Genomic DNA, 144,179 nt, shown 5'->3' on the forward strand with positions numbered 1-144,179 from the left:
TATTCATTTGCTCACCAGCTTTTAAAACTTTCTTTAGATTTTAGTGGAAGGAAGAAAATATATGTCAATTCTAATTTTGTACCCCATTCCAAGTGCTGGGGTGTCTGAGGAATCGAGGGAAGGTGCATCCAATGAATCTCAAACTTTTTTGTCCCTATTACCTATTACACTGGCATTGCCAATGTGGCAGCTTTTTCAGCAAAGTTTTCTGTTGTCAACCCAGGCAGATGACACTGGGACGTCCTCTCTAAAATGTCGAACACTCATATTTTTCAAAACATTAAGTTAACTAGATTAAGAGCTGTTAGACAGTGACACCTTTCTTTGTGGTATATTGTGGCTCTTCTATGTTTTTGTTCTAAAGCTAACACGTAATTTTGAAGTACCAGAAAGAGAAAAAGTGAGAGTATGGTTTTGATTTGAAATACTCTTGTGTCGGGAAATTTCTTAGAAAAGCCCTGATGGCACTTCAATATTAGGGGCCGGGGGGGGGGGGATTAATTCTTGTTATATTTAAAAATGTGTTACAGTGGTTTAGTTGTTGACTAGGACCAGGGAGAAACAGATCAAATCCATCGTCAGCTGTAGAAGCTCACTGCTGAGTCTCTCTCCGCCTCCCTGTCTTGTCTCTCACAAGTCAACTTTCTACACAGGATTAATGTTGGGGGGGGGAGTTGGAGATGGGACTATTAGGTGTCTGCCTTGCGTTTCTGGACTAGAAGTTGAATATAAAGCTAATCATAAAAACACACTTTCAGTTTTAGAAGGAATGCAAGTCTTTGTAAAAAAAATGTGTTTCACTATATACATGTTTTCTAACTACATTAAATAAATAAAATTGTCTCATTCTTTTCTGTACATATTGAATAAGGGAAAAAATGTCCTGCTTTCATGGCTACAGACCAGTATTTATACACAATCATTTCATTTAAAAAGTCTGTTGGTTTTAAAAACCTTCAGTGATAAATTTATACTGCACTTCAAGATCTGTCCAGTTGTGTCTGTTCTGTTGATGGGAAGCTCTGATTCAGCAGAGATTCCAGTGAGATATTTTTGCTAATTCTCCTTTGGTGCTTCAACCCCTCAAACTTCTTTCTCTCCAAGCATACTCCACAGAGTTGGAGAATACTTTGGAACAGTGTGGAAAGTAAAATGGGAGAAGAAATTTGCAGAAAACATCTATTTTTCTGTTCACGGAAGCGTCCATTGAATTAAAGGTTTAGGGAAGGTATTTTGTTTTTTATAGCAGAAATATATTTACTGTAGTCATTCTACTTATATATCACTAAATCAACACAGACCCAATGGTTTACAGAACAATTGATTTAATTGGATACAACCTGCAATCTAGAAACCTTAACACTATTTAAACTATTTTGTTTTGTCATCTGCAAATGAGTGTTTTAATGCAAGACTATGTTAGATTTTGTTGACTCGGTTGATTTACCCTCTGAATACTTTTTAAGTAGAAAAGTGGAATAAAAATATTTTAAATAAACATCAAAATGTCTGCTTAGAAGAATTATTTGCATATGTATGAGTGGTAGGAGCCAGATCTACCGTGGTATGGAAATTTTATGTGCATAGTAAAGACAAGGCTTCCACAGGAAGCTACTGGATAAGGGCAAGGTGTGCAATTTTTTACATAAATTAAATTCCTGATTTTAGAATCTTTTTTTACAATGGCATTTTCTTATTAATCCCACACATATATCCTTTTGCCTCCAGTCCCTTTTCCTGCTGTGTTTTGCCTAAGATTGTAACTCAGCTGATGAGACCTTTATAAAGTGATTAGACTTAGAAGATTCTATAGATATATTCTCATGTTATCCTGCTTCCCCTTACAGGAATCATTTAAATTTAACAGATTTTAAGAGAAGTGTACGATGATGCCTGTGTGTGCATGCACATTTGTGATTTGTATGATCTATTTCAGCCCCACCTTTTAAGACAAGTTTGCTTGCTTACTTTTCCCAGTCACATGAGTGAAAAGGAATGTGCTGCTCTTGTGATTATTTTTCTTGACCAAGATCACTTCCAAATATGGTATCTACTTAAACAACTTTGTGTTCTTAAAGGGTAGGTTTTTGTAGAAGAAATTTCTAACTGCTGGTTCACCCTGCTTTAGGACAGGAAGAATGCCTTTCTGTTCAGCACAGTTAACTGAAAAAATATGTCTTAACAATAGTTGGAAAAAGATTATGGGACATTAGATACAATATTATATATTTCAGATTGCTTTTAGATAAATGATAATTATGGATCCATATTTTTGTCACTTAGCTTGATAGGTTAGCTCAAAATGAACTGCTAAAATATCTGTGGGTACGCCCTATACAGCTAATAATATAGTATATTAACCTTTATTAAATATTGGATTTCACATTTCATAAATATTCTGTAAATTTGGGCATCCCCACTGTCTGTCTAGTTAGAAATATCTGAAAATAAAATTTCATGTGGGAAGCCTTACATAGTATACGTAGCTAATTATCTCAAGGTAATCCTTTGTAAGAAAAAGAAGCAGACAGTAGTTTCCTGAAGAAAATGCATCACAAAATCCTGGAGAAACTGGTTGATAAAAGAATCAACACTGATTTCATGGCACATAACCAGTATTACTGTAGGTAAACAACTGTTCAGAACTAAAATTGAGATCTGCTAAATTGAAGGTCAATTCAGCATCTGGTTGTAAGGAGGAGGGCCCCCCCCCCACAAACCCCAGCAACAGAGAGAAATTTGCAAGATGATGAAAAGATCACTACATTAAAAAAGCTGCTTTGATTTTCAGCAACTGGTATTGATTCTTTATTGAGGCCTGAAGCACTGAAAAATTTTGTTTTAAGAAAAGGAAGAAATCTATGTGATTATAATATGCAAGGTGGTCCAAGTCTTACAAGAAAGTAAGAACAGTTAAAAAGGCATTCGGCTTACAGATTTATATTACTCTTTAAGAGAGAGAAAGCTTTTCTAAGAGGCAGGGTTGTCTTATGTCCACATTCAACTGATTGTAGGATTTCAATGCTTGCTGTTTTGCTGCAGCCTCAATGGAGGCCAGAGATAGGAGATTAAAATCAGTGAGGCAGAAAGAGATCTCATACATAATTAACAAAATCATTATGGAGTACAAAAGTAGGTTTCGCTGAAACCATTTTATATTGCTTCTATTATTTAGTGGACCGATATAGGTAAGGCAGCCATGTCATTGCTATTCCAAATCTTTCTTAATTTTTTAATCAAGGATTTGGTTTAGATTACTGCATTACAAGAGCAATATGTGTGTGCGTGTGTGTGTGTGTGTACTTTTTAAATAATAATATGTGATTTGCCCACCTCCCATACTATTCCTCCAGAATGGCTCAAGACTGTGCATGTAATATTATGGTCTAAAACACTGATTGCTGAAACAATTCCTCTTCCCAGTAAAACTGGTACCTTTTTGGGCTACAAGAAATCCTGGAAAAGAATCCAGTTTGAAGAAAAGCCAAATGGTTTTAATAGTCCTTCCCATGACAGACGCAATGCACGTTCCAATGTTTAGTAGTTCTAGTAGCAGGAAATTAAAAAAAAATTAAAAGTTTCCAAGAATGACCTTTGCAAATGACTGGAAAATGCAGCTGGCTTGGTGTCTAGAGCAGGACTATAGTAGAATTTACAGTAGAATTCAGTCTTCTTGTTAGACACTGTTATGGCTTGGTGCCATAACCACTACACCAACCTAGCTCTGCAAACAGGTATATTTGTACAGGATTCTATATTTGTACAAAATCAGGAGTCGTCTGGTAGCCCTTTCTCAATGTAACATTTTATTAAAGGTTATAAGCTTTCATGAGCTCATTTCATCATATGCAGGGGCAAAACTGATTAATTTAATCACCCCACACATCTGGTGAAGTGAGCCATAGCTCATGGAAGCTTACGCCCTTTATTGAAATGTGTTGGTCTGAAAAGGACTACCAGATTCCTCCTGATTTTTCGGCTATCATAAACTAACATAGTTGTCTATTTATGTAAATCTCACCAAATTCTTCTGCATATTCATTTATATACATGCACGTTTCTATTTAGGTCATTAAATTAGGAACAGAGATTTGTAAATATTTGTTTAAAGAAACATAAATATTAAAGATTTCTTTAAAGAAACATAAATATTAAACTGCAGCTGCCACCAGGAATGTGCATAAAGAAATTAACATTTATATAATACGTAAAGAAGATTTTGATACTAGGTTGAAGAGTTTAGCATTACTGATTTTGTGCTTCAGCCAATTATCCTAAATAGCTGAGCAAGACTGGGAGTCCATTTTGTAACAAGCTTCCCTTTAAAAAAAATAGTAAAGAAACCGCATTCTGGCTCCATTCAACTACAAGCATTATCATGAAAAGTGCAGTAGATTAATATTTAATTGTTTGTTTGCTGCTGCAGAGACTCCACTGTCTCATGCTGTATGTATCCAGCTACTTAAATGTAATGTGTGCCAGCAGGGGAACAGATGATGTCTTCTCTATTCAAAAGCACAAGATGGCTAAAAATATAACCCCAACAACCTACAACGACTTGCTTTAAAATAATCTTAATGCTTATTTGTAGTGCATTATAGGAGGGGAGAAAAGGAGTTTCTTTTGAACAGATTTCTTTAAAACAAATGTTCCAAATGTTGGTTTTCCATTGCGTTTAACTTTCCTATGGCTACATCCATAAGAAGAGTTTTAAATTTGTCTGTAGCTGGTGCTGTTAAAAATCAACATATTGGTATATGTCTAGAATCTGGGAGCTGCATATAACCTCAAACAAAAATGGACACTGGGCAAATTAAAAGTTCTAGAGGCACTTTTAATATTAATTTATTGCAAACCAGATTTGTGAGTCAGAACCAATACCATTAAAACTGAATGGAAAAAAAGGATTGGCACGAAGGATTCTTATTTTTACTTCAACAGGAAAACCTAAATTATGCAAATAGTCTGCCACAGTACAGGATATATGCAAGAGGTATAGGATGCACATACCTGGATGTTCTACTATCAGTTTCCTATAGAGAATATGGCACATTGAAATCAAGCAGGGCTGTCCATCCAAAATGTTCCCAAATGCTGGAGGAGGATTAGTTCATTAGCCTAAAGTTCATCAGGCTGCAAGACTGATTTTTTTTTCATATATTATTACAAAAGTCTCTAAAGCAATGCTTCTCAACCTCAGCAACCTTAAGATGTGAGGCTTTCAACCTTCAGAATTCCCCAGATGCCATACTGGCTGGGGGATTTTGGGAGCCGAAGTCCACACATCTTAAAAGTTGCTGAGTTTCAGAAACACTGCTGTACTGGGTGAAAAATGAAAAGCATCTCAGTGTGATACCTAGCAATATTTTTCAGACCAGATCCCTAGACTTGGTTTTATTGCTGGGTTGTTTCCCCTCACCCCCCAAGATATACCCAGAATGAATGATACAATCTAGCAAATCCATCAAACAAGGATGGTGAAATCCTCCTTTTCTCTTCTGGCTGAACAGAATTCTGTGTCTTGTTTGCTCTCCCCACTCTTCTTGCCAGATAAGGGGGCTTCTTTTCTGCCTCTGCCTAGGAGAGATTTTATTCTGTTGCTATCTTTCCAGCTCCTTGTTCAGCAGTCAGACCTGGTCCTCCTCCTTCTCCTCATTTTCCTCCCCTACGGCTTTCTTCCTTTCCTTGAATACCTCCAGCCGCTTGGCCCACTTTCCTGGCTAAGCCTTGCCTCCCTTTGCCTTTGCTCAAAGACCCCAGACCAGCTCCAGAAACTGCACTTACTTTCCCAGAACGATAGACTTCAAGGCACCAACTCTGAACTCCCTGTAGCCAGAAGTCCTTCAGGCATGAATCAAGGTGAACTACTCAACCCGACCCCAGGCCCCTCAGATCCCTGGTAGGTTTCCATGGCCCAGCCTGTGCATCTTCCAGGGTATCCTGGCCTTGCTGGACAAAGTATCAATCAGTGTGGGCCTAAGAAAACAACTTGAGGCTACATGTTTGAGACTCCTGCCATAAAATCAGTATGGAGAATACTGTACTTAAGAAAGCTTACATGGTTCAAAGCTGATGGGCACAAATTCTGATCCTGATATTAGTTGTAATATGTAATATGATGAATTAGTTATATGTAACATCAATAATTACAAATAGTATAGCATATATATATATTGATGACTTTTTTGAGAGGTGGAATCAGGCTTCTTTTCCTTTTTAAAATGATAAACCACCCATCTAAAGGAGGCAAAACTGCCCTGAGTGATATTATATAGAATCTGAAAGACCTGTTCTCAAATCTCCTTCAGAAAAGAAAAGGTTCTACAACCTAAGAAAGCATTAACTTTTGTGGTATATTTGTTGAACTTTTGGATGCTTATCATATTCAGCTTATCAGTCGTACAGAAATGCCTTCATCAGCCCATGAGAATTATATTTAGTTTAGTTTATTAGACTTATATACCGCCCTTCTCCCGTAGGACTCAGGGCGGTTCACAAGGTTTTTTAAAAGAAAACAATACCACAATTACAAAAATTAAAACAATTAAAATGATTATATTAAACCTTGAATATAAAAAATCCTAATTAAAAACCAATTAAAACCCCAATTAATACCCTCAGTCCAGGCCAGAAAGCTCAAAGAGCCAGGTCTTCAGGTCCCGGCGGAATGAGCGGAGGTCAGGGGCAGTCCTAAGCTCTACAGGCAGCTGGTTCCAAAGGGCCGGCGCACCCACAGAGAAGGCCCTCCCCCTGGGTATTGTCCGCCGGCAATCTTTTACCGGTGGTACCCTGAGAAGACCCTCTCTGTGGGAGCGCACAGGACGAAGGGAGCTTGATGCCGGCAGCAGGTGCTCCCTCAAATATCCCGGACCCAAGCCATTTAGGGCTTTATAGGTCATCACCAGCACCTTGAATCTCACCCGGAGGGCAACCGGAAGCCAATGCAGCTCGCGGAGCAGAGATGTTATGTGGGAGTATCGGGAAACCCCCATCACAACCCGCGCGGCTGCATTCTGCGCCAGCTGAAGCCTCCGGGTGGTCCTCAAGGGCAGCCCCATGTAGAGAGCGTTGCAGTAGTCCAATTGGGAGGTCACGAGCGCATGAGTGACTGTGCGTAGGGCATCTCGGTCCAGGTAGGGCAGCAACTGGTGCACCAGGTGAACCTGGGCAAAGGCCCCCCTGGTCACGGCTCCTATATGGTCTTCAAAACTGAGCCACGAATCCAGGAGGACGCCTAAGTTGCGTCCCCTATCGACGGGGGGCAACACCTCATCCCCTATCATTAAAGATGGAATAGGCTGGTTAGTCCGAGATGCCGGTATGCATAGCCACTCAGTCTTGGCAGGATTGAGACGAAGCCTGTTTCTTCCCATCCAGACCCGGACCGCCTCCAGACAATGGGACATCATGGCGAAGGCATCACTTGGTTGGTTCAGGGTGGAGAAAAAAAGTTGGGTATCATCAGCGTACTGATGATACCCCACCCCGAAACCACGAATGATCTCACCCAGCGGCTTCATATAGATGTTGAACAGGAGGGGAGAGAGAACCGACCCAAGGAACTCCACAAACGAGAGGCCTCGGGGCAGACCTCTGCCCTCCCAGCAACACCGTGCAAGCGGTGAGACGCTCCGACCCTCTGTACTTCCCCGGAGGACCCGGGAGCGAAGGTGTGCAGCCTCCTATGCTAAGGCTGGTCTACCTGAATGCCAGGTCCGTAGCTAACAAGGCTCACCTCGTGCGTGACCTAGTGGAGAGCGAGCACGCGGACCTGGCTTGCATCACGGAAACCTGGCTGGGCCCAGAGGGTGGTGTCCCTCTGGTTGACCTCTGCCCGCCAGGTTTCCAGGTGCTGCACCAGCCTCGGACCCATGGGAGGGGCGGGGGAGTGGCAGTTATCATCAGGGAGTCCCTTAGCCCGCGAGAGACCACCGTCCCTCAGATGGTCGGGTGTGAGTCTCTCCTTCTGAGATATGGCCCGGGGGCGCAGTTGGGCCTGCTGCTGGCGTACCTACCACCTAATCGTGCAGCGGCAGCCCTGCCCGAGCTACTCGATGTCCTCTCAGGGTTGGTGGTTGAATTCCCAAAACTCATGGTCTTGGGCGACTTTAACCTACCGTCACTGGGAGGATCGTCCGAACTGGCTCGGGAGTTCATGGCTTCCATGGCGGCCATGGACCTGTCGCAAATAATTTCTGGACCGACTCATGAGGGAGGCCACACCCCAGACTTGGTATTCTTGTCTGGACGGTGGCGTGATGATATCGGTGGGGGTGCCACGACTGTTACACCCCTGTCATGGACTGATCATCACCTCCTACGGCTAGACTTCCCCTTTGCCACCCCCCGCCGTGGATGCACGGTGCCAACCAGATGGTACCGCCCTAGGCGCCTAATGGACCCTGATAGGTTCCAGGCAGCGCTTGGGGACGCACATGCACTCCCTGCTCACAGCTCGGCGGATGCCTTAGTGGAAGTCTGGGAAAAGGCAGCCACGGAGGCTCTGGACCGAGTTGTACCCATGCGGCCTCTGACCCGGCGCAGATCCCAGCGAGCCCCATGGTTCACCGCGGAGCTCCGGGAGATGAAGCGTCGGAGACGGGGCCTAGAGAGCCGTTGGAGAACCAGTCGATCCGAATCCGACCGATTGCGATTAAGAATCCTCACCAGGTCTTATCTCGCTGCGATAAGGGTGGCAAAATCCAACTACTTTTCCACCCTCATCGCGTCCGCAGATAATCGCCCGGCTGCCTTGTTCAGGGTGACTCGCTCCCTACTGTACCAGGAGGCGAGGGAGGAACCCTTGCAGGGTCGGTCAATATCTGCTGGATAAAATTGCTCGGATTCGAACCGGCCTGGACTCCAACTGGGCTGAGTTGGAAGAACGAGACATGGACAGTCTTGTCGACGTCATCTGGGAGGAATTTGATCCTGTAACTCCTAAGGAAGTGGACAGGATTATGAGGAGGTTGAGCTCCTCCACATGCTTACTGGACCCGTGCCCTTCCTGGCTGGCTTATGCGGCTCGAGAGGGGACACGAGGCTGGTTCCTGGCGGTCATCTCTGCTTCTCTGAGTGAAGGTCACTTCCCCACCGCCTTGAAGACTTACCTATTCCAGCAGTCCGGCCTGGCCTGATAGCTCTAATTTGGGGTCCCAGTTTGTTTTGTTTATTCTTTTTTTCAGTACTGTTTCATTATGTTTGCTTACCTTACTCTGTACACCGCCCCGAGTCCCTCGGGAGAAGGGCGGTTTATAAAAACAAATAAATAAATAAAATAAATAAATAAATAAACACCGATTGCGAGCGGCCCAGGAGATAGAACCACTGCAAAACAGTGCCTCCCACTCCCAACCCCCTGAGATGCCGCAATAGGATACCATGATCGATGGTATCAAAGCCGCTGAGAGATCTAATAGAACTAGGACAAAGGAGCAACCCCTGTCCCGAGCCCGCCAGAGATCATTCACCAGCGCGACCAATATGCTTGGTTCATTGCTCTTATATTGAAAGAATGTGGGATATGATAAACTACAAAAATCTTATCATTTATGAAGGGCTTTCAGAAACATGCCAGATTAACTTCAGGTAGCTGATGCTTCTACACATTTGACATTGCTGCCAAATTCATTAACAGCTGAAACTAAAGGTGGCAGATTTCTCATATATTAAGGATTTCAATAAAGGAAGGAAATCCTGATAGGCAAGATACTCCAATGGATGACAGCTCATGAAGTTCAACCACTCTTTGATAAACACAGATTTTCTAGCTTTTAATTAAAGCTGGATTCTAACAGGACTGACTTGTGTTTACTGCCTCTCAAATGGGTGGAAATACAAACGTTGGGTGCAGTATTTAGTAAAATCTGCAGACAAAAATCTTTCTCACTTTTTTCCCCATTTCTACCCAAGTCTTGAAATTGTTGTCACCCAAGATGAAAATCTTCTCACCTCCTTTAGTCTTACCTGCTATGGAGCGTCTCTCCAAAAGAAATCCACTCAAGACCTACTCTGTTGGCAGCAGGTCTTTTTTATTTTTTATTAGACCAGTGCGCCTTTTCATATATTTCTGCTCTGTTTTGCTATTAAGCAGTTTAATTTCTGTGTTCTTAATTATCTTTTCATCTAATAACTTGGCTTTTGCCGCCTTTGTTATGGCTTAGTCAGATTTGATTTAGTGTTTTTTATTATCCGTCACCCAGGGAGATTTTAGCCATAGGGCAGCTCATAAATCCTAAGACATAAACGAAAAATGCACCAGGATGTGATGTTTAAGCACTGATTTATGCACATATGCGGTTTCCTTTAGCAAACGCACACACAAGAAAATGATTATATTAAAACACAAAAGACTTAGAAGTCAATTCGCTTTATTGTTTCCGGTATTATTGGGTCTGCAGCCCTGCACCCAGCCCTTATCAATCCTAGCCCTTATAGCGCTGAGCGATCCCCGCGCTTCTGGAGTCCGCTCCCGAAGGTCGCGGCCTGTGGCCCCCTCTCCTTCGGGGCCACCTGAACCACCCCCACCCCCGGCCCCGTCTCCCCGCGTTTCGCTCGCCGTACCCCCGCAGAGATGCCTGCCAGCTGAGCCCCCCGGGCAGCCCGAGTCCGCCCCCAAAGGCGGAGGGCACAGCTCGGCGGCTCCCCGGCTCCGTCCTTTCGCCTCCCAGGCACATGTGACGCCGCGTCGCGTCGGCCCTGGAACGCGCCAGGCCAGGTTCGCCGGGCGGCTGTTCCCTCCAACGACCGCCCCAGCCAGCGGCCTCTTTCGGAGGCGTCCGCCTGCCGCTCCCTTCCTCCGCTCAGAGCAGCCGCCGCCGCTCCACCCCCGGCTCAGCCTCAGCCTCCCCCTCGCCCGCTCGCTCCCGCGGCGCAGAGAGCCAGAGCCGGAGCGCGCACGCTGCCGCCGCGGCTCCCTGCAGCTGCTTGGCCCGGTTGGCTCGGCGAGGCCCGCTCCCCCGTCCGTGGATCTTTCCGGGTCGCCTTCCTTCTCGGTCTGCCCGTCTGGGAGGAAGGCAGGAAAGCGGCGGCGGCGGGGAGGGGGCCGCAGCGCCCCGCAAGGACCGGCTCCGACCCTGGTTGAGCTCGCGCTTCCCGGACCAAGCGCCCCCCCCCTCCCGCCAGCGTCACCCCTCTCCGGATCCCACAGGTAGGAGCCGCCCGCGGGCCTGGCGTCGCCTCTCCGCCCGCTTCTTTGCATAGGCGAGCAAGATGGAGCCTCGCCCAATTGCCTCCGTGCGAGAGAAAGAAGGGAAAGAGGGCCGCCGAGCAGCGCTGCCTGCCTGCCTCCCGCGGGCGCAGCTCCTGAGAACAGGACAAGCCCACCCCTCCATTTGAGGCTGATGCCGAGGAAGAGAGGAGGAAAGCGTCTCGTGGGCCCCTCTTCCCATCTTCTCCACCTCCAGGCAGGAAGCGCGACATCCGCCGTCTGGAATGGCTTTCCAGCCTCTTGTTTGCGCCCCGTTGCATTGGAGAGGGAGGCGGTTTTGCGCCCCCCACCCCCACCCCTACTCCTTTCTTCCACCCCGGTTCTCCGGGCCCCGGAGCGACTTGCTGCCCTGTCCTTAAGTAGCGTTTGTTCTTTCGACCGAGGAGAGAGCTTCGGGAGACTAAAGTACCGTTTGCGTACTTCGGAACACTTCGAATAACTGTTGCCATTATTTTGAATCCTGCCTTTAGTAGAGGAATTGGTCGGAATCGCTACCCCGTTTGATAAGTGGAAGTCTGTTAAACAGAGGGAGAGCCTGTCCTCGTTTTAAACTATTCAGTTAGAAGTAGCAAAAAGGGAAGGGTGAGAGAACAGGTCAAAAAGGTAACTTGTTTGTTAGGTAAATTGCTTTGAATAAAGCAGAGGGCAAGTCCTAATGGTTTCGATCTGGTGGAATAGTAGCAAAACTCATTAAGTCCTGTGCCCCCGTTTCCTGATTTATTCTTCCCCCGAGCTTACAATAAAATGCTCTGTGTAGCACATGTTCTCACTCACATATCCCAATGCAATATTCCCTGTATAAATATCTTAGGAAGGCCGCTGACACTCCGGTCCTTTGGGGGGCAGTGGTGAGTGAAAGGGAAGGGTAAACTGCTGTAACAGTTCTTTGTGTTACTTATTGCTTTTTGCATTCAGCAGCCATGGGAGTCGTGCAGCTCTCATACCTACAGCATCTTTCTGGAATTTTAATTCATTTTATTAAATGTCCTATTTAATTTGTCTATTTACAAGCGGCTGCACTTTTTCTCTCCTTATTTATATTTTATACATTTCAATAAGTGCACAAATAAGGTTATAAATATTAACTTGCTAATTAAGGGTTTTAATAAACACAGCACATGTTTATTAAAACCTATTATTTACATATCTCTAGTTTTGACTCATATCTAGGTTGCGCTTTTACTGTATGTGGAATCCTTTTGATTATACATATGGTCTGAGTCTTTGTTTTTAAATATTTAGTCTACAGCCCTGGGCATATTACAGAAATAGGATCCATATGTACAGAAATCTATTGTTATTTTTCCATTAAATTTGTATTTGTTGTGCGTTTTTTTTTAAATTGGGGAGCTGTGTATTACTTTGTACTATGGAAAGAAGAATGAATATTTCTGTTCAAGATATGGCTGCAGAGTTTTTCTCCCTGAACATTCAAAGTTTCAAGGTGGCCTTTTGCTTCCTTTAAAATACTCTGGTTTTTTTCTTTTTCTCTCACCTTTTTCAGGCTCACTGTAGAATTAAAAGGCCAATAGCATCTGCAGAATATGTCTTCCACTATGCATCAGGTCTATTTTACCTCTAACACCCTTGCTCTTGTAGTGGTGGTGTACAATGATAAAAAATCAAAAGCATGTACAGATGTTAACCTTTTTAGGGAAAAGAAACATAGACCAGGCCACAAGAAAGCTGTTGAGAAAAAGTGATTCCATTCTTGGATTTTTTAATGCAAATATTCCAGCCCCTGTCTGTTTACTATATTTAAGTCCTAGGATATTGCCTGACAGAACTAGATTTAATTGGTGGCTAGATGCAAGATATCTTATATTCTTTCCCTTGAATTATATTATGGAAAAAAGAGAAGCTATAAATGTATATATTCTTCTTTTTTCTTTGAGCCAAGCTTAGCTTTTCTGATTTAATGGAAACATATGTACAAACATGTACAAAATTATTTTATTTATAATCCCTTTTCTTGCAGGAGTTCAAAGCAATATAATTAGTATTCCTTCCTCTTATTCTAGCATTGTCATCATATCCTATAAGGAAGGTATGATGGAGAGATAGTAATTGTTCCAGAGTTATTCAGTGAGTTTCCTAATGCTAATTCAGAATTCTGCTGTATTGCCATAGTGTTTTGTCCTTGTTATGAACCTAAAATATAGAAGGGTCAGCATAGGAATATTCTAAGACAAGATGGGAATACCGTATCCTCTCTTGTTTAGGACATTAGTTTTTTTTAGTTTTTTTTTAATTCCATTTATATCCCGCCCTTCTCCGAAGACTCAGGGCGGCTTACAAGCTTAGCAATAGCCTTCATTCTATGTATATGCCTGCTTATTAGGGCTTTCACACACACCCCAAGCGGCATTATTACAAAGTCAGCTTAATTTTTAAAAATAATATTGCTTAACTGTAAAAAAAATAGATATAACTCAAATTTAAAAAGTTCTGAAGCAAACAAAAGAAAAGTATATTCTGATGGGTTTTGGATCCAGATTATTATTCAATGAAATTCTGCCTCTGCAGGTCAGGAAATAGGTAGATGATCTTTATATTTCATTCTTTTCTTTGTACAACTAGTCTTCAACTTACAACTGTAATTGTAATTGAGCTTACAATTACTGTGATAATTTGTGCTGGTCATTAAGCGGGTTATCATGTAACTGTGTCCAATTTTACGTCCTTTTTGTGGTGGTCATTAATGGACGTCATCGTCATTAACTGAACTCGTTCACTACTGCCATTTTTTTACTTTAAACGAAGTAAATGCTGGTTTGGGGCAAAAGTGCTGTAAATTGTGGCCATTTCACTGGAGATACTGCAAACAACCATAAATGAGGGCCAGTTGCTAAGTACCCAAAATGTAGTCATGGGGCGGGGGGCTGTCAGAACTCAAAGCTGGGTCATAAGTACTTTTTTGGGGAGGCCTTTGTAACCTTGAATGGTTGCTAAATGACCATTATCCCAAAGATGCTTTTTCACGAGGCAGCTGGAGTTTGACCAGTTGTTAAGTTGAGAACTACCTCTGCTGCATTTTCTGAAGAGCTGTTCTGGAAAACAGTCTCTTTGGAACAGTCTGATAGATAATATAATGAATTGCTAGAGCAGAGAGGATTACAGTAGTCAAGATTGCCTTCATCTCTTCTTTCAACAGGAAATTTTATTGGATCCAGTGCTTTCCAAAATTATTCCATCTTGATTCAGTGCAGAGTTTTTAGATGATGCAGTTGTATTGTATTTCCTAGAAAGGAATATAAATTCTTCCCCCCTCCAAATATTTAGCTTTAAAATGGGATGTTGATAGTAGTATTTCTGAGAACATAATAGAGACTGATGATTTGTGTGTGTGCGTGTGTGAATGTTCTTTTGTAAAAAGGTAAAGTTTCCCCTGCACATGCGTGCTAGTCATTTCCGACTCTAGGGGCCGGTACTCATCTCCATTTCAAAGCCGAAGAGCCAGCGCTTGTCCGAGGACGTCTCCGTGGTCATGTGGCCAGCATGACTAGACGCCAAAGGCGCACGGAACGCTGTTACCTTCCCACCGTAGGGGTCCCTATTTTTCTACTTGCATTTTTACGTGCTTTCAAACTGCTAGGTTGGCAGAAGCTGGGATGAGTAATAGGCGCTCACTCTGTTATGCGGCACTTGGGATTCGACCCGCCAAACTGCCGACCTTCTGATCAACAAGCTCAGCGTCCTAACTCACTGAGCCACCGCGTCCCAAGTTCTTTTGTATGGATGTCTTAATTTATAAAGTTGTTTTTCTTTTGAGTAAATACATTGCACTGTGTCAGGCATAATTTTAGAAGAGCTTTTATTATCTAAATAAAAAACGGAATGCTTATCAAAATGCTTGCCAGCTGTAGTTCGTATAAGTCAGGAATGTCTAGTCTTGCTCAGAATGGATTGTATTGCTGTCTATTATTCTTTAGACTTGTGGGAGGGAACATTGAGGACTGGAGTTGGCAAGGGGAGGATGATAAATAGGTATGGCCAAATTTTCAGTGATAGATTTGGAACCTTCCATTTTGGGAATAGGCTAGTGTTATCTTTGGCATATTGCTTCTGCCAAATCTGTTTCGGGGATTGCAGTACAGGTAGTCCTTGATTTACAACAGTTTGTTTAGTGACCATTTAAAGTTACAACAGTACTGAAAAAAGTGACTTACGACCATTTTTACACTTCCTACCAGCATTGCCATGGTCACACGATTTATATTTGGATGCTTCACCACTGATTCATATTTATGACAGTTGCAGTGTCCCAGGGTCATGTAACCATCTTTTGCAACCTTCTGACGAGCAAAGTCAATGGGGAAGCCAGATTCACTTAACAACCATGTCACTAATTTAACAACTACAGTGATTCACTTAACAAATGTGGTAAGAAAGTAGTAAAATGGGATTCACTTAACAAATTAAACTTAATTAAGCAAATTAACTTAAAAAACTCGCTTAACAAATTTCTCACATAGCAACATAAATTCTGGGCTCACTTGTGGTGGCAAGTCGAGGACTACCTGTATTGTTTCTATGTGTTTTCTGATTTAGTATGGCAGGAAATCATACTATCAGTTTTTGGTTATTGGATTGAAAAACAGTAGTGGAGAATGCTGCAAAAAATAAAATTAGGGGTTGAGGTTGTCATCCTCTGATATAAATACTTGCATTATAGCAGCCTGCTTAATATTGCATGAACTCTGATAATCACTAAGGCTGCTACTGTATACCATTAAATATGAGTAAGCTTCATCCAACTCAGCGGGAATTATGCCTGACTGTCCTGATTTTAGTTTGCAACTCTGGATTATCTTTTTCCTCAAATTTCCTTAAGTAGCATCCCAGACAGATGATACTAATCTCTAGATGGAGTCATCCCTGATTCACTAGACCAATTAATGAAAACAATAGCTTTTCTAGGTGACACTTTGTGAGCATAATGAATGCTTCTTTGCAGCCATGACTAGACTATGTTATATTTAAGTGCAGTTTACATTTATCAGAGATGATTAGTTTGGAGGGAATTAAGACCAGTTGTGCTAATGTCTACTTTTCTATTAATCTCTCCTAACTTTCCAGTAATTACAGTATAGCAAAGTGTTTTTCAATTATGGCTGCTTGGAGTTGTGTGGATTTCAATTCCCAGAATGCTGACTGGGGAATTATGGGAGTTGAAGTCTACACATCTTAAATTCACTAAGGTTGAAAAACACTTTGCTATAGTGGATGAGAGAGATAGAAATGAAAGGATTTTTGCTTTTAGATTTTTTTTTTAAAAAGTGTTTTCTATGTCAAAAAGTCAATAATTATTGACTTTATTTCAATAATTCAGTAATTGAATTATTCTTTTCAGAACTATATAAAAGCTAAGACTTAAATCCAGCAATGGTGCTTTTTGATTTGGTTGAGATATTTAAAATGGAGAACAGGAAAGGAAATAAGTGGCAAAAAATTAACCTTCATCCTTGTTCTTGTAATAGAAGTTTCTGCTAGTTCAAAACCTGCCTTTGGAAGGTCATCATTGCATGCAAGTCTGAGGTTAGATTGCGTTAAGCCATAATGTTTAAACCAAACAGTAGCGGGCAGAAGTCTTCCTACCAACTTGGGCAAATGGCTGTCCAATTTTTTTCTTGAGACCTTCCAACAATGGAGAACCCACAACTCCGGGAGGCAAGCTGTTCCATTGCTTAATGATTCTTACTGTTCTTACTGTCAATAAATTCCTTTATTTTCAAGTATAATTGCAGGTAATCCTCGAATTATGACCACAAATGAGTCCCAAATTTTCTTTGCTAACAAAACAGTTAAGTGAAATTTCTCCCATTTTACCCCCTTTTTGCCACTTATTAAGCTAATCGGTGCAATTTTAAAATGAATCATGTGGTTGTTAAATCTGGCTTCTCCCATTTACTTTGCTTGCTGTAAGTTGCCTGGGAAGGTTACAAATTATGATCATATCACCCTAGGCCAGTGAAACTGTCATAAATACGTGCCGGTTCCAAGTGCCTGAATTTTGATCATGTGACATTAAGGGTGCTGCGCTAGTGTGAAAACTGGTCATAAGTCACTTTTTCAGTGCCGTTGTAACTTTGAATGGTCACTAAATGAATGGTTGTAAGTTGAGGACTACCTGTATTGTATTTTATATAATTATAAACCTACATGGCTCATATATTTTATACATATATAATTTATATTATAAACCTGTAATTATTGTATTGTAGAACCATGATGTATGGCATAATTAAAGTTTTATGTGAATCCTGTTAATTGTGGCTTGGTCTACAAATCATTAAGCAAGTTGTGGCTTACTGCAGTGAATGAAACCAATCTAGGTTGCTCTGGAAGATTTTAACTCCACTTTGAAGGCTCATTTAACCTGGGACTCTGTTAAGCAATATGTTTGACAAATAGCCAACTTCGTTTCTTTCTTTCTAAAACAGGCGTTCCTAAACTTTTTGCTATCATATCTCCCTTTAGTGTAAATTTAAATTTCACAACTCAAAACATCCAGACACCAAAATGAACATAAATGAACAATTCAAAATATAGTGAAACTTTTATTTTTAATTAAGACCTAAAAAACAAAAAAACCACCTTCACACTCTCTTGGATTCTGTCGCCAAAGGAGTATTCCTCACACTCTGTTATGAAACATCAGACTGAAAATTGCTAAATAATGTCTAGTTATTTTTTAGCAAATAATTTGTTATTATGAGGTATTCCTATTTTTATTCCAAAATTCTTGTAAATAACTAATGCTCATTTTAACGGTACTCTTCAATTGTACATTAAAATACTTCAGATTTGGAACTATCCAGATTTATAATTGTGTTGATCATAATTCAAGAGTTCTGGATCTTGCTAACTTACCTGAATTAAATTATGATATTAGATGTCTTAATTGAATGCTACTGCTATTCTATATGTTGAGATAATCCAGATTCCTCTTGCACATTGTTTAAAAAGTGTTAATAGCCCTGCTCACAATTGAAAAAAATTACCTGACATGTTCAGACTAGGATTATCCCAAAGTGTAAATCAGAACCCCAGAATATTAGTAATATTCCAAATGTGTGTTCAATTTTTAGTGTTGGAAACTGTAGAATTTTGATTGACAAAGGAGCCCAAGCCCCTGGCAGGATTTCAGAGGAATCGAATAATAACTTACTGGTAGTGTCCACAACAAGCAATTGCTTGATTATGAATTAATGTTTGCATTTTTATAGTACCAAAAAGAGCTTCATATCTGTGAAGCTTATTTTGATTTAGAAATTTGCTGTGAATTTAAAAGTATTTTTAATATAAAAGGTTGAGTTCATGTAGTATAAACGTGTGAAATAAACACAAATACACTAGCAATGATTTGAAATGATTTTTGTTTTAAAGCATGTGTTGGGCTGCTTTGTGTCCTATATGAAGTTCCTTACTCTTGGAAAGCATTCATAAGGGAATAAACACAATTGAATGCAAAACTAAGAATTTTTAAAATGTTATCTAGGTTTTAAACTTTTATTTCATTTTTTTAACAGAAAATGATGCATCCTGTTGCCAGTAGCAACTCCCCTTTCTGCGGGACTGGAAAAACATCTTGCCTTAATGATGACAATGGGACACCCACCGATCAGTTTGATTTATATTCCACACAGCAAACCAAGTATAGCCACACAGTTGGGCACAAGCCAATACCATGTCAGAGACAAGATGCATTAAATGAACCACATTTGCAGACCACAAGTAGCAGAAATTTAGAGACGAAAGATGAACTAAAAAAAAAGAAAAATCTCAACAGATCTGGAAAACGTGGAAGGCCTTCGGGGACAACAAAATCAGCGGGGTACAGAACGAGCACAGGTAGACCACTCGGGACCACCAAAGCAGCTGGATTTAAGACAAGTCCAGGTAGACCCTTGGGTACAACTAAAGCTGCAGGTTACAAAGTCAGCCCGGGGAGACCTCCTGGTAGTATTAAAGCTCTATCACGGCTTCCAAATCTAAGTTATACTTGTAGCAGTGCGGCTTTTCCTTACTCTGTGGTGCATAACAGAGGAGTACATGCTACTGGTGAAACAAGTAGCAAAATCAAACAACCCACTGAATAAACATGTATAGGTTGATAATATTTCTTCAGTAATCATTTTTAAATTATCTGAGTTGTGGCATGTTTTTTCACTTCTTTTGTAACTTTTTCACAACTTCCTTTTTTTTAAAAAAATATGGCATATCATAAACATACAATGTTCCTTTGTATACAAGTGGAATTCTCAGTGATGCGCTTGTGTATTTTCAAAAAGTAATTGCAAATATTCTGAGCGACAGAAAACATTGTCTAGTCATTTTAGTTATGGAGCTATTAATTCAAATAGCATATTTCCAGCTCCTTGATCTTTGAAGATCGCAAAAGATTAATACAAATCAGAATAGACTAATAGAAACCAATCATTCAGGACTGTCTTACAAGTAACAGTAGTTCTATAAATTTTGCCATGTACTTGATTATTTTTTTCTTTCTTCTTTAAATAGGAATGAGTAGAAATGAATTTTTTCCACAATTGCTGGAATTTAACACGGACCTCAGAACTTGTAGATATGTCAAAACTTCGAAGCTATATTTTTAGGAAGTTATCATTCCAGGCAGCCATTCATTGAAGTTCTATCAGTTACAAGTAATTCAAATATTTTGTTGAAGACATAGTTTGTATGCAGCACCTGTCTATTAAGTGCTATTTTTCCTTTACAGTATGGAAGTGCTAACTCTTGCAGACTTGAGTTATGGTTTATAAAGCCTAAGACTATACACAGCAAATTATAAATAATAAAATATCAGAATTTTTTAATAAATAGGTTCTTAAAAGTGCTATCAAATATGCAGTTAATAAACATAATGAAGGTTATCTCTGAGATTTTGTTCCCTTATTAGTCTAATTAATTTGAGTGATAAATAGCATAAGCAGAGTTGTAGAAGTGCCCTGTATTTTTCAAAATCTGTCAAGAAACATACAAGTTCAAAATGACTTTATAATATCTGCATAGCTGGCAGCATTTTTTTAAAAAATTAAATTAAAATATTTGGTATAATTGAAAATTATACTTTTCAGATACGTGATCTTCCCATTTTTAAAATAATTTTGTCAGTACAAAACGACTGGAGCTAAGTGAGCATATATTTACCAAAGGAAGACATTTTATGGTTCATAATTGGAAATGGTACAGATGATGCATAAGCAAGTTGTGGTTTGATGTGTTTATAGACACCCAGATATCTAACAGAATTTAGGAATATATCTATGCATGGAGGTGCAGAATGATAAATACAGTTTCTGATTTTTGTGCACCTAAAATAAATGTTCTGCATTGAGCTGGGTATGTGTTATTATTTTTAAGATTGTATATGCGTGTGTACGTATGTATGTATGAAACAAAAAGGGGGAAAGAGAGAAAAAGAAAGACTATATCTACAGTATTACACAAATTGCATTGTAATTGACCAGAAAACACTCAATATTAAATAAATTTCAAAATTCCTTTTGAACTAAAGCTATTCCAAAACTAAGTTTACGTTTAGTTCATTCTTAAATGTTTCTCTTCAGATTCACTTGAGAGAGGTTGTAAATATTTGCAACTTTCATTTGGGATAGACCTCTTTCACATTAAGTACAACAGTATTGAATTTTTTCTTGTAAGATCAATATTGTAGCCTGCTGACTTTCTGAGGACAGCTCTGATTTCAGTAATGACAACTTAAGAAATGGGTGTCATTTCGTGTCTGTTTTATCAGGAAAAAAGCAGCAAGCCTTCAGGTATTCCAGTGATGCCTAACTCGTAATGAGCTGGACTTTATCCTCTATTTTATAACAGAATGTTGAATTGCTTTGAGGGGACTTTGTATGCACTGGCAACCATGAACCTCAACAGTACTGGAAGGCTTTTTAGTCACGTAAACTAAGGCAGCTAAACTGCTACTAAATTGTTTTTGTCTTATTTTGCTCAAGCTATGAAGCTTATGTTTCCTTGAGAAACTTTGAAATGATCAGTTTTTTACTTTTTTTTCACAGAGGTGCAAGTTTTGACACAGTGCTAATGTAAGCTACCGTAATTCTCCCTCAGGACATATATTGTACTGTCTTGTTTTGTTACATTCCCCACCCCTCCCCCAAAGCTGCTTGGAGAGCAGCTGAATGTAAAATCTAAAAAAATATATGGTATACTCTTACGGCAAGATACTAATTTATCTTATGCCAGAAGTATATTTTTAATCAACTAGATTTGTTACCTTCTGTTTTTCTCATGCTACCTTTTTTTAAACTCCTCACAAATGAGTCTGTTTGACGAATCAGCGTATTGGGAGGTAAGGCAGATGCATTATTGTTCTAATGTGATGAATTGTGTATTCTGAGAAAATATATGCTAAGAAAGCAAGCAATTTATGTTTATCCATAAAGCTTCTTAATTATATCTGATGGAAAACACATCCATTAAAAATACTAGTTAAAATAGGCAGAGAGGAGAGCACTGTTGAACATTCTTGATTCCAATTGATTTTACCTTCCACTGCAGTTCATAAGGGCCATGCTATGGTGAAAACAGAAGTCAGCGATTTGAGATGTTTGAATAATAAATTCAAATATTTTTGCTACCGCTGTATATAGTCTTCTGAATACATTGTGCTTTTTTGGTACATTATCTCTCGTCATGATAAACACTGCAACAGCATGTTAATTCCTATGCTTTGTTATTACTGGGAAGAAAGAGTATCTTTCTTTCGATAGTATTGATACATGATTTGTAAAGCAAATGATAATTTTATATTCTATAAATTAATTGTACTCTACATAAGCTAGGATTGTTAATGTGTATTCACACTGCTCAAAACATCTACATGTCGTGCTTTATCTTTCTTTTGCTTAAATATAGATATCTGTTGTATCTTTTGATAAATAAGCATTAATAGGGACCTATACTACTTAAAAGACAGAAAAAATGCTGTTTACTTTCTAACTAACTTTACATAAACTATAGAACCAAATAATTTTACTACTATTTTTTAAGTCTTGCACTGGATATGTTCAAAATTATCGTATAAGCAGTACTTTCTAAATACCGTTTTGTCTACTACACCAAGAATCACTTTTGTTTCATAACTTTTTAAGGTTACTTATTACTGATCGGGATCTTTGTTCAACAATGGGCCATTTTTAGTCACAGGAAATCCAGGAAAGTAATATATATGGGATGGGAAATTCCATGACCAACAAGGCAAGAGGGATTGCTGTCAGGGCATTAAAAAGAATTTGAAAGGCAAAAACTTTCAGAATGAGAACTCTATACTTATTCCCTAAGTTGTCATTCTACTTTATATCACTGTATATACAATGCAGCAGCATGTAGTTCACTAACTACAGTTGTTTGCAATCAAAGCTTCTAGACTTGCTTATACCTAAATGCTTTTTATTATACATATAATATAGTTCATTATTATAATGAAAATATTAGAACATGCCCTTCCTTTTGGTCTCCTCTCCCAAACAGATAAATTTAAGTTCTGCAATGTGTAACCAATTTCATCTTGAAAATTATGATAGCATAACATTTTTTAAAATATATATATATTTAAATACTGTAGGCTATTTTAAGATTTTCACTTTCACGACTTGCTTTTCCATGGACAGGTTATTTTATTAGAAAAAAATCATTAATACCATCATCCTGTCTTCTGGTATAAAAAGTCTGATTAGGTAACTGTGTTTGTTCTTACATCCATGAACCTTGGCTACTCATGTGCAATTGTCTGTATGGGAATGGAGTAGTATTCATGAACTGTACTTATGTCATCATTTGGATGTATATTTATTAATAAAGTAATTACTTTAAACACAAAATGTTTCATTCTTGCCATATATTGCATCTGTCTTTCATAAATTTCATAAATGTCTTAATTTTATAAAATAATGCAATAAATTTACTAGCCTACTTAAGAGAATGAAGAACTGTTAATCACTTGGTGTTTTCATTGTTTTATGCATAAAAATATTGAATTAAATTCTTTAAGTTTTTCTTTTGTTCTGCTCCTCATAACTTCTTATGTCTGATTGAAGGACAGTGTCCACAAATGTTACTGGCTATTGATTTTGGTGACAATCTAATTAATATTATTTGTATGTACATGTGTGTGACTAGGTCTGGGTGACAGCAAAAGTGTGAATGTATTTTAAATGTATCTTGTATTTTAAATCTGGAAATCAATTGAGTGGTGAGGGGCTGAATACCATGGTAAACATGTGACCAAAAATTTAACAGTTGATTATTTAAAAGTAATGGACCAATATTTAATTTAATATTAATCTTTCATTTTAAATATATATTCACTTTTTAAAATATTAAAATAGGCTGTCAATTGTTAGTTCCATGGCTAATATGAACCTTTTGCTTAAAAAAAAGTGCACTCTTCCTTTACTAAACCCTTTCAGAAATATTGTAATGTCACAAAACAGAAATTTTAGTGGCATTTCTTTTTAGATTCTTCATTAGAATAAGAGGGATAATTTTTAATTTAATTTTAATGTGTCTTTATGTCTTACAGCAGTAGATTGGCCCTGTAACTTTTAGAGTTGCATTACATCCTATGGAGAAAAGAGACTTTGTTCTTTGCTCAAATACATTATTTGCATGCAGAACATCCTGGATTTTATCCCTGGCAGTTCCATTTAAGACTGGATAACTCTCCTATCTTAAATGCCAGAGAGCTGCTGCTCAATGAGTGTCCTAAAATAGATACATACACCATTTTTGATTTGTTACACAATACTATGAAAAAGCCTCTTGCATTTAAAATCTGAAATAGTACAGACATATATTAAGCTATATGTGTACACACACACACACACACACACACACACACACACACACGTATGCACGCTTAAGGTTGACTAGAAAATTAGAATCCAGAAAATAAATTAATCTTTTCAAGCTTTTCTTATAAGAGGAACCTTTTGTTTATTGTTACTTTGTCTCACAAAGTACTGTGTGCGTCATTTAGTGGTGGAGGCTGCCATGGAATAATTCAGGTGTTCCATCAGTTGAATATAGCTCCTAATGTTTATTTGCCCTTCGGACATTTGCAGAGGGTGAAAATAATCCCTGATATAAATTGAAGCCTATGTGCCATTCTTCGTGCTTAAGAGGCTTATCAAGATCAACAAAATTTGGCATTCTGTTGGGGCTAGTGCTGCATTCAGGGTGCTCTTGTGGGGAACTTCGCTTAATTCCTTTCCCCTCTCAAAAACAAACTTGCAACTGGGACCTCCCCCGGCAGCAACCTTGTATGAATGCACAATTTGCAGACCAAGTTGCAACAGCCCTGCATTCCATAATCTTAAGGCTACACATTTTCTTTCCCCATCCCTTCCTGTTTTTTAATGATTGGTAGGGAGGCTTCTAGCATAGCACTTCACTAAAATGTTTATAGATGGGAACAATACAGAAATTTCAAGGTAAGCCAGTGACTCAATGCTAATTTCCAAGATATGTCAGCAATAAACATACAGGCTCACATACTAAGACTTAAAACATACTGTTATATTAGCAGGAGTGTATGTTTGGGGAAGGTAAGAATCCCAAGATAGATGCTTTTGACAACCCTGAAGAAATAATACTTTTAGATAGATTTTAAATATTTTTAATGAAGCAATGCTACTTACAAATGTCATATTATTTCAATATCTGTACTGTTAGAACTGCACCTATGGAAATGATTGGAAAATTTAAAACTTTAAAGCTGATACCAAAATAACACTAAATCAATAAACATTTTTGTTCTCAGTATGCACAAATATTTATACTGTCACAACTTGGTATAAGAATGATGATCCTTTCCCACCCTGTTACAGAAATACCTAATCCAAAATAGGTAATGCCCAACAGTGTTAACTAAGAAATGTACTTTCCTTTGCACGTGTTAAGACACTGGCTTTGAAAGAAACACAGCAAGCTTAGCTCTGGTACATACAAAGGAAGAGTTGTCCACTGGAAGCACCATAACAGACTGTTCAGCTGGTGGCGAAAACATCTTTGCCACATTCCAAATGAATGGCAATGTGTTCTTTTGGTTTCTAGACAGGACCTCTGCTCAGTGAAGAATACTGTATAACCTATTCATGGGACAGACTCCAGATCTGCCACCTATTTTATACTGTTCATGACAGCTATTATTCTGATGACCAAAGAGTTGGTTGGGAGTCCTGTGAGGCTTTGATAGGTAATTACTTGGGTGCTTTATTAATAGCAATAGTTGCTTATTTAATGATCGATTGTTCAGTCATTTATTCAAATTCTAATGCTACACCCTCACCGAGTGTTTCAGGATGTTTTATAGAGCATTAACATAGCAGCAGTAGTGAAAGTAATATAAATATCACAATAATAGAAGCAACCATGCAAGGGGAAAAAGACAGACTCAACATACACAACGTGAATGAGTTCATGCCTTATCCCAGCCAAATGTCTATGAGAAAAGACCTTCTCATAGGAGACCTTGAAGGACAGTGGGGCTGGGGCGATATGTAATGGGGAAGGTGCTGTTCTAAAGGATAGGTTAGTAACACAGAAGGTGTATCTTTTAGGTTCCATAAGATTTATGTATTGGATTTTTATATATATATATATATATATATATATATATATATATATATATATATATATATATATATATATATATATATATATATATATATATATATATATATATATATATATATATATTGTTGCTGTTTTACAGCAACAATATTATGTTTGTTTGTAACTGCATTTTAAAATGATATATATAAAAAACTACTCAGAACTCCACAAGCAAGGTCTAAGGGTCCTATGAGCTCTGGGGAGATGCTCTTCCCAGAGGGCAGGAGCCATGACGGAGAAGAAGTTGAAATGACCTGGAATACAAGTGCACAAGATGAATCTACAGAAAGGCCTTCCTGGCTACAGTTACTGTATTACTTGCTTCTCAAGCAAGACCTATGAATCCAGAAGGACCCCCAAATTGAATAAAGGTACTCCTCAATTATGACAATTGGGACTGAAATTTACATTGCTAAGCTACGGCAATCAGCAGTCCCCATTAAATGAAAACTGCAGGTTGTTAAATGAGGGCCTCACATGACCATGACTTGTGACTCCCTGCCAGCTTTCCACAAAGTTAGTGGGGAAGATGCCTGACAGTTGCAAATCTCAGGTAGTTTGCCAGCAGGTCCAACAGCAGGTGAGTACTAAATAGGCAAGGAGGTGCTGTGGTACCACGAGTGCACATGAGCTGGGGAGAGGTTGCTGTGGTGGCATGTGAGTGCATGTGGGCATGGGCTGGCTGCAGTGTTGCAGTGTGAGCATCCTATAGCATACAAGATCCCTTATCCCATATCCATACTCTGTCAGGAACTCCTCTGGAGTGGCTAGAGCAGGGGTAGGCAACCTTGGCTCTTTTATGACTCGTGGACTTCAACTCCCAGAATTCCTGAGCCAGCTGGCTCAGGAATTCTGGGAGTTGAAGTCCACGAGTCATAAAAGAGCCAAGGTTGCCTACCCCTGGGTTAGAGTGACTTGTAGCCTTCTCTGGCAGCTCTCCCATTGACTTTGCATATGGAAGCCAGCAGGGAAGGTCGCAAATAGCAAGCATGTGTCTGTGGGACACAGCAATCATCATTAAGTGTAAGTTGGTTGTCAAACACCTGGATTGTGATGCTGTGGCCATGGGTGTGTGTGTGTGTTATGATGCCTGAGCTTTGAAGACTGATCGTAAGTAACTTGTATTCAGTGCTGTTGCAACTTCAAATATTCCCGGAATGAGTGGTTGTTAACTGAAGTCTACCTGCACCTAGTCCAATCTGGGAAAGTGCAGTTCCATCCAGAACTAAAGTTGGAAAATCCCTGGAAACAGACAGTTCATGCCATGAACAACAAGCTACTCAATCTTATTACTTTGACAGCATCACTTAATTGGCTAGGCATTGAGACCTACAACTGGTATCATTGGCATATTGATGATACTTGACTGCATACATCCACTCCTGTGCTCGGCAGCTGGACCACAGCCAACTGGCAACAAATATGAACAGATCCGTTACATGAATCCTTGAGGTGCGCCCATCACTACCTGAGCGATTGTATTCTGGACCAACTGTAGTTTCTGAATGCTTTTCAAGAGTAGCCCAATGTAGTTCAACAAAGATGTGACTAAGGCCTAAATTGAAATGAGTAAATTATCATGGCAGGAAAGTTTGTTAATGGTATATAAGATGTTTTGGCCACAGGTATCTTCTGCTCCTCAACCTGGAGTTATACGTCCAAGGAGAATCAATCCCAAATTGCAAACTACTGAGGAGAGTAAACAATGGAATCTCCAGGACAGCATCATGTACTTAGTCACAAGTTAAGATACACAACTGGATATCGTCAATATAAGCATGTTAATTAATGTCAGCACACAGGTGAAATCTGACTCCATGCCAATGTCTGATCTCATCCAATGGTTTCATGTATAGCTGATGTTGAATAGGAGCATGTCTGGCTTTGCAGCATCTCCCTCTTAAAAATCCAAGACATAATCTGTCTCCATGATCGGAACCCTTTCTTCAGAAAAGACAACCAGCATAATAGAGTGTTCCCTGCTTCTAGATCTTGGAGATGGCTTAAAAGGACATCATGACCAATGGCACTGAAAGCCACTGAAACATTAAGCAAGACCAGAAAAGTTGTACTTTTCCTGTAGGTGCAGTCAATACTGTCTCTCTGCTGATAAAGGGCCTGAAACTGGACTGAACCATAACTTTCATTTCCTCCCAGGCCAATTTAGTTCTAGTCCATCCAATTTCTTCACAGAAAGAAGTAATGGAGACAAGTCAATAATTGTCCAGCGCAACTGGATCAAATGATGGCACACTACTGCCACTTTCAAGGAAGGGGTTATTATATATTATACCCTCTCTTAAGGACACATTTACTACTGCATCAACCCAGATCCCCATGAGCTGACTGCTGATAGCAAGCAGAAGTGGTGATGCTGAGGTTAGCTGACAAGTTATTATGTTCAAAACTGAATATATTTAATGGATATACTTTTCTAGAAACACAAATGCACTGAGAAGATGAAGAGCAGAACATCACCTGTGGAATGTATCTTTATCACATAGCTACAAAAGGTATGATAATGCTATTTACTGAAAATTGTAGAATATAAAAAGACAGCTACCACTTTTTCATGTTTGAAAGTGCTAATCTTTTTCATGTTTGAAAGTGCTAATCTTTGTTGCTGTGACTTGCAAAGTAGGGAACACCTTTTAGCTGCATGATCCAATTGCTTGCTGGGAACTCTAATCCTGGACTTATTAGGAAGCAGAAAGTTCTCCCCCACCTGTCATCAATCTGAGCCAAGCACTTGAGAAAACTGCATAATACAATTCTTGCCAAAATAGACTCTTCAAAATGCATTTTGGAGGAGGGGTTTTCTGGGGGAGTTTCTGCATATCATTTGAAGTGTACCCAAAGAGTGTGCAAAGGCATTTAATGCAGAATGCTAAGACTCAGAATTACATTTAAGAGAAATTACTTATTTATTTTGCAAACAGAAAGGGATTTAGGTTCCATCCTAAATGTGGACTCTGCAGTGGGTGGGGAAACACATGAGTTGTAGCCCAATGCAACAAAAATGGAGTAGATTAATAGCTATACTTCCTTAGTAGTAGCCTACTTATTGGGCTCTCTAGTTGCCTTGGATTTCAATTTCTAGATGTGAACCAGCGTGATAGAATTCTCAGAGTGGCAGTCAATATAGATGAAAGACAACCAATTAAGGAAAGCTGTTCAAAAGGAAATGGGTCATTAGTTTATTTAACGATAGGGGAATAGAATTAGGGAATGTCATGCCATAAACTGTGACATACTATGAATGTCTACATCAGGGGTGTCAAACTGCAGGCCCATGGGCCGGATGCATCCTAGTGAAACCGCGCCCACCTCATTGCCGGCAATGGCAAAAAAGTTGCGATATGTAGCAACACGTCAGGTGAAGTTGCGAGTTTGACACCCCTACACAAAATGGAGCCCCATTAAGCTCAATTGCATTTACTTCCTAGGAATTAACCATAGGATGCTTATTTTGTTGTTGTTGTTGTTGTTAGTTGCGAAGTCGTGTCCGACCCATCGCGACCCTATGGACAACGTTCCTCCAGGCCTTCCTGTCCTCTACCATCTTCTGGAGTCCATTTAAGCTCACGCCTACTGCTTCAGTAACTCCATCCAGCCACCTCATTCTCTGTCGTCCCCTTCTTCTCTTGCCCTCAATCTTTCCCAGCATTAGGCTCTTCTCCAGTGAGTCCTTCCTTCTCATTAGGTGGCCAAAGTATTTGAGTTTTAGCTTCAGGATCTGGCCTTCTAAAGAGCAGTCAGGGTTGATCTCCTCTAGGACTGACTGGTTTGATCGCCTTGCAGTCCAAGGGACTCGCAGGAGTCTTCTCCAGCACCAGAGTTCAAAGGCCTCAATTCTTTGGCGCTCAGCCTTTCTTATGGTCCAACTTTCACTGCCATATATTGCAACTGGGAAGACCATAGCCTTGACTATACGCACTTTTCTTGACAGGGTGATGTCTCTGCTTTTTAGTGTGCTGTCTAGATTTGCCATGGCTTTCCTCCCGAGGAGCAAGCGTCTTTTAATTTCTTGACTACAGTCCCCATCTGCAGTGATCTTGGAGCCCAGGAAAATAAAATCTGTCACTACCTCCATTTCTTCCCCATCTATTTGCCAGGAATTGAGAGGGCCTGATGCCATGATCTTGGTTTTCTTAATGTTTAGTTTCAACCCAACTTTTGCACTCTCCTTCTTCACCCGCAACAAGAGGCTCTTTAGTTCTTCTTCACTTTCTGCCATTTAGTAGTAGTAGTAGGATGCTTATTTAGTAGTGCTGAATTCCATGGCATTACTGTGTGGGCATGCACTCAAGGTCTTACACACATTAAACTAGAATGTGGTTCATTATTGAAGTTTAACCTTATTAATTTAAATTAGTACCATCACCATTTGCTGTGGATATTGGCAGTGTTGCAAAGGAAAGGTAAATGAAGTTAATGGAACTTCAGTGTGACATAATTTTGGGGCAAAAGGAAATGAAAGTATTTAAAAGTGTCTTACTAAAAAGATTCTCCAAGTTACTTATTACTTCCACAAGAAACCTAGCAATATTTGAATGGACATATACATATGTGTATTTTTCTCATCTGTAATAATTAATACTCAAAGCTAACTGATGAACATTTGCAAGTAACAGTGAGATTGAATTTTGTGAGAGCAAGGAAGATGATCATGATAGAGACAAGTCAGACCTGTTGCTAAAAGAATGAGAGGAAAAACATAGCTTAAGTTCAAAACAAACCGAAAGAATGCAGAAACTGCTCAGACACCGCCCTAATTCACACGGATATATGAAGTGGAGAAAGTTCAGCACAATCAGACTTGCAAGATTCTGTTATAATAGCCATTCCCAATAAAAATAATATTAACATTCCTGTGGAGTTGATTCCTGGTCTGGATTATCTAGCTGACAATTTTTTATCTTGATATAAAACCAAATTTAAATGTTCCAGTTAACAAAAAATGCTGTCAGTTAAATAGTCAAAATGCTCAATTAATAGCTCTATTAAATGTCTTAATTTAATGTCTATTTAATGTCTTAATATTAAGATGTCTTAATATGATTTTGTTATACTTATTTCATTTTCATTTCTTACATATTTAAAAATTTTCTGTCATTGTATAAGTGTTGCAGCCCTCAGTCTAATGAAGCAGTCCTCAGCTATCCCTCTTGTTAATTTGAGACTGAAACCTGTATTATAACATTGTGGAAACATTGCTTATAGGAAAAGAGATGCTTTAAAAAATAGGTTTCACATGAATATCACCAGTTATTTTCCTATTTTTTTTCTTTTATGGCACGCACTGAAGTTTCTGCCCTGTACATTTTTGTTTCAGTCAATGAAATCCAATTTTATTCATATTTTTTCATATTAGGGTAATATAGCAAACACTGATCACCACATCAATTTACTAAGCATTCACCCTGTATAAAGCTGGTACCGGGTTTTAAATAAGGGAAGGTTGCCAAGCACAAAGTAAATACATATTTATATGTGGTCCTCAACTTATGACCACAACTGAAACAATTTCCATTGCTAAGGAAGGCAGTTAAGTGAGTCATGCCTGATTTTATGACCTTTTTTGCTATGGTTGTTGAGCAAATCACTGCAGTTGTTAACTGAATCGTGCAGTTATCAAAGTGAATCTGGCTTCCACCATTGACCTGTTTGTCAGAAACCTGGTAGGAAGGTTGCAAATGGTGATTGCATGGCCATGGGACACTGCAACCATCATAAATACAGACTGCCAAGCATCCAAATTTGATCATGCAGCTGTAGGGATGCTGTGACAATCTTAAGAACAAGGACTGATTATATGTCACTTATTTCAGTGCTATCATAACTTTGGACTGTTGCTGAATGAATGGTTATATGTTGAGAACTAGTACAGTATTTCTACAAACTCAGCATAAGATTTTATTTTTATTTTAATTCCATTAAAATGAGGACCCAGATTGTTGGGGGCAATTAAGCTGACTTTGTAATAATGCCGCTTGGGGGTGTGTGTGAAAGCCCTAATAAGCAGGCATATACATAGAATGAAGGCTACTGCTAAGCTTGTAAGCCGCCCTGAGTCTTCGGAGAAGGGCGGGATATAAATGGAATTAAAATAAAAAAAAATAAGATAGTATCTCCATATCCACTTTTTCCTTTTTTTTGGTAAAAGACTAACTTTGGTGTAACAACAAATTATTCTATGATGTAAAAACTGAGCACTGATGTCATCTGCAGTTTATAGGGTTGCACAGTGTTTGTTTTAGTTTTATGCTCTCAGTGGGTTAGGACGCTGAGCTTGTCAATCAGAAGGTCGGCAGTTTGACGGGTCAAATCCCGAGTGCTGCGTAACAGAGTGAGCACCTGTTACTCGTCCCAGCTTCTGCCAACCTAGCAGTTCGAAAGCACGTAAAAATGCAAGTAGAAAAATAGGGACCACTACGGTGGGAAGGTAACAGTGCTCCGTGTGCCTTTGGCATCTAGTCATGCCGGCCACATGACCACTGAGACGTCCTCAGACAAGCGCTGGCTCTTCGGCTTTGAAAGGGAGATGAGCACCGGCCCCTAGAGTCAGAAACGACTAGCACGCATGTGCGGGGGAACCTTTACCTTTACCTTACATTATTTTAAATTAACTTTTATTCAGTTGGAGTCTTCTGGAGGGGGTGTGTTTAAATAAATAAATGCGCGGCAACCTGTAGCAACCACCAAAATACTTATATAATGTGAAATCACAGCTGGACTTCTTTACCATCCTTGAAAGCTATCTCTAAAAAGGGTTCTCTTTATGAGCGGCAAGAAACCAAATCACGGTAGTGTAATGGTAAGTCAAAGTATAGGTTTTCGTTAATTTTTGCTCGGGATAAGCGGGATTTAAACAAATCAGGCAACAGGGCAACTTTGGTATCTACCTATGCTGACATCGTAAGAAAAATACTATGCGATCTGACCCTAGTGCTCTTCGGTATCGTGAGGTCCTCTTGATCAAAGCCACTTGTCTCAAACGGTAGGGACCCTTGCCTGAGCAGGCGGGGTTGACTAGAAGACCTCCAAGGTCCCTTCCAGCTCTATTCTGATGGAAAGACGGAAGAGCAAGATCAACACGAGTAGCTACAAGAAGATGGACGAAGGGTGCTCTTAGCCAACTTTTCTGCCCCCACATCCCGCAGAGTGAATGTGAGGAACCAGATTCCCGACAGGGTTTCCAACATTGAGCCATTCCTTTCTCCTTAGCAATTATAATACTAATTGGAAAAAGAAGCGCTTTTCACGAGGAAAATAAGTGAATGTCAAATTTTTATTAAAACTCCTTCGGGCTTTGCTTCCTTCCTTCTGAGGCTAGAACAGGGGTAGGCAACCTCGGCTCTTTTATGACTCATGGACTTCAACTCCCAGAATTCCTGAGTCAGCTATGCTGACTCAGGAATTCTGGGAGTTGAAGTCCATGAGTCATAAAAGAGCCGAGGTTGCCTACCCCTGGGCTAGAATATCCGGGTTGCGGACAAAAGAAGAGCCAGCCCAGCCCTTTCACGCCGGCTTCCCTTGGCGCTGCCAAACCGGAAGCGGAAGTTCAAACGGAAGGCCTCGTTTGGTGGCTGGCTCCCTTTTGCTGGGGGCTTTGCCGGTGTTTGGTGGGCGTGGGGCGGAGGAGAGCGGCCGGTCCCCCTCCCTTGCGAGGAGGATGCTCTTGTCCTCGCGCGGGTGGGGGCGGCGCCTCGGGGTGGTCTGGCTGCTCGCGTTCCTTGTGGCAGGTGAGGAGGGGGTTCGGTTGCCATGGCAATGCTGGGTGGTGGGGAAGGAGCGAATAGCCCGGAGGAAAGAGCTGCTTTTAGACGCGCTTGCCGGTTCCGGTGGCTTCTTTGGCCTCCTTGTTTCCTGGGGGTTTCCCCCCCCCCCGACGTGAGTGGGGAAAGAGGCAAAGGAGCTCCTTCTGCTGCTGCTTTCCGAAGTATGATGCAGATAGGGCAGGGGTAGGCAACCTCGGCTCTTTTATGACTCGTGGACTTCAACTCCCAGAATTCCTGAGTCAGCATAGCTGACTCAGGAATTCTGGGAGTTGAAGTCCACGAGTCATAAAAGAGCCGAGGTTGCCTACCCCTGAGATAGGGCGAACCAGATAGCAAAAAAATTATTCCGCTCGCAATCTAGTAATGCACCGTATCAGAAGAATTTTCAGAAGTCTGCATTTCCGTGGTTTTCAATTTTGCATTGTTCTTCTCTCTCCTGAAATAAAGGCTATTATGCACTTCTGGTGTTAAAGAGAATAAAGCAAGGCAAAAGTGCCTAATCAGATTCTCACTTTGAGCAAATTAAGGATGTGTGGTTAGGCTGCATGAAAGTTTAAACGATGTGAATTTCTCTATATACCTACAGCCATGTATGTATGTGTGTTTTGTAGCAGAAACAGATGAAACTTCTGACCTGCTATCAGAAGAGTTAAGTGAAACTTCCCTACCATTAAATCAGGAAAGCAGTTCTGTCCATTCAAGCAGCGATGGACATCGAGAATCGGTACAGTACAGGACTGCAGAAATTGCTGATGCTATGATGAGTGGTAGCCTTCTTGCCGACCATCATGTCCTATTGTCAGTTATTCCAAGTGACACAAAGGAGTCACATCTCTCTGAAGCAGACACTGGTACTTGTGATGCAGCAGCAGAGGGCGAATGCAGTACGAATAACATGGCATCTGTATCTCAACAAGTGTCACATGCACAAGAGCCAATAGTACATCCACCGGTAGCGTTGGAAGCAGTGCATCCTTCATTAGCAGAGGACTCAAATAACACAGATGGTATGAAAACCCCAAAAGTGAACTGTGAAGAAAGAAACATTACAGGAATGACAAATTTCACATTACAAATTTTGAATATTTCCCAAGTAGGTGACAAGTATTCTGATGAATTTCTCCTTAAAAGTTAAAAGTTGGTCTTGTTTAGGTGCAGCTAAAGTAGGCTCTGGATAGGATTACACCTGTGTTCTTTAACATTGGCAGCTTTAAGATGCATGGACTTCAATTTCCAGTATTCTTCATTGCTGGCTGGGGGATTCTAGAGATGAAGTCCACACATCTTAAAGTGGCTACAGTTGAGAAACACCAGACTAGAGTAAAAAATGTGTCTGCTTATGCTATTACAGTGCTTACTTGTTTAATGTGCATGCTGTTGAATCTGTTTCATTCAAGTGTAATGGAGCGACAGTATTCTATTAAGAAAAGGAGCTAATGAACTGGATTGGGAAATTGACTTCACATAACAAACTGAAATGGTTATTCAGTTAATCCCTATTTGGGTTAAATAAAACATTAAATAAAACAATTTTGTATATAAATATATATATATTTCATTTTTTTACTGTCAGCATTCTACAGAACACATTTCTGTGTAACTAGAGAGGTGTAACCAAGTAAAGTGATTATGACACTAAAGATGTTGGATTCTATTTTGTTTTTTAAACTTTTTTCATCAAATCTGAAAATTGGTATTTCAATTGATGCCAATTTTAATCTCTTAGGAATGCATTGTTGCTCCTAAAATTGTTAAGAAGAAAAATGTCTATGAAGGATAGCACTTATTTCATAGAATGTTTAACTGAGATATCAGAACAAGCTTAGTTATTTCTGAAAAATTATTAAATTAATGGAAAATAAAGATGTGAATTACAGCTTGTTCAATAGGTGAATGTCATCTGAAATATTGTAGGCAAAGTAGTTCTGCCTACTGGTTGCTATTCTAAAGGCGTTTGGTTGCCTTCTCTGTGAACAGACTACTGGATTTAGATAGTTTTTAATTTGATACAGCACACTTTTTCTTGTGTTACATTATTTGGATTTAAGGAATGTGGATTTCCTGTTATGTGTTTACTCTTGAAATCTATTGTCGAAATCAAACTATCACAAGATTTTATGGAGTTGATTGTGTCTATGTTCTTGCAGGAAACCATTCAATAGCTGATATTTAAAATATTTAATAAACTAGCTGGCCAGTATGCATGTTTACTTTTGAAATTAGGAAATTAAAGCTCTCAAATTCATTCTACCTGTAGTCATGAGAATATGTGGTCGCTAAAAGTTGGCAATGACTTAATGGTATATAATTATCATAATTCATACTGTGGTTACTGTTCAAGTTTGAAACATGTTTTATAATGGAACGGCTAGTTAGCGCTTTCATAGAGACACTTCATTGCTTTTCTGAGTAGAACTTGTTTTTTTAAATTAAATTTTCAATCTCTATTTTAGGATTTAATGGAATTTTTAAATCCAAATGGCAGTGACTGCACCTTGGTCTTATTTTATACCCCTTGGTGTCGTTTTTCAGCCAGTTTGGCTCCTCATTTTAATTGTCTGCCACGAGTGTTCCCAACACTAAATTTCTTGGCCTTGGATGCCTCCCAACATAGCAGGTAAATTTTATTATTTTCTGAATGATAATTGTTAAGTTTATTTTATACATTGTAACATGTGTTTACAATAGTAGTAATGTAATAAAGTATTAATAACACCTAACGGCAGAGAATGCTTTCTGACCACCCACTGCTTTCTACTCCAGGACCTTCATTTTTGTGTGTGTGTGTGTGTGACATAGTGGTTCTGGTTTAATGAAGAGTAACGGAGAGTTAGTTTTTATAAATTTAAATGAGAAATTTGTTTAGCAACATTTATCCTTCTACTTTACTCTTGCAGTTTATCAACTCGGTTTGGAACTGTGGCTGTTCCTAACATCCTCCTTTTTCAAGGTGCTAAGCCAATGGCAAGATTTAACCATACAGATCGAACTCTGGAAACACTGAAAGCATTTATTGTTAATCAGACTGGTAAGATGATCTATGAATCTGGAAAATTCATAGCTTGATATAAACCTGTCTTACTCTAGTGAATATTTATTTTATTAACTCCAGGAACATTGTTTTGCCCCCAGTTAGGAAGGTACTAGAAAGCAGTTTTATTATTGATCAAGACATGAAATTTTGGATGAATACAAAATAAGGTTGCAGTCCTAGCTAGACAAATAATATTCTACTTCTGACAATTTTGGTACTGTTGAGGATCTTTACAACCTGTCATTTGTTTCTCAGTAGCCTTATTTGGATAATATAACCATACCCTGGCATCAAGGGTCAATGTTAATATCATACTATAATATGGATATTAGTTACGCACATATATTTCAGTTCCCCTATGATAGCAGGAGTTGTTTCTGGTTCTTTGCATTATTTGGGGATTGAATTGTGGTGGCACAGTGGTTAGAATGCAGTACTGCAGGCTACTTCTGCTGACTGCCAGCTGCCTGCAGTTTGGCAGTTTGATTCTCATCGGCTCAAGGTTGACTCAGCCTTCCATCCTTCTGAGGCTGGTAAAATGAGGACCCAGATTGTTGGGGGCAATATGCTGACTCTGTAAACCGCTTAGAGAAGGCTGTAAAGCACTGTGAAGTGGTATAAGTCTAAGTGCATATTCACTGAAAGTGAATGCAAGAAAGGTTTTGTTTTTTTGTAGATATTTCTCTTCATGTTAACAAGGAAAAAAACCATGTTTTCTTAGCTTTCCTTTATCCACAATAGAGGGTAAAGCAACTTCTATCTCTACATGCTGTAGCAAACAATTAGCAAATAAAAGCTAAGATAGAAATAAACTTACGGTACCAAAAGAGGCAGTATATTTTATCAGGAATGTTTTAAATAAATAAAATATTTTTCTTTATTGCCTCTTGAAGGAGAGAAGATATCAAGGCACTATCCCATTTACTGATATGTTTTTAGACTAGGATGTTTGCCTGTTTATTTTTGTCATCTTCGCCTGGTAATATGAAGAGATAAAACAGGCTAATCAACTATTATGAAATTATAAAAAGACAAGCTTATTTGAGGCTGCAAGAGTTCTTAATGAATGAAATGGAAATAGAGCAGCCCACAAAGAATCAAATATGTGATATTAATAGTTTTACTGGAAATATATTTTTATTTCAGTGAATAAATTTTAAAGTATAATAAACGTCTTATCAGATGATAATTAGTATGCTACAGTCTAAATTTCAAACTAGAAAATGGAAGTTTATCCATGCAAATAGCTAAGTATGATTTATAATGCTTCATTTTGCATCAAAGTAATAATTGGATATTTCATTTCAGGAATACAACCTAAGTCTGATGTGATGGTGAGCGTGGAAGACCATGTTGGTCCCCTGCCTAGCACACTGAGTAAAGGAATAGATTGGCTCCTCTTATTTTCTTTATTGTTTCTTATCAGTTTCATCATGTATGCTACTATTCGGACAGAGAGCATCCGTTGGTTAATACCTGGTCAAGATCAGGAGCATCAGGAGTGAGATGTGATTTAAGGACTATCTGCTTTTAGAATAAGTTGATAAACTTGTGAATTCTTCACGTCTTGTGAACTGGAGTCCTGTTATGTTTATCGCATATTAAAAATGGCACAGTATCATTCAGAAGAAATTTCTTAACATACCACAATGAACACTGTAGTTGGTTAATTAAATGGTGATGGGACAGCTTTACCCTATAGAATCTGTACTCTGCAGACTCCACGTTTAATGAAAAATAATATATATTTTTTAAAAAGTGGCCTGATAATTTTGATAGAATATTGTAGAAATTCTCACAAACCTGAAAAAAAATGTAGAATGAAAATAATAGATTTAAATGTTAATTGGATTTAGAAACAATCTATCCTCAGCTTTAATGAGGTACATTTTTTGAAAATTCAATGCCATTTGATAAATATATAAATTACTGACTTTTTCACATTTGCGATTTTGATTAAAATGGTTAGAATTAAGAAAACATTTAACAGGTCCTAATCTTCATATCATTTATACTGGAAACTGAGACATAGTTTACTGTTTTAAAAGGACATAAAACAATGTTACAATAGATTGGAAAGAGGAGATATAATTTCATGCATGGTAGTGTGATATTTAAATTAAGTATGGGTGTAAATATATGTATAATTTCATGGGCACCACCTCTTTAGTGGTATTTTGTTTTTGTTTTGTGTTTGTGTTTGTAAGAATTTGAAACAAATTAAAAGTACAATCTTTAACATGGATAGTGATGGCATTATTGGCTACATTAAATAGAGCTGGATCTTTACAGCTGTTATAATAAAGCCATTCATGGTAGAGTATTTCAACTTTTAAAAGCTTCATTGGAAAGCTAGCATAAGAGAACAATATAATATACCACAAATGTGCATGACACAGAAAACAGAATCAAAAGTGGATCAAGATCTGGAAGAGAGAATACAGACATACCCTACTGTCCTTTTGCATTGATGACTGAAGTGCTGTTTACTCACAGCTGACTATTTTTGTACACAGACTACAGATCATGAGCTGCTTGTTAAAGTGATTACTGTCTCCTTACACTCCTCCAGGGAAAGTCTGTGAAGATTCTCAGACGTCCAGGTCATAGTTATCCCAAGGGTGCTTTTAAGTACTTTCTTATTTTACTTTGAAGACTTTCCCTTCTCATCCAAGAAGCTTTTTCAGAGCTGAAAAACAAAGTCCAGTTACCTCGTGAAAAAGCACCTTTGGGATCCTTCGGAGAATACTGTTTTTCTTAATTCAGCAGCATTTAGTACAAACAGAGCAGAGAGTACCGTAACTAGATAAATCACACTCTCCTTGCTTCGGACAATACTACTCATCCTTTTGTACGGTAGAAAAGAAAAGATTGATTTCTTTCCTTGCGAGTTCACTAAAATTTTAAAAATTTTAAATTTTAGAATGTGTTTTTGTTTAGGGCTATTCGATTTAATTCTATTTTAATTTTTATACATTATGTGTTATTTATAGTTTTAATTGCCCTGTACACTGCCCCGAGTCCCTTCGGAGAGGGGCGGAATATAAATATAAATAAATAATAGATAGATAGATAGATAGATAGATAGATAGATAGATAGATAGATAGATGATAGATAGATAGATAGATAGATAGATAGATAGATAGATAGATAGATAGATAGATAGATAGATAGATAGATAGCAAGCCACCTGTAGCTGCTGCCGCCTGGGGTGACAAATGGCTGGGGAAGGCGCCAACTCTGATCCCTCACCCCAATTAGTGTAAGAACTTTTCACTCTCTACTGAGAATACCCAACCCATTTCGGGCATCCGGGAAAGGCTCAAGCCAAGCTCTTTCCCTCGGGGAGAACCAGGGATCGCCACGTCTTCGGAGCCCAGCCTGAGAAGATCGACTTGCGCCTGCTATCCAAAGGGCTGCGCAGGTCGGGGAGCGCTGGCGCGACATCACGGCGAGAGGCTCCCCCTGGCGGCCGCCAAGACTTTGGGGCGGCCGCGGCGCAGGCGCAGGCGCTCGCTGGAGGGGGCGGAGATGCCCGCCTGAGCCATGCTGAACCCCCGCGGGCCAGGATCGGGGCGGCTGCTGCTGCTGCTGCGAGGGGGCCTGGTGGCTGTGGGAGGCCGGGGCTGCGGTGGCGGCCGGAGCAACTTCTCAGCTATGGTGAGCGGCTGAGCAGCAAAGGAGCGATCCTCCTCGGAACGATTTGACAGATGGGGGCGGCGGGAGGGTCAGCGTAAAATGTGGCCCGGTGACCTTTATTCATATTGGTTTGCTTTCTTTGCAGCTCTTCAACTGCGGTTTTAAACGTTTACAAGGACAGTTTAGGGAAAGCTGACTTGGAAATCCGGGTTTGAGCCTCTCGGCTCTTTTTTTGCGCGGGAGAAGCTCAAAGGGAATGTTAAATGTTCCTAGCACGTGTAATTCGAAGATCCAAATTTGCAATTGGCGTCTTCTCTTTTTCGTCCTGACTTAACGATCTTCCTTACAGGAAGCTCTTTGCATTAAACCTGGATCTGGCTGGGATTGCTTCGGATTCGGGGCAAGAGGATCCTATATCTAAATACAGGAAGTAGGTGGCTCAATTGCCCTTCTTACCAGCTTAATTCTTAGATCGGCTTTCAGGTTCTGCTCATATGCCTCCTGATGAAACGATTCAGAGTCGTTGGGGAGCGAGCAGAGTACAAATTTAATAAATAGCACTAATAATTTAGGTTCACCAGTTAACTATAAATAGGCAGGACAAAAATACTACCTTCACAAAGTCTTTTTGTGCTGTTGTATGGCTCTCAATATTTCTCTGCTTAGTAAATGATTGATCTTGCAACAGCTTTCATAAGGATAATCAGTGTTGCAGCAAAAGATATTGGAGCATCTTAAATGAACACACTTATTATGAATGTTTTTGTGGAAAATAGTCCAGAGAAAATTACGATTTTAAAATAACTTTTAAATGCCAGATTGGTTCTTTTCTCCTTATGGATTTTGTACATTGGTTAATGAAGGCTTGTACTAAACAGCAGACTAGTGCTACAGGTACATTACTACCTGTATCTGTGGCTTCTCATCTGTAATGGACAATTTTCCTATAATCAAGTAACTACCAATTGCTTTTCTTATTATGGCATATTAGGCATAACAGCAGGTTAGGCAAGTATAAATCTGTTCTACTTTGGAAAACTAATGAGATTTTTTTTAACATAGTGATCTAGTGCTTGTTTATACAAAATGAAATCCCACTCAGAACTAATTCCCAAGTAAGCATCTGTGGCTACGACACAATTTGCAACCTAGTAAGTGCTAAAATACCCCGAACATATTTCAGAATAAAATTATTTAAAAGTAACCTTTATACATTATATTCATTCTTATGAATCACGTCTTCAAGAGTTTGCCTGTTAATGGATGGAGCCTTCTCACATATGGCATATAATTTGCTTATTCATCTAAAATATTATTTGGGTAATATAATGTAATCAAGATAGATTTTTTTGTTCATTTAGTATATTGTTCCTTGTCTGTTACACACACACACACGCACATACACACTCTTTATGCAATTGCTTCATCAGACATCCTGAGAGGAAGATTGTGCATCAAATAATATGCTCACAGCTCCAGTTTTTGGAACAGCTGAATAGAAATGGTGAAGTTGTGATATGACACTGTTTGCGTATTAATGGCCCAATAGTTACTTTAAGTAACCTTGAATTCAGGAACAGATTGCAAGCCTGTGTGTATTCATCTGGCAAACAAGCAGTGTGTTAGTTTTGAAATTCAAGAATGAAGTTCAGGCATGCATTGAACAGCAAACATTGAAGTAATGACAATGTAGGAAGCTATTAATAATAGTACATAATAGCTAACGTACAAAACCAAGAATCTCTAATACATTTTCTTAGATATATTCTCAGTGTGTGGGTCTAAAGCTTGCAATTGGTGGTTTTTAACTGAAGACTCATGGGTTATTTGATCTGTTGATCTGAGTTACATACTGATATTTCAAACTTAAAAACTTGATTTTGCTATATATCATATACCAGATTATTCTTAAAAAGGAAATACTGCTTTCTTATTTCACATTTTGAAAAATATATTTTAATAATTTCTAAAAATATATAGGAGAAAGCTTTCAGATAAGCATAGACCCAAAATAGTTTGACATAGTTTTCCAGGAAAGAACTGCTAAAGAGGAAATGGAAATTGTACAACATTACAAAGGAATGGTGAGTGGACATTGAAATGTCAACAGTTAACAAAAAGCCATATATGACCCATGATCTATGATTGCATCCTACCACATAACTGGTTAAAGGTGGTAAGTAAATAAAAGTAGACATTTGAAGTCATGTAAGAAAAATAAAATATCTCCCTGGGCCAATCGATTCTATCTCCATTATCAGTTACTCATGTAGAATTAGTAGTTAATATTAAATGGGATGCAGACAATACAGTATGTCTGGAAAAATTAAAAAGAGATAATGGCCATATCTTGCTTTCCAAATTCTCTACATTCTTAACAATTTATTATCATTATTTTGTCTGAAAGTGATAATGTGTAATATTTATTTGCAGAAAAAATACATGGACCACAGATAGTCCTCTACTTACGATTGGTTGCTTAGCGAACATTTGGAATTATTGCAGACACCCCACTCACACCCCACACCCCACAAAAAAGCTGGTTAGAATCTGATCCTGAAGTTATGGTTGCTGCAGAATCCCCTTATGACTGACTGCTTATCTCCCTCTACCCACTGGGTCCCTACAGGCCTTGGGTCTGCTTCCACCCACCTGCCTACCTGGGCTCCACTTCGTTCTCACTTTTTTGAGAACTCTGGAGTTAGAGTTAGGGAAAGGGGACAAGCCACAAAACACCTTGTTTTGCTTCCCTAATGAGGCTTCACAGCATTCCATAGTGTTGCAAAATGCTGCAGAGCTCATGTTAGGGAATATTCCGGAATCAGATGCCATTTTCCTAGTGGCCACATTTCAGTGTGGCTGCCTCCAGGATTGTGCCATCCAGCTCAGGAAGGAGCGGTCTGTCCACTTTTCTTAACCCAACCTTGAGCTCCAGAGGTCTTAAAGAGAGAAGATGGATGTGGGGCCTATTGGATGAGAAGTTGGCGGAAGCGCTGCAGGGACCCAGAGGGGCAGGAAATGGAGCATGGGGTGCCTCAAGGTGTTAGAGGCTTTGAAACACCCTGGGGTAGGGTCTGGACTAGCTACCCAGGTTCTCTGAGGCACCCCATGCTCTGCTTAACAACCTGCATGTTTGTTTAACAACTAAGAATGGGGGTGTCATAAATGAGGTGATCATGTGGGTACTTAACACTTGTCATGATATCTGGCTGCAGGCTCTATTACAGTTGTGAGTCGAGGACTAGCTATATGTTAAAATTAATCAAAAAGACCCCTATGTGCAATAGAAGTACTTTGCTCCTTCATAGGCATTATTTTCTTAAATCGTAGTATTTCAGCAGTATCCATTGTTAACAGTATTTATGTTATATACTAATTATTAAAATAGAAATGATTCATTAGCCATTTTTAGACTTTAAGTGTTGATTATTACTGTATTGTTCATCTTTTAATATGCAATTAATTTGTTTAATAATAAAGTATTACTACTGTTTTTATCATGTATTTTATTCTATAATATTTTAATTATGTAAAGCTAATTGAATGTTTTAACTTTGCAAATATAATATGAAGAAGCTTTTCTATTGGATCTTGGTAACTCAGAAAAATATATTTTTTTAAATTGATTCATGCTGAATTCCCATCCATCAGTAAATAATAATTGCAAATATAAATGAGGGATATCGACATTATATAATTAGTAAAAGTATTATTGATTATTAGTACTATAAATATCTTTTCAGTAAGGCTAAATAAAGAATTTACTTGATATATAATTATGTTAACTGCAGCTTTCTTTATACTATTTACATGATTATTCCTAATTTTTGTCTATATAATTATGTCATATTTATATTTAAGATCTCTATTATTTCTTATTTAGAATGTTTAAATTCTATCTCACTGAATAAGTACTTACATGTGAAATATAGTGGCACCTAGTGGACAAAATACTCTGTATAACAAATGTAATTATTCAAATTAATAGGATTGATGTTTCAAAAATTGTCCACTTTACATACATATCTGAAGTTTCAATTGAATTTCAGGGATTTATAATATTTAATCTGATTTATTTGAAATGTTTGTTTGAATGCCAGATTGTCTTGAAGAAGTGCTGTTAGTTTTTTCCTTTGAGGAAATTGGTTGATAGGAAGTTTATTTATTGTTTAGTGTTTATAAACTGTAGAAATAGAAAGTAGTGAATTATGTAAAATGAAATGTTAAAAACAAATCAGTATACATATTAAATCAAACTTTGAAGCAAGACTACTCCAGATATCCTTCTTAAATCATTTTTAAATTCATGGTTGAATTTAAATCTAGTTTATCATTTTATTTTTAACTACATTAAATAACCTAATCCATTTTTCAAAATGTTTAGATTGATTTCAAAAGCCAGTTCAGAATAAAAGATTCTTCTGTAATATAGGAACTTAGATTTGTTTTTTTTCTTGGTTTCTAATATAGTTTTATTTACTTCCCCTCAGAAGTAAACTCTAGCAGGCCCACTCTCCCTGCGAATTGCAGACTATGAGTTCTGCCACTCCATAATTCCATCCCATGTGCAAAACATCCCTGAAGATATTCATGTCTGTTTATAATCATTTTTTTTATCCTGACAAGGATACTTATTATTCTTTTTGCCAATAAATTATTCTTTGCAGATGGTTTTTGCCAAGGATGTAGAAAGAATGCTTTCAAGTTTCCAGCTACCCAGTAGCTGAGAAAAAAATGGCAGCTCAACTGCCTATATTTTTCTTTCAAATTTTATATGTTGGCAACATTCATGGTTTTCACATTGAGAGAACAACATCTGCTGTTTTAGCACTAGGCTTCTGGAGAACAGAAAATCTACGATTATATAGAAATGTGCAGGGGCATTATATTGGAATGCCATCTAAAAAACACAAATTTTGTTCATCATTCTAACTGCGATAAATGTGTCTTGTGGATCTTCCAGTAATAAGGATTTGGATAAGTGTATGGGATTGTGATCATCACTGTTCTTGTTAATGAAGAATATACACTGCCTGACTGATACAGTAAATATTACATATTAAAAGATTTGAAGGGAGTGTTAAGAGAGTGCTTGGACCAGTTTTGTGGAATTCTTAAGACTGTTGAAAACAATCTTGGCAGTTTATATTGTTGATTGCATCTGGCTAAAAAAAAGTTTAAATTTGTAGGTATCTCCAAACTTGATTAGCAGAAAAGTGAGAAATAAAGCAGGGTGATGGGCAGTCTGTCCAATCAGAAAATAGATGCCTATAGATAGCTTTGTGGGTTCACCTACAATGGTTGCTAGAGAAGGGACAGAGAAAACTTAATTTTAAAAACACACCAAGGAAACATATTATTTTAGATTTTACTCTGTATTACTATGCATTTGGAGAGTTACAGTCAGCAGGTGGTGTTAAGCTGCAGAGATTGGATATTCCAGAATGTGATAAACTGCCAAGAGAGAAATATTTGTAAATCTGTGTCTAACATGCAGATGATGTAAAAACCATCCATATAGATGAAACAGTCAGCCAGATTTTAAAAGTCTCTGCTTACCTAAAATATAATATGAAGGCATGTGTTTGTCAGAGCAGAATATGCTGCATTATGTGTAAGATTGTTTTCTTATTTTAAAAATAACTTTCATTTTTGTCCCACGGGAGCCATAGCAAAATAACCTGAACCAAGAAATCACCTCACCAGACAGTGTTCTCTTTTTAACTTTTTACAAACCTATTCTTCCTTTCTAATAATTCATTTTTTTGTTCTTTTCCCAGAATTATCTCTCTTAAGCTTTAGTAATTCAGAGTCCTTTGGGAGATCTCCTTCTTTAGGGAGGTTTCCCTCAAAAAAATTAGTTTTTCAAATTTCAAAGGTGTCTGAGAATATGCCTTTTAGTTTTACATGGATGTTGCTGTTTGTTTATATAAGGGCAGGCATTTTCTCTGCATTTGACTTTATATTGTTAATTGCTTATATTTCAGTATTACAATGACATGAGAATAAAGGGACAGCCTAGATACTGCTAAATTTCATCCATTGTTTCTCAGTTAAATCAATGTCTAAGCATATTTGCCAAGTAATAGTACAGTAATAATTTTGCTTCTTAGACATTCATTGAGCATCCTGAAATAGCTGAGAATTCCGTCAGCTGAGCTTTTTTTTTAATTCATGCTTAATTAAGGAAAAGAGTTTAACAAACATAGTATAAGTAGTATTTAGGGCCTCTGCAAAAGTAATGCTTTAGTCCCTCTTTGTTTTTCTTTGCTGATCCAGAAAATGTACCTTTTAAAATAAGATTTTCAAAATAAAATTATTGGACGTAATTAGATTAGCATTACTTTAAATTTAACATTGTTTATATTATTCTCCCCAGAGTTATGGATAGTGAGATGGGCAGCATATAAATTTAATAATTAAATTAGGAGAAGGAGCTATGTTTTTTAATTATGGTTAAAAGATCCGAGAGATGAAACCTTATAAAAGAATAGTATGTTTAGCATTGTACTGAAATGAAGTAGCTTTTATCAATGAAAATGTGGGTAATAATATTATTATATCCTTAATGTGTCCCAGGAACTCTATTGTTGGTCCACCAAATGGATTAAAAGATCTTGAAATTAATTTCCAGTGTTAAGCATATATAAAAATAAAACTATATTTGAGTGATTAAAAGTCACTATTAGTAAAACTGAAGACATTTTTATTTGTTATTCGGTGTTCAGATTTCAGTGGGAGACGAGCATGCTTCCCTTCTGTTGGAAGTAATGTAAAAGTATTTTCATTTCTAGTGGATTATGTTTGCTAATTATACAACAGCATCTGCTCCCATCTCCTCTGTTCTAGGACAGTGCAAACTTACCACGTGCCCCATTTACTCAAATGCAAATATCAATTATGTTTGTTTTCTATCTAAGATGCTGCCTAAGAGGTGTTAGTTTGGATGCTACTTCATATTCTAAATATAATTTATTTTATTTTATTATTTTATTTTATTAAATTTATATACCGCCCTTTCCCGAAGGACTCAGGGCGGTTTACAGGGCATTCTGCGGGAGCAGAATCAACCTGTACAATTCTATTTGTGAAGACACAACCAGTAATATTTGCAAATATTTAATGCAATGTGGTCTCTTTTGTGTAATAATCATCTATATGGTTAACTTGTATTTATGATGCTTCCCGCCCCCCCTTTCTTTGCCATCATAGTCTTCACAATCTAGCTGGTTGAGCACGGAAGAAAGAAACCAAGCTTTGTATGATCTTAAAGCTGCTGGCTGGTCTGAACTCACTGAAAGAGATGCTATATTCAGAGAATTCATATTCAAAACTTTTAATCAGGTAAATACCATTAATAATATTCTTGATTTAAAGGAAATACATTTGTCTTGATTCTCCTTTGTACTTGAAAAAACCATATGCTACCAGACTCTGTTATTTAGAGTTTTACAACTTGATGATGATGATGATTTTTCTTTAAAAATATGAAAAGTGATACATTTTTTTAAAGTATGGTAAAATTTTGTACTGAATAAGACCCAACCTATTTATATTTGACTGGAACTTTAAAGTCTAATTGCTATAATTGTTCTTCAGAAATTAAACTGTATTTTTTCAAATGTTGAAAATGTCAAAAGTTTACAATCTTGTGGGGCTCCATTACTAGCTGTCTGGGTCCACATGTGGCTTGTGGGCTGTGGGTTGGACATGTCTGATTTAGAGCTGGTTAATTTGGTTTAAAATGCTAATGAGGAGTCTTTAAATTGACAAGTTAGTGGATTGCAGTACTTCTAATCTTCATTTAAAAACTGAATAATATTAATTAATGGTATTTAAAACCGGAACTGGAGAGACTTATATTCACACCTAAATTCAAGAATGTATAGATATTTTTTATTTGGGAAGCTGGAATACTTTTATGTTTTAATTTTGTGCATATGCACAAAATGATCATATTTACTTACTCTAATGTTCTCTTTCATGATATGTCTAAAGGCTCATTTAGTTCAGACATGAGTCTTCTCTGTTAATTCATGCTTGTTCTACTTCAGGGGTCCCCAACACCCAGTCTGTGGACCAGTACTGGGCCGCAGCATGCCAGCAACCGGTCCGCACAAACAAGGAAAGCCCCATCCACAGGATTCAGGCAGCACACAAAAACACGCCCCCTCTGGTCCATGGAAAAAACTCTCTCCATGTAACCGGTCCCTGGTGCCCAAAAGGTTGGGGACCTCTGTTCTACTTGACCATATCATTGTACCTTTAGAAAAAACAGCATTGAGTAGGCACTGTTATAGGTAAATAGAATTTTCTGGTAAATTCTAAGAATATTAATTTTCATTTTTAGCTGTGATCCTTAAAACAGCCTATCTGCTAAGTCAGATTTGTACTGTCCATTACTGTATATTACATATGAATGGAATTTGAAATTGAGAGCATCTGGTTTCTCCTATCATGTCAGGCATGAATGATACTAAGAATGGCTTGCTGAAGAAACCATAGTGATTTGGTTTATACACAAATTACCCTGTATCTTGCATTAGCTTGACATGTGGGTATATTCAGAAATAATTTGCCTAAAGCTATCTAGTGAGCTTATGATATAGGCTACATAACCATCTGTTCCGAACCAGGATGATGTCAATATGATAAAACGTGTTATGAGCTCCCCCTTTTGTACTTGAATTGCAGGATCACTTGCATGTGCAGAAGGGATGGAGTGTGCACTGCAACATCTTAACACATCCTGTCACCTTCTCAAATTTCCCCCTACCATGAGTGCCTGTGGAAAGCAAGATTTAGGGACTTCCTGATTCATTTACTTACCATGTTAGCACAATGCAAAGAGGTCTGTGTTTACTGACATTATAGATGAAAATATATCAATAAAAAAACTAGTTCTATTTTTGTAGAATTCATTGTTCTCAAGTAATTAATTTAAATAACACCAGTAAATTCATGAAGAATTAGTCTGTCAGTGGCTACTAGTTCTGATATCTGTTTGCTACTTCTGGAATCAGTGGACCATGTGTTAAATACCACCTGCCAGGAAAGTAGTAAAAAAAAAAGGATATCATTTTTTCATCAACTTTTGGTGAACTTTTGGAAAACATCTGATTGACCCTTATTGTTGGATCAGAAGAATTTGGCCTAATCCCTAATAGGAAAGGTGACTGGTAGAAAACTGAAAATATAATTTTGTTTTGTTTCTTAGATGGAAAAATGGAAGCAAATTGTTCTTATGGGTTAGCATTTTAAAAAGCCTTTTTCTTCAGAAAGGAAAAAAAGACAGGGAAATAGTTGTTAAGGGGAAAATAAAATATATCATGTTCCTTTGTTCATGTAATGTAGCTCTGCATTGGCAATTATGTAATATGAATATAAGTTGAGGGCACTGTCTGTTAGCGACCTTTTAAGTCCATATTTTATAAAACATGCTTGTCAACATTACAGTAAAATTTGGTAGTGCAGCATTCATTAATCCTACTCTGAGATGAGAAATTAAATAGGGAGTTGAAATGCTAGTGTATTATATACAGGTAGTCCTTGACCTAAGACTAATTGAGTCCCAAATTTCCATTGCTAAGCAAGACAGTTGTTAAGTGAATTTTGCCTCATTTTTATGAACTTTCTTGCCACAGTTGTTAAGTGAATTGCTGCAGTTGTAAACTTAGTAACACGGTTGTTAAGTGAATCTAGTTTTCTGATTGACATTGCTTGTCAGAAGGTTGCATAAGGTGATCACATGACCTTGGGATACTGCTACCGTCGTAAATAAACACCGATTGCCAGGCTTCCAAATTTTGATCACACGACCACAGGAGTGCTGCAAAAGTCGTAAGTTAAAAATGGTCATAAGTCCCTATTTTTGTTCCATTGTAACTTTAAATAATCATGAAACCACTGGTTTTAGGTCAAGGACTTAAATATTGATATAATTCTCTGGTCCTGAGAGGTATCCAGGGGCGCCATTGTGGCATCGTATGTGGAATCTCACATAGAAATCAAAAGTTTTCTAAGTCTTTTTCTAAACTTGGAAAGATGTGTATTTCTAAATGTTTAGAGATAAGGCTATTCTTTTACTATTTATATATTTATATTTATATCCTCCAGGTCACTCCTGTTTATTTTGAACCTAAGCCTATCTTTTGAAAATAACTTCATTACTTAACGGAATATCCTCTCAAAAAGAATTCCCTTTAGAATAATACATTTGACTGGAGGTAATTTTTCCCCTTTTTTTCCCTATTTTGCATTTCTTTTTACTTTTGAACTTGTTATACTTTTATTTTATTAAAACGTAGAAGGTAATCGTAGAGCTGGAAGACTCTTCTAATCCAACCACCTGCTCAAGGCAGGAGACCTGTTGAAAAATCCTAATATGAACAATAATAAAAATAATAATAATTCTACACTCAAAGTTGTATTCACAAATCTAAGAGAGACCCTAGCCAACCAATTCTGAAAAATAGGAAAACCAAAAAGAAAGCACCACTCCCGCCCCCAATTCAGACTTCAGCAAGAACAACATTGAATATGGGGCCTGTCACTCACTCACTGTGATAATATTCTTCTGGCTTTTTTAGGTGGAATTATAAAGTGTATGGTTGAAAGGTCAAAGACACGATATTCCTTATTTTTGTGTGCTCGTAGGAAGTTTCCTTCTTTCTGCTGTATGATCAGCTGGGTTTCCTGTTTATGTTGGCCAAATGGCAATAAAAGAGACAAGGATATTTAGAAAGGAGCTCACGTTGAAGAATTACAGGACTGGCTGGAGCACTTGAAAGCTGTTTACAAAACTACTATGTTTATTAAATAAAGACTTCAAGTTAAATACTTGACTTAGCTTTCTGTGTAACTTTTCAAGCTCTGATATCTAAAAGTGAGAAAGTAAACTCTACATGGGTATCAGGACTGCATCTAATATTTAAAACTGGGACATCTTTTCAAGGTTGCTAACTTGACTTTTAAAATGCTTCATTGTGTTACATATGTGTATATGTGTACTGTATATTCAGGGCAGTCTTGGCTCCTGACAACTGGCTTCATAAGCCTGTTCAGTTTTCTTGCAACATTTTCAGAAGTGGCTTTTCACTGTCTTCTTCCTAGGGCTGGGAGAGGAAAATAGAACAAAATAATACCTATGCAGAATTCTGCTTAAGTGAATAGGAATTTCTGGAAGGGGTACAGTTTTTTTTTAAAGATTGTTGGCTTCATCTGCAGTTATTTAAAAATCTTGAAATGGTAGTCAATGTTCTATGATACTTATTCATGACATGATATAAAACATGTACTACATATAGTGCCTTGGTACCAAATCATATATTTTTACGGATTGAAATTTCATAGCTATTAAATTCATAAGTCCAAAATAAATCTAAAATACACAAGTTTCTCTGCGTATGTGCATTCATTAACTTAATATCCTATTTAGGTTATTCTGTCACAAGATATTTAATTATCTATTAGATAATTTTCTCCTATATGGGACTCTCCTGATTTTTATAAGCAGGGGTCTTTATATTTATATATATAAGGGACACGGTGGCTCAGTGGGTTAGGACGCTGAGCTTGTCGATCAGATGGTCGGCAGTTTGGCAGGTCGAATCCCGAGTGCCGCGTAACAGAGTGAGCGCCTGTTACTCAGTCCAGCTTCTGCCAACCTAGCAGTTTGAAAGCATGTAAAAATGCAAATAGAAAAATAGGGACCACTATGGTGGGAAGGTAACAGCATTCCGTGCGCCTTTGGTGTCTAGTCATGCCGGCCACATGACCACGGAGACGTCCTCGGACAAGCGCTGGCTCTTCAGCTTTGAAACGGAGATGAGCACCGGCCCCTAGAGTTGGAAACGACTAGCACGCATGTGCGGGGGAACCTTTACCATATATATATATATATGGTATATATATGGTATATATATGGTATATATATATATATATATATATGTGTGTGTGTGTGTGTGTGTGTGTGTATGTATGTATGTATGTATGTATGTATGTTAAATGTTTGTTAAGCATTCAGAATATACTTGCTTAGTCCCAGACACGGGACAAATCTTATTTCCTGTTTCAGCTTAGCCCAAGGCCATCTACAGGCAGTAGCCACAGCAGTGGCAGCTCATATTTGTGTAAATTTTTTGGCTTGCTAACAAAGAATAAAGGTGTCCCATTATTCTTTGTTAGCAAGCCAAAATATTTACACACACACACATTATATATATATATATATATATATATATATATATATATATATATATATATATATATATATATATATATATATATATATATATATATATATATATATATATATATATATATATATATATATATATATATATATATATATATATATATATATATATATATATATATATATATATATATATATATATATATATATATAGTGTGTATGTACACACACACACATTCATCTTTTTTTTTGGAAAACAAATTCTTACTTCACATAGATGTGGAAAAGTGTCAGAATCATGCTGTCTAATATCGCAACTCAGCAATTGAAATTACTAACTACAGTAACATAGAGTAAATAATGTAAGAAAATCATAGATATCCTCTAGATTAACAATGACAAGTAATGCCTAATGATTCATAACAACATCACACTCCTCTAATTACCAGAAACAATATCCCTGCAAATTACACCTACTAAAGTGGTAATAACCAACACAACTTTGCTGAATACCTTTCTCACCCTAGGAGAGGAGTTGTTCCAAAGAGAAGCCATAATAGAGAATAAGGTAAAGGTTCCCCTGCACATGCGTGCTAGTCGTTTCCGACTCTAGGGGCCGGTGCTCATCTCCGTTTCAAAGCCGAAGAGCCAGCGTTGTCCGAGGACGTCTCTGTGGTCATGTGGCCGGCATGACTAGACACCAAAGGCACACAGAATGCTGTTACCTTCCCACCGTAGTGTCCCTATTTTTCTACTTGCATTTTTACGTGCTTTCGAACTGCTAGGTGGCAAAAGCTGGAACGAGTAACAGGCGCTCACTCTGTTACCTGGCACTCGGGATTCGACCTGCCAAACTGCCGACCATCTGATCGACAAGCTCAGCGTCCTAATCCACTGAGCCACTGCGTCCCTTATAATGGAGAATACTTGTTTCCAAAAGCCCAGTTGGGTTACAACATGTCCTCTTTGCTGGATTATATTAGGTGAGCAGTTTCTACTTGGAGTAGACAGTCTCAAATATATCCATGTTCCACGCCATGAAGGTCTTTATAAGTAATAATCAGAACTTCATGTTTCGCTCAGAGGCCACCACTGCAACGCTTGCAGTAGAAATATTATATGATGTTAATGGCTCATTATCTGATGAGCCACTTCAGTTTGCAACTTCCAAGTATTTTAAGAACACCCTCGGTGGAGTAAGATAGAATAGTCTAGTCGTGAGGTGACAAATACATGAGTGACTCTTGATAGTGACATCTGGGCCAGGCAATATTGCAACTAGCAGGGCAGCCAAAACTAGTGAAGTCTTTCTTGCCTGCAGCTTGAACCTGCAATTCCTGCAGGAATTGTAAACCCAGAAACACCTTCAGGCATATGCAGAAGGAGTGCATCACATCCAGAACAGAATAGAATAACAGAGCTGTAAGTCCCAAAGGTGTATTTTTGGACCTGGATGACTGAGAATCTTCATAGACAACAAAGTTGGAAGGGATCTTGGAGGTCTTCTAGTCAAACCTCCTGTTTAAGCTGGAGACCCTATACCCAAAGGTGCTTTTCCAAAAGGCAATTGGACTTTCTTTGAAATCATGTTGCTTCTCGATCCAAGAAGCTTCTTTAGTTCTCAAGATGAAAAGCCAAATGTTTTGAAAGGAAAAAAAAACTAAGAAAGTCCAGTTGCGTTTTTGAAAAGCTCCTTTGGGACAGCCATGATCTGGATAACTGAGAATCTCCATAGACAGAGACCCTATACCAGGGGTAGGCAACCTTGGCTCTTTTATGACTCGTGGACTTCAACTCCTAGAATTCCTGAGCCAGCATGGCTGCCTCAGGAATCCTGGGAGTTGAAGTCCACAAGTCATAAAAGAGCCAAGGTTGCCTACCACTTCCCTGTACCATTTCAGACAAATGATTGGCCAATCTCTTCTTAAAAACATCTGGTGTTGGAGCACCCACAACTTCTGAAGGCAAGCTGTTCCGCTGATTAATTGTTCTAACTGTCAGGAAATTTCTCCTTAGTTCTAGGTTGGTTCTCTCCTCTATTGGTTTCCATCCATTGCTTCTTGTCTTGCCGTCTGGTGCTCTGAAAAACAAGTTGACCCCCTCTTCTTTGTGGCAGTCTCTTAGATAATTGGAATACTGCTATTGTGTCACCCCTTGTCATTCTTAGTTCTAACCAAATATAAATTATCTTGGAATTAGATGACTCTTAAATCAGGAGCCAATCTGCCTTACTGGGGTGAAGCCTGAATTAATTTCTTCCTAAATTTCCAGGTACTGAGATGAGATTTCTGCCTCATCTCCTACTTGACCTGGGGTGGAGATAAACTACTCCTGCATAGCATCCGCATACAGATGATGCCTCAGCATGTGCTGACAGATGACCTCTCCCAGCAGCTTCATGTAAATGGAGGGAAAAGAAGGAGTTCTATAGCACCCTGCACTGAACTATCCAGGGCTCAGTCTCCTCCCCACTCCCTCGTTGCCACTGTTTGGAAGTGCCTGCTGTGGAAGAAATAGAACAATGGCAGAACAGTGTTCTCTAATCCTAACCTTGCAGGTGGTCCACCATTGGAAGCTGTGCAGAGAGTCAGCAGGAGCAAAAGGATTGCATTCTCCCTATCCAAGTGTGTCATTTATCTATGGGATTATCTAAGGGAACACCTGCCGGCATCAACTTCCCATCATCCCGTGCGCTCCCACAGGGAGGGCCTTCTTAGGGTACCGCCGGTCAAGGAATGCCGGCGGGTTATCCCCAGGGGAAGGGCGTTCTCTGTGGGCACGCCGGCCCTTTGGAACCATCTTCCCACGGAGCTTAGGACTGCCCCCGACCTTCGCTCATTTCGCAGGGATTTGAAAACTTGGCTTTTTGAGCTGTCTGGCCCATACTGAGGGGTTTTAATTATTTATTAATGGGGTTTTAGTTTAAATTCAGGGACTTAATTTAATTTTAGTTTTAATCGATTTTAACTTTGTATGTATGTATTTTTAATTTTTCCCTGTAAACCGCCCTGAGTCCTACGGGAATAGGGTGGTATACAAGTTTAAATAATAAATAAATAAATAAAAAATAAATTTAGATAAACAACCAGCATGATTTCTATTCTATACCTGGGTTGGAATCCTGACTGGAAAAGGAGACTGTGTGGATTCTTTCTTCACCAATAAATGATAATTGAGAAAAATTTCATGCAGGAGGCAATTGATTTAGGAAAATCTGTTTGAAATGTACAGCAAGATTCTAAGGTAGCGGTTCCCAACCTTTTCTATACCCCGCACCCCCTAGAACCCTTCTGATATATTCTCGCACCCCTTACAAAAGTTCGAAATAACGGCAACAAATTATACATACCCAGTATAATTTTGAAAACCCAAGTTTTCGCACCCCCTGGAGTATCGTCTCGCAGCCCTGCTTGGGAACCCTTGTTCTAAGGCATGCCAAGCAGAGATTATTTCTACATGATACCACTCCACTAAAACATATAAAAATGAGGGGAAAGCTGCAAATTAAGATTCATAATGTACAACTTTAATGTGACTCAAATATATCAATTTATATTCTTCCTGAAGAAATTGCTGTCTTGTACAATTGTGTCATAAGCTTTATTTTGTTTAAAATTATGATCCACTTTGGAAAGGCTACTTAATAACCTGTCCTTGAAGTCATGACTGCTGATCCCCCATGGTCACATGATCATATTTTGAGCACTTGGCAACTGGCTCACATTTATGAGCAATTGCAGCATCTCACAATCATATGACTATGATTTGTGATAATTTTTCCCAGTTTCAAGCAAAAAAAAATCCATTTGGAAGAGTAGATTTGGTTGATGACTACGTGATTTGATTTATAATTGCAGTGACTCACTTTAAGACTGTTGTAAATACGCTTGAATTTGATCATGTGATGTCTTGACCTACAATTGCAACAACTTATGGCCAAAATTCTGGGCTCCATTGTGGTTGTAAGTTGAGAATGTTTAAACTATCTGTTTTTATATGATATACTGTACCTCTGAATTCTTTAAAGTTAGCATTACAAGTTGATTTCCTTCTTATGGCTGAAACATGAATAAGCAATACATCTATTTCTTCCTTAACAGAATGAAGCTCAAAGGAATATTTAATTACATAACTACCGGTACATGTGTTTATTAATCTTAGATACAGTATCTTACACAGGGTACCTTGAGAGTTTTGCATCAGAACAGTGATTTGAATTTGACACTTTTATGTGTAATATGGAGACTTATTCATACCCTATTTATATGGTCCTAAGACTTACACAGTTTATTTTTCCTTAGTGTGAAACATGAGCCAATTTATAATGGTTTATAAATTGTGGCTTCTTTCTTGGGATGGTTCTTCTCATTAAGCAAAACCAAATCAACCAAATCAATATATTATTAAAAGATAATCTATGTTAACCAGGCTTTTGTACCTGGTTTAACCAATTACAGATTATAAAGATGTTTATAGATTATTATTGATTTTTAAGGAATTTAAATGTGTGTTAAAACATTAATCAAATTTGAAGAATTTTTTTTAAAAAAGCTGCATCCATTTAAAACATTGTTTCTTTGGAAAACCAGTGGTTGGAAAATGGTTGGAAAAGAGTTGGAAAATTCTACCAATTCTACCATAAAGCTCATTAGCAACCTAAAGTATTCACAAGCTTCATGTAAAGATAAATCAATGGTTGTTGGAAGGACAACTTGATAGCAATGCAGGAAATTAGAATAAATGGCCTGAAAGCCTCTATTCTGTGTCATTCTATGACATTTGGGGGACTTTTGAACTTGTTTTTTTTTGTTGTTTAAATGAGGAAAAAGTCCTTCTAGCTGTCTATTGAAATAGTTTTTCATTCTCGGTTTATTTGAAAGGAATGGCGTATTTCTGAATGATAGATTTAATGTTCTGGATTTAACAGAGAAAATTTAACAGTTATTTATTTTAAAATTCACCTTTCAGCTTCTAACAGATGTTTGCAAATATCTCAGTAGTTGTTTTCTTACCCTTCCTCATTACATTCAGAAGAAAGCACATATGGTTGAGTCAGTTGCAGAATGAAGGCAGCTATTTATTCTTAATCTGAGCTGCTGAATACTTGTAAGATGACTTGATTAACTTACTAAAATTTGGACTTCTGCCATATCTGAAAAACCCATCAGTGTTTCTTCCATCTTTACTGTGCATTATATTCAGCTGCTTTGCTTCCACTGTGTAATATTGAATAATACTTCCATTGTCTCTGTTTTCCAGCAGTATCTCAACTGGACATTTAAACAAAGTTAAATATTTTGTCTTTTAGACTTAACAAGCACTTTGGAATAAATATCTGATATTTTATATATATCTTTTAACACAAATGCTGTGTCTAATTTTCATTAATCCCTGTCACTTACTTTCAAATGGTTGTCATGAACAAGTTAATAAAGATGATGTAGATTTTTTTTCTTTTTTCTTAAAAACATTATTTTTAAAAATCTACTTTGTAATTAAATGGATTCTGGCCAGTAAAAAGATATTGGAAGAGAGGGAGGGGGAGAGAGAGAGAGAAAACTGCAATTATACCTATTTTAAAAATTAACCATTACTTGCCAAAAGAACATCAAACCCACTTAGCGGACATCCGTTAATCCAGTGGTTAGCTGTTTCAGGCTTTAATGCACACTGTTTTACACGTTAACGGTTTTGAAGTTCCAGGCCACGGCTGACCTTTCACATCTGCTCCTTTCACAGTAGGAATCTCCACTTACAGCTTCCTGTCAGAGCAGATTACAATGACAAAGTGCAGAACTTCTGCTGGCTGCAATTTTGTTTTTGATCAAAATTATTTCTTTCACAAACAATCACGTTTGCTAAAATGTTACATCTGTTCTGCAAAACCACTGGCAGCACCACAGTTTATCAGTTGAGATCAACTACAGTTTTTCATTTTGAGTTTTCAGAAAGCTGTAAATCAGCCTTAGATATGTTTGCTAGAGCTCACCATTTTTGTTGTTTCCTGCCCTTTTGTGTTTCGATTTATTTGTTTTGGCAAGACCGAGAAAAACAACTTGCTGCTATGTCAAAGTAACATAAACATGTCTAAAAGTGGGGGTGATGGCGGTGAGGTGGATTATATTATTTTTTTTCCTTTTGAAGCTGAGGACGAATTCAAAGTTATAATTATATTATAATTATGATATATTCAAAATCTAATGAATTACAACTATAGTTCCTTGATTTTGTTTTTAATATTATCAAGATAAGGTCTCTATAAATAGTGATAACTAATACTCACCTATGATGATCAGAGACATTACATTTAACATACTCTTGTGTGTTGTTGTTATTTTTAATTTTTGGATGTTTTTCTTTGTGTGCTGATCTGAGGTGTTGGGAGTAGAACAGCACAGTAAATACTACCATTTGCAGTTTTTAAGAGGCATTTTTACTTATGGTTTGGGTCTATTTCCTTGAAGAAAATGCTACTTTAATAGTTAGAAATTGATTCAAGTTGGACAACTAGAGATGAATTAGAGTTGCTTTCTTCACAAAAACAACATACCGTATATACTTGAGTATAAGCCGACTCGAGTATAAGCCGAGACCCCCAATTTCACCCCCCAAAACTGGAAAAAGTTATTGACTCGAGTATAAGCCGATCCGCCGTTCTGCAAGCCTCTGCCGCCAGCAGAGGCTCGATCCGCCATTTTGCAAACCTGAATACACAGGAATACCCTGTGTGGCCGCGGCTCGTCGGCAGGTCTCCGTTCCTCCTGCCGACCTTTGGGGAGGTTTGGGCGCCTCCCCAAACCTCCCCAAACGTCGGCAGGTCTCCGTTCCTCCTGCCGACCTTTGGGGAGGTTTGGGCGCCTCCCCAAACCTCCCCAGGTCTCCGTTCCTCCTGCCGACCTTTGGGGAGGTTTGGGCGCCTCCCCAAACCTCGGAGGGTCTCCGTTCCTCCTGCCGACCTTTGGGGAGGTTTGGGCGCCTCCCCAAACCTCGGCAGGTCTCCGTTCCTCCTGCCGACCTTTGGGGAGGTTTGGGCGCCTCCCCAAACCTCCCCAAACCTCGGCAGGTCTCCGTTCCTCCTGCCGACCTTTGGGGAGGTTTGGGCGCCTCCCCAAACCTCGGCAGGTCTCCGTTCCTCCGCGCAGACCTGCCGACCTTTGGGGAGGTTTGGGCGCCTCCCCAAACGTCCCCAAACCTCGGCAGGTCTCCGTTCCTGTTTGGGGAGGTTTGGGCGCCTCCCCAAACCTCCCCAAACCTCGGCAGGTCTCCGTTCCTCCGCGCAGACCTGCCGACGTTTGGGGAGGTTTGGGCGCCTCCCCAAACCTCCCCAAACCTCGGCAGGTCTCCGTTCCTGTTTGGGGAGGTTTGGGCGCCTCCCCAAACCTCCCCAAACCTCGGCAGGTCTCCGTTCCTCCGCGCAGACCTGCCGACCTTTGGGGAGGTTTGGGCGCCTCCCCAAACGTCCCCAAACCTCGGCAGGTCTCCGTTCCTGTTTGGGGAGGTTTGGGCGCCTCCCCAAACCTCGGCAGGTCTCCGTTCCTCCGCGCAGACCTGCCGACCTTTGGGGAGGTTTGGGCGCCTCCCCAAACGTCCCCAAACCTCGGCAGGTCTCCGTTCCTGTTTGGGGAGGTTTGGGCGCCTCCCCAAACGTCCCCAAACCTCGGCAGGTCTCCGTTCCTCCGCGCAGACCTGCCGACGTTTGGGGAGGTTTGGGCGCCTCCCCAAACGTCCCCAAACCTCGGCAGGTCTCCGTTCCTGTTTGGGGAGGTTTGGGCGCCTCCCCAAACCTCCCCAAACCTCGGCAGGTCTCCGTTCCTCCGCGCAGACCTGCCGACCTTTGGGGAGGTTTGGGCGCCTCCCCAAACGTCCCCAAACCTCGGCAGGTCTCCGTTCCTGTTTGGGGAGGTTTGGGCGCCTCCCCAAACGTCCCCAAACCTCGGCAGGTCTCCGTTCCTCCGCGCAGACCTGCCGACCTTTGGGGAGGTTTGGGCGCCTCCCCAAACGTCCCCAAACCTCGGCAGGTCTCCGTTCCTGTTTGGGGAGGTTTGGGCGCCTCCCCAAACGTCCCCAAACCTCGGCAGGTCTCCGTTCCTCCGCGCAGACCTGCCGACCTTTGGGGAGGTTTGGGCGCCTCCCCAAACGTCCCCAAACCTCGGCAGGTCTCCGTTCCTGTTTGGGGAGGTTTGGGCGCCTCCCCAAACCTCCCCAAACCTCGGCAGGTCTCCGTTCCTCCGCGCAGACCTGCCGACCTTTGGGGAGGTTTGGGCGCCTCCCCAAACGTCCCCAAACCTCGGCAGGTCTCCGTTCCTGTTTGGGGAGGTTTGGGCGCCTCCCCAAACCTCGGCAGGTCTCCGTTCCTCCGCGCAGACCTGCCGACCTTTGGGGAGGTTTGGGCGCCTCCCCAAACGTCCCCAAACCTCGGCAGGTCTCCGTTCCTGTTTGGGGAGGTTTGGGCGCCTCCCCAAACGTCCCCAAACCTCGGCAGGTCTCCGTTCCTCCGCGCAGACCTGCCGACGTTTGGGGAGGTTTGGGCGCCTCCCCAAACGTCCCCAAACCTCGGCAGGTCTCCGTTCCTGTTTGGGGAGGTTTGGGCGCCTCCCCAAACGTCCCCAAACCTCGGCAGGTCTCCGTTCCTCCGCGCAGACCTGCCGACCTTTGGGGAGGTTTGGGCGCCTCCCCAAACGTCCCCAAACCTCGGCAGGTCTCCGTTCCTGTTTGGGGAGGTTTGGGCGCCTCCCCAAACGTCCCCAAACCTCGGCAGGTCTCCGTTCCTCCGCGCAGACCTGCCGACCTTTGGGGAGGTTTGGGCGCCTCCCCAAACGTCCCCAAACCTCGGCAGGTCTCCGTTCCTGTTTGGGGAGGTTTGGGCGCCTCCCCAAACCTCCCCAAACCTCGGCAGGTCTCCGTTCCTCCGCGCAGACCTGCCGACCTTTGGGGAGGTTTGGGCGCCTCCCCAAACGTCCCCAAACCTCGGCAGGTCTCCGTTCCTGTTTGGGGAGGTTTGGGCGCCTCCCCAAACCTCGGCAGGTCTCCGTTCCTCCGCGCAGACCTGCCGACCTTTGGGGAGGTTTGGGCGCCTCCCCAAACGTCCCCAAACCTCGGCAGGTCTCCGTTCCTGTTTGGGGAGGTTTGGGCGCCTCCCCAAACGTCCCCAAACCTCGGCAGGTCTCCGTTCCTCCGCGCAGACCTGCCGACGTTTGGGGAGGTTTGGGCGCCTCCCCAAACGTCCCCAAACCTCGGCAGGTCTCCGTTCCTGTTTGGGGAGGTTTGGGCGCCTCCCCAAACCTCGGCAGGTCTCCGTTCCTCCGCGCAGACCTGCCGACCTTTGGGGAGGTTTGGGCGCCTCCCCAAACGTCCCCAAACCTCGGCAGGTCTCCGTTCCTGTTTGGGGAGGTTTGGGCGCCTCCCCAAACGTCCCCAAACCTCGGCAGGTCTCCGTTCCTCCGCGCAGACCTGCCGACGTTTGGGGAGGTTTGGGCGCCTCCCCAAACGTCCCCAAACCTCGGCAGGTCTCCGTTCCTGTTTGGGGAGGTTTGGGCGCCTCCCCAAACCTCCCCAAACCTCGGCAGGTCTCCGTTCCTCCGCGCAGACCTGCCGACCTTTGGGGAGGTTTGGGCGCCTCCCCAAACGTCCCCAAACCTCGGCAGGTCTCCGTTCCTCCGCGCAGACCTGCCGACGTTTGGGGAGGTTTGGGGAGGCGCCCAAACCTCCCCAAAGGTCGGCAGGTCTGCGCGGAGGAACGGAGACCTGCCGAGGTTTGGGGAGGTTTGGGGAGGCGCCCAAACCTCCCCAAACAGGAACGGAGACCTGCCGAGGTTTGGGGAGGCGCCCAAACCTCCCCAAACGTCGGCAGGTCTGCGCGGAGGAACGGAGACCTGCCGAGGTTTGGGGAGGTTTGGGGAGGCGCCCAAACCTCCCCAAACAGGAACGGAGACCTGCCGAGGTTTGGGGACGTTTGGGGAGGCGCCCAAACCTCCCCAAAGGTCGGCAGGTCTGCGCGGAGGAACGGAGACCTGCCGAGGTTTGGGGAGGTTTGGGGAGGCGCCCAAACCTCCCCAAACAGGAACGGAGACCTGCCGAGGTTTGGGGACGTTTGGGGAGGCGCCCAAACCTCCCCAAAGGTCGGCAGGTCTGCGCGGAGGAACGGAGACCTGCCGAGGTTTGGGGAGGTTTGGGGAGGCGCCCAAACCTCCCCAAACAGGAACGGAGACCTGCCGAGGTTTGGGGACGTTTGGGGAGGCGCCCAAACCTCCCCAAAGGTCGGCAGGTCTGCGCGGAGGAACGGAGACCTGCCGAGGTTTGGGGAGGCGCCCAAACCTCCCCAAACAGGAACGGAGACCTGCCGAGGTTTGGGGACGTTTGGGGAGGCGCCCAAACCTCCCCAAAGGTCGGCAGGTCTGCGCGGAGGAACGGAGACCTTCCGAGGTTTGGGGAGGTTTGGGGAGGCGCCCAAACCTCCCCAAACAGGAACGGAGACCTGCCGAGGTTTGGGGACGTTTGGGGAGGCGCCCAAACCTCCCCAAAGGTCGGCAGGTCTGCGCGGAGGAACGGAGACCTGCCGAGGTTTGGGGAGGTTTGGGGAGGCGCCCAAACCTCCCCAAAGGTCGGCAGGAGGAACGGAGACCTGCCGAGGTTTGGGGACGTTTGGGGAGGCGCCCAAACCTCCCCAAAGGTCGGCAGGAGGAACGGAGACCTGCCGAGGTTTGGGGAGGTTTGGGGAGGCGCCCAAACCTCCCCAAAGGTCGGCAGGAGGAACGGAGACCTGCCGAGGTTTGGGGACGTTTGGGGAGGCGCCCAAACCTCCCCAAAGGTCGGCAGGAGGAACGGAGACCTGGGGAGGTTTGGGGAGGCGCCCAAACCTCCCCAAAGGTCGGCAGGAGGAACGGAGACCTGCCGAGGTTTGGGGAGGCGCCCAAACCTCCCCAAACGTCGGCAGGTCTGCGCGGAGGAACGGAGACCTGCCGAGGTTTGGGGAGGCGCCCAAACCTCCCCAAACGTCGGCAAGTCTCCGTTCCTCCGCGCCCTGCCTGCCTGCTTCTTTCCGCTGCGGAAAGAAGCAGGCAGGCAAGGCGCGGAGTTTGGGGAGGTGCGCGCGCACCTCCCCAAACCTCCCCAAACTTCGGCAGGTCTCGGACGGCGGTGGCTTGGGAGAGGTGCGGGCGATCCCGGAAGCACCAAAGCCTCGGCCGCGCACAAGTCCTCGGTAAGTTTTTTTGTTGACTGGAGTATAAGCCGAAGTGGAATTTTTCAGCCCAAAAAGTGGGCTGAAAAATTCGGCTTATACTCAAGTATATACGGTATTTCTTTAACTGATATCCTTTAATTTAAGTCGTATTTCTTAGTTTTCATTTGGCTTGCTATATATGTGGTTGATTATATTCACTTATTCAATTAAATATATTTTAGAATCTCAAAGAATGTTTTAGATTCCTGAACAATTGTAATTTTTTTATTTTAATTTCATTAATAAAATAGAGAAACAGTATATCATGCAGAATCTAGTCAATAGTGATAGAATCACAGCTTAAATATTTTACTTGAGTAATCAAACTGATAATATGTGGAACACAGAATGAATTAGTTACAGTTGTGTCCCAAGAAAATTGGTATAAAAATTAGTCATAACTTGCTTAAGAGTGATTGATTTTAGTGAACTAAATGCCTGAATCTTTGAATCCAATCAAAAATCTGTAAAGGTAATGAAATGTCTTTGTTTTGACTCTTCTTTCCACCTTACCTCCTAAGGCTCATCAGACTTTCCCTGTTTGTCTTGTATTATACAGGACACATCAATTTTTTTTATAAAAATTCTCATTTCAATTTAGATAGGATGCTAAAAAAAACTGTACAAAGAAACATCCTAAGAGAGACAGACAGATAGATTTCACTGAATATTTTTATGGATGCTAAAGAAGGAAAAACACACATACAATGCTGGGTTTGTCTAACTTTGCCTTTCCTGATTGCTTATTTTATTTGGATCTCATTTATTCTGAGATATAACTCATATATTTCATGCATTGTTTAAATATTAAGTTGCATCCCGATATATAGTAAACACATCCACTGAAATTAACAGGATTTAAGTTAGTTATAAACAATTTAATTAGAATGTGTTCCAGTCAGTCTAACCTAAGTATAGTCATAAATACACTAGGTTCACCTTGCCAAAAAGAAAACTCCAAGAAAACTTTGTGGACTTTTGTCTATAGTCATCAGGAGTAAAGATTGATTAAAGATTCTTATTTTAAAAACCTCACAGCACTTTACAGTTAAGAAATCAGCACTTAAATCTCAATTTACTACAGTTAAAATATAAATGATATAAAATTTTTAACAATTTAAAATAAGAAAGCAATTATAAAACTAGCCTTAGAAGAACAAGATTGTTCAGATGCTTGGAAAAATGAAAATATCTTGGCAAACAATTTATTAGTTATTTATTGAATAGATTTTTATCCCACATGTATTACTTTATAAGTAACTCTAGGTGGCAAACATACATAATACTCCTTCCTCCTCCTTTTTTTCCCCCACAGTGAGAGAGAGTGACTGGCTCAAAAGCACCCAGTTGGTGTTCATGTCTAAGGTGAGACTAGAACTCACAATCTCTTGGTTTTTGGGTAAGAACCTTAACCACTACAAAGTAGGTTTTTTTAAAATTAAGATAAATAAAAAAATAATGCATTTCCTCAGGTGCTTTGTTCCAACACAAGGAAAATCTTTATAGGTTAAAACCAGAACACTGAACTGGGAGCAGAAGTGAACTAAGAGCAGGAACTGATATGATGTGTTTATATTACCAATTCTAGAGAATTGTGTAGCCTGCTTAGATTTCTGAAATATCTTCAGAATGGCCCATGTAAAAAACATTGTCATAAATTGAAAGAGCTGTTATCAAGAGATGGATTATCATGGGGCTGTAGCTGGTGAATCACCATTCATCAGATTGTTTTGGGGGAATGGGGTGCCATCTAGAGCAAATTGAATACCACCCATCTGACAGAGAAACTATCTACTAACAATATCTGGCTTTTCTGAATTGAGCTTCAGTTCATTACAGAATCTGGAGAGTTTAGAATTTTAGAGATAGAATTTTCTTCCACTTCAATTTGAAATACCGTAGTCAGCCAGGATTAACAGTTAAATCGATTGGAACAAAAACCAATTCTAACCAGTGGCCATAAAGATGAATCCAAGTCTCTGTTGAGATTCTGTTGAGATCAAAACATAATACAATATTTTTTTGCACATAGGAAACTAATGGAAGAAATTTGCACTATATAGCTTCAAGTTAGCTTTAGTCTGTAAGTGTGAAAAGGTCATGGCACCTACGCATTCTACTAATTTATGGATTGGAATATGTTTTGGATAATTAAAGGTGGAAATAGAAAATTGGAAAATTTGTGCTTAGAATTCAGAATTGTGATTGGGAGTATGCTGCCTGAATGTAAATTCTGCAACCCCTTAACTTAACCTCTGGCCTGATGGAATGGAAATGGCTCGAAAGTATTTGTGTGAATAATTTGCCCCCAAATATGTTTGTCTATTTTCTTGATTGATATGCTTGATATTTTTCATATGCTTTTCATATAAATCCAAATGGATTGAATGTGTTTTATATCTGTCTCTTTATATTTTTGTCTGTATATTAGTACCTACCATAACTTTTGTAGGGCATTTTTAATGTTTTTTGTGGAGGAAGGGCAATATTACACTGAGAATATTGTACCTTAAGTAAATAAATTAAGCTTAATGTCTATTAGGTAAGCCCTACTGTCATGTACGTGAGATTGATGACTATATTAATTGAATAAATAAAAAAATATGCTATTCTGTTTTTCCCAGAATTCATTAATGAAATACCATATAATGTAAAACTATCTGAATTCATACCTGTTTTAAGATTGAGCTTAGAATAGTCTGGAATGATTAGAATAGATTTGGAGCATTTCCAGTAATGTCAGAATAGCTGATAATTTGAAATATTTTCTATACCTCTACCAAACAGGACTTAGTTAAAATCAACATAAAGTAATGTTTTGTTGTAACATATAGAATATTCTCATAAATAAGTCATGCAAAAGCTTTGTTCAAAAGCTTATACTGTAATCAGAAGAAGATCTCAAATGTTTTATTTTTCCTGGAAAGATGTAACAAAGCATCCCTTGGAGTTAATTATCCAGTAAACTTTGAACTGTATTTGTTTCAATTTAACACAGACTTCATTATGTAAAGCAACTGATTACGTGAACAGGTGCTTTCCTGCTTCGAACTTGGAAATTTATATTGGCAAACTCTGAGGTACAGTATTTTGGTTAGAAACTGAAAAGTCCATTTATTGTAACAAAAATACAAACATTCACCCATTTCTTGTATTTCTGAAGAAAAAGGTATCTTTATTTTCTGATTCTGATTCTAAGTGTAATGCATGATAACTAACATATGGAGAAATGAATGCCTTAAATGGCATGAGATACTCTGTGATCAGACTTAATGTTTGCATTTAGTTTTTTTTAAAGCTTCATCTGGTGTTTTTACTATTTTTCTATAAGAAAGTTTATTTTAAATGCTTTAAATAAGAATATAAACTAAAAAAACCCTTTCCTTGAATCTGGAAAATGTCTTGTTTTGAAGAAATGCAAATCATCATTTAAGAAAAATAAATATGTATTTGGGCAATAAACTTAAGGATGAGTATGATATGTCATAATAGTATTCTAGAAAATCTATTCATTTATTTAGCTTGCATGCCCTCCTGACTCCCAACAACTATGTGTGACTCTCCAAAATCAAAACAAGACAATTACAATAAAATCAGTTAAAAAGGAAGAAAAAAGATAATAATTGAGACTAATAGATGGAAACAAACAAAGGGGCTTCATTCTCCCTTGCCAAAAGTCTAGGGGAAGAGCCGTGTCTTCACAACTCTTCTAAACACCAGCAGAATTTAGGAGTTTAAAATGTGGGCAGGAAAACACAAACACAACCCCCCATATTTAGGTTCATTCAGATGTATCTTCAGAGAGCTGACCTTCAGATCATACCATACATTGTCTCAGTTTTATTAAAGACCATTTGGCATCATTGGCTGGAGATGGAGAAAAAGGAATGTTGTCTGAATAAAGCATTTGTATTCAAAGACTAACTGCATATGATGTTTGGTCTGTCTTTTACTTGAAATTGTTCATACTTCGCAAATTTCTTTTTTTGTTTTGTTTAGATGCTGTATTTTGTCAGGTATATCTAAATGATTGTGAGAATTGAATAGGTATATATAATTTATGGAATTTTATTTTATAAAGTAAAATATTCTAATCATTGCCAGTTGCTTTTTCTAGTGATAAAAGGAATTTACAATTCTTATGGTCTAAAATGGAACCAATATTTTTTCCAATAATAATAAAAAATAAAGTTATAATTGCAAAACATTCTTAAACATATTTCTCCCCACTTGACCATTTTCTCCACTACTTTGATATAAAATTGGTACTCATTTGCACTCTACCCAGTGCCAATTGTATGCTAATTTTTCTGCCTTAAATACCCGATTTCTGATTCACTGTTTTAAGTCACTGAGGGACCTGGTAAAATGTCTTATGGGAATGACATTGTTTGGATGGCCTTTGAAATATGTAGCTTCTAAAACTAACTGAGATTAAATTAGATTGATTTAAACTATTTTATTCTTCACTTAACTGATATTTTTTTCATAAATACTTGTAACCATTTAACCTACTTTTCCTTGAAACTCATGAAACTTTTGACATTATGTTAATACCTAAATGTAAAGATATTCCAGTGTGTAATAGTCAATTCTTCTTACCCACAGTTTGACTTGGCTGCATTTATTCTTCATTTCTTGAAAATTAGCAAATCATATGACAATAAACAGAAATGTCCTCAGTGAAGAGAAAAGGGGAAACTGTTGTTTATCTGGTCAGGTGGTTCAGATTAGCAGTGGTGCTGGTCTGTATTATGTTACTTTAAATCACAGTGTCCCAAAAGGACAGAAATTATGAAGATTGTTACAGTATGTTTCATCCAATGTAAGATCAACAAATTGGAATAATTTTATAGGAAAATCACAGCGTTTTGGCAAGACACTTGTTGAAGAATTTGATCTAACATGAAGTTTTGTTCACATTATTTGTTAATATGTAAAACATTGTTTGAATAACATATGAAGTGTAAACATTCTAAATATCAAAGGCAAGAATGGCTTTCACAAGATTACACAGAGTGGCAAAGTTCTTAAAATAGATCAGAGTTTGTGCTTTTGCTGTCAAAATGTTTGATACAGGGCTGACTAGCTAGTTTCTTCACCATAATAATTGTAAACAAGTTGGAAACCATAGCCTATAGATGTAGTAAAAAGGGTAAAGCCTTTTCTGCATAAGAAATAGAGTTTAAGGTTTAGGTTAGCTTAGATTACGTTAGCTTAGGTTCTGTCTGATCTTTCATTAGAAGTTAATTTATAGAATCTCTCTTATATAATATATGAATAAGCTATGAAAATAAGGTCACCATTAGAATGAAATAATTTCTATTTAGAGTCCAGAATGATTTAGTAGGTACAATAAGTATCTACAGTGAATTCACGATTAATTTGTATGTTCTTCTGAAAATGAAATGGAGATCACCATCACCCCCTATAGTTGGCAAAGACTAGCGGAGTAAAATATGCAGGGACTTCTTTATCTTTATACTTTACCTGAAAGTGAACCATTTAAAACGTAATCTACATGGAAGCTTGCAGAACCCATGTTTCCACAGTGGGCTAATTGTCTAGATCAGGGTTTCTTAAACATTTTGCTATTAGGACCCCTTTCCACTTTTAAAATTATAGAGGATCCCAAAAGAGGTCCTTTTATTTGCATTATTTTATATTTATCAATTTTTACCACATTATAATTGATGCATTCTTGGAATATTTATTTATTCAATGTACATGACTGCCCATCTGAACAAGAGACTTATGATTTAGCGAATCTAGTCAAATAATTATTAATATAATGCAAGAATATTAAAATAGCATAGTGTTAAACTAGATATTAACATAAATAAAATATTTTTCATTAAAATTTTATTTTTCATAAATAAAAATAGTAAGGATAAGAGTGAAAGTTTTAAATTTTTGCCAATATTTTCAATATCTGGCAAATAACTTTTATTTCTCAGAACCCTGAGAGGATCTTGGGGTACCCGGATGGGTCTTTGACCCCTCTTTTAGAAACACTGGTCTATATTATTGCCATTTCCTTATGTCTTTTGTGTTGGTCAAACATATCCATAATCTACCATTTTTAGTAATATGCAGCCCACTTGTATCTAGATGCAGAAATGGTACTGCCTATATAGTTTAAGGATATTTAATTAAAAACATTATAAAGCATCATAAACCAATTTAAAAATGCCTGTATAGAGGTTTGTGTAGAAAATAGGGTATTTCTGTATTTTTCATATTTTTCTTGATAATTTCCTAAAGCCATTCATTTGGTCTCTGTCCAGAAGAAAATAATGGAGAGTTTGAACCTTTGCTCTGCATAATACATTAACAATTCATTTCTGTTTAATATAATGTTTCTCTTATTTTCTGGATGTGGTCATTGAGTAGACCTAACACTGCTGAATCTCACTGACACATTTAAGTTGTATCTGATCATTATTTATAAAAGATTTATAGTACAGTGAATATAGTATATTTATTCCTACTACTGATACTAGGAATATTGTAAAATAGTGGTATTTTACAGTCTATCTGCCATTTATATAGAAACACATTTAATATTATTTTAATTAAGCTTAATTCCAGCAATATGTTTAATCACAGTAATTGTTAAGAATATTGTAAAGTTAGTTGAATCCAATTTTGTGAAAGATAACAATGAAATAAGTAACTTTCTAAACATAGTATAACCTTCAGAAGTTTTGTGATATTTTCTCAGAAACTTTACTAACCCTGAGATTGATTAGTATATGTTTCATATTTAATTAGATATAAAGTGGTGCAGTAATGCTAATATAGAAGTAGATGCATCATGATAGAACATATTTTAAGTAAAAATTATTCCGACATAGTATGCCTAAAGACTCATGATAATATACCACCAACTTAAATTATTTAGAAAATTATCAAGAAATTTAATCTTTGCTGTCAAAATTAACACTACCTGTTGGAAGCTACAAGTTAAGTAATATAGGATTAATGTTCTTTTGCCTGTTGAATGCTTAAACAAAATCAAGGAATGAATAATGAATAAATATTTATATTGTTACTATTTTTCTTTGAGAATTCTTTCTTTTAAAGAAATTACATAGCACTTTAGCTGAGTTCTTAGGTAATCTGTAATGAAAATATTGGGATCAAAAGGAAAGAGGAAGAGTTCGTACTTGAGTGTAGCAATGCAGAAATGTAAAGGAGTGTAGGAAAGATGCAAGCTGTACTATGTAAAATTTAAGGAACAAGATGTGCAAAAGGAAGAACTATTCTCAAGTTGGAAAGAATTCTTTGAGGAGGAGAAAAGGCTTGTTCTGGTGAGAGGTTAGTTTTGGAAGTAAACTACTAAGCTGAAAAAGTATAGCAATTGTGTTGGTCAAACTTCCTGAGAAAAATGTAATTGAATGCAAATTGTATAATACAAATGTGCAAATTGTATTTTTTTAGACAACCTATTCCTTTGCTACTGTAATAAGATTGTTCCAGAATGTTCTCCAAGACATTTTTTTAATTCTTAGGGGGAAAATGATCTTTAAGATGTAAGTTTATTCACTACTTGGTGCTCTTTTTCTACTGAATTATTTTAAGACCTGCTCAATGAGTTGGAAAAAAAAATCCAGATGTTAAAATATCCATGTTGTGGTAAGCTTAACAATAGTGCTGATATGAAGGTCAAGACCACGGTGCATATTTTTTAAAAATAAACAAAACACTTTCTAACATGAAGTGTTTCGCTTGCTGGTAAACAAAAACTTAGCAAAACTAATTTGACTACTACATACAATGTAGGCTTGACCATGATCTTGGCTCACAGACTGCTTAATAATATTCATTATTTTAAATTAAAGTTGAAGAATTGCAGACTCTTGCTCAAATTAAGATTGGTTGTGTTGCCGGAATCTAGTAATTACTTTAATTGATCACCAGATAGTTTCCTTGATCACCAATTACATCCAATTACTGATTATGTTTCAAGACGTGAAGAAATGTCCAAACTGATTATGTAATAATGTTTTCATATATAATCAATCCTAAATAGCTTTTTCCCCCATTTCCAATTGTATTTTATTAAAAAAAAGAAGGTTGTAAGCCTACAGATACAAAAGGTGATCCATAAACAATAAAGTTCTGATTTCATTTAATTAGCAAGGGAAGTATTTAGGAAGCTTAATGGAGATTGCTCTGCCAAAATTACTTCAACAGACCTGCTTTTCATTTTCTTGGTAAAAATATATATGTAAGGGGGAGACAGCTGTCCGGGTTTAAAGTGGACTGTAAAGGTATGAGTCTCTTAGGTGTACATATAAACCTGACTTCAGCAAGGTAAATTTTTACACTGTTTGAAATGTCTGCAAGATCCATAAAATATTTTAAAATGTCATAGAACCTTTGACCAAGAGTTCTTTTAAAAATTGTTGTAGTTAATAAATTGAGTGACATTAATATCTCATTGGGACTTTAATGTAATTAACTTTTTTTTTAGCTTGCATTCTGTGGTCTGTAAAATTAAATTTCCAAACACAAGGATAATCAAACTCCTAATACCGGTACTTAAAAAACAAACAAAATACCCCACTTGTTAGGCTACTACTGTTAAACCTTTGATTTGCTTATTGTGATTTACATCAACAATTTCCAATCTTTTCTTTTTGAGGACTATAATATTATCTAGGATTAGCAGCGTGGGTCTGTGGACAACATGACATGCATGATTCTCTTTGAGCAATATTGGGACCTAAACGTAGGATTGAAAAAACTAAGTAGCTTACAGGAACTTGCAAGGATGGAGTTTGGCATTCTTACCCAAAATCTCATAAGATATTGGTTGGAACCCCCAAACCTAGGGAGATTTAATAATCTCATGATATTTTTGCTCTTTATTATTTTTGGATGCCTATACTAGAGGCTAACTGCGTTGGCTTTGTTGATCACCAGTGGTCCCTGAACTAAGTGTGCCACCATTGGTCTTTTGAACAAAACTTTCTTTTTGTATAACTCTAATTGATAGTCGAAGCACTTTCTTCACCAGCATGGCTAACTACTCAAGCAAAGAGATTTCCGTGTTAAAATAAAGTTAGATAGATAGATAGATAGATAGATAGATAGATAGATAGATAGATAGATAGATAGATGATAGATAAATAGATAGATAGATAGATAGATAGATAGATAGATAGATAAAAATAAAATAAGTAAATGGGGATCTGTAGTGTAATATCTATCCTCACAATATTAGTGGAAATCTTAAGGCAGAGGAATATGGATTAAATTAATTAGTTCCCTAGACAGAAACTAAAGGTGCATTGCCCTCAATCCAAAGAACAATGGGAAAAATAGAAACTGACTTGTACTGTTGCTGGCAGTATCTTTCCAGTATCTCAAGCAGATACCATTTTTTATCGCTTACTGTCTAATCATTTTCCCCATAAATCCCAGGGTTAAGCAAGATTTAGTGTTAGGGCTATTGGCACACTAGATTTGTTGCTGACCATAGCAGACTTTCAGATAATTCCAATAGAGATTATTCCCAAATTTTATATTTCCAAACACATTTTTATTACCGGGAAAGCAGGTAGGGACGTTTTCTAATTAAACTATGTAATGTTTGCACCATAATTTATCATTTTCATGGGTCATAAGTAATGTTTTAGGGACTGAATTAAATATTGATAGTTATATGTTGGACAATATTCGTGGTTGAAAGTCAGCGGTAGTTAGTTATATGGTCAAGGAAAAACAACTTCCATGTTGTGACCAGTCATGTGATCAATCTCTGTTTATGGAATTTGGAGAAAAAAAGTTTGATACAGCTATAGGTAAGGATTTAATGGTATTACTCAAATGGTCGAACATTTTCAAATTTAAGTGAAAGGAAAAGTCCCTCAAATCAAGAATGAGGTTTGATGACTTCATAGACACATCCTTGTAGCTGTAGTTTGTAGTTGCAATTTACTATTGTCAACTTCTGTATTGATTGGTTGGTTGTTGTTTTTTTTTCTCAACTGTTACTGTGGATTTTCTTGGTGATCTCTCAAGCAAAGAACAGATACATTTTTGCCCTATCTATTAGAGCTGGCTTCCTTCCATCTCTTTGTAGACTAAAGACAATATAACTTCAAAATGCCGGGATTAATTTTGTAAATAATCTCACCAGTCTGATGCCTGCTTTGTTTTTAGTTGCTGTATTCATTAGGAGTTTTTTTTGAAATATGGAAGTTGATGTAGTTAATTATACTGAGAATTACTGATTATTTTGATTTTATCTTTTTTTTTGTATTGTATTGTAGTACTATAACCTGGAAGTGAGTTTACATGCACATCTAGTAAATAAATAATCACAATGGAAACATTAGTAAATTTCTTTTAAAGAGTAATAAAGTAAATGCTCTAAATTATACCATTCATTAAATTGCAGAATTGTAGAGAATGCCTTATTTTATCACAATTGAAAAGTGCGTAGTGTTTCAAAAATAGTTTCAAAACTATTTACAGTGGTTTGACGTTGAGATTTAATTCAAAATCAAGTGAACCAATGGTTGCAATTCTGTGATTCACTTGAGAGCAAATAATTTCAATTGCCAACATTTTGATAATTTGTACATGGAAAACTTTGTTGGAATAATTTGCTCTGATTGTAATGATTGCATTCATCTGACTGGTGAAGTGATTTGCAGAGTCATACTTCAGTCAGCAGAGGTAGAGAAAAAATACTGAAACTATTATGAACTATTATACTACTTCTTGATTATATGTTTAGTCAAAATTGCTGTCATAGGGTTGAACATGGTTTTTTCCCCCTGCAAACTTTTTATAACAAGACTTTAGTATATTGATGGATACATGCACTTTGAAAGATCATACTTAATGTATCACAGATTTATTGCTGTTAAAATAATCTTTCAATTAGGTTTTTAGTCTTATTTTGAGATCAGTTTGTTTGGTTTTAGCAAGGGAAAATCACTATATAATATTGGATTCTTGATACTTTAAGCACTTGTATACTGTGTAGATGCATGTAAACTATAGAATTTGTTTTGCACAAGACAAAAGTGGGTGAAATAGAGCACATACAATTTTGCTTTGTTTGATTTGAATCAAATCACACCGTTCTTAACTCAGATATTTTTCTTTATCTGCAGTGTAAGGATACAAATGCTTGCTTCATCAGACTTCTGTAACAATTTCTGAAATAATCTCTGTGACACACTTTCTTGGTATCATTCTCCATTACTAGTAAAATTTAACCAAGACTTTTCCCCCCCAGAACTACATGAACAGTATCAGGCCTACAATTGTTTGCTTTTTTTTTACTGTTACGTTTTGACACTTTTCCTTTCTTGCACATGCACAATATAATAAAATGCTTTATTTTAAGAATTACACATGCATTTAATCTTTTTTCTTTATGCAGGCCTTTGGTTTTATGACTCGGGTAGCTCTTCAGGCTGAAAAGATGAATCATCATCCTGAGTGGTTTAATGTGTACAATAAGGTAATGACCTAATATTAATGAACGAATAGTTTCTCTCTTTTCATTTGTGAATACCAGGCTCCAATTATATTTTAACCCCCCATAGATTAAAAATCAGAGCATTTGTCAGTCTCATTCTGTTTGTTGTAATCTTTTTCAAATTATGTCACCTTCATTCCCCCCATTTTTGCAATGATCGCTTGGTTCTATGTTCACCTTCCCTCATACAGCTGGGATTGGCTTATTGAAGTAATAGGAAATATCCATAAATTCTGTTTTACCAAACTTGAAAGTATGATAATCCTATATTCCAGGCAGTGGCAACTTCGTTATCTCAATACCTTTGTCATAGTGCAGAAAGAAACATAACACTGAAGCTCCACCCATTTGTGTGGTTGTGTGAATGTAGTGACACATGCAAGAAATGAGCAGGGCTTACATTGTGACATAACACTGCTTGTGTCACTCTGCCTCCCCCATCTCCCTTATGCTTTCTCCAGAAGTCATTTATTCTGGTTGTGCCTAACTTTTGTGGGCCATTCTTGACCTTTGAAATGTACACCAGGGCCTCACATCAGAAAGTAGTGGACAAAAAAAATCATTTTATTTACAATCATATTAAATTAAATTAGATTTAATTTAATATGATTGTAAATATGATTATGCTCCAAATGGTATTTAATTATTCCCCTTCTGCCATATATACATTTTAATTTGGCAGCAAATTTTTGAGATCTTAGGAACTGATATTAGGTATTTGTGACCCCTGTTGTTCAAACTTTCCAAGCTAGGAGCAGCAGATTTTTACTGGCTCTCCAGATTTATTAGCTCTTTCTTCTGACTCTAGAAGCAGGCCCTTTTAAAACTAAAGAAAAATAATAGTATTAGTTATTCCTGCTTTCTGATATTGCAAGTTAATATTCCAAATTACAAAGCCAAGAAATATTTTTGAGAATTCTAGATTTCTTGGTGTAGTTTCAAAATATATATTCAGATTAAGTAATAAAATAACATTTCTGAATGAGTATATTGGTCTCTAAGGAATCAACCCAAAGTTAAAATACTTTTAAGGATCTTGAAATTTTCATATGGATAGATAAACTCACAATTAGAATATTGTCAATTTTATTAACATTCTTAATGAGAAATTCTTGCTTTTAAATCTGTACTTAACATAATTTTAAACAAGATATTTTTGTGGCAACATATGCAGGGAGAAGTTTTGATAACAATTTCTATTCTAACGTGTGTATTTCTAGTTACTCCTGATACAGTTTTAATTTCTGAGAATTAAATATCTAGACTTAATCTTTTTCTCCTCCCCCAGTAGCTTGATGATACAAAGAAATTTAGCAAAGCAGAACATAGTGTTCTGCTGGAGATATCTGAATAATCCCTTGGATGAAACAGGAGTTGGTCTGCAAAGTATTGTCAGGCTCTTCATGTTTATTTTCAACTGAACAGTTTCTTGCTTGCAATTGGTTATAATCCAATGTTCTTGTGCAGTGAATATGTGCAAGTACTTTTTAAAGAAAATACAAGGCCAATTGGACAGTATCCACTGTTGAGCAAAGCAGCATTTGTATTATACCTGGGATACTTTCGATCTTCAGAAGCCCAAAGAAAGAAATCGGGTCCTTGGTAGTATGAATTCTGCCACTTCTGGGTTTGATAATAATAATAATAATAAGTAAGTTGGAAGGGACCTTGGAGGTCATCTAGTCCAACCCCCTGCTCAGGCAGGAAACCCTATACCATTTCAGGCAAATGGCTGTCCAGTCTCCTCTTAAAAACCTCCAGTGTTGGAGCATTCACCACTTCTGGAGGCAGGATGTTCCACTGGTTAATTGTTCTAACTGTCAGGAAGTTTCTCCTTAGTTCTAGGTTGCTTCTCTCCTTGACTAGTTTCTATCCGTTGCTTCTTGTCCTGCTTTCAGGTGCTTTGGAGAATAGCTTGACTCCCTCTTCTTTGTGGCAGCCCCTGAAATATTGGAACACTGCTATCATGTCACCCCGCACTCTTCTCTTCGTTAAACTACACATACCCAATTCCAGCAACCGTTCCCTATATGTTTTAGCCTCCAGTCCCCCAATCATCTTTGTTGCCCTTCTCTGTACCCTTTCTAGAGTCTCGACATCATTTTTACATCGTGGTGACCAAAACTGGATGCAGTATTCCAGGTGTGGCCTTACCAAGTCATTGTAAAGTGGTATTAGTACTTCACGTGATCTTGATTCTATCCCTCTGTTAATGCAGCCTAGCACTGTGTTGGCTTTTTTGGCAGCTGCAGCACACTGCTGGCTCATATTGAAGTGATTGTCCACTAGGACTCTGAGATCCCTCTCACAGTTACTACTATTGAGCAAGGTACCACCTATACTATACCTGTGCTTTTGATTTTTCCTGCCTAAATGTAGAACCTTACTTTTTTCACCATTGAATTTCATTTTGTTACATAGTGCCCAGTGTTCGAGTCTGTCCATATCCTCCTGTATCTTAAGCCTATCTTCTGGAGTATTGGCTATTCCTGCCAGCTTGGTGTCATCTGCAAATTTGATGAGTTCCCCTTCTATCCCCTCATCCAAATCGTTGATGAAGATGTTGAAGAGCACTGGGCCCAGAACAGAGCCCTGGGGCACCCCACTACACACTTCCTTCCATGTAGATGCAGTTCCATTGAGGACCACACACTGAGTATGGCCTGTTAGCCAGCTACATATCCATCTGGTGGTGATGCTATCTAACCCACATTTTTCTATCTTATCAAGTAGTAGGTTGTGATCTACTTTATCAAATGCCTTACTGAAGTCCAAGTAAATTATATCTACAGCATTCCTCTGGTCCACTAATTTTGTCACTTGGTCAAAGAATGTAATAAGATTTGTCTGGCATGATCTGTTTTTGACAAACCGATGTTGACTTTTACTGATGGCTTTGTTTGCATCAAGGTGTTTGCTGATTTGTTGTTTGATTATCTTTTCCAGAATCTTCCCAGGTATTGAGGTCAGGCTGATAGGTCTGTAGTTTCCTGGATCTATTTTTTCCCCTTTTTTGAAGATGGGAACTACATCAGCTCTCTTCCAGTCCTCTGGTAGTTCCCCAGTGCTCCAGGATCTTTGAAAAATATAGTTCAGTGGTTCTGAGATCTGTGGTCCTCCTGGCTTTTTTTTTGGATGTGAGGGGAGGGGGCATGAGCAGTAGGCTCCAGGGTTTAGATGTAATACCACTTGCCTTGAAAGAGGCAATACTCTGTCTTCTCCTGAAGAGGCTTTTCCTAGGTCTGGCTATCTTTCACAATGTTTATCAACTTTCCAACCTGTCCTTCCTTGTAAAAGTGGGTTAGAAAGTGACAGCAAATCAGCTACAGAGATCTTAAATGATGCAGGATTTTAGTCAGAATTCAGGACAAAACAGCCTTGATCACCTGGCTCAGTGACTTTTGCTGGGACCCTCAGTGGCATTCGTTGCCATCAACCATGGTACCCTTTGGGACCATGTCTGCAGGGATTGGGAATCTGGAACAGTTTTATGCTAATTCTTCTCCCTCCCAAGTGGCCAATTCCAGCTGGTATTGTGGGGAGGTAGCCCTTTGCAAATTCCAATGTAGAGTCCCAGAACTCTCTCCCATGTTATTGGATACAGAATATACATATACCATGGGTCATTTATCACTTTGAGGTAAGGTGTCATCAACATGTTGCTGATACCCAGTTATGCTTTACCAGCCAAAGATGTCATAGAAGTCTTTAACTGGTGCCTGGATGCTGTGACAATTGCGTAGAATAACCTTAGGTTAAATTCTACCAAGGTAGAGTTGTTAATTATCAATAGATACTTTGGTAACATTGGCTAGGCTGTTCACACTCCCCATCCTTCACACCAAGAGCTGATTTGTAACCTTGGATTTCTCCTGAATTCCCAACTCTTTCTTAAACAGTAGATGGAAGCTGTGGCCAGGGGAATTTTCTTCCAGCTTTGGCTAGCATACCAATTGCATTTCTACCTGGAATGAGATGCCTGGCAACAGTAACTCATGCTGATCTCTAATTACCTGGACTATTGTAATACATTCCACATGGTTCTGCCTTTGGAGCTGACTTGGAGACTACAGCTATATCAAATCTCGGTAGCGTGCCACTTTATTGAATGCTTTCCTCCTGAGAGATATGGAGACCACAAGCCTGATATTTTTTCATAAATAGTTTAAGATAGCCATCCTCTGATATGAATTTGACTCCTAAGTAGCTTCAATTATTTAGTACCTTTGATGTTTGATTATTGATAATTTTAACTTTTATATTGTACGTTGTCTAGTTATACCCCAGAGTCTATTACGTTTGGGGCAGGCTACAGATAATGTAAATAAATAAATGGGCTTCTTTTTAGAGAAGCTTTTTACAAGCATGTTTTGTGATAGAATGTCTCCAGGTTCTGTACCTGACTGCTGAGAAATATAAAAAAAGAACAATACCATTCCAGTTTTAGAACAGCAGACAGGTGCTTTTTAAACTAAATATACAAATTAAGATGTATTTGAAAATTTCAAACTACAGTACATCTAGTCTACAAGCAAATACATTAAACTATGAATGGTTCTGTTCTTTTTAAAAATGTATTTACCTGTAATTTTTTTTATGTGTGATGAACTGTTCATCTTTCTTCTTTCTTGTTCAAAGGTCCAGATAACGCTCATTTCCCATGACTGCGGTGGCCTGACAAAGCGAGATGTCAAGCTGGCTCAGTTTATTGACAAAGCTGCTGCATCTTGTCTAACAACTGGGTGCTAAAGTAATAATTTTTTAAAAATCTACAATTCGTTTATTTAGTCTTCACTCAAAAAAAGTTAATCCTCAAATTTCCCCATTCTTGTAGAAGCTTTTGCATAGATACATAAAGTTTTTTTATCAAGTAGGTAAAATGCTAGAATTGCTACATTAAAAAGTTGATTTGCCTATTCTGTGTACCGGTGACGATTCTCCTGTGGTCATCTGCCTTCAATAACACTGACCGTTTGGGCAGGAATTCCTCCTAAGAAGAATGCTCAAAGTACCAGTGATTTGAGCTTATTAGTAGGTCAGGCTTGCATCTTATGTACCCTGTGTTGTATATTGTATTTTAGATTCTATAGACAATGACAGTGATACAGTTCCATTAGAACATTAGAGCCTGATTTTTTTCCTCAATAATTAATGGGAAGAGGCTCCAGTGATCCTATATTAATATACCGAGGAATATAACTGAGAGAAAAATCTCCCTTGCTGTGGGTGTACAGATGCACTTTCCACTGGTTTAAACTTTCAAGTATTCTCTGTGTGACAAAAATCATGTAATATTCTTGGAAAACTTGGTCACCATAATACAATAATCACAATGTTTGTAAAAAAAGCAACAAAACCTGGTGATTCTTTATATTGAGCTAAGCGTATTTGTTATATTGATTCCATATGCTTTCAACTTTAGGGTAGATCCAAGGGGGATTCCCACTCTCCTGTTTCCTGAGGCACAGATCTTGCTCTTTCTAGACCAGGGGTAGGCAACCTCGGCTCCAAGCTGGCTCAGGAATTCTGGGAGTTGAAGTCCACGAGTCATAAAAGAGCCAAGGTTGCCTACCCCTGTTCTAGACAAATAAAACATGGTGCAGCATATTGTGCTAAAAAGCCAGATTCTCCCTGGATTTCTTCCCTTTCTTTACCATTGATCACACTGATTCGAGAATGGTGTTCCAATATCCTTGAGGGCAGCAGTTGGAGAAAAATGGTCTGAGAACTTTGAAGCTCCTTCCAGAGATAGGACTAGTAGAAACAAGGCTTAAGAGTAGACCAAAAGTCTGACTTACTGAACAGCCTGCAGATCTGGAGGAAGAAGAGGATGAAAAAAGACTAATTTTCTAGTTTATTGTAGGCACACACACTTATAACTAAAACTAAACAAATCTTATTTATTATGGCCAAATAACAAGGAGGTATCATCTTCTTGCTATGTTTTATTTAAGCCAAAATTCAACTATTTTTAAAAAAAACAGTTTAGAGCCAAAGATTGATAATGGTAAAATAGATTCTTAACCACTCTGACTCAATAAATGCCATTTCTTTCTCCTACATGTGTCCATCTGGAGGAATTCACTTGGGGCATTTGTTTGAAGGAGTTAGCATTGATTTTTTTCAGTGGCATCAGAAGAGAATATGGAAAGAAAAATAATATTGTTCAGTCTCATAACCTGTGTATTTTGCTCTACCTTGGATGAAAAGTACTGTGAAAAAATGCAGCACTTTTCAATGAACCAAACCTTTTAGTTTGATGTAGTTAGCCTTGCACTAATGGAAATTATCTGGGCTATCACTTTTTCCCCAATTATTTGTTCACCTGCATGCATTCTAGGTCCAATTTTAATAGGGAAGAATATTGCTATCTATCAATTTTGCAGTGGAAAAAGCATATGTATTTATACATGAGAATGTTGTTTGGGGAAAAACAATCAAGTGTACAGAAGGGATGCACATTGGCAGGTGGCAGGAAAAATAGTTTGATGAAAAATAATAAGGGGGAAAGTTATATTAGCTTTAGGTCAGGCATGTCAAACTCGTGACATCACACGGCGTATCACAACTTTTTCCCGATTGCCAGCAATGGGGAGGGCGTGGTTTTGTCGTGATGCATCCGGCCCGCGGGCCGGCAGTTTGACATGCCTGCTTTAGGTAGTCAAATGCCTAAACAATTACAACTGGATGGGAAAACGTAATTTAATATTGGTAAGAGCACAACTAGGGATCCAAACATGACTATCCCATAAAATGCTCTGAAAAGGCTAGGCATGAATCCAGGATGGGTAGAATCTGAGGCTCAACAGACCTAGGATGACACAACACTTGCAAGACTTGAGCTAGCACAAAAGACCTGATGTAAAAATCACAAATTCTTTGAAAGACCAGACTAGCATACCTTGTTCTCAAGTCTTTGCCTCACTTTTGCTTTACGTTAGAGAGAAACTCACCCACCTTCTCTAGCAGGCTGGTTCTGACTAGTCCCTGTCTCTCAAAGATTGCAATTTTGAATCAAAGTTTTAGGAGCATTGACTCCCTAGAGATATCCTGATAGTAGTTAGGCACCTTGTCTTAACCCCAGCCCAGAAATAAATAACTGCTCTTAGTACAGGTCTCAGATTTCTCAGGGCTGGGCTGAGAACCTGTTGGACAAGCCAAGGCAAGTTTCTTTGCTCTTGAGACTAGGATTTTGCAGTCAATATGAATTCTTCCACCAGTCTGGTCAGACATCGGGGATATGTATATTGACTGGTTTCAGGGTTCCCTGCCTGGCTTGTGTTCAGCCTAGATTGGGGAAGTCTGGATGAATGTGGGGAAGGAAAGGGCCTGCTTGAGTGAATGAATGAATATTTGCCCATTCACTATATTACATTGTCTATGCCATATTAGGGCAATATATTCATGAGATCACATTGAATAACAAAATAGCTTGTAAGTGCTGACTTCTCAAGCACCCTTTGTCAAGTAAGAAAGTTTGCAGAAGAAAAACTGTTCTTGAAGCAATATGTTGCTATTTAATTACAGATTTAATAGAATATGTTCTCAGGCAAAATATACTGCTCAAAAAAATAAAGGGAACACAAGATAAGACATCCTACTATTAAATACAGTACATTGTGTTGTTTAAGTGTTCCCTTTATTTTTTTGAGCAGTATATATAGGTTCCTTGATAAATATAAAAACTGAACAGTTTTTGCATATTTTTCATTTCTGTTGACAAAGTTAAGCATATTGTTGGTAGCAAGTCAGAAATGGAAATCAAACTGGATAATTTTCAGTTAGAATCTGGAGAGGTCACAACCTTAAAAGTAAAGTTGTAGCTCCTGATCCTATACAATCTTCATCCAGAGATGGGCCCCACTGTTATTGGCTGAATTTGATATTGCCCAATTCATGTAATTTACATGCTTACTTTGTTTAATTTGCTATATTTTAATTTGAATAAACAATTCATATTACTCTTTCTAAACTCTTGTCTCTGGTTTCTGATTCTGCTAATTCCATATGGTGCCTATTTTCCGTGATGATAAAAATCTGTGAAAGTATTTTGATTGACATTTCTAAGTGGTCACCAATACAAATGACACATGGACCATGTTTTGATGGGTGCTATAAGCACCCATTATTTTAGCTGAAAGACTTTTTGGTGAAAAATTGCACACTTCTGCACATGCTCCCCTTGAAATAAAACCTACGGTAGTCAGAGGATGATGTATACAACTGAATCTGCAAAGGTCAGACTGAAACCTACCCTTGCAGGAATGGATGAGTAATTAAATATTGGTGCTTGCATACATGCCCCCCCTCCCACTTTTAGCCCTTCAGTATCCAAGTCAAGACCTGGATAAAAGCTTTAGATTTATTCTTTCGAAAAGTTGTGTGTTAATATTGCACTCTTTAAGAAATCAAGTACTTCAAATCATTTGTTTAAAACACTTGTCAAAGATATTTGTGTGGATTTTAAGGTGTCTCGCAACTTCATTTTAAATGTGGAAAAAATCATGTCAATATTGAAATTAAAAATGCAAATAAACTTTGTAATTTCTTAGTAATTTTTATTCAAATGATAAAGATTTTTTTTAAGGTAGTAATGGAAGGATGACTTCCAAGGTACGTTCATTGGTTGTCTTTCTGAATTAATAAAGAAATTGAACCCAACATTTAGATGACAAGTGTGGAAGTGTTATTTGAAGCTAGAGAAAGGGATTGATTGCAGTAGCTGCCCCAAAAGACAATACGTTGCAAAATATTTCATTAGAGGTACCAATAATTATGGCCCACACCAGCACAATACCACTGAGAAAGAAAAACAAATCCAAGAAGAAACCAGCATGGCTGCACAAAGATCTCTCGTAACAAACTAAGACAAAAAGGACAAATAAAAAAAATGGAAAGAGGGGCACATAACTAAGGCTGATTATCAGCAGACAGCCAGAGCATTCGAAAATGAAGTCGGGAAAGTAAAGGCTCAGAATGAACAAAGACTTGCAACAGAAATCAAGGACAATAAAAAAGTTTCTTCCAACACATTAACAACAAGAAAAAAGTCAAGGAAACTAGAGGCCCGCTAAAGAGAGAAGATGGCAAGGGAATTACAGGCAATGGAGAAATCGGAGCTGCTCAACTCATACTTTGCGTCAGTCTTCACAAAAGAACTAGCCCAACACATAAAAAAACCCACTGCAAAAGACATACTAGGAACAAAAATTTAAATAAGCAAGAAAATGGTAAGAGAACACCCATCCAACTTAGACAAATATAAATCACTGGGACCCGACAGACTTCATCCCAGAGTTCTGAAGGAGTTGGCAGATGTTATCTCAGAACCACTGCACCACATCTTTAAAAAATCCTGGAGCACAAGGGAAGTACCTGAGGATTGGGAAAGGGCTGATATGGTCCCCATCTTCAAGAAAGGGGGGGGAAACGGATCCAGGAAACTATAGAGAATCAGTTTAACATCAATACCTGAGGAGATCCTATAAACGTAGACCACAACCTACTCCTTGGTAAGCTAGGAAAAGGTGGAATAGACAGCATCAACACCAGATGGATCTGTAGCTGGCTGACAGACCATACTCAACAAGTAGTCCTCAATGGGACTACATCCACATGGAGTGAAGTTAGCAGTGGGGTACCACAAGGTACCATCTTAGGCCCAGTACTCTTCAATATCTTCATAAATGATTTAGATGAGGGAATTGAAAGGGAACTCTTCAAGTTGGCAGATGTCACCAAACTGACGAGTAGCCAACACCTCAGAAGACAAACTCAAGATCCAAAAAGATCTTGACAAACTTGGGCCCTATCCAACAAAATGAGTTTCAAAGTGGAGAAAAGCTAAGTCTTACATCTAGGCAGGAAAAACCAAAGATACAAATACAGATTGGGCAAAACCTGGCTTAAAAACAGCAGCAGCAAAACAGGGACCTTGGAGTCCTAGTGGACAATCGCTTGACTATGAGCCAGCAGTGTGCAGCAGCAACCAAAAAAGCAAATACAATCCTGGGTTGTATAAACAGAGGCATAGAATAAAGATCACGTGAAGTATTATTACTGCTTTATAAAACCCTAGTAAGACCACACCTGGAGTACTGCAGCCAATTTTGGTCACCATATCACAAAAAAGATGTTGAGAGTTTGGAAAAAAATCAGAGAAGAGCAACTAAGATGATCAAAGGCCTGGAGACTAAAACATACGAAGTACAGCAACGGGACTTGGGTTTGCCTAGTCTAAAGAAAAGAAGAAACGGGTGACATGATAGCAGTATTCCAGTATTTGAGGGACTGCCACAAAGAAGAGGGGGTCAAACTATTTTCCAAAGCATCAGAGGGCAGGACAAGAAACAATGGTTGGAAACTGACCAAAGAGAGAAGCAACCTGAAATTAAGGAGAAACTTCATAACATTGAGGACAATTAACCAATGCAACAGCTTGCCTTCAGAAATCGTGGGTGCTACATCTCTGGATTTTTAAGAAGAAACTGGACAGTCACTTGTCTGAAGGTATAAGTTCTCCTTGAGCAGAGGACTGGACTAGAAGACCTCCAAGGTCCCTTCCAGATTCTATTCTATTCTATTCTATTCTATTCTATTCTATTCTATTCTATTCTATTCTATTCTATTCTATTCTATTCTATTCTATTCTATTCTATTCTATTCTATTCTATTCTATTCTATTCTATTCTATTCTATTCTATTCTATTCTATTCTATTCTATTCTATTCTATTCTGTGTTTTGATGACTTCCTAAGTCAGTGTTTCTCAACTCCCAGAGTTCCCATATTTATGATACTTGTAACAACTTCCCCTTGAGCTCCAGATGGCCCCGGATCTCCGGTCCTTTCGTTGCGGCCTTAAAACATTTCTCTTCCATCAGGCTGACCTGGACTGACAATAGGGATTTTTAAATAGAATATCTTTAATTTTATCATTGGGGCTTGTTAGTTTAATCTTTTTTAACATTTGTATTATTGTGTTTTATTGTTGTTAGCTGCCCTGAGTCCTTCAGGAGATAGGGCGGCATATAAGTCCCCAAAATAAATAAATAATAAATAAACCCAGGGTCATGTGATTTGCAGCTGGCTTCTGACAAGCAAAGTCAATGGGGGGAGTTGGATTTGTTTAAAGACCATATGAATCACTTAATAACTGCCATGATTTGCTTAATAACTGACAAAGTCATAAAATTGGATGTGGCTCACGTAACTGGCTTGTTTAGTGATGGAAATTCTGGTCTCAATTGTCATGAAACTGATTTTAAAGGCTACTTGCAAACTTTAGTTAGCACAAAATGCAGTGGGCCATGCATTTATTGAACAGTGTCATTATTAGTATATTACACTGATGCTCTGAAAGCTATGCTGGTTACATTGGGTGGCTAAACTTTACCATTCCTTTGTTAACTCTTCCTAAGATTTATTTTAGCTTTCCTCCTCTTTTCCTGGAGAGGAGGAGGAAGAGGGAAACCTTTTCCTTAGCTTTCTGCTCAGCCTTTTTCACACTGTTCCTTCTGTTTTCCAGTGCAGGTCTAGTCCTTTCCCAAGCCAGTCCACTCTACAGAATATTTTCATTTCTGATCCTGCTTGTTTCTGCTGGGTTCTCAATTCCTCTGCGGATCGATCCTCTAACTGTGTTGCCTGGTTTCCTCCATCCTCCGTTCATAAATGCTTAATACCTCCAATCCACAAAGAAACACCCAACACAAAGAGACCTGTGTTTTATCTGACAAATCTGCCCTTTTAACATTTTGTATTAGAAGGCAGACATGCCTGCTTACAATTGCCTTAATTAAGCCAAGAAGCCTCTTAGCTTCCTCTGTTGCACTTTTCATGCAACTGGTAACTAGACAAAAGTGTAACCTTGAGAAGGTTATAACCTAGTTACATCTTAGTCATGGGACCTCAGTCTACCATAGTCTTGAACAATTTACTAATTTCAAAGTAGAAAAGGCAAATTCTAAAAAGCAGGCAAATTATTTTGTGCAATAATCATTTTAATCATTTTCCTCCATACACTGATAGCTAAATCATTTCCTGTACAGTATTAATACTAGAAATGGAAAAAAATTACAGCACCATTAAAATGATAGCAACATTTTTAATGTGCTTTGGTCTAAACTGCCAAAGCCCAAGCAGCAGATTTTAGATTTTTCATAAGCTATTCTAAAATTATGAGGTCACAAAGTAAGCGAGGTCATATTGGCACTTTCATTCTTTTCCACGTAGACTTTCTCTTAATTTCCAGTGTTGGTTGTGAAAAGATAAGCACAGTTCATATTCTGGGAAGCATGGCTATGGATTCTGCAGAATTACCTGAAAAATCTCGACTGATTGAGAAGCTCTCATTTAAGGCATTCAACTCAGGATCTGAAATTGAAGTGGAACACTATGTGTTTGGATACCGGTAAGATTTCAGTCAGGATTTTTAAAAGAGATTTGTTAATGAATTTTGGAGTGATTTTACAGGTCATGAATGAAATATTTGTTTTTAGTTCTGCGTGTATATACTTCATTGTGCTGTAGAATCCTTTCTCGAGCAGCTCCCAGCCTTTCTGGATTTTCATACTTTGTTTAACTCTCTAGGTAAGACATGATATTGATCTTCTCCAATTGGGCTTTCTCAGACATAGTAGGCAGCCAGAGAGGCTTCAGAGTCATGGGAAGGCACATAATGGAAAAAGGCAGCAGCAGAGGTAGAATACTTGTTATCTACTGCTCTAAAAAAATTCAGAAGCACCAACAACAAAAATTTGGAACAAATTCTCAAGCAACTTAAGACTAGGGTAAAGTTTTTTCAGAAGGAGGAAAACTTTAGAAAAAGTTAAGCAAGAAGCAATGGGTGGAAATTAATCAAGGAGAGAGCCAGCCTTGAAATAAGAAGACATTTCCTGACAGAACAATTAATCAGTGGAATGGCTTGCCTTCAGAAGTTGTGGGTGCTCCAACATTGGAAGTTTTTAAGAACAAATAGGACAGCCATTTTTCTGGAATGTTATAGGGCAGTGATGGCGAACCTTTTAGAGATGGAGTGCCCAAACTGCAACCCAAAGCCCACTTATGTATTATCGGGTGCCGGGTGGGCGTGGCCCATTGGCTAGGTGTGGCCAATTGGGTGGGTGTGGCCCATTGGGTGGGCGAGGCTACTGTGGAAATGGCAGACTGGTTGGGACTAAAAAGTTCAATCAATCAATTCCAACTTTGCGAGATCTTTTTTTCCCCGCAAGAAGTTGAAATTGATTGATTGATTGATTGAACCTTTTTTTTGCACACAGTGGTGGAGGCCTAAAGTGAAAAGGTTTTATAAAACCCAGCTGAATGTCTAGGACTGGGGCGACGACGTGTGTGCCCACAGAGACAGCTCTGCGTCCCACCTGTGGCACCCATGCCATAGGTTCACCACCACTGTTATAGGGTCTCCTTGAGCAGGGGAACTGAGCAGGGCTTATTCTGTATTCGAGTGAAGAAAATTGAATCATGGCTTACTTATGAAGGAACTTGAAACTAGAATTTGAAGTAGGTTTAAGTTTTTTAGAAAGGGAGAGACCCAATTAAGGCAGTATGACAGTAATTGGAACATGAATGCTGGGAGAAGGGACTAAAGCATGAGATATTCAGAGACTCTTAAACACCAAATTATATACAACCATAGTCTAATACTTTTGGATTTTATTTTTTTTAAAAAAGGAAACTACACGGGAGAGGGGCTAGGGTACTTTATCTTTTCACTCCTGTTATAAATCATCTCCTATAGCTTTTTTCCATTATGGAATTCAAAATGGTCAAATCACTTTAGTTGCTACTTTCTTCGAAATTCCTTTCCTCTACAGTGGGTTTTTGTGTGTGTGTGTGGAACAAAGATATAAATGTTCTCCTAGGCCAGGGGTCGGCAACCTAAAAAAGGAAAAGAGCCACTGGGAACTGGTTCCATCACAAATTAAAAAAACTGGGAGCCGCGTGTGTGTGTCCATGCACGCGCATGCGCAAAAAAAGTTTTGCGCATGCGCAAAACGATTTTTTGCGCATGCGCAGACTCACGCGGTTGCCATTTTTTAAAAAAGTGAGATGGAACCGGTTCCCGGTTGCCCGACGGCGACGGCCCGTCTGCAAAGCTGCCGCTTTCAGCAGCTTTGCAGACGGGCCGCGGCAGCTTCCTCAAAGAGCAGCACCCCTGCCCATTCTGAGGTGCGCGCGCACCTCTCCGAACGACCGGAGGTGCGCGCGCACCTCCCCAAACCTTTGGAGAGGTGCGCGCATACCTCCGCGCGAACGGGCAGAGGTGCCGCTCTTTGAGGAAGCTGTAGCGGCCCGTCTCCGAAGCTGCCGAAAGCGGCAGCTTCGGAGACGGGCCGCTACAGCTTCCTCAAAGAGCGGCATCTCTGCCCGTTCGCGCGGAGGTACACGCGCACCTCTCCAAAGGTTTGGGGAGGTGCGCGCGCACCTCTGGTCATTTGTAGAGGTGCGCGTGCACCTCTCAGAATGGGCAGGGGCGCTGCTCTTTGAGGAAGCTGTAGCGGCCCGTCTCCAAAGCTGCCGCTTTCGGCAGCTTCGGAGACGGGCCGCTACAGCTTCCTCAAAGAGCGGCATCTCTGCCCGTTCGCGCGGAGGTATGCGTGCACCTCTCCAAAGGTTTGGGGAGGTGCGCGCGCACCTCCGGTCGTTCGGAGAGGTGCGCGCGCACCTCTCAGAATGGGCAGGGGCGCTGCTCTTTGAGGAAGCTGTAGCGGCCCGTCTCCGAAGCTGCCGAAAGCGGCAGCTTCGGAGACGGGCCGCGACAGCTTCCTCAAAGAGCGGCACCTCTGCCCGTTCGCGCGGAGGTACGCGCGCACCTCTCCAAAGGTTTGGGGAGGTGCGCGCGCACCTCCGCCCATTCGGGGAGGTGCGCGCGCACCTCTCCAAACGGGCGGTGCCACTCTCCATTTGGAGAGGTGCGCGTGCACCACTGCCCGTTCAAAGAGGTGCGCGCGCACCGGGCGGCTGGGAGCCGCAGGAGACGGCTCAAAGAGCCGCATGCGGCTCCGGAGCCGCGGGTTGCCGACCCGTGTCCTAGGCAGTCACTGCAAGCAGTAAAACCTCTTGTTGCAGGCAAATCTGAAGACATAATGCTCTTCTATTCTTACAACACCAGGAGGCTTCAGAGCCAATGTGATTATTAGGTTTGTTCCAATTGCAGAGGAGATGAATCCAAGAAAATTTTGTAGCAAGTCCTCTGAAATAGAGGGGTGGGTAGTTTTCCATTGCATTTTCATTAGCCCTACTGCATGTCGGTATTTGTATGACCTCTTCTCTAGGGACTCAGAGGTGTAACTTTGCCATTGCCACTGAATAGTAACCAGTTTTTTTTTATCAGTGGGGGAAAAAAGCAAATTTGGTTAGAGCCGAACAGAGGTGAGGCATTCCCTTCCCCCCCCAATTCTTTGTTAGTCAGTTGGCCAGCTCTTTACAAAGATGGGCTCCAGCTATAGGGACCCTTCTGCAATTATCCAAAGCTGCTTCTGGGCATATAAGGGGTGAGGCTGGTGGCTGTGTAGAATTGTCTCTAAAAGCATTTGGCCCTTCCCAGCAAAGGAAATGTTAAGTTTTACTCTCCCGTTGACTTGACATCTAAATTCTTTTCTTGCTATTTCATCACAATTGAAGGATAATCCAATGAGTCTATACTTGCAGTTAGTTGTTTTAACGATACGACTGCTTCTATCTAATCCAAAGCATTTCATATAACCACACCTTCTGCATGATACAAATTTGTTTTTGTTTGAACAAGCAGTAGCTTAAGAAAACAGGATTTTTCAGGTTACTATTTTTCTTTCCAGGAGGAGAGATCCTGACCTGTATAAATTTGTTGGAAATTTATTCTATCATCCTCTATTCAAGTCTATTATGATCAGCAGCATCACACTCAATGCAATATTCTTGGCTTTAGAAACTGATTATAAAGTTCTTTATGAGTCACATTGGTTCCTGCAGGTAATGAAAACTGCTGACTGAGGCAGCCACAATTCCTCATTTTGCATTGATTGTTCTGAAGAAAAAAAATTTCCAGAAGAAAAAACAAGGAAGATGAGGAGAAATCAAGTTTTTAAAGAGATTTCAAACAACTCATTGACCAAAAGGCTATCAATATGTGACAGGGACATTTTATCCCTAGCAAGGCAGTTATGACTGTACAGAAAGTCCTTGACTTAACCTTTCGTTTACAATAGCACTGAAAAAAGTGACTCATGACAGTTTTTTCACACTTTCACACTTAACAATTGTTGCATCATCTCTGTGGGTCATGAAATTAAAATTTGGGTGCTTGGCAACTGGCATGTATTTATGACAATTGCAGTCATGTGATCACTATATGTGTAACCTTCCCAGACAGCTTCCGACAAACAAAGTCAATGGGGGAAGCAGATTTGCTTAATAGCTGCTGTGATTCACTTAACAACTGTGTTAAAAATAGTCATGGGGCCAAACTCACTCAAAACAACTGCCTTGCTTAGCAGTAGAAATTTTGGGCTCAATTGTGGTCATAAGTTGAGGACTGCCTGTAAACATTAGTCATAATACAATGTAATAGAGGGCTTACGTCCAGGGCCTCCTTGGAAGCTGATGAGGGATTTCTAATTAGCCATCAAGTTAGGTTAGCTAATTAGACGTTAGCCACTTCTAATTAGCTAGCCTAGGTGGGCTTTTGGTTAGATCCAGCAGGGCTTCTCTGCTTTTATGTTCAAACTTTAAAGAACAAATAGTTACTTTGAAAGCAATGAGATTTAATTGATAAGACATGCAGCATATGTGTCTTTCATAATACCTAAAACTCAAGAACAAGTCCTCTTTAAGCAATGTTGCCTTATAAAGGATGCACAGTTACTGAGGCACAGTCAATTTTGCTGAATCTTTTCCCTGGTTTGGGGTACAGCTGTAGAAGACAGTGATGCAATTCTGGGAAAAGATATAGCTGCTTTAAGGAGAGGTGGATAGGGATTGTTAGAGCCCTCTTGCATACCATGAAACACCTTTTTTGTCTTTGGATTGTCCCATTTATGCTAATTTCTAAAGTAGGCCTAGGGCAGGGGTAGGCAACCTTGGCTCTTTTATGACTCGTGGACTTCAACTCCCAGAATTCCTGAGACAGCATAGCTGGATGCTACTGAAGTCCACGAGTCATAAAAAAGCCAAGGTTGCTTACCCCTGGCCTAGGGGTTTTTCAATAGCAGGAAAGACCTCCAGCAAAAGCAGTATTATCAGTAGCAAATACAGTATGTAAAGCAAGGGTGTTCAACCTTGGCAACTTGACTGGCTGGAGAATTCTGGGAGTTGAAGTCCACAAGACTTAAAGTTGCCAAGATTGGACACCCTGATGTAAACACACTCCTAAAGGAAGGAGTGAGCTGCACAAGCTCAGCATTTATCTGCTGAGGTAAAGCCTTATTTGTGAGGTCTAGAAGCACTGGTATCAAGACGTTAAAGGCTGCTCTGCTTTGTTTGTGTAACTTCTCATTTATTTATTTTTCATTAAAATAATTGTTCAAAATGAAATCAAGTGGCACAACTATCAAGGACAGCCTACAGGGGCAGATTGTGTCCACCATTCTCAAAATTACTTGCTTCAGACTGCACAGTTTGGCAGAACAGCAGTAAAATTAAATAATCTAGTTGTAAATAGTTCAAAAACTGGAGGGTAGATAAGCAGGCAAACATGAAAAAATGGCTAACTCTAATTTATAAGCTTTGAAAAAGAATTGTGTGTGTGTGTGTGTGTAAGCATGTTTCTTTGAACAATATCACTTACAAACCATCTCTTTCTTAGGTAGCAGATCTGACCATTTTAGCCATCTATACCACAGAATTTCTAATGAACCTTTATTTGGACCCAGTTAATTATTGGAAGGATGGTTATAAGCGATTTGATGCTACTGTCCTTTTGCTTGCTTACCTCCCATACACCATTGACCATAGCAACCCAAAAAGACATCATGCTATAACCATGCTGAAAGGATTCCAATCTCTCCGAGTCCTCAAGCTGCTCTACTATAGTCCAGGGATAACTGTAAGTAATCAGATACAACTTTATCTGTTCAGAAGAGATTCTCTCATCTGTCTTGTAGACTTGTGTGAATGTTGCTGTCAAGATTCACCTGGATGCTTTGGGAAGAGATCGTATATTGGAATGCCTTTCTCTCTGCAGTAGTGGCAAATGTCTGTAGCTCGGGTCTAGGATGAGGGTGGAGGTTCATTCTCCAAGCATGTAGGTTGGTTTCCTAGGCTAGATAACATCTTCAGTGGAGTTTAGGGCATGTCATTGTCAGTGTTCTTCTGCTTATAAGGGCTTTGTATGGTCAGTAGGACTTGTGATGGGGAGGTCACGTCAGGTGAGGGTCGCGTCAAGTGAGAGTCTTGTTATGGGTTAAGTGTGGGTCACAACCCACAGCTGACCCATCACAAGACCCTCTCTGATGTGACCTCCCTATCACAAGACCTACTGAGCAAACAAAGTCCTTATAAGCAGAAGTATACCGACACTGGCATTCCTTAAACTCTGCTGAAGATGTTTCCTAGCCCGGTAACGAAATGTTCAGAAACCAACTCACAAGCTTGGAGAATGAACCTCCACTCTCAGCCTTTCTCTCTATTTTTATCTATCTCTTGGCTCTTAAAAAAACTAAGCCTTGCGTGCTAGTTTACCATTAGAAGTTTTTAAAAAATATCTAGGAAATCTATATGATTTTCCTGTATTAATCCCAGATTTCCTGAATAAGAAGGAAAATCTCTCGACTGAGATCTGACAATACTGGCATGCTTTGGATCCTTTCCATCCAGCAGTGGGGCCCAGGAAGCCTACTCCACTGTTGTGGTATTGTCCCATGTAGCAACTTGACCTCTGAGATTCGTAAGGCCCCAACTTTGTTCATCTTTCATTAAGAATCTTTCCACTGGTTGGGGAATTCTCATCTTAAAGTTGCCAAGGTGGAGAAACATTGTGGAAACTAACACTGTAAGCCCCAAACCCAGTTTCAGAAGTAGAATGCTGTTCCTGGCTCCTTTAAATATATTGGGCTCAGCACTGAGTTAAACTTGGAATAAGTGATGTTCTGATTCTCTTAATTAGCATTCCCACACAGAATTAGTAAACTTAAGACAGTGACACCGATAGAAGAGAATATTGGTAACTCAAGGTGGGGTCCTTGGTGCTTGGTATTTGTGGGGTCCTTGGTGCTCTCGGAGCTTGGTTGTTTTCTTGCAGATATTTCATTACTAAACTAGGTAACATCTAACACTGATGATATTACCTAGTATGGTAATGAAATGTCTTCAAGAAAACAGCCATGCTCAGAGAGCACCAAGACTTCACCGAAGTAGTAATTTCTATAGAACCTCTACTTTTTAAACAAAGTTACTACAGTACAGTGCTGTTGTTCCTACTCTTCAAGTGTATTTATTAGATGTCATTTTTCTTGGTCTTTTGCTGTGTAATAATTCTTACTTAATAAGCCCTTAGAGGAAATACTGAAAAGCAAGGGGTCATCAGCTAAGGACTCCAAACAGAACTAATTCTTATAAAGAACTGAAATGACTTTAGTACAGTAGATTCTTCAGGAACAGATGTGAATTCCAACTTGAGAACGTTGCTTGAGTTCATTGTGTTGGCCATGGATTTTGGCTAACATTGCAATATTTCTATTAATTCAAACCTACTGAAAAGCCCGTGCAGCCTACATACTATTTTACTCCAGGGACTGACTAAAGAATAGGCTCGCTGCCTTTCCTTTACTATAAGCATACAGATGCCAAATACAGATGCCAGAGGGACCCTTTGCAATCTGCTAGTTCTTTCAGAACAAACATCTGTGTGCGCCAAAAACATCTTGCACTTCAAATCCCAAATCCATTTGTTGGACTATTCAGGTGTTTAATGGATAAAAACTTAATGGATTTCTGCAAAGCCAGGATAAGCTGCTCATTGCTACCTTTGGATATAGCAAAGGAATTATTTTGTGATGTCAGATCAAAGAAGATACCAGCTTAGCAGCTCCCATGTCTTTTAGTATTGAGATAGGAACTCCAGTAACACATTTCAGACATATTTGCACATTGCTTTTCGTACTTCAGAATCCACTTCTGAGTTCCAAACACAAGCACATGGTACTATTTATTCATTATGATGATGGTAATGTTCACATGTACTGGCCAAATAAATAAAATCAGTGACTGGAAAAGGCAAAGATCAACTTTCATGCAGCTGAAAAGCCTTCATTCATCCACTCTCTTTAAAAAATAATTTCCAACTCAACTGAATGTTGGAGAGAAATTACATAAAGGGAGCAGAATTCTGTCTTCCACTAACTCTCATAAAAGTAAACAGAATGGGACCACGTTTGGTGTGAGAGAAGAATCCAGCAAAAGAAAAAAATCAATTGAAAATGGGCTAAATCAGGCTGGGGGCCATGGAGAAAAAATACTAAGCAAAAAATTTCCCCATTTATCCCTATAGAACGAATTCTGAACAGTGGCACACAATGTTGCTGACATTTTAAGGCATGTGATTCAAAATAAAGGGATTGGAGGAATTCAAGAAGTTGTGGTCTATATGCCTTTTCTAAGTTGCTTTCTCTGAAGTAGCCTATGGGGCTGCTGGCTTATTGTGATTTCTTATTGTGATTTTTCCACAATTAAGCATGCCATGCCACTGAAAATCATTGTGTAAGATGGCAACTCTGCTTCAGATGGGCAAAGATATATTCAATTCTATGTGCTATTCTTCCATTATTTTTAGTTTAGAGCCTCCTTTTTTTCCTTCATGTAGCGGTAGTCCTCAATTTATACCACAAATGGGAAAGGAAAGTGGTGTGGTCAATGTCGACCCAGATTGTTGGGGGCAATTAAGCTGACTTTGTAATAATGCCACTTGGGTGTGTGTGAAAGCCCTAATAAGCAGGCATATACATAGAATGAAGGCTACTGCTAAGCTTGTAAGCCGCCCTGAGTCTTCGGAGAAGGGCGGGATATAAATGGAATAAAAATAAAAATAAAAATAAAATAAATAAATATCACATGTCCACACCCAAGTTTGCCATCTTTTTTGCCATGGTCATTATGTGAAACATCATGTGATTGTCATCTGTGACCTTCTCTCCCCACTTCCCTATTGACTTTGTTAGAAGCCTGCTAAGAAGGCCACAAATAGCTATCACATGACAGGTCCCGGCAGCCATTATGAATACATGCCAATTACTCACCACGTGAGTACCTGACCATGTGAGTACCTGACCACAGTGATGCTGCCATGGTTGTTCATGCAATGACTGGTCATAAGTCACTTTTTAGCACCATCATAACTTCCAACAGTTACTAAATCAAGGACTACCTGTAAATCATCCTTCCTGTCCTGGTGTTCTCCAGAGGAGGTTGGCCATTCTGAAAATGGTTGTCATCACACCTGGAGACCATCAGGTTGGAAGAGATTGACATAAAATCTCATAAATTGTATTCACTTGGTTTTTCTTTCTTTTGTTCCTCCCTTCTACAGAATTTGATGGCAGCTATGGGCCAGACTGTGAAAAATGTAATCTATGTCCTTGTCTTGTTGTTCCTGCTAATGTTTATCTTTGCTATTCTGGGACATGGTTTGTATGGAGACTATCAACATGGAGATCCGCAGAATTGGGGCACTTTAGCAGCTGCCTTTTTTACACTCTTCAGTTTAGTAACGGTAATTTTCCTGCAATTCACATGGTGGTCAACTCTGCTAGACTAACAATATTGTTTTAGAATGGGAGCCAGAATTGAAGACTTAGTTTCCCCAGGCTAGTTCTCCAGCAAAATTAATATAGGTAGACAAAATTTGGAATACAGCTAGAGGGGGTACAGAGCATCTGAGAGTTTATAAAAGGGGAAACAAAGGGTAAGACCTTATTTATTTAGAGCAAGGTTATTAACTTGTCAGGATTGCACTTAGTATTTTCTCCAATCCTGTTTGCTTTGATTTAAGCCATTTTTCAAGAACTAAATTTTAATCTAGATATCACTCAAGCTTTGTGGACTTACATAGATAAACAAGGTCCAAAGCCCAGGGTGAGCTTTGACAGTGCTCAAACTTTGCCTATCGTGCATGACTAGGCTTTTTTTTAAAACTGTGACCCTCCTCTAAATAATCTCTGATGCTCCAGAGGGTCAAAATTCATACTTTGAAAACCTATTTAGGAATTACTCATTTCGCTGAAAATTCAGACTATAATGCCACTAATTGCTTTTCTAGGGTTAAACAGAGCTGGTGCAATTGCTAGAACAGTTTGATTTAATTTGCTTCACAAGAAGATACTCCCCTGCTTTGTCATCATAATGTCTAAGTACCCTTTGTGAACATTATTAGTTTGGCTTGAAAAAAATCATGCTTTTCAATTTAGCTTGTACCTGTGTAGAGTGAGCACACTAATATCCATGGAGGAATAAGCATGATCTCTCTGGATCAGGCCAAACTGATTTGGTCTACCTTTTCTTTTCAGAAGGATCAATCACATGTTAATAGAAGGCCCCAAAGTGGGACATAGGCCAGGAGATTAAAAACATCAAGACAGCAACCACAACGATGCACCCAAGTTCTACCCCTTATGTTCTTTGTGATATTTTGATTATGGCCACCATCTTGACTTTTTAGCCTGCTTCCTGCAAACATTATTAGCATGGGCAGATTTCTACTTTCTCATGTTCCCCAGCTTCTGCTTAATTCTGTAGCCTTCATCTTGCTTCATCTTTTTTTAAAACAATAGGAGATAGCAGATAAAACAAACACCAAAATGTCTGAAACGGCATAAATGCAACACCATAAATGAAATGGCATAAATGCAGTGAAATGTATGAAACATTTTTATGACCAGAATGGTAATTTTTTTACTTATGAAAAAAGTGCAATTGATTTATACCTGATTAGGTATGTTTGCGTATTGCAGGGGAAGGGGGAATGCATTGTACTAGAGCAGGGTGGAGGAACTATGGGCCTTTTATGACTTGTGGACTTCAATTCCCAGAATTGAAATCCACAGCATGGCTGGTTCAGGAATTCTGGGAATTGAAGTCCACAAGTCATAAAGGGGCCATAGTTCCCCACCTCTGGATTAGAGAAATAATTTATCAGAAGCTTGAGAAAGGTATATTTAGATTGTAATGTTCAATTGGTAAATTTCAGGTTGACGGATGGACAGACTTGCAGGAAGAACTGGATAATAAAAAATTTGTTACAAGCCGAACATTTACAATAATATTCATTCTCTTAGGATTTTTTGTATTTTTCAATATGTTTATTGGAGTTGTCATTATGGATATCCAGGTAAGTGACTTTTATATGGCATTTTAAAATTTCTACTCCAAATCCAATTATTAGAAATAGACATTGGGTGTAAAAATAGTCTCAACTATCACAGGGTTACCGAACTTCAAAATTAAAGCATTTCATCTGTTCAGTAGAAATCTCTTTCGGGATATATATTATTTTTCTATATTGTTAATGTTGAGTTTTTTAACATAATGTGGACTGCATATAATCCCCTGCTTGATTCTGGTTTATCTTAGCTGAAAAGTGTTTATGTTACTTCTACAAGATCTGGTCTGTGGAACTTCAGACAACCAGTAGATAGGTACAAAGAATTAGAGTCACCTCCAAGCGAGATGGGTGGCAAATAAATCTAATAAATAAATACAAAAAAATCAGGTGTGTGTGTGTGCATGTTCCTTTGAACAATATCACTTACAAACTATTTCTTAGGTAGCTTATCTGATCATTTTAGTCCTCTATACCACAGAATTTCTAATGAACCTTTATGACATTTAGTGGTTTTTCAGATTTTTGAGTCTGAGATCTTAATGAAAATACTATGTTTTAAACATGAGATTAGGCAAGTTTTATCCACTAATAATAAGCCATTTCAGAGGTTATTTTCCCACCAGTAAATTACAGTGTCTTCTATAGTTATCTAAACATGATTGTGTGAAAATAATAGTACAAGTAAACCTTGTTTTAGAGAACCAGTATGGTGTAGTGTTAACGCATCAGGCTAGAAACCAGGAGACTGTGAGTTCTAATCTCATCTTCAGCACAAAGCCAGCTGGGTGAACTTGGGCCAGTCCCTTCTCTCAGCCCTAAGAAAGAGACAATGTATCTTGCCAAGAAAGCTATAGGAACTTGTCCAAGCAGTCACCAGGAGTCCACACTGACTGAAAGGCACAAAAATTATTCCTTGTTTACTGGCTGATTCATTTAGTGACTATTCATTATAATAGTTATGGAAAAATAACTGCATGACCAACCCTCACATTTACAATGTGTAGCAGGTGTGTAAAGCAAAGGAAAGATGAAGTAAGATTTTAAGTACAATTGTGATTTCATGTAGGTGTTGTTTCACTTAACAACCAAATTGCCAGTCTGAGTTGAGGTCACTAAACAAGCACTACCTGTAACCAGAAAAGATTTTATAACTTCAGAGTGTTGGATGATGCCTTGAAGACACACGTTACATGTGTGAAATGATCAGAGGTTTATTCTGGTCAGCTGGTGAGCCAGATAACATAGAAACCAAGGAAGTGGGAGGTGAGAAAGTACACAATGAAGAGAAGTTCCTTAAAGCTGTAAAGTGAAAACAAAAATATCGTTTGAGACATGGCCAATGCAGCAGTTGATTTTAAACTGTTGCTCCTCGGAATTGGCTTAATCAGTATGGTTGTGGATTGTGGTAAATGAATTACTCCAAATGGTCATTCTGCTCTGTAGTTTTGTCCTGTCATCTTCAGCCAGTGAGGCCATTCTTAGTAGGAAGCTAGAACCAAGGGGGGTCCTTTGTCTCAAGAACCTTTCATCTATATAGAACTCAACTGAGCAATATGAGCGAAAGCTGAAAGAAGAAAGGCGTGTTACTTTGATTGCAAAGAAGCAAGCCATCTTAAAAAGGCAACAGGAAGAAATATATGAATTGTTCAATCTGCAGGTAGGCTCTGCATTTTATATAATGTTTTTCAATAGATAAGTCTCCAGTTCATTTGTTGTAGTTGATTCATTCTATTTTTCACTGTACTGAGTTTTTTCACTGTTCTCACTGAAATTCTGTCTTTGCTGCAGTGTGATGTCTTTTTGTCATGGCATCAGTAGCAACCAGACATTTCAAAAGCTTTAATCCAATCACATCACAAACATCATTAGTACTCTGAAAGTTCCTCAGGTGTTCCTCAATGTAATTTGAGTGCCATCTGATTTGAAGGAACCCATTGTCTGGCATTAACTTGTCAATCACTTTTTTGATGTGGTTTTCTTGGTAAAATACAGGAATGGTTTACCCCTGTCTTCTCTCCTGGCTCCCCCCCCATCCCACCTCAGTGTGAAATGAAGCCTTTGCCATTGTCACTAAAATCCACCTCTATCATCTTTCTGTGTTGCTGCTGCCCCATATACTGTAGGCTTCAGCTGGGGAGCTGGGATGACTATCATGCCTTGAGCGCCCTAGTGACATTACAAATCCTTAACTTACATTCCCAATGTTCTTCACTCATACCTCCCAGGAACATCCTGTCCTCTCCATGTTGAGATAGCATAGCATAACTTGAGGGGACCCCCATCCTTAAATATTGAGACTGGACAAAATTTGTAAATGTTAAAGCGGTTATTCATGAGGCAAATTCTAAATCTGATGAGCCATCCCATGCTTTCCAGTGTGGCTATCTACTATTTGAAGAAGTGACTTTTGGTTCTGTGAAACCAAAACTGGCTTCTGAATGAATTCTGAATGAGCAATTAACCTTCACACTTCTCTTTTCACCCTAGAAATCAACTGAGTACAAAACATTTGATGAAATGGTGGAAAGCTTTAAAAAGAGCCTGGTTCATTCAGATTCTATTGTCTTGGAAGACTTCTGTGTCAGCCTGCCATTCATTGACCTCTATTTGGCATCCCTTGATCGCCAGGATGCCACTGTGTACAGGTGTGTAACTTTTCTTAAATAGAATTGAGATTTAGCTCCTACTCATATGCTAACATTCAGCACTGATCAAATGCTTCAAACCCTAAGACGAAATAGAAAACATCCTTTTTCAAGCATCTGAAATGGTTACCCCAACACTGTAGTTAAGGAATGCGTTTAGAGATGGCATAGCCAAATGACTTTCAGAGTCATTTGCTGCATGTTAAATATAGAACTGAGTGGAATAATTCTGTTTATTTATTTATTTTATTTTATTAGACTTATATACCGCCCTTCTCCCGTAGGACTCAGGGCAGTTCACAAGGTTTTTTAAAAACAAAAATGTTGCCCTAATAATGAATGAGCTTGGCTTTTTTGCCTTTTAATACTGATATAATGACTGCATATGTTTAATTTCAGGCTGCAAGATCTCTACTATGAAATGGTTGCTATTTTGACTACCCTGCTGCACCATCCCCAGGAAAAGGCTTTGCAGTCTCTGCAGTACTTTAAGGGAAAATCTAAATAGTCCATTGTTACCAAAGTAATGTAGGACATTGACTGTCATTAATGTGCCAAAAATATTTTCTTTGCATTTGAAAAATAAAGGAGAATAGAAACTTAAGTTTAAGAACTAGTCAGATTAAATCCCTATAAGCTAAGATATTTTTGATTTTGTTCCTTTTTTGGAAAATGAAACAATATGATTGCTTTGCTAATGTATCTTGGTGTTGGTGGTGATATTTCTTTGATTTTTCATAAGTTTATGGCAAAGCATACACACATATACGCAGATGCATTTTATATCTATCTAATGAGGTGGCTGGATGGAGTCACTGAAGCAGTAGGCGTGAGCTTAAATGGACTCCAGAAGATGGTAGAGGACAGGAAGGCCTGGAGGAACATTGTCCATAGGGTCGCGATGGGTCGGACACGACTTCGCAACTAACAACAACAACTATCTATCTATCTATCTATCTATCTATCTATCTATCTATCTATCTATCTATCTATCCATCCATCCATCCATCCTTCTATCTATCATCTATCTATCCCACACATACATACACAAAATACCCACAATAGATCTATGTATGCATACAAATCTGTCTACTTGAGAGTGTTCTTATTCTTCTTGTGAGAGAAGAGTTGGAATTGGTATCTGCATGAAACTTCCTAAAGTTGATGAATGCCAAGAGAAATTCAAGCCAGACCTTCTATTGTGACCTTTTTAGTGGTCAAGTCCATTATTCTGGCCAGAAGGCATTGCCCATTCACAGAGAATGTACCATCAGATGTTGAGCATACACCATTCCTGAATTATTGTCAAAGTATGAAAAACGACTAATGTTTTATATGCAACTGAACGTAGAAATCATCAGCTCTTGAAGTTCATTTAAGAACTATGCAGATTAAATTCCCATCCTAAAGGAACAGAAAGGATTCTCACAGTTGGTGCTGAATTTTCTGGCTCACATATTTTTACATTATAGCTGTGAAGTCCTTTGTGATTATATATAGTGGACTGGTATATAATATTACATAAAGAAACACTTGAAAAATGTCCTGTTTAATAGTAAGTGGTAAATCTGGGTCAGTTGCTGACTTTTTAGCAGTAAAATAAATTTGAAACAGATCTAAACAGTATCTGATTCTAGGCTCTTAAACATTTGAAAAATGATGCCATAAAGCACAATTATTGACACTTTCCAACAGAGAAACATTTTTTTAAAAAAAACAGAACATGTTCATTTATCATGCTGCATATATTTTGAGGGAATAGAAGTCACATTAAAAATTTATTTGCAATAGTAAATCATTGAGACCTCATTGTCAGTAACATCTAAGATACCTTTCTTTGCATATAGTCCTATTGTAGATATATTTCATAAAGCATTAATTCTAATAGTATGTGACTATTCTACTTTCGATATAATATGGATTGTATGTTAGCTGTACAGTAGATGGCAGTATGTACCTCACCTTGATTAATCTCAGAAAAGCTAAGTGAAGTTGGACCTGGTTATAACTTGGATGGGAGACCACCAGAAAATCCCAGGGATGGAGAGTGAATTAGAAAGTAATAAAACATTCTGGAAGAAGACAGTGATAACTATGTATTTTATTGCTGTCAAGAAAACTACATATCTGGTTCAGCTTGGCTCAAGGAATTAAGTGCTTGCCTCCATTGACAAAGAATACCTACATTTAAATGTGAAATTGGCTTTTCTACCTATTACAAATATAATTTTTCAATATGACTCTGGATGTCCCAAATTTAGAAGCTCTTCTAATATCATCAATTCTTACTCTTTATTGCACGTCAGGAAGGCTAAAGTTCAAAATAAACAGAAATCAGTGAAGAGTGCTCAAAATGTAAAGGCCATATTCATATATACTCAAAGGCAATACAAGACATAAAGCTAGGCATACAAAAAGACATGCTAATAGGTAAAAAGAAAAGGTGGACATGCTATGTTGGTTCAGTCTTCTCCAGCAGGAAAGTGTGCGTTCCCCAAAGAGGTTATGAGGAGGAGGACAGGACTAAAGCATGTGATTGACAAAAGCACAATTAGAGATTAATCTCCTTATTTTGAACGATTTAAATTTCTAGAAGCTGATGAATTGCATCCTAGGCTGATGAAGGAAGTTGAGGATTGATTGTCTGAAACTTTTGTAACTTTTGAGGGATCCTGAAGAATGGTGATGTGCAAATGATTCAAAGCAGGTGGTGGTGATAGTGCCCGGGGACAATCTTCTGATGGTCAAAAGCCATGTGTGACCATTTTGGGCAGATGAGTGGTACTAGTATAAGGGGGTGAAAAATGATTTTGAAGAGGTACTTCAAATGTTTTTTGTTGTTGCAATTGTGATATGTCTATTTTAGGAGTTACAGTACATTATACCACATTACTTTTAATTTTGCTTCAAATTATGGAAAGCCACCTAGTCATTAGTATTAAGCAATCAAAGAGCGTTCATCAATGAGGCTTCAAGCTAGAAAGAGGCAGAGTGCCAGAAGAGCCTGTATTGGGCCTTTTGTTCTTCAGTATTTTTTAAAGTAACTTTAGTGGTGGAAAAAAAATCCTTATCAAATTTGGCAAAAAAAAAAAATATGGGTAGAAATCCAATACTTTAGGAGGCAGAATGAAAATTCAAATTGACCTTGATGGATTAGAGCAATGGACTGAAATTAATAGAATGAAATGTAATAGAGACAATTGCAAAACTCTTTTCTTTAGGGGAAAAAATAATCAAATGCAGAGGTAGAAATTGGAGAAGTCTGCTTGGTATTGTTGAAAAAAATCTTGAAATAATGGATGATTGCAAATTGATTTCAGATCAGCAGTGCTGGTTGCTGTAAAAAAGACAAACATGGGTCTGCTGGAATATAAGTTTACAGATGGAGCGATGAGGATTGTGAAGAACTGGAGATCAGTTCTTGGTTTGAAATTAATCATACAACTGACAGGGATGTTTTCTGCTCCGGGGTGAGAAAAGCTGTCATATGGTTGGGCTTGATGTAAGAAAGAATTGAACAAGAAAATGAAGCATCTCACAAAAATTCTCAACTGATTATGAACTACTGAGCTGTCATCAAATCAGTTCCTTTTTCAGACAGATACAATTTTAATACTTTTAAGAAAGCAGTTCAAACAATGGATGAACAAGATGAGCATGGCTACAAAACTGAATATGCACAAAAGCAGTACAAAACTCCAATGGAAAGCATCTGAGACAAATACAATATTGGAAGAAGTAAACTATTTAATTTCTTCAGGCACTTACTTTGTTTCAAAATGAACCAGCAACATTTTTTTAAATAAAGCTAGCATTTACAGTTGAGGTAAAATACTAAAAGTTTGGTTTTAATTTGAAAAATCAGTGTTTAAGTATTGATAAGAACAAGTATTCTCTGAATTTGTTATGGAGTGTCTGGAATCAGACCAATAATAAACCTAAAATGCATATTTGCCAAATAGACATAAAAGGAACATTTACTGAAGAAAAAGTAACTTCAAGTGTAGTTTTAAAAAAAATTATCAATATGACATGTTTGTTTAGAGAATTAAGGAATAATTTGAGATTGGTTGAGAAATTAAAATTATAAATTAATCATTAAAACCATCCACATGTTCTGAAGAATTTTACTACTGTTTAAAAACAGTGCAACTCTCATCAAAATTGTGTAGGAAATATGCATAAATACGCATTCCAGTAAAATTGTTCCTCAATATCTTCCCAATCTTTGTTTCATTTGCTGCCCATCAAACACCCACTATCTTTCTCACCAGTCTAATAAATGAAATCTACCTTGTTGTAAAAATAAAGCTGAGCATAAATTACTGATGAGATACTGACAATTATCCCAAGGAACACATTGCAGAAGGTGGTTGCAAGAAAAGTGTGTTAATCTTGATGGAATCCTAAAAACCTCTTATTAGATTAAGCAACATTAAATGTACTTAACTGTACTTTACTCAAATCAGTTACGCTTTACCTATTATGAATTTACAGATATGCAGAGATGGAAACTTTGTACAGGAGCAGCATCCAAATAGGATGCATCCAAATAGTTGCACCATCAACTATTATTTGAACATTCATAAATGTCGAACAACATGCAACTGTAAGAGAGGGCAACTATGGTCCCTTTATATATAGCCACCTATCAATTTCCCTGTTCAATTGCTCTTATAATTAAGTAATCTGTCTTATTGTTCAAACAACACTGAACTCATTAGGGTTCATCCTCACATCCATTAATTGTGAGATGAATAAGCCTCACTAAACAGGCCAAAATGACATGTCCTCATGCCATTGATTAGTCAACTCAACTTTCTCCAATTTAATACAGTGTTTTCCCCACTTCTACTAACACACTTTTTGTCTGGGACATGATCAAGGACATTTTGGTCACCAATAAGTGTACTACAGGTTTTTTGTCAACAAGGAATTTGACATGATCATGCTTCTTATTGTTTGTATTATATCGCTATTATGTGTGTTCCTGCTCTACTTTGTCCATTTCACTCACTGTAGCCACTGCCAGCTCTACAATTCCTCTGCAGCAGAATCAAAAACAGGGCTTGCTCATTCTCAATAATTTCCTTCCACTCCACTCTGTGTTTCTCTTCCCCATCAGATAGTATAATTGACCAGCACAGAGGAGGGATGTATGATGAAGCAGGTGAGATGCTTCGCTTATGCCATCCTTTGTGTCTGGGAACTATCAGTTGGGCTACTTTTGAATAATAGTCTAATAATCTTTTGAAAGGTGAGGTAACTTGTCACCACAAAATGGCCTGAGGGATGGGTCACAGGTGTGGAGGAGAACAGAGGGAGGTCTGTACCTACAACCTGTTAGGCAATCTGGCAATGGGCTATACCACCTTTCAGAGCACTCACCTATAATCTTTTCTTCCAGCTGTTGGTGGGTGGTTTTTCTGCAGGTAGGTAAAGCTTGGTGGAAGTAGAACCAAAGCCAAAGGTATCTACTGATCTGTTTCTATAACTTGACTCTCAGTAAAGCACTAAGTCTACCACTGCCTATTGGTCTTGTTACTGAGACAGAATAGACTCAGTTGGTAAGAGCAACGAAAAATGTGCCTGTAGATTTTTCAGCAGGCTCCTGGAGGAATGTACATTAATGAGGCCATAGAGATGAGCCCTTAGTCTTGCCTTCTGGGGCAGCAAAGAAAGCTTTTATCCTATGTGTAATTACTTTCTTAAATATTGGAAGAGTGCTATCATATCTCTTCCCAGTCTTCCTCCAAACACTTTGAAAAAGTAGACGGACAAAATCAACATTAACTTTGCCAACATTGGAAGTAATTAGCTACAGACTTAGAAGTGAAAGAACTTGCTGTGCAATAGACTAGTAAAACTGGTTCTGAGTCTTCTGATCAAGGTGTGCACAAATACTTGTAACAGATGGCCATTCAATCAGCGGGGCAGGGTAGGGAGTTCATATTTCTTCAGCTGCAAATAGACTGACTGAGGCTCTCCCTTCCTCTTAACCTTATTCCAAACAATCCTTAAGCTATTCCCTTTGTATTCTAGACTAGAATATATGAAGGAAGCCTTTTTTTAAAAAAAAAATAATAATGAAGAATTATAATTTACTTAAGACATTTCTGTGCCGCATAATGAAAACATACAACGAAAACAAAATATAGCATTCAATCTAAACCAACCAACCACAGAGTAAAAGCAAAAGCAAAAATAGTTCAATAATCAAAATGACTCAGACATATTTTGAAATTTGCAGCTAGGGAGAAAAAATGGCTTTCACTTTCCACTCCAAACACAGTGGGGCAATCGTATCATAGCAAAGTGCCACTTCTCAGATTGAAGGTGTGACATCTCTCTTCCATCCTCCTGTGCTTTAATTATAGTGCTAAGTGGACATCACTAAATGCATCAGGATTACAATCCAAGGTGGTTTTCATCTGATAAATCCTGGTACTGTAGGGTATTCGTGATACCTATTTGAATAAATGACCAGAATGTCACAAAAATTGACATTCCAACAATGAAAGTAGTTCCTAGACCAGATTGACATCTTTCTATAGTTAAATTTTTAACCCTCAAAAGTTGGAAATCAAATTTACACATAGCTTTATAAAATTTATTTGGAATATAGTTAACAAGGCTTAATTTAATCAAAATAGGATGGCAATCAGAGGCAACTATGTTTGATGGAACAAAAATAATATCACAAGTGTTTTTAAAACTCAATTATAAAGAATCCCTAACATTAGAACTGCTAGACATGTTCCTTTAAAATGTAGCAGGCTCAACTCATGCTGAAAAATTCAACTCCTAGTATGATTGAACTTTAGTAAAACGTATAAACAATACAATCACAATAGGCGTTCCGTACGCCTTTGGCGTCTAGTCATGCCAGCCACATGACCACGGAGACGTCCTCGGACAAGCGCTGGCTCTTCGGCTTTGAAACGGAGATGAGCACCGGCCCCTAGAGTCGGAAACGACTAGCATGCATGTGCGGGGGAACCTTTACCTTTACCTTATTGTAAAACTTCGAATCTTGAGTGATGTGCAAATTGGTATAAGGACTTATCATTCTCCAGCTACTGTATTATCACCCTGGATGAATTCTTGGAAGACGAACAGGATCTCTGTGGAATGGGAAGAACTGAGTCTTCGGAGAAGGGCGGGATATAAATGGGATTAAAATAAATAAATAAATAAATAAATAAATAAATAAATAAATAAATAAATAAATAAATAAATAAAATAAAGAGGAGATCATGAGGGAGGGGAATGTCTACTCACCAAGGTCAAAATATTAGAAGAATCAAGTTGAACAATGGGATCTATTTGTCTGATCTGCCTCTCACATCTAGAACTCCAGGCACAAAATTTTAGACAAAGGACCATAATCAAAGGGGCTGTACCTGGATAGAAACAAATCCTTTCTCCTACTAATAAGGATGAAGCATGCCATGAAATAGGGGCATGATTAATAGTTAAGGCACCCAGGCTAGAAACTGGGAGATTTTGAATTCTAAGCCTGCCTTAAGCCTGGAAGTCAGTTAGATGACGTTGGGCCAGTTATTCTTTCTTTGCCCAACTCACTTCACCGGAAGAAGACACAGGAAGAAGGCCTTGAGTTATTTACAAAAAATAATAAAGGTGGGATAATAAAATAAAGTAAATAAAATATTACAAACCAGGAAGAAATTAGCAGCATCCTTGCCCATTAAGCCGCTCAATTGCAACTTAGCTGTTGATGCAGTAGTCTTGCTGTGTTCCATGCTAGACAATTTGGTCATTGACCTGAGCTTTTTATTTCCTGTGAGTCATAAAGTACGCTTGATAAGGCAGGATTTGGTCCCCTAAGAGAACTATTAGGAATAATACAATGGCTGTCCAGTAAAACCTCTTCAGTTTTACTGGATAGCCAGCCTGGACAGTTTCACTGGTTCTGAAGCAGGGTCTGAAGAAGCTGTGGCCAGTACTTCTCCCCAATAACCATTGGTTGTCTTTATGGAAAAAAATGGCTGTCAGATTTTTAAAGTTCCTTTTTTACCATGCTGTAGGAGGTAATGTGCCCAAAAATTGAGAGCATGCCTTTCAAAGAATCAACAGGGATGGAGTCAAGGATAATATTTGAATGAATGAATCTTTATTGTCAAAGTACAACTATGTATACATTGAGATTAGCTGAGCCTCCCTTTGTGCTCCCACCCCCCAACACACAGTGACAACAAACCCTCCATCTTACTACACCATGTGAACCAACTACAGCACACACCAGCCTGCCAAGTCAATTCTGCATAAAATTCACACAAGTTATTTCTCGTTCAAAAGCCTAACAGCCCATGGATAAAAGGTGTTTTTCAGCCTGTTGGTGTGGCTGGCTATACTCCTATATCTCCTACCGGATGGTAGGAGAGTAAAGACATACCGTCCAGGGTGTGAGTCGTCCCTGAGAATTTTCCTCACTCTTCCAAGGCAACGAGCCCTGGTGATGTCATCCAGTGGTGTCAGGGGACAGCCCACAATGTCTTGTGCTGTACTCACCACCCTCTGTAATACTTTCCTATCCGCGGCTGTCAGACCAGCATACCAAACCACAATACCATACGAGAGGACGCTCTCTATAGTAGACTGGTAAAAGAGGGTCATTAGCTGTTGTTCTACCCTGTTCTTCCGCAAGACCCTGAGAAAGTGAAGCCTCTATTGGGCCTTTCTAGCCACCTGGGTTGTATTAACTTTCCAGGTCAGATCTTCACAGAGGTAGACTCCCAGAAATTTAAAGGAGGAAACTCTCTCCACACAGCCCTCCCCAATGTAAAGTGGGGCAGGTTCCTCCTTTTTCCTCCAGAAGTCTAGCACCATCTCTTTCGTCTTGCTGATGTTCAGGTACAAGTTGTTGTTACTACACCATATGGATAGTTTTTGTACCTCCGCCCTGTATGCTGTCTCATCCCCACCTGTAATGAGACCCACCACAGTTGTGTCATCTGCGAACTTAATTATTGCAATGGATGGGTCAGATGATACACAGTCATATGTGTATAAAGAGTACAGGTAGGGGCTAAGCACACAGCCCTTTGGTGAGCCGGTGCAAAGCTTCAGGGGGGTGGACAAAGCAGACCCAACCCTCACTGTTTGTAACCGGTCCCTGAGAAAGTCTTGAATCCAATCGCAGATGGCGAGGGAGAATTTCAAGTCAGTCAGCTTCTCGATGAGAATGCTCGGCAAAATGGTGTTGAAAGCTGAGCTATAGTCAACAAAAAGCATCCTGACATAACTTCCAGGTTTCTCAAGATGACTTGCTACAGAGTGTAGAACAGTAGCTATGACATCGTCTGTCGACCTATTTCCCCTGTAGGCAAATTGATGTTTATCAAAATCCAGTGGGAGGCATGTCCTGAGATGTTGGAGAACCAATCTTTTGAAGCATTTCATGACTACAGACGTTAATGCAATAGGTCTGTAGTCATTCAGGCACTCAACTGCAGTTTTCTTGGGAACCGGGACAATGGTAGCTGCTTTCAAGCACGATGGTACGCATGCCGTTTGCAAGGAGATGTTAAAAATCCTTGTCAGGACCCCTGCTAATTGGTCGGCACAATTCCTGACCACTATCCCCAGCACCCCATCTGAGCCTGCGGCTTTGCTGGGATTCACAGCCTTCAGTACAGCTCTCACTTGGTGTTCACACAGGATGAGTGGCTGAGAATCAGAAGGCCAGCCAGCAGAGGCTACGGGGTCTGGTCTTTTTACCTCGTAGCAAGTGAAGAAGATATTCAGCTCCTCAGCCAATGAGGCATCGGTGTTAATCATGCTCCTCGTACTGCCCTTGTAGTTGGTTAAGTGCTGCAGTCCCTGCCATACTTGCCTTGGATCATTGTCTGCTAAGTGGTTCTCCACTTTGTGTTTATATTGTTGTTTCGCCATCCTAATGCCTCTTCTGAGATTTGCCCTGGCCTCTCTGTATGTGTCCCTGTCCCCTGCCTTAAAGGCAGAATCCCAGGCTCTCAGGAGCGTTCGTACCTCTGCAGTCATCCAGGGTTTACAGTTCCCATAAACTCTAATGCACTTATCTGTCGTAACACTATATAAGAGAGTATGGCATCTGTGTATTCATTCAGATCTTGTTCTTCGAATACACTCCAGTCAGTGGTTTCAAAGCAGTCCTGCAACTGGCTGAGAACACCCACTGGCCAGGTTTTGACCCTTTTTGTGACTGCCTGAGTTCTTTTCCTGAGAGGGACATACTTTGGGCACAACAGGAGTGAAAGATGGTCAGATGTACTTAGGTGGGGGAGAGGGAAAGCTCTGTATTCCTGTTTCAGATTGGAATACACACGGTCTAAAGTGTTCTTCCCTCTGGTGGAAACTTGCACATATTGTACAAAGTTGGGGAGAACTGTCTTCAGACAAGCTTGATTGAAGTCCCCAGCCACAACAAGAGCGCCCTCTGGGTGAGTTTGCTGCTGCCTGGTGATGACGTCATACAGCTTGGAAAGTGCCATGCTGACATTGGCGTCAGGTGGAACATAAACAGCTGTAATAATTACCACAGTAATTTCTCTAGGCAGATAGAAAGGCCTACATGTAACAGTCATCAGTTCCACATCTGGGGAGCAATACGTGTACACCAATCTGCTGTTGACACACCATTCACAGTGTATATAGACACAGAGTCCTCCTCCTTTGCTCTTCCCGGAGTCCTTATCTCTGTCAGAGCGGTGAATGACTCAGCTTGTCAGCTCCACTGCTGCATTCGGTATCTCTGGATGAAGCCAGGTCTCCGTGACAACCATCACACAACATTCACGGAGAAGCCTGCTTGCTGCCAACTGCAGCTGTAATTCGTCAATTTTATGGACGAGGGATCTGGCATTGCTCAGAAAAAGACCCCGCAATGCTGGTCTAAAAGTCTGCTTTCGAAGTCTAATCAGAATCCCAGCCCTGCAGCCATGTTTTTGCTTTCGCTCCTTTCTCTTTCGCTTACGTCGTCTCCTCCCCGGCCCGAAGACAATCCATGGAGATCCTGGAGGCCTCACTATGCAGTTCGGTATGTTATGTGACTGCTGAAAATCACTAGTAATTCCAGATTGCCTTGCAAGCCTGATATTTAACAGCTCTGTACGTGTGTAGGCTATTTTAGCCCCTTTCACCACACTGTGCACATATTTGCAAACTTTCAGAAGACAGCATCTCCCCTAACGTTCTGCTCCAGCCATTCATGTCCCTATGAGTTATTGTTTCTTCTGCTGGCAATTTCCCCTGTGAGTTTTTGTCACTGTCAAGTGTGGCAGGTCATCTAACTTTACAAACTCATGCCACATTTTTTAAATATTGAAGACTGAGATTGGATGTGATCGCATATTTATTTATTTTATGACATAGCAATGGAAATGTATGGTTATCACGTGAAAGGCTTTTTTTAATCCAAAAGCTAATCACTTCGTATTAAGACAGCAGTTCTTACAGTGAGAGTGATTTGGCATATACTGCGGATAATGGAGCAATTTGTAATTGATTATTTGTGAATTGAGGATCCAGTTTGGGACTTCCACTGCCATGATGCTTGTGTAAAACAATACATACTGTGTGTATGTATATAATTCTGGGGTAATAACTATTTTGTATGCTGGGGACTGTCAATCACAGCAAGCCACTAGGACCAACAGGTGGTGCCAGTCAAGGCTCGGATTGGCTGGTCAGCATTCGGCGGGAATTCTAGATGTGGGGATTGGTTTTAGGTATGTACCTGGCTAGGTATTTAAGGCGGCTATGGATGGGTTCCATTGTCCTTTGTTACTGCCTGCACACAATAAAGACTGCTGCTGTGAATCCTGTCTGTTCCTGTTTATGTGGTCCTGACAATATACAACACTGGCGACGAAGGTGGGATACTTTGTTGCACTCTGAACATTACAGAGTTAATTTCTTCACTGCAAATGATTGTCAAGGACTGAGGCAGCATGTCTAAGCTCAGAAACATCTGTGAATTCGATGTTCGTTACCCAGAAGAACGGGAAGCACACCTGGGCCAGGTAGAAGGCTATTTGCTGGTATATTGCATCACTGAAGACCGCATGAAAGCTGCAGCGTTGTTGTGCATCAGCGGTCCAGACGTCTATAAGATAGCCATTGGATTGTGCACGCCAACTCAGGTCGCTGCTGTTTCCTACGATGACCTTACAGCCAAATTGAACAGACATTTTTTGCCCAAGCAGTCTGAGCTGTACTGGTGGGTACAATTTTACCAACGGAAACAGTTACTGGGCGAGTCGGTGACTAAATACATAGCTGCGGTACGTCAAGCCTCTCATTTGTGTAAATTTTCCAATTTAGAAGACCGTGTGCAGGACCAGATCGTCATTGGTCTGCGGGATGAACAGCTGCAGGAAAAGATAATGGCAAAACCGACCATGAGTCTTCAAGATGTAATAGATGATATAATGGCTCATGAGGTTACCAGCAGGAAGAATGCTTCCAGACCCAGCAGTGGTTCTAGTGGGTCCATTCACCACGAGAGTGCTGTGGACGGCAGAAGTGAAGACACCGGGGAGGATGGAGAGATCGATGCGATTCTTCAAAAATTGGAAAAGTCACAGCTTCGGCACGGGAACAGCAGCGGAAGACAGAGTGGACCCCAGGGAAGCAGCAAACAGTAGCACTATAATCAAAGCTCCAGAGAGACAAAGTTCAAATGTGCCAGCTGCGGGGGTAAACATCAGAGAACGGCATGCAGGTTCAGAAATGCGAAGTGTCATTATTGTGGAAAAACTGGACACATTGTATCTGTCTGCTGAAACCGGAGAAAGGAAAGTCTGAACAAGTTACCAGGTACAAAAAATCTACCACCTCCAGGCACAGAGCCCCCTAGGGTTCCACCCAAAGGTGGGAGGGGTGATGGGGTGGAGATGTCACACACGGCAATCCACCAACTGCTCAGGCCAAAAATAAAAATTAATGTCCAGCTGCAAGGAGTACCTTGTAAGATGGAAATTGATTCGGGTTCATCGGTCTCAATAATCTCTTTTCAGACATTCAAATCAATTTGTGGCAAGAGCAGGCGGAGGATTCCTTTAAAGCCCACAACCATATGTTTAACAGTTTTTCGACGGGCTCCAATTAAAATGAAGGGGAAGGCTACCTTATTAGTGGAGTACAAACACTTCAGGGGACCATTAGATGTACTGGTTACTGAAGGCAGGGAAACTAGTTTAGTGGGGCTGGATTGGTTTGATGCTCTGGGCGTTTGGTTGGGAGGAGTTAACAACACACAGATCACAAGCCTCGAAGCCGTTTGCAAGAAGTTTGCAGACGTCTTCGATGACAAGCTGGGCAAGTAAACGGGACCCCCTATTAAGTTTAAGTTTAAGCCAGATGTACTGCCGGTGCGGATTAAGGCTAGAAGAGTTCTGTTCGCTCTCAAGCATAAGATTGAGAGTGAATTGGGAAAATTAGTGGAACAGGGAGTTCTGGAACCAGTGGAAGGGGGAGAGTGGGAAACCCCCATTATAACTCCACTTAAGGTGAACGGTGAGGTCAGAATATGCGCAGATTATAAATCTGCTATCAATCGCGCATTAAACCCACATGCATACCTGGTTCCATCAGTGAAGCACGTCCTCTCTGCTATTCAGTCTGGCGCAGTTTTTGCTAAATTGGATTTAGCTCAAGCTTAGCAACAGCTGCTGGTTACCCGGGAAATGGCAGACACTCAAACGATAGTCACTCACAAGGGGGCTTTCAGAGCGCCTTCAATTTGGCGTTTCTGTAGCCCCAGGAATTTTCTAGGAGGTGATGGAACGGACGCTTAAGGGTATTCCGGGGGGATGCCCTTATTTTGATGACGTCCTAATTGTAGGGGAGTCAGAAAAGGAGTTAGCTGACAGGCTGCAGGAGGTGTTAAGTAGATTCCGTTCTGCTGGGCTTAAGTTGAAGAGAGAAAAGTGCAGTATTGGAGTGGCTTCCACGGAGTTCTTAGGTTTTAGGATTGATGCACATGGTATTCACCCCACAGACTCTAAGGTCAAAGCCAATAAAATGGCTCCTACACCTAAGAACAAGGCAGAGCTGCAAGCCTTTTTGGGGTTGCTGAATTTTTATCATGCATTCTTGCCTCATAAGGCAGCAATTGCTGAGCCTTTACATAGGTTGTTGGATAATAAAACTCCATGGCATTGGTCCACAGTCCATGATAAGAGTTTTAAAAACCTCAAGCAATTACTGTCCAGCAGTTCAACAATCACACATTTCATTGAGAACAAGCCCCTATGCAACGCCTGTGATGCATCTCCTTATGGGATGGGCACTGTGCTAAGCCATTTGGAAGAAAATGGAGAGCAGAGGCCAATTGCGTATTACTCTAGAACGTTGTCAAGAGCAGAAAGGAATTATGCTCAGATTGACAAAGAGGCATTGGCAATAGTCTCTGGGGTGAAGAAGTTCCATGACTACCTGTATGGTAGGTAATTCACCATTTTTACTGACCATAAGCCTCTGCTTGGGCTTTTCACAACTGATAAACAAACACCACAAATATTGTCACCCAGAATGCTAAGGTGGTCCATATTTCTTTCTGTATATACGTGCAAATTGGTATGCAAACCAGGTAAAGATATGGGCCATGCTGATGGCTTAAGTAGATTACCCCTCGCTGTAGCTGAACCAGATCCAGCACCAGCAGGACAAATCTTATCCATACAAGAACTCCCTGAATGCCCTCTACAAGCCAGAGACATTGCTGCTGGCACATCGGCAGACAAAATATTGAGCAGAGTTTTGGCATGGGTAGTTTCCGGTTGGCAAGATAGGAGCCCTGGCACAGAGTTCCAGGCATATTTCACAAGGAGACATGAGTTGTCTTCACACAAAGGGTTTCTGTTGTGGGGTAGCCGGGTTGTGATCTCTGAGAAGTTTAGGAACAAGATCTTGCAGGCTCTGCACGAAGGACACCCAGGGGTTGTGAGGATGAAGGCTTTAGCTCAAAGCTACATGTGGTGGCCTGGTCTGGATAAAGCAATAGAAGAACAAGTAGCGGGTTGCTACCAATGCCAAAGGTCTAGGCCCGAACAACCACACGCTCCAGTACACAAGTGGGAGGTGACACACACCCCGTGGTCGAGAATTCATGTGGATTATGTGGGACCATTTCAGGGGCAACTTTTCTTAGTGGTGGTAGACAGTTATTTGAAATGGTTAGAGGTAGTCCCTGTTACAAGCATGACCACAGCAAAAACTGTGCAGGTGCTGAGGGGGCTTTTTGCCACACATGGTCTGCCTGATGTCATAGTCTCTGATAATGGCCCACAATTCACATCTGCTGATTTTCAGGCTTTCACCAAGGCCAACTTGATTAGGCACACCACGTCCGCTCCTTTCCACCTGGCTACCAATGGCCTTGCAGAATGAAACATAAGGACGACTAAAGAAGCATTGAAACGCATTATCTATGGGGACTGGCATCAAAGGTTGGCACAATTCTTACTGGCACAGCACACTACACCCTGCACAACCACAGGCAAGAGTCTGGCGGAACTTCGCTGAGGCAGGCAGCTCATCACAAAATTGGACAGAGTGGCCGCAGAGGTGGTTCAACCCACCCCCACGAGGGAAATTAATCTGGGAGAGCCGGTGTGGGCCAGGAGCTATGGAACTGGAGACTTGTGGGTTCAAGGGGTGGTAGTTGATAAAACTGGGCCTGTCTCATACATCGTGGAAGGGGAAGGGGGCCGGCAGATCAGAAGGCACATTGACCAATTGAGGAAGAGGGCCCCTGAGAAACGGCAATGTGATCAGGCCCTTCAAACACCACCCACGGGCTCTGCTGGTGCTACCACAGTCGGTCAAGAGAGACAGGTAGTACTGTCAGCACAGAACAAGAACCAGGGACTTTGGACCGGTACAACCAGCAGTTTAGCCAGGCCAATGATGACCGTGCGGGAGAAGAGTTTCAAGGCCAACTGTCATCCCAGGAGTCGGTCGGCTGGGCAGATGATCAACCAGTGAGACGTTCTGTGAGGACACATGTCACCATTATATCTTGAGGATTATGTGAGGCCGTGAATGTCGTCTAACCAATGTTAGTGTTGTAGAGTGTATATTATTCTTATTATGGGGGAAGGGGTGTTGTGTATGCTGGGGACTGTCAATCACAGCAAGCCACTAGGACCAACAGGTGGCGCCAGTAAAGGCTCGGATTGGCTGGTCAGCATTCGGCGGGAATTCCAGATGTGGGGATTGGTTTTGGGAATGTACCTGGCTAGGTATTTAAGGTGGCTACGGATGGGTTCCATTGTCCTTTGTTCCTGCCTGCACACAATAAAGACTGCTGCTGTGAATCCTGTCTGTTCCTGTCCATGTGGTCCTGACAATATACAACAATAACATTATTTAGAATCATAGAATCATAGCGAAATCCTCCAAAGATGGCATGCTCAGCGGCAGGCAATTTTTTTTTGTCCTGTTGACAAAGAGCTGATTTGGCTACCAAATTTGAATGGGAACAACTTAGAACGCCCCATGATGATCCTTGGATGATTGTAAACCTACTTGAGAAGAGCAATCTTTATAAGTGCAATTTTCAGTAGGTGCAGCTAGAGGTTTGGGTCTCCATCTTTTTCTTTCACCTGTCTGTTTTAAGCATGCCTCAGTTTTAACTGCACATTTTGATATTTCCTTTTTCACTTTGATTCTTACTTTTAAATGTTAATCTACTGATTGAATGTTGATTTATTCTCCTTGCTGTATATTAAACTTTTTTGTGTACTTTCTTTCATTGTTTATTATGCTGCTGCAAATAACTTTCTCTTTCTCTGTATGGAGGTCAACAGTAATTTCCTGGGTAGTGAAAGTGATCTGACATGATTCACATTTGTATTGGATTTTCACTACATGGATTTCACATTTTATTAATTTTTAAAAGCTCTGGTCTTATTTTATTTAATATTTGATGGAAATTTTCCCATTTTTTTCCTCTTATTCTTATTGCGGAAAAGATTATCTCAACATTCTCTGAGGTAATTTTGTTATGTTGTCTTCCCAATCTTTGAGAGGAACACTTTTTGCATCTGTCTGGAAAAGTTCAGTTACAGAGGAGTCTTATGCTGTTTCTAAAATGCAAACAATGCATCAACTTAAGGACAAAGGCCTCTGGGAAGCCTTTGAAAAAAATGCTTTTCAACTTACAACTTCAAATCGAACATTTAGATATAAAGTTTGATAAAATAACAATGGTTTTAAATCAACCCAAAGATGATATTCAGATACAAGCAGTGCTTTTTTTGTAAAAGAAAAAGGTGCCGGAACTCACACATGTCACACAACCCGCCTTGCCTACCCTACAAGGTTCCATCCAAAAAAGGTGCCGGAACTCCGTTCTGAGCATTCTATGACAAAAAAAGCCCTGGATACAAGTAACAGCAGCTAAACCAAACCTACAGTTGGATGGATTGGATTTTTTTTTTATCCCATTTATATCCCACCCTTCTCCGAAGACTCAGGGCGGCTTACAATTTAAAGCACAAATCAATGTGCTTAGCAATAGCCTTCATTCTATGTATATGCCTGCTTAATTTGTTGCTGGCAGATTTGAAGGAGGAGGAGTCTGGTCTGAAAAATGCAGGCTGCTTGGAGAAGGCTGAAAGGAGCATGGATTCTAAAAATTCAAAGTTGGCAGACAAATGAGTAATGAACTAAACATTTTTAAGATTGGGGAATGGATTTATTATATCTAAGTGGAAAAGAAATGCTAAGAGTCAATTGTAGAAGGTCTTTTAGAACAACAAATGCTACGGGTATATCAGAAACTTTTGATTTTGGGAAATGGGATCCAATAGTTGGGAAAAATCTAGGTTACAATTTTAGGGAAAAGCCTTGTTGTTATGAACCAATCAAGTATATTTGATCCTGGATGGAGCAGAGATAACAATTGTGTTGGCTTATGGTATATTGGAAGCCATTGTGGACTTTCTCTGTGTGAAATACAATAGATTGTTAACAAAGGCTTTGAAGATTAACTCTACTGTTGGTTTTATTTGTTAACTATGCTTTTTTATATAGTACATAGATGTCAGGTTAAATGGGTTGTGTAAACAGAGTTGTAGAAGTTCATAAATGTTGTGCCTTTTTGCAAGGGAGGAAATGGTTATTCTTGAAATAATTTATCAGTATGCGACTAAGGGGAACAATTTATGTGTATATTTGTTTTTTATATACATTTATTTCTTTTTTTTGTCTTTTTTAGTTTTACTTTCCTTTGGTTTTTATCCCTTTTTTTGGAGTTCATATTTTAATATTCTAAATAAAAAATAAAAATATTGGAAAAAATAATAATAAGAGAATTATATCAGACAAAGGGAACTTGTAGTCTTCTGGTCCAACTCTCTGCCCAAGGCAGGAGACCATATTGCATCCCTGACAAATGGCTGGCCAATCTTTTCTTGTAAACCTCTTGTGATGGAGCACCTAGAACTTCTGGAAGGCAAACTATGTATTTCAGACCCCGAAAAGTGGCAATTGGATCAGACAGTTTAGGAACCACTGTATTAAGGGATAGATGTTTCTTTTTTAATTGTCGTAAGACTTTTAAATTCTTTACAATTTAGTTATAAATCAATGCCATTGCAAAAGATTATGCCTGCGATAATCCCCACTATTCTAAAATTTGGGCTCATTACACACACACACACACACACACACAGGGGGGGGAGAGATATGATTATTTCACAAAATCTTTGAAACTAGTTCTACTGAGAAAGTCCCATCCACAATGTGCATCCCTTGTTCAGAAAAACAAATGTTCTCCTGGTTGAGCGAGGCAGGGGATAGAGCCAATATTCTACAGATTCTCATCAATTTCTTTTGATATGTGAGATTCATATGATTTATTTAGGTTGTAGGGAGGTTTCTAATAGTAGAATGAAGTGTTAATAATAACCTGCCACCTCATTGCATCAATGCAGTCTTGTGATCTTCAGATGGGTTCACTTCCTTCTAAGTGTCAGGAAAATATGGGAGTTGGCCCCAATACTTCAAGGGCCCCAGATTAAGAAAGATTGCATTAATAGGTCTGTAAACTAACAGGTATTACTCGTTTACTTACTGATACCAATGAGTTTCCCTTAAACGACTTTTGCACAAAAAAGGTGCCCTATGTAATAGTAAAGATTTAATGATGTCTCATTTTTTTTATTTTTTTTTAAAGTATATAGAAAACTCTTACACTTTCTATTTAAATTGATATGTCAGCACGATAGATTACACAGAAGATATCATGTATTAATGGATGGCCAATTTTATATGGAGTTATTATCATGAATTTGATTAAACTAAGAAATCTTCTAGTTAATTTGTGCTTGCAAAGTCAAAAAAATGAAGCAAAATGAAAATACTTTTAAATGCAAGGAGAAAAAGAAGGCAATTTGGAAAATATTTGCTTAAAAGGATACCAAATATCACATATGAATAATTTTTTAAAAGCTCATTATTGGCTGTTTAAAATACAATCAGACTTATTGGAAACAGAACTAATAAGAAGCATTCAAATCTGTATAAAACTTTTTAATTTCAAATATCCAAAGGCAGAGTACATTTTTACAAGTTCTGAGAGATCTAATAATTGATACTAAAAAGAAAAAAAAACCCTGAGGAAGCATTATTAAATACTTCATAAATTTACAATATTTCAATAGTGTCAGGCAATTATTATGGATAATTTTCACATAATATTGCACCCAGTACATTCCAACTTGGTCCTATATTCCCTATATCTAGATCAGAGCAAGCACACATGATATTTAGTTCAGTTAGCAACATTTATATAACTTCATATTTATTTGTAAAACATCAGAAAAAGTAAAATAAAATAAAACAAAGACGGTTGACAAGCAAAGCAGGAGGGAAAGAAAAAGAAAGAAGAAAAAGAAAAACAGGAAAAAAATATTATTTATATATTAAAATGATACAAAACTTTTCAGAGTCACTGGAAACAATATCGTGGGCAATTAGCATGGAAAAGGGAGGGACCTTTGATGATTCAGCTTTAATCCTTTTATTTATATAACAGCAGCAGAACAGAGGACACCCAGGTGATTCCTTGTAGTGTAAAGGGAACAATTTGATGAATGGAGATGTTGTATCCAACAGCTAGAGGAGAATAAAAATGGCTACCAGCATGGATGAAAAAAAATGTTGACATAACTCACTGTTTTTCAAAACTTGGCAGCTTTAAAATTAACTCTGTGTGTGTGTGTCTGTCTGTCTGTCTCTGTGTGTGTCTGTGCACGCATACACACATACACTTCTAGTCATAATATAGAATTGATGATGGCATTCTTTTCAAATTTCTCCATAGAAAATTATGATGGGATATCTGATTTATAGACTACAGCGATTATAGATTTGAAGGGGCTTGATTAAAACCAATTCCTGGAATCAGGAAATAAATTATATAATGTAAATCTATGCTATTGTGCTTGTCAACAGATATGTAGGAGATGACGAGGCTGAGCTCGAGGGAGGAGTCAAACACGTCATCAGTCATGAGTCACTGCATGCCCACAAGTGATCTAAGTCCAGCCGATTTTGAATTAATACTAATAAATACCAACTAATAAAGCCTGGCAATATTTGATTTTTAGGCTATGCCTGTAAGATGGAGGATATGAGGATAAAAAAAGCACATGCCCTCCTTTTGCTAGACATCTGGTAACCCTAGATTAGACCTTCAGAAATTCATTTGCTTTTCTTGCCTGCTTGCCTACTTGATTTTTCTATTTTATCTACTTATATTTTGATAACAACTAGTATTTTTTATCAAAGTGTAAGAACTTCTGCCAATGTTTTTTGAAACTCGAAAGACATAAGCCTCTGCTAAATGGTTTTTAAAGTAGCACTTTAACAAGGCTTCTGAGGTGAGTGCTATAAAGAAATCAGCAAACAGCAAAAGTTCTTTCTGTTCATTAATGATCTCACAGATATAAAACACTAAAACAAAACAATAAACAAAAGGTAAGAAAAGCAAATTTAATAACTGTATTTACAGGAAGTCTAAATAGCATTTTTTACTTCAAGAGATAGTTCCTTAAGCATAGTCTGCACTGTCTTCCATCTTAGAAAATACTCACTTAGAGATGATCATGAAACCCCTGCTGCCTCCCTTCACCTGCAAGATGCCCCCTGGCTCCGAAACAGCAGAGAGGACCCAGTAAGGCGACCAAGCCTCCCCCGCCCAGCCTCCGTAGCATGGCAGTCCGGCTCAGGAGGGGACTGAAAGGGAAAAGGCTGGTGGGCAGCTGGGTCATTGAATGGGTGGGGGGGTCACCAAGCGGGGCGTAGCCTGGCTGCGGGAGTAAGCAGGTACTGGGCACGTGGCACAGCTCCACTCCCCCACCTGCAACATGTGCTCTCCTGCCCCGTTGCAGCAGTAAGGAATCAGATGGTCAGATGGAGTGGGCACAGTGGTGGGATTCAGCCAGTTTGCACCACTTCGGCAGAACCGGTAGCTAATTTTTTATTGCGCAGGCCCAGAATGGACTTCTAGAAGCAGCATTCACACAGAGAACCAGTTATTCACATATTTGAATCCCACCACTGACTGGGCAGGCTCTTAACTAGGGCTTATTTTTGGGGTAGGGCTTACATTAGATGCAGGCCAAAAAATCAGGCTAAGGCATATTTTCTGGGTGAATCTTATTTCCAGGGAAACACAGTAAAAGCCTCCAGTAATGGAGCACCCACAACTACTGAAGGCAAGCAATTCCATTGGTTCTCAATGTTAGAAAATTTCTGCTTAGTTCTACATTGCTTCTCTCCTTGATTAATTTCCATCCATTGTTTCTTGTCTTGCCTTCTGGTGCTTTGGAAAATAGGTTGACCCCTCTTCTTTGTGGCAGCTCCTCAAATATCGGAACATTGTTATCATATATGATGTTATCCTATAGGATAATACATATATGATGACATCAAGAAAACAGACTTTTGATACAAATATCGTACATATTTGTGGTCTTTGCATGGTGATGTAATCACCCACAGGTCATCATGTTGATGTCATCAAAATTTGTATGGAACAGCAGGAAAGAACTGCTGTGAAAATGGGACATAGAACAAAATAGTTAAGAGTGAAATCAGTTCTCTCTTTGAGGTGTACAGTATTCATATGAACAAATATCCAGGAAGTTGCTAAACTTGTTACCTTTATGCCTGATAACTGTTATTCCAATGTCATTTTAAATCAACACTTTGGCGTTTGCTTGATTAATTCATTGTGGATAAGAAAATGGCTGGAGGACAAGAAGAAGCCAGCCACCCCAATACCACTAACTGTAATTGCCAATGTTACATTTTCTCATTTATCTTATTAGCATAAAAGTCAGTTTTTCCAAATTCTGGTCTAAAGGCATTTTTATATGTTGATAGGGGAATGTAATGTAATCAGTCTGTAGGATTTCTTCCATCACTGTAACATCTGTATATCATGAATTATTCTTGCTTCTAAAATTATTTTTTTTAAAAATCAAAGTTCTTTTTGATCCAGCTATTTTAAACACCCATCTATTTAAATTCAGAGAACTTATGCATTTTATTCCAAATGCTAAGTTAATCTTCCAAGAAAAACTTGCAAAATATTACTTCAGGGTTCCTTAAATAATGTAAATTTAGATATTGGGTAAATTTGAAAGGAGAAAAACATTTAATTTTAATATTGCTTTAATTTTTCTCATGATATTTGAAAGCCTGACTCACAATTTTTACATGGCATTATTAATACTAGGCTTATAAAACTAACTTTCAAACTCTTTTTTCGTATTGGATGCAAAGATTGTGCTTGCAATTAATGTGGAAAAGTTAATTTATTTTAATGATTGATGAGATGGGTGGCATAAGATTCATAAATAAAATGATATAAAAATCAAAAGAGGAGCATCCTTTTGTCTGAGCTTGTTATCCCTGAGCAGCCCATAGGAGAGCACCAGCCAGTCATTACACAGACTGTGTACATTCATGAATTTGGTACTGTTTTGGAAAAAAAAACACAGTTGCATAAAGTAGGAATGAGAGCTGGATTCACCCAGATGTATGGTGCTGGTTCTGCAAATGAGTGCATTGTAAGTTTTCTGCAATTTTGGCCTATAAGGGATTTCACATGGCTATCATTTTTATTAGTCTGGCTGGGTAATGTGCTGCTTACTACATGGTGCTGCTAGATACAAGGTCAAGGCCTCTCTCTGTCAGCATGGCAACTTGCAGAAACCTGCAGAATAATGTGAGATGCCCAGTGACATATTCATCTGCATGTACATATTCCTAATAAATCACTGCTGAATTCCTGCCAGAAATACTCCATGGCTGATGGGTAAAGTGAAAAGGTGCTCCCCAATTTGCCTTATAAGTGCCATGCCAGTGATGGTTGGCTATTCTGATTAGCTGTTTTTCCACTCTCATCCAGTGGAGTATTAGGTCCTTCTTTTAAACAGTGCTTCTGGACCTGGGAGCTGCTGTCACTCAAGCAATTTGAAAGAGGGCTCAGCTCTTCATTCCAAACATCCACCTACTCTTGCCCAGCTCTACCTTCCCCCCAACCCCAATATTAAGAAGCGTGACTGGTGGATGTTTTTCCTGCTGACACTTGTTGGCAGATAAATTGACACTAGGAGACTTGAACAATTATTCCCATTAACTTGTCCCATATTTGTCAAGCTAAAGGTCTAACAATACACCTCAACGCCACCTCCCTCCTCCCCCAAAATCTATACTGAAGATCAGGGTAAGTCCTGCAGCTGACAATATGCTTCAAAGTAGAAGACCTGATGGGTTTTGGTTTCTACTTGCTTTGTGTGTGGGAGAGCTAATGCCTGGATGAGGAAAAATGAAGAGACAAAGTTCATTGGAAAACAGAATTTTGCTCTTTGGTGAAAAGTTGACAGTAAGAATCATAAGAATTCCAAGAAATAAAATAAAGAAATAATGCACCATAAAACAGTAGGCAAGTTTCAATAGCCTGTGCGAATGTATGAATTCCAAGCCTGAAGTTTCAACTTGATTCCCCATGATTCTATGCATATTATTATATTATTGATAGGGACATGGTGGCTCAGTGGGTTAGGACGCTGAGCTTGTCAATCAGATGGTCAGCAGTTTGGCGGGTCGAATCCTGAATGCCGTGTAACAGAGTGAGCGTCTATTACTTGTCCCAGCTTCTGCTAACCTAGCAGTTCGAAAGTATGTAAAAATGCAAGTAGAAAAATAGGGACCACTACGGTGGGAAGGTAACAGCGTTCCGTGCGCCTTTGGCATCCAGTCATGCTGGCCACATGACCACGGAGAAGTCCTCGGACAAGCGCTGGCTCTTCGACTTTGAAATGGAGATGAGCACTGGCCCCTAGAGTTGGAAACGACTAGCACGCATGTGTGGGGGAACCTTTACCTTTATTATATTATTATATGCATAATCTTATTTACTTTAGAGCACAGCTGGAGGAAGAAACTGAGAAAGATGTTCTTGATGATGACCTCTAATCTTCTCTCCAGTGTCTCCTCACGTGTGTAGCCATGACCTATATGTGTTTAATGGGAGTTTAGTGTAAAAGCAAGGGATGCATAAAGAAATAACAATGTTAGGGTGTTTGCCCCAATGCACTCTAGAGGAAAATCTGTCCAACATCTTAGCTTGAGGTTGCTAAGGTCAATTCCCTGAGAGATTCTCCCTGAGAAGATCTAAAGAGGACTCTCTCCTGGGTTCTTCCCTGTAGCAGTTCGCTATGAGAGATGTCTATGGAGATTCTCAGTCATCCAGGTATGGCTGTCCCAAAAGTGCTTTTTCAGGAGGCAGCTGGACTTTCTTGTTTTTCTTTGAAGACATTTTGCTCCTCATCCAAGAAGCTTCTTCAGCTCTGACTGGATGGTGCAGGATTTGCTATGAGAGAGTTTCATGGGGCTTTGCAAACTGCACTGATTCCCAATGGGCTTCCAAGTGTGATTCAACAAGATGAGGTTATTACTATGGACAGGGTTGGGCTATCTTGGGGACCACCTGTCTTCAATTGTTTTTGCTTGCCCAGGCAGAACTGAGAGGATGGGCAAGATCTGCACCGTTTTTTATTAAGCAATATTGTCTTCCTGGATCCAGGAGCCTTCTCTATTGCAATGCCTGTCCTGTGGAACAGCACCCCTCCAGAGATCCCAGTGACCCAACCCCTTAGCCTTTGGTAAGACTTTGAAGACCTGGCTCTTCCCCCAAACATTTGGCAGTCAGATAGAACAAGTGCTGTTAGTTGGTTAGTTTTTCTTGTGCTTTTCTGTAGTTGCAATGATTTTTGTAACCTCGGATATTTAATATTTTGATTCTTGATTTTTCTTGTTGGTTTTATGTTGCCCAGAGCTATTGCCATGAGATATATTGTAATAACTAGACATATAAATAATTTAAACAAATAAAAAAATACTGCTAGAAAGCTTGTGATTAGGATGAGCTGATGGAGCAACAACATGGCTGATGAACTGTCTTTTTAAATATGGTCTTAAGGCATACTAAAAGTTTAAGGACAATACCACTTGCTTGCCTTGTGTGGTGAATTAGAAAGGGCCTCAACGGTAGAAGCACAGCAATTTATACTGGCTTACTTCTCTACTGACTTTGGGACCGGAGAACAGTGTTTTAATGCAGCCATGTCTAATTTGGTTATTTCCAGCAAGAATGCTTTTCTTTTTTCCATGCAATAAAGTTTTTACAACATATTTAACAAGCAGCACAACTGCTGATTCTTTATTGCTGTTCAGATATGAATGCTTTGATAGAGATATGAAGTTCCTTATCCTGCTGATTGGTTTTCTATTCATCAAATGCATTGATAAAGCAGGAGCCAAATGGCACATATGTGTGTTTGAAATGAATGATAATTTAAGTGATTCTGAGACCCTGCAGAGGAGCCATGCTTCCAATATTAAAATTATTGTGTTTGTCATGTATTTCCTCCTTTTTTCTCTTTTAAAGAACAGATTAGACAACCATTTGTCTGAAATGGTACAGGGTTTCCTGCCTGAGCAGGGGGTTGGACTAGAAGACCTCCAAGGTCCCTTCCAACTCTGCTATTAGGTTACTCTATTATGTGGACATTGTTCTATCTTATTGTTTAAAATTTAGTATGGATGGAGAAGTCAGTAGGTTTTTCCTTACTTTCAGGCATGAACTTAGGAATTTTTTTAAACTTTGGCCATCTTTGCAATAAGAAGGGATTATTGCAAAGATAACCGAGATGAAATAGATATGTCTCTTTGAATTGGGACTGTTAAAAAAGCCAGTTTGCTGTATCTTGTTGCTGCCATCTAGTGATCATCTGGGTATTTGCAATCCAGAGCTAGCATCTCTCCTGCACTGAAAAATCTTATTAGTACTCTGTGAGTAGAATTAAAGCTGCTTAAATGTGCCTTGAAACTACCATATCTGCTATCCTTCTTTTGAAGTTTTTACCCTTTGCCCTCTATCTTAGTTACTTCACCAACACAATGCTTGTCAAACAAATTATCCTACCTTGTCCCATTTTTTAAAACGTCTCCTCATTACTGAAGGATGTTTCTTCTCTTATCTTACCTGGCCTTCGGGCAAAGTCCAGTTACTTCCATGGAATTTTAATGTTCTTTGTTTTTGAATAGGTTTTACTGTTTTGGTGAAGACAATGGTGATGTTCAACATAAAAAAATAGTTTCCGTGAACTGAACTGATAGAACTAGATTTACATTGGCTGTAGAGGATTTGTTATTATTTTTGAAAGAATGCCAACTACAAGGTATAAAGAAATAGATGGATAAAAATAGATATATGGTATAGGTAGGTAGGTAGGTAGGTAGGTAGGTAGATAGATAGATAGATAGATAGATAGATAGATAGATAGATAGAGTCCTATTTCCATATATTTTATTTTAATTTTATTTATTTTAATTCCATTTATATCCCGCCCTTCTCCGAAGACTCAGGGCGGCTTACAAGCTTAGCAGTAGCCTTCATTCTATGTATATGCCTGCTTATTAGGGCTTTCACACACACCCCAAGCGGCATTTTTACAAAGTCAGCTTATTGCCCCCAACAATCTGGGTCCTCATTTTACCTACCCCGGAAGGATGGAAGGCTGAGTCAACCTTGAGCCTGGTGGGACTCGAACCTGCACTAATTGCAGGCAGCTGGTGTTACTTAAGGAGGCATTAGCCCACTGCTCCACCAAGGCTCATGATTGTAGACATATTGCTTGTGAAAATCTATAGTATTGAATTGCTTCCACATGAATGTATGGCAAAATTTGAACACAATATATCCTGCATTTGCCACAGGAATTATATTTTTTAAAAACCTGCCTTCTATTGAATGAGCCTCGCTTCAGCTATAACTTTTAGAAGCATGGTACTTTAAAAAATAGCTCATTTTTTATCATTTTCCCTTTTTTTTTTAAAAAAAAAAGCAGCACTGGTTGTCAGAAAGAAAATCCAAAATCTGTGTCAAAGCAACATCATATCAGGTTATTAAATATAGTATTAATCAATGGAATGTGACTTGTCTCCAGAAGTTGTGGGCGCTCCAACACTGGAGGTTTTTAAGAAGAGATTGGACAGCCATTTGTCTGGAATGAGCAGGAGGTTGGACTAGAAGACCTCTAGGGTCCCTTCCAGCTCTGTTATTCTGTGAGGATCTGTAATGTTCTGTAAAGGTTAAATCAAAGCAATGAAGTAATGTACAATTTCAGTTTTCCCAGGTGTGATAGGTTTAAAAAGGGACAGAAAAGGAGTGGGAGGGAGGGGAAAGGAAAATATAACCTATGAACAAACTCATACACATATCAACTATTTAGAGTGGACTGTAAAGTTGCACAATGGATATTATCTGATTAAAAATAATTTTGGTTGAAGTTAGGATCTTTCCAAGATTAGGAAATTTTCATTTTCTATTTCTGAAAATATAAATTCTACCTGTTTATTCAATCTTGCTCATTTCCTTCAGGAAAACCTATAAGTTCTTAGGTAAGGGAGAAACAGAAATTGTGAGAAACTAGATAACGTTTATATTAAGATCCTTAGGGATAATTTAATATGTTGCACTAGATTTAAAAATAGAAGCCAAACCAAGTAGCATTAATTTTTTGGTCCAGATAATATAATCTTAACTAGGAGTTCATTGTGTTAGATCTATTGAGCACCCAAATGAAAAATATCACCCTTTATTTATCATCTTATGTTTTGTCTCACTTGCAGCTGTTATCCTATAATCTGGATAATCCATTTAGGCCTAAAGACCCAAAGCAGAAGTACAATGCTCCAGAAATGTAGCTGTATTGGTGGATTTTTTTTCCTTTTAGGATCTTCTTTTCTTTCTGGAGGGTGGGGGAGAAGCAGGATGATGCTGAACAGGTGAAACAACCATCACTCAGTCAAACAAATTGGCCCTTGTGAACAAGCATGTATGACTTTTGGATTGCATGCCTTGACTCCCTTCCTGGATTACTGCCAAGATTTAATATAGATAATCCTCAACTTCTGATCACGACTGAGCCCAAAGGTTTTGTTGCTAAGACAGACTGATGTTCAGTGAATTTTGCCCCATTTTACAACCTTTCTTGGCCACAGTTATTGAGTGAATCACTGCAGTTATTAAGTTAGTTAACATGGTTATTAAGTGAATCTGGCTTCCTCATTGACTTTGCTTGCCAGAAGGTTGCAAAAGGTGATCACCTGACTCCAGGACACTGCAACCATCATAAATACATGCCAGCTGCTAAGCATCTGCATTTTGATCCCATGACCACAGGGATCTGCAATGGTCATAAGTATAGAAAATAATCATAAGTAATTTTTTGATGCCCTTGAACCTTCGGTCACTAATGATTAATTGTAACTCGAAGACCATCTCTAGCAAACTGCAGCAGACTATCCCACTGATCCTATGTGTTGGAAATAGGAAGGAAGGAAGGAAGGAAGGAAGGAAGGAAGGAAGGAAGGAAGGGGGGGAGGAAGGAAGGAAACAAGGAAGGGAGGGAGGGAGGAAGGAAGGGGTGTATTAATTAATACGCCTCAAATTAGCATAACACATCTTGAAAGTTAGGAGGAACCTAGCCTGACCATCCCTCCCTAGTGACTTCTTATGATGACAATAAATGATCAGCCCATTCTCTGTGACTCTCAGCTGCAGATTTTTTTTAAAAAAAGAGTGATTCTGAAACCTACTCTCATTTTATCATAAAGTGTTTGAAAGGCTTCTATTTTCAAACTACATCTTTTCCTAGGTTAATCAGTGTTGCAGATCATAGGTGTTCCCCCCCCCCCCCGCCGATTGCTACAGAAATCCAGAGAAATCATGATGATGTGTTTGAAAACATGAATGCTGGTTGTTTTTAGTGGGTTATTAAATAGAGCTACATTGAACCCCTACATGCTTGTTAACCACAACCAGGGCTTTTTTTGTCATAGAACGCTCAGAACGGAGTTCCGGCACCTTTTTTGGATGGAACCTTGTAGGGTAGGCAAGGCGGGTTGTATGACATGTGTGAGTTCCGGCACCTTTTTTTTTTTTACAAAAAAAAGCACTGACCACAACCTCTGTATAAGTGATGATTGGAAAGAAAAAGAAGCTGACATAAATTGGATAGTTATGCAGAGGTCCAAGTACATTGTGTCACGATATGCTTACTGGTATGGGTGGTACAATAAAAAACAAAAAAATGTATGTACAAGGGTCTTTGCAAATCTGCAAACAAGACAAAAATAAAAAAAATAATGAATTGAGAAAAGCCATTCTGAAATAATCAAGAGCCTAGTGCTCTTCACCCATTGTTTTACATTTTGGCAAATAATTTGGGCAGGAATTACACATATAATATTCATGTGCATTTGATTCTTCAGTCAGCTATAGATATTTGTATGATAACTCCTAAGAGGAATATTTATAATGCTATAGGCTGTGGTATAATCCTATAGACAAGCTTCTATAGAATATAATCCTATAAAAAGGATTATATCTGAGGCTGAACTAGCATGTTTAAATATGTTAACAACAACCTACTTGAGTATTTTAAATAGGTGTTGGCTGACATGCTTAAAAACTAGACTTGAGATATGTATGCTTAATGGGGACATTCAAAAGTCAGATTTACTATCATATTTTGATTAATTAAAGAAAATGTCTTGCCTAAAATATCTTATTAAATTATATATGAGCTTTCAAATAAATTTTCATGATTTTCCATGTTTAACCTGGGGCTACGTCAGACTTGGCAAATAAGACTGCTCAACATTGTTAGTTGTAGACATGACTGAATTAAAATTGAACTAAAATTTTTATGTACTATTGATTGGATTATAGCTTATAATTTTGGGCTTGATGCGGTTCAAGACTAAATATTTTGTTTTTAATTTCAGCAGGGGGAAAACACTTTTTCTTTGTGGTTCTTGGAAAATGAGGGTGAGCAACATACAATTTGAGAGCTGCATGGAGTTTCTCGAACTCCCTGAAACCTTTTTGGAGCCCTATAACTTCAGGAATGAGGTCACTGAATTGTGACAATGAACTATTAAGCAATGGTACTACTAGCATTGATTTCTAGGGAAAAAGTTTGAAAAAGTTATGTATGAAAGGAATAATTGCATCTTGAAAAACACAGATTATGGTGACCAATTTGTGAAAAGTATAGGGATAGTTACTGTTATAAAAATATAGATAAAAGAAAGTTGGAAGAGACTTTCCAATTACTTTTCCATTTTTTCCTTGTGATCACTATTATTTTTTGTGACTCAATAAAGTGAAAATTAAGAAAATAGATGATGGGATCTACCAGAGAGAATATTAAAAAAAGAAATATTTGTTTGAATATGTAGATTATGGAGTATAGAAACCAATTGTTAATGATTTTTCTTTACAAATGTAAACCTAGCAAACACACTGTTAGCCAACTATTGAGTGATTCATGTTTTAAAAAAATCAATAAAATCTATGAAAAATAAATATAAATAAATAAATAAAAAATAAAGTGAAAATCAATGTCTCCATATGAACCTTCTCCCTCCCCTTAGCAAGTTAAACACAGTACTACATTCTAATCTCCTAAAATACAGAACTGAAATCTCATTCATCAGTCTCAATCCAAGAATTTTGTAATCCTTGGAATTACAGTCAAGAAATGATAATATGGCAAGAAACCTTTCAGCAGATTAATAGGCAATGTAGTTTTTCCTCTTCCCATTCCAGAGGATCCTATACAAAGCCTGATTAACGAGTTCCAATGTTTTTTCCCCCTCCTTGCTCACTCTAGCTGGGATTGTTCCCACATGTTAATCTCCTAAATTTTGTCCTGCTATTAGCGAGGAGCCAGCTGCTAGGTATTAGGTATCAGGTCTGAGAGACACAACCCATCTAAGCAACTGTGGTTTTGACAGTCTTGAATGGGGAGATGGAGACGGTATTAAGTGGTCTAACACATTTAGTTAGTTATGGTTCCAGTTAGGTGGACTCCATTCCTGGTAATTGGTAATTGCCAAATGCTCACTATATTGATCTGTCCCCAGCACTACATCATAACTCTCCCAAGGACAGTCTGTAGGCTACCACCGTGGTTTAGAAAGTATATCAGTTGCTGCCTTCATATTCAGACTGTGCTGACATTGAAAAATTTACCACAGAAAGTCTCTGTTTTCTGACAACATGAGAGTTGAGAATGGCTGCCAAATATTTTTTCATACTTGGGTAAACCACAGGTGTCAACACTTCCTTAGTCAGGGATGGCATCAGCTCTGCAGCTTGTGCCTAATGAGGCACTGAATGAGCGAAGACATCTGATCAAGTGTCCCATTTTCCAAGGTCTGTAGTGAACAACAGACTAGGAGAATAGAGTGACTAGGAAACCAGTGCAGCCCGGTAACTTAGTTTAAGGATAAATTAGGAAACTTGGCAACTTGTTTTGTTGTATTTTTTTTTATAGAAAGCCTATTAGGAAAATGACATTGCAACATTATTTAACCAGCCCAACCAATCCTATTCCTCTCCACTGCAGTCTTCAAGAGGAGGCTAGAATCACATTTGCCAAGTATACTTTAATTTTATACTTTGGCTTTTATTAAGCAAAGGCTTGGACTTAATGGTCTACATGGCCAATGGAGTTCTGCTGCACTAAGACTCCACAGGATCTGGCTAAGGGGCTCATCCTCCTATTCTGATGGCCTTGATAAAAGTCTTGTTTGAACATGATAAAGGAATGAACTTGATAAAGGGCATGTCCTTATGATGTCATCTCTATCTCATCCCCCAATTTGCTGCATCAGTAGCAATATTTAGCTGTTCTGCTAATTTTAAATAAATTTAGCTGTTGTGTTATCTTCTACCAATACTTACGACATAATCAATCTATGATGTCACCCTGACATCATGGGTGATGTGGACAGGGGTCTCTGGGACTTCTGACTACTTGGATCTGCAGTGACCATTCCTCCTTCCCATCTGATTATTGGGTAATACCCTCTGTGGGCATTTTGATCTGGTTTATAAAGGACTAGGCTCCTGACTTGCACAGCCTTTTCAGTGTGGTTTTGTTTATTTACTAGCAGTGCTGCAATCAGAATAACTCTTCATTACAACAATATGATTAAAAAAACAGTAACAATAAAATAGCACACAATCAAATAGTCTCTTACCATATTATTCATGCAGTTCTTTTTATAATCTGATAGAGTTTTTACAGAAACCATTCAACTATCTAGCAAGTAAGGTTGTGATTCTTTTGTGGAACAAGACCAGGGTTAGAGGTATGCTTTCCTAAAGAGGAGTAGCAGAAGCCACAGAGAAGGCTTGCCCTTAAGGTCTCTGTGGACAACATTCTCAGAGGGTCTGGATTCACAGCAAATCCCAATGGGATTACACCAGTTGGGCAGATTTCATTTGAGCAAGTCTTTCTTGAAGATACTGTATGTTATGTATTATGCTTTTAGAACAACTAAAGCACTTGTATAAGAGTCACCACCAGGAGGCGTTGAACTGTAACTGTTTTGGCAGGAAGCAGTTTCGGCGGGAAACAGAGGTTCAATCTGATTGGTTGGTTGTGTACCTGGCCAGGTACTGGCCAGGTATATAAGGAGTGCAGGTTGCCCCTATTCCCCAGTACAGTCACTTCCACCTAATAAAGAGCTGTTATGTTGTACTCATCGTCTCAGCGTCCTTCCTGCTCTCCAGAACCCACTACATCACAGTGGCGACGAGGATGGGATCCTGCTTTGCATTAAAGAGCTGAATTCATGAGGGGACGGCTTCGTGTGCTGGAGGAAAGAGGCATCTTCCCCCCCTTCTACGGCTGGCTAGTCACCACGCTAGCGGCCTCACATACTCAGAACCAACCATCTGAGTCGGCGGAGCAGGATCTGAGAACAAGAGGAAGAAGATGCCGAAGGTCGGCCAGCCCAGAGAATTCAACATCCGCCATCCCGAACGGTGGCCATCACACCTGGGGCAAGTCGAGAACTATCTCTGGGCGAACCAAATCGCTGAGGACGGCCTAAAAGCGGCGACCTTGCTTTGCATAGGTGGGCCAGCCACATTCGACTTGTCCGAAAGCCTATTTATTTATTTATTTATGGGACTTATATGCCGCCCTATCTCCCGAAGGACTCAGGGCGGCTAACAACAATAAAAACAACAATACAAAAGTTAAAAGAGATTAAACAAACAGCCCCAAAATAAATTAACTAAACAATTAAAAATTAAAACATTTAAAAAACCTGTCGTCAATCCAGGTCAGCCTGATGAAAAAGGAAAGTTTTGAGGTCGTGGCGAAAGGACCGAAGATCCGACGCCAATCGAAACCGTCTTATACAGAGACCTCACGCAAAAGCTGAACAGGCATTTCAAGCCCAGAATGTCCGAGCTGGCCTGGCGGTTCTGGTTTGACCAGAGGGTACAACAGCTAGGCAAATCTGCGTCGGAGTTTATCGCGGCCTTGCAACAGGCCGCCCGCCTCTGGAAGTTCTACAACCTGGATGAGAGACTTCAGGACAGGCTTGTGTGCGGCCTAAGAGATAAGCGACTGCAACAGAGGCTTTTCACAAGGCCCGATATAACTCTCCAAGACGCTCAAGATGAGATCTTGGCTGACGAGGTGGCCGGAGGCGCGGTGCAAGCGGTACAGACTCCCCTGCCCAGCAGCCCAGAGGAAGCAATACATCACGAAGGTGCTACGTACGGCCAGCACACAGATGAGGAAGAAACTGACATCGACCAGATCCAGTGAAAAACAGAACAACGGGATCGACAATGCGAGCACAGGGAGAGCCAGCAGAAGGCAGCTCCATCTCAGAAATGCGGAGACTGTGGAGGCAACCACCCGCAGGTGAACTGCAAGTTCTGGTTGGCCACGTGTTGGGCCTGTGGAAAATTGGGCCACATCACAGCGGTCTGCCGTAGCCGTTTCTGAGAGGACCTACCCAAGCAACAGTCGGAGAACTCATTGGGGAAAGGTACCGGGGCCTGGAGCTCGACAAGCGTGGGGTTTTTTGAAAGCTGGAGGGCCATCTGCCGAACCAGGGCCTGCCGGCTGCTTAAACCCAAACTAAAATTGGAAATCCATTTATAAGGCATTCCTTGTAAAATGAAGCTAGACTCCGGATCTGCAGTCTCAATTATTTCCGACGAGACATTTAAACTTGTTTGCGGCCGGAGCAAGCAGTGGGTTAAATTGAGGCCCTCCAGTATCTTGTTAACCGATTTCCAAAATGCCCCAGTAAAAGTTAAGGGGGAGGCCACCCTTTCCATGCGGTTTAAGAGGTTTCAGGGGCACTTGGATGTTATCGTAGTTGAAGGCCGTAGGACCAGTTTAGTCAGGTTGGACAGGTTTGAGGCATTGGGCATCGTAATATCTGGCATCCACAGTTTGCAGGGAAACAACATTGAATCTGTCTGCAAAGAGTTTGCAGACGTATTCAATAGTAAGCTGGGAAGGTACACAGGGCCCCCCATTTCATTTAAATTAAACCCTAATGTCTTATCCATTAGAATCAAACCCAGGAGAGTCCCTTTTGCACTCAAGCACAAAATAGAAAAAGAGCTAGACAAACTAGTAGAACAGGGGGGTCCTGCAGCCAACAGACAGGGGAGAGTGGGAGACCCCGATAGTCACCCCCCCAAAGCTAACGGGGAGATCCATATCTGCGCCGATTATAAATGCACCCTCAATAAGGCCCTAAACCAGCTCGCTTACCCGGTCCCCACGGTCAGCCACGTTCTCACTTCCCTCCAAGATGGCGCCATCTTTGCTAAACTAGACCTCGCGCAGGCATACCAGCAGCTGCCAGTTACCATGGAGACAGCTGCAGCACAAACAATTGTAACTCATAAGGGAGCCTTCAGAGTTAACTGCCTGAAGTTTGGAGTAAGTGTAGCGCCAGGAATTTTTCAGGAGGTAATGGAGCGAACACTTAAGGGCATCCAAGGTGTATGCCCTTATTTTGACGATGTCCTCATTGCTGGAGAAACACAGGAAGTGTTAGCAGACAGACTTAGGGCAGTTTTAAAGAGGCTTCTCTCTTCAGGTCTCAAACTAAAAAGAGACAAATGCAGCATAGGGGTTACATCCACAGAATTTTTGGGGTTCAGGATCGATGCCAGTGGGATTCATCCCGCAGAATCCAAAGTGAAGGCAATTAAGATGGCCCCCACTCCCAAGAACAAGGTGGAACTGCAAGCCTTTCTGGGATTATTAAACTTTTACCACTCCTTCCTACCCCACAAAGCAGCCATAGCTGAACCCCTGCATAGACTCCTAGATAAAAATGCTGCATGGAAATGGACCAATGTCCATGACAAAAGCTTCAAGGACCTAAAGGCTCTACTGTCCAACAAGTCCACAGTCACCCATTTCATTGAAACAAAGCCTGTCTGCATTGCTTGCGATGCTTCACCATATGGAGTGGGAGCAGTGCTAAGCTATCTGGAGGGAAATGGTACACAGGTTCCCATAGCTTACTACTCTAGAACCTTGTCAGGGGCAGAAAGGAACTATGCACAGATAGACAAGGAAGCCCTGGCAATAGTGGCTGGGGTCAAAAAATTCCACGATTATCTGTATGGTAGGGAGTTCACAGTCTTCAAGGATCATAAGCCTCTATTAGGCTTATTCACCACTGACAAACAAACCCCACAAATACTCTCCCCTAGGATGCTCAGATGGTCTATATTCCTATTGGCTTACAATTTTAAATTAATTCATAAGCCAAGGAAAGAAATGGGCCATGCAGATGGTCTCCCTAGCAAACATAGAACCAGATCCGGCGCCAGCTGCACAGATACTGGCAATCCAAGAGCTACCGGAATGCCCTCTCCATGCAAAGGATGTTGCCTCAGACAAAATCCTGAGCAGAGTTCAGTCTTGGGTATTCACCCTGGCATAGTTTGCATGAAAGCTCTAGCAAGGAGCTATCTTTGGTGGCCAGGGTTAGATAAGGCAGTGGAAGAGCAAGTACAGGGATGCCACATTTGCCAAAGGTCCAGACCTGAGATGCCCCAAGCGCCTGTCCACAAATGGGAGGCAACACATACACCCTGGTCCAGGGTCCATATAGACTACGCTGGTCCATTTCAAGGACAGCTTTTCCTAATAGTGATAGAGAGCCACTCAAAATGGCTGGAGGTAGTGCCAGTCCCAAATATGACCACAGCCAGAACAATCCAAGTGCTCAGGAGACTTTTTGTCACACATGGTCTGCCTGACGTTGTGGTATCAGATAATGGGGCTCAATTTACCGCTGCTGAATTTCAGGCCTTCATGAGAGCAAACTTGATTAGACACACCACATCTGCACCCTTCCACCCGTCGACTAATGGACAAGCAGAAAGGATGGTGAGAACACCCAAGGACGCACTCAGGTGCATTATCGTCGGTGATTGGCACCACAGGTTGGCGGAATTTCTATTATCATAACACACCACACCATGCACAGCCACGGGGAAGAGTCCTGTGGAGCTCCATTGGGGCAGACGCCTCATCACCAAACTGGACAGGCTTCACCCCGACAGAGTGGCTTCTGAGGCCGCACAACCCAAAACTCCAAGAGAATTACACCTGGGTGACTTGGTTTGGGCCAGGAACTATGGTCCGGGACACTTGTGGATTTCGGGAGTGGTAGTTGACAAAACTGGGCCCTTATCTTACGTAGTAGGGGTGGAGGGGGGTTGTCAGGTCAGACAGCATGTAGACCAAATAAGGAAAAGAGTTCCAGAACGGTCACCAAGTGACCACGGGGTGAATTACCCATCATTGAGTTTTCAGGCTGGCACACAAGCTAGCTCACATCCCCCCTACCAGCACCACCACAAACAACTGCGTCCGAGCCCGAGGAGGACCAGGTTGACACAGAGCTGCATCGGGAGAACCCCGATCAACCAGGACAGTGACCCTCCCAGGACCATGGGGCTAACCCTGCCACAGGGTCTGACTATGGGGTGGGTCTACCTTGAACGGTCAGCCAGAGCTTACCTGCTGACTCTCCAGTTCAGGAGAACTTGGACTCCCAGTATACACCGAGTAAGGTGCCAGCCCACAAGGGGGAAGAAACCCTAAGATGTTCATCTCGGTCCCATAGGCCACCCACGTACCTCACTGACTATGTGCACAAATAAGGGAAGCCAGATGGCGAGGTCCATTGGGAAGATTGGTTGTCATGAATGTAATAGTTGTATATGTGTATTGTTTCATCCTTAAGGGGGAAGGGGTGTTATGTATTATGCTTTTAGGAACAACTAAAGCACTTGTATAAGAGTCACCACCAGGAGGCATTGAACTGTAACTGTTTTGGTGGGAAGCAGTTTTGGCGGGAAACAGAGGTTCAATCCAATTGGTTGGTTGTGTACCTGGCCAGGTACTGGCCAGGTATATAAGGAGTGCAGATTGCCCCTATTCCCCAGTATAGTCACTTCCACCTAATAAAGAGCTGTTATGTTGTACTCATCGTCTTGGTGTCTTTCCTGCTCTCCAGAATCCACTACACCACACTGTATTTAGCTACTACAGTAAGTCATGCCTTTGAGTGTGTGTGTTGTGTGCCTTTGAGTTTGTGTTGACTCTTGGTCCCTGCAGTTTTCTTGGCAAGATTTCAGAAGTGGTTTGCCATTGCCTGCTTCCCGAGGAAGAGAGAGAGAGTGATCAACCAAGGTCTGGAAATCTACTATAAACCAATGCAATTATAAAAGTACAGTAGAGGTATGAAATGAACATAATAGACTGAGCTTACAAATTATGGAACTGTTCTGAACAGAGGAGCACAAGCTTATCCAGGACCAAAAATTAAATTCTATTGAAATCAAGGTGGGTTTTTTTTTCCTGGAGCACATAAGCCTATTTTTCCCTCATCCATATCTTAACAGCCTTCAGGTATTGAGATAGGTTATTGATGGCATTTGTCAACCAATTTGAACAGATGATTTCTCCCTGGGGCTTCCTGAAGATGTTACACAGGAGCAGGGGAAAGTTAGAGTCCTAAGCCATCTCACATTGGGGAGCCCAAGGATTCAACCTCTCTTCTTGAAGCTTATTGATAGAAACTGCCTACTTAGGGAGAAGGAGAATACTCCAAACCTCTTATGCCTCTCATTCTCAACCCTCTCGGATGGTTTGGAAAGAAAGCAGGAAGATTGCTCTATCCATAGCCTAGTCCTGCTCCAGGTCAATGACAAGAGCCAGACATAAACAGAAAAGCACCCCAGACTGCAGCCCCCCCAAAAGAAGGCGAGTGTTGGTAATAGGAGATTCTATCCTCAAAGGAACAGAATCAACCATCTGCAGACTGGACATACAATCCAGGGAGGTATGTTGTCTCCCTGTAGCAAAAATCAAAGATGTGGCTGAGAACTTAACCAAAATAATTAGGCCTACAGATTACTACCCCTTCCTCCTCCTCCACATTGGGATGAATGACACAACAAAGAACTTGAGTACAATAGTGAGTGATTACAAACAACTAGGCAATAAAGTTAAGATGCTAGGAGCACAAGTAGTGTTCTCATCAGTACTCTCAAAGAAAGGCCAACACCCACTGAGGGGAAAAAAGAATTCTAGAAATAAACCACTGGCTAAAGGATTGGTGTTGCCAGGAAAACTTTGATTTCCTGGATCACGAATTACATTTCCTTTGTGAAGGACTCTTGGCAAGGGATGGGCTGCACCTCACAAAAAAGGGGAAAATGTGCTCAGAAAAAGACTGGCCCAACTCATCTGGAGGGCTTTAAACTAAAATTGAAGGGGAAAGGTGACCAATCTTCAGAATCTCTAGAACCCAAAATCAATCATAAATCCCACAAAAACAAATCAAACAATGAGTTGGGTAGAGATAAAAAAAAAGAAAAACTCAAACAATATTCAGGAGGTGCAGGAAACATACCATGCACAGGCACAAAAGCCATAGATGATTATATACAAATGCTCAAAGCTTGGGGAACAAACAGGGCAAACTAGAAGCAATAGTACATGAGGGAGGGCATGACATAATTGGTATTACAGAAACCTGGTGGGACGAAACCAATGAATGGAATGGACCGATGGATACAAATTGGATGGATGGATACAAATTGTTCAAAATAGGTCTACAAAAAGAGGAGAGAGAGTTGCACTATATGTAAGAGAACACTACAATCTACAGAAATGCACATGATCAAAGATAAAATCTCTCCAGAATGCATATGGGTCAATATAAAAGAGGAAAAAAATGACATTACCATAAGTGTATATTACAGACCACCAACTAGTCAGAAGAAATAGATGAACTCTTTGCCAACCAGTTAACGAATGTATGTAGCAAGTATACGAAAATAGTAATGGGAAACTTCAACTATCCAGATATCAACTGGGAGACAAACTCTGCGGACGTAAAGCATACTGGACTTAATTCTAACTAATAGAGAAGAAGTGATAGAGGGAGTTGAAGTTGCTGGAACCTTGGGCGAAAGTGACCATGTCCTACTGGAATTTAATATATCACAAACACTAGCAACATAAAACAATCCAACCAGTGTCTTGAACTTCAAAAGAACTGACTTTAACAAACTCAGAGACAACCTAGGAAAGATCCCATGGATGAAAATCCTAAAGCAGAAAACAACCCAAGAAGCATGGGAAACTCTCAAAAATGTGATCATAAAAGCCCAGACCAGCAAAATACCACTGAAAAAAGAAAAACAAGAAATTCAAGAAACCAGCATGGCTACACAAAGAACTCTCTGACAAACTGAAAGAAAAAAGGACAAATACAAAAAATGGAAAGATGGGCACATAACTAAGGCCAATTATCAGCAGACAAACAGTACATGCAAAGATGAAGTCAGGAAAGCAAAGGCTCAGAACGAACAAAGACTTGCAACAGAAATCAAGGATAATAAAAAAAAAGTTTCTTCCCACATATTAACAAGAAAAAAGTCAACGTCCACTAAAGAGAGAAGATGGCAAGGAAATAAAAGGCAACAGGGAGAAAGCAGAGCTGCTTAACTCATACCTTACATCAGTCTTCACATAAAAAGAAACCATAGCCCAACATATAAAAAACCCACCGCAAAAGACAAATTAGAAACAAAAATTAAAATAAGCAAGAAAATGGTAAGAACACCTATCCGACCTTGACAAATATAAATCACCAGGACCCGATAATTTACATCCCAGAGTTCTGAAGAAGCTGGCAGATGTTATCTCAGAACCACTGCACCACATCTTTAAAAAGTCCTGGAACACATGGGAAGTACCTGAGGATTGGAAAAAGGCTGATGTGGTTCTTATCTTCAAGAAAGGGGGAAAAAACAGACCTAGGAAACTACAGACCAATCAGTCTAACTTCAATACCTGGGAAGATCCTAGAAAAGATAATAAAAAAACAGATCTGCGAACAACTAGAAGCAAACAAATGTATAACTAATAGCCAGCACAGGTTTGTTAAAAACAGATCATGCCAAACCAAACTTATTTCATTCTTCGATAAAGTGACTAAATTAGTAGACCAGATAAATACTGTGGGCATAGTATATTTAGACTTCAGTAAGGCATTTGAAAAAGTAGACCACAAGCTACTCCTTGGTAAGCTAGAAAAAAGTGGAAGAGACAACATCACCACCAGATGGATCTGTAGCTGCCTGGCAAACTGAACTCAATGAGTAGTCCTCAATGGCACTACATCCACATGGAGAGAAGTAAGCCAAAGACATCAGCCTGAAGATGACGAGTGGGACCTCATCGAAACATCGCCAAGACACTATCAATCTTACACAGGAAAAGACCCGAATATGCCAAGACCTACATACCTGTACCCGTGAAAATCTACGAAAACACACACACACACACATATATATGCTAAAAATATATTGATAAATGTAATAAACATGTTTTTATTTAGCTGATATAATAAAACTGTATTAGCTTAAATATGAGATGATAGATATTAAGAGAAAAAGAGAGGAAGTATTTGATGCTGAAACAAGAGAAAATGTGGTTACTAAACTTAAGAAATTTGGAAATTAATAGAAAATAAGAATGTTATATTTTATTACTAATTAGTTGATGTAAGATTGTGAGAAATAGAATATATTCAAATAGATAAAATATGTATTTTGAATATTAGACCTTGTGATGTATTGTGATAATGGGAACTTTGGTTACTTAAAATTTGGAAACTAGAAATATTGAATGTTAAGTTAAATATTAATGGGAAATTAAAAACTGGGGAAAACCAGTTAGGACACTGATTGCCTATAAAGATTGAATGTTAAAATAATAAGGATATGTATAAGCCAAAAATTATTGATAAATGTAAGAATGTCATTTTTATCTAATTGATTTAATAAGAATTGTATTAGTTTAAACAGGAGACAGTAAATACTAAGGGGAAAAGAGGAAAAATTTAATATAACAGCTTGAGACTTGTACTAAAGATACTTGTATGTCATTGTATTATCGATTAATCCAGCTGCCATGTGGCTTTTCAAATACTTAAATGTAAAATTAGAAAATCAATAAAACATTAAAAAAAGAAATAGGAGAGACATGATAGCAGTATTCTAGTATTTGAGGGGCTGCCACAAAGAAAAGGGGGTCACATTATTCACCAAAGCACCAGAGGGACAAGAAACAATGGTTGGAAACCAGTGGTGGGAACCGGTTATTCACATATTTGAATCCCACCACTGTTGGAAGCTGATCAAAGAGAGAAGCAACCTGAAATTAAGGAGAAACTTCCTGAGAGTGAGCACAATTAACCAGTGGAATAACTTGACCTCAGAAATCGTGGGCTTTCCATCACTGGAGATTTTTAAATAGAGGCTAGGCAGTCATTTGTCTGAAACGGTATAGGTTTTCCTGCTTGAGCAGGGGCTGGACTAGAAGACCTCCAAGGTCCCTTCCAGCTCTATTCTATTCTATTCTATTCTATTCTATTCTATTCTATTCTATTCTATTCTATTCTATTCTATTCTATTCTATTCTATTCTATTCTATTCTATTCTATTCTATTCTATTCTATTCTATTCTAGTGAAAATGTCAGTCCCATGCCCTGGCCTGAACCCTGATTGAAAAGGGTCCAGATAATCTGTTTCAGGGTTCTCTGAAATTGCAGTGCCAACACTTCTTTGCAACATTCCGCAGAAAGATAAAGTTAGAGACAGGCAGATGCCTATTTAAAACAGTTGGGTGAATGATGGTTTCTTCTTCAAGACAGACAATACTATTTTCTCTTCCAAGGATGCACTAACCACATTCTTTATCCAACTTTCTGTAGCTTCCCTGGCAGCATTCACTACTAGGAAAAAAGATACAGTACATAAGTGGTGAAGCTGAGGACTCAGATGACCTTAACTTCTGTTTGTTGTCCTTGGATTGCCTCTGTTATCTTCATCAGATGTATCCAACTGGCATCTGGCAGCCAACAAATATGATTTTATCTTCCAGATGCCTTCCAACTCATCACATTAGCCTGATGACCAATTTCTGCCATATCTTT

The 144,179-nt window shown here is 39.4% G+C and overlaps 3 protein-coding genes across 4 annotated transcripts; all 3 read left to right on the forward strand.

Annotated features, from left to right (window-relative positions):
* The first annotated feature begins 10,877 nt into the window (after positions 1-10,877).
* Positions 10,878-38,271, forward strand: TXNDC15 (thioredoxin domain containing 15). Of its 2 annotated transcripts, XM_081317683.1 has the most exons (6): positions 10,878-11,149; positions 18,742-19,174; positions 34,284-34,756; positions 36,117-36,280; positions 36,561-36,691; positions 38,006-38,271. In XM_081317683.1, exons 2-6 carry the CDS (start codon positions 18,745-18,747, stop codon positions 38,200-38,202), a joined length of 1,395 nt encoding a protein of 464 aa, XP_081173809.1. In that variant the 5' UTR covers positions 10,878-11,149; positions 18,742-18,744; the 3' UTR covers positions 38,203-38,271. The 2 variants fall into 2 exon arrangements, with proteins under 2 accessions (XP_081173809.1, XP_081173808.1); XM_081317682.1 differs by lacking the exons at positions 10,878-11,149; positions 18,742-19,174 and adding an exon at positions 33,445-33,627 and having other exon boundaries at positions 34,275-34,756.
* A 1,915-nt stretch (positions 38,272-40,186) lies between these two features.
* PCBD2 (pterin-4 alpha-carbinolamine dehydratase 2) lies at positions 40,187-80,833 on the forward strand. Its single transcript, XM_081321470.1, has 4 exons — positions 40,187-40,358; positions 47,550-47,681; positions 75,162-75,242; positions 79,899-80,833. Exons 1-4 carry the CDS (start codon positions 40,245-40,247, stop codon positions 80,007-80,009), a joined length of 438 nt encoding a protein of 145 aa, XP_081177596.1. The 5' UTR covers positions 40,187-40,244; the 3' UTR covers positions 80,010-80,833.
* Positions 80,834-87,552: 6,719 nt separating this feature from the next.
* Positions 87,553-101,720, forward strand: CATSPER3 (cation channel sperm associated 3; the record flags this gene model as incomplete). The annotated part of the gene is made up of 8 exons (XM_081319034.1): positions 87,553-87,668; positions 91,075-91,228; positions 93,060-93,299; positions 96,777-96,959; positions 98,433-98,573; positions 100,105-100,224; positions 101,055-101,212; positions 101,612-101,720. 8 exons carry the CDS (start codon positions 87,553-87,555, stop codon positions 101,718-101,720), a joined length of 1,221 nt encoding a protein of 406 aa, XP_081175160.1.
* Between the last annotated feature and the right edge of the window lie 42,459 nt (positions 101,721-144,179).

Source organism: Vipera berus (assembly GCF_964194415.1).
Source record: "Vipera berus genome assembly, chromosome: 2".
Taxonomy (NCBI): Eukaryota; Metazoa; Chordata; class Lepidosauria; order Squamata; family Viperidae; genus Vipera; species Vipera berus.

What these genes read in the sequence shown, in the direction of transcription:
- PCBD2 (XM_081321470.1), top strand. Translation starts at nt 40,245, where the DNA reads ATGCTGAACCCCCGCGGGCCAGGATCGGGGCGGCTGCTGCTGCTGCTG. An exon ending in GGAGCAACTTCTCAGCTATG is followed by an intron (nt 40,359 to 47,549) that starts GTGAGCGGCTGA and finishes TTGCCATCATAG; the next exon opens with TCTTCACAATCTAGCTGGTT. An exon ending in GGTTTAATGTGTACAATAAG is followed by an intron (nt 75,243 to 79,898) that starts GTAATGACCTAA and finishes TCTTGTTCAAAG; the next exon opens with GTCCAGATAACGCTCATTTC.
- TXNDC15 (XM_081317683.1), top strand. Translation starts at nt 18,745, where the DNA reads ATGATGCATCCTGTTGCCAGTAGCAACTCCCCTTTCTGCGGGACTGGA. An exon ending in CCCGGGGAGACCTCCTGGTA is followed by an intron (nt 19,175 to 34,283) that starts GTATTAAAGCTC and finishes TAGCAGAAACAG; the next exon opens with ATGAAACTTCTGACCTGCTA. An exon ending in GATGCCTCCCAACATAGCAG is followed by an intron (nt 36,281 to 36,560) that starts GTAAATTTTATT and finishes TTACTCTTGCAG; the next exon opens with TTTATCAACTCGGTTTGGAA.